General features: G+C 46.7%; 1 protein-coding gene across 3 annotated transcripts; it reads left to right on the top strand.

Moving 5' to 3' along the window:
• Positions 1–34,906: 34,906 nt before the first annotated feature.
• On the top strand, positions 34,907–111,536 carry LOC119180237 (sodium/calcium exchanger Calx). 3 transcript variants are annotated; one of them, XM_075868865.1, is made up of 13 exons: positions 34,907–35,188; positions 82,185–82,589; positions 84,123–84,249; positions 88,783–88,911; positions 89,778–89,990; positions 90,534–90,701; positions 91,287–91,349; positions 92,872–93,044; positions 95,310–95,551; positions 101,012–101,350; positions 101,868–102,046; positions 105,517–105,846; positions 106,031–106,136. In XM_075868865.1, exons 2-13 carry the CDS (start codon positions 82,252–82,254, stop codon positions 106,079–106,081), a joined length of 2,352 nt encoding a protein of 783 aa, XP_075724980.1. In that variant the 5' UTR covers positions 34,907–35,188; positions 82,185–82,251; the 3' UTR covers positions 106,082–106,136. The 3 variants fall into 3 exon arrangements, with proteins under 3 accessions (XP_075724980.1, XP_037287277.2, XP_075724979.1); XM_037431380.2 differs by lacking the exon at positions 106,031–106,136 and adding an exon at positions 107,135–111,536 and having other exon boundaries at positions 34,908–35,188; XM_075868864.1 differs by lacking the exons at positions 34,907–35,188; positions 106,031–106,136 and adding exons at positions 58,097–58,329; positions 107,135–111,536.
• The last annotated feature ends 20,769 nt before the right edge of the window (positions 111,537–132,305 follow it).

Raw genomic sequence — 132,305 nt, 5'->3', positions numbered from 1 at the left:
AAAGTAGGGCTTCAGACGGTTTACGTGAACGATATCACGTCCACGCCGACGACGGTCGCTCGGTGGCGTGAGGGGTTCAATGGCGTAGTTCACGGGTGAAGTACGCTCGACCACGCAGTAGGGACAATGATAATTAGAGAGTAGCTTGGGTGATACACCAGGGGCGCAGGGCGGTACATGAAGCCATACAAGTGCTCCAGGAACGAACGTTGGTGCAGAACAATGGTCGTCGTCACGGGTCTCCTTCTGGCGCTGTTGGTCGGATGTAGTAAGTCGCTTGGCTAGCTTGCGGCACTCTTCTGCGTAACGAGCGGCTTCCGAGACAGGCTTGCATTCGGAGGGATCTGGCGAGTATGGCAGTAAAGTGTCGATGGTGTGCGATGGTTGGCGACCGTACAGGAGAACAAATGGGGAAAACCTGGTAGTGCCTTGCGTAGCGGTGTTATACGCGTATGTCACAAATAAGAGAACGAGGTCCCAGTTTGTTCGATCAGAAGCGACATGCGTAGCGAGCATGTCCCCCAGAGTATGATTAAACCGCTCAGTCAAGCCGTTCGTCTGTAGGTGGTAAGCTGTACTCTTCCGGTGTACAATATGGCACTGTTGAAGAAGTGCTTGGATGACATCGGAGAGGAAAACACGCCCTCGGTCACTGAGGAGTTCTCGAGGAGGACCATGACGAAGCACAAAAAGGTTGAGTATGAAAGTTGCGACGTCTTGTGCTGCAGCTGTGGGGAGAGCAGCAGTTTCAGCGTACCGTGTTAGATGATCCACTGCCACGATAGCCCATCGGTTGCCTGCCGTTGTTAATGGTAGTGGTTCGTAGAGGTCAATTCCTACATAGTCGAATGGGCGGTCTGGGCATGGAAGAGGCTGCAATAAACCTGTTGCAGGATGTGGTGGGCTTTTACGCCGCTGACATTCGTGGCAGCCGCGAATGAACTGGCGGACGAAGGTAAACATTCCGCGCCAGTAATACCTTTTTCGTAGGCGCTCGTAGGTCTTGAAAACACCGGCGTGAGCACATTGCGAGTCGGAATGAAACGACGCGCGGATGACAGAGCGTAGTGCTCGGGGAATGACTAGAGGCCGACACCACTGGCGTCGTTGTGGACCTCAGTTGCTGCCGTAGGATCGTAGTCTCGCAGTATTGGTGGCGAAGTGAGGAGACGACGAAGGGTACAGAAGGCTTGGTCACGCTCAAAAGACCATGACGAAATATCAGTGGTGCTGCCTATAAGTTCGGTCAAAGGCGCAATGATAGAGGCGAAGTTGCGCACGAACCGGCGAAAGTAGGAGCATAACCCCACGAAGCTCCGTAACTGCTTCATAGTCGTTGGTTTGGGGAAGTCGGCGACAGCACGTAACTTTGCCGGGTCTGGAAGTATACCGTCCTTTGATACGACGTGCCCGAGAATCGTAAGTTGCCAAGCAGCGAAGTGACACTTCTTGAGGTTGAGTTGGAGCTGAGCATTCTTCAGGCACGTGAGGACGTGTTTGAGGCGCTCGAGATGTGTTCGAATGTCTGGCGCAAAGACGACAATATCGTCGAGATAGCAGAGACAGATTTGCAATTTCAAACCCTGAAGAACCGAGTCCATCATGCGCTCGAAGGTGGCAAGTGCATTGCTGAGGTCGAAGGGCATGACATTAAACTCATATAGACCGTCCGGTGTCACGAAGGCTGTTTTAGATGCGGAGCATCTAATACTCGAGGCTTGTAGTGCGGTGCCGTCCGCAAGCTTCTTCCTCCTCCTTCCACCATCTGTGCATCCCTTCCTCCTCTACACACCGCGCGCGCTTCACTCCTCCACCATCTGTGCACCCTTCCTCCTCTACACACCGCGTGCGCTTCTCCTCTTCACGAACATTGGCTAGGTGTATAATGTAGCGCGCATGCGCCGTCACGCTTCGAGAACATCGGCAGCTGACGCGCGCGCATGCGCCGTCGCGCTTCGAGAACATCGGCAGCTGACGCGCGCGCATGCGCCGTTGCGCTTCTCCCCCTTCTCGAACATTCGACAGCTGACGCGCGCATGCACCGTCACCCACCATCTGTGCCGCGCGCGCTTCTACCCTTCGAGAACGTTCTACAATTCTCCTGATTCTCCAGTGGACGCGCATGCGCCGTCGCGCTTCGAGAACATTCAACAGCTGACAGTGCATGCGCCGTCGCGCTGTATATATACTCAAGGTCGGCGCTCGCTCGCTCAGTTGCCGCTGGTCGGTTGGTTTGTACGGCGCGTCGACGTCCAAGGTCGTGGTGAAATGAATTCCAACGAATCCACAAACACAATGATCGACGTCCCTTCGACCAGCGCCGCCCTTTCGCATACGTGTGTACGTGTTCACTCATTTAACACCCCCTCCTACAACCACGTTAACCAATTTAGCCATCGACCCAAGTAAGTCGCAATTTAACACCCCATTTCACAACCACGTTAACCAATTTAGCCATCGACCCAAGTAAGTCGCACTTTAACACCCCGTTAACCAATTATATGCTCCGCATCCTCCTCAGTGTTCCCCCGAGGGAAGCTGCGGGCAATCTTTTTGGTCGATCGGTATCTGCAAGCGGGACCTGCCAGTACTCTGAGCGCAAATCTAATGATGAAAAAAACTCGGCACCTTGTAAAGTATCAAAGGCATCGTCAATCCTGGGTAAAGGATACACGTCTTTTCGAGTGATCTTATTCAGGCGCCGTTAATCCACGCAGAAGCGAATGGAACCATCCTTTTTTTTAATGAGCACTACAGGTGAGACCCATGGACTTTGTGAAGGTTGAATGACGCCACGTTGCAGCATATCGTTCACCTGTTCGGCAATAACTTGGCGTTCCGCCGCGAAAACACGATATGGTCGCTGTCGTAGTGGCGCATGGGAGCCGGTATCGATGTAATGTAGAGTGGTAGAAGTGCGGCCAAGTGAAGGTTGAACAACATCGATAGATTCGCGGTACTGGTACAGCAGTTGGAGGAGTTCAGATCGTTCAGATGGTGACAGTCCATCTGCGATCGCCGAATCGAACACTTTCGAAGCCTGTAGATCAGAGTGGTTAAGAGCACTGACGGCGGCGAGGCCACTTTGGGATGATTCTTGCGGCGCGGTAAAAATTTGTCCGTTATCAATGGGCTGTACGCATCTAAGAGACTCGCCTTTAAACAGTTTGATGGTATGCGGAAAGGAATTGGTAAGGCAGAGAGCACTGGCTCCATTAGAAATTGAGAGGGCTGAATAAGGGATCAGAAGTGGTTTCCGACTTAGAAAGAGTCTTGATGGCTCAAAAAATGCTACTTCATCACGCATGCCGTCGGAGACCACAGGGAGCAAAACAGCTGTTGTCGGTGGAATGTCAGTGTCCTCTTTAACAACTAGCTTGTGCGCGGCTTGATTAGTGTGGTCGTAGGGCTGGTCGAACAACGGAAGCAGTTCAAGTTCGGAACGGGCACAATCTATAACGGCACGATTATGCGATAGGAAATCCCAGCCAAATATGATGTCATGAGAGCACGAGGAAAGGACGATAAACTCAACAATGTAGTGGTCCTCCGCAATTGTGAGTCGGGCAGTGCAGGCGGCTATAGGTCGAACAGGTTCTCCATTTGCTGCACGTAAGGACATCATATCAAGCGGCGTGGTCACCTTTCGGAGCTTGCGGCAGAGTTTGGCGTCTATAACAGACACAGCGGCACCGGTATCCACAAGAGCGTATGCATGGGCGCCGTCTACAAAAACTTCGACGATGTTTGACGGCAAGGTGCGAGGACTTGAGCATTTCGATAGCGCAGTTCTTGCCCCTTGAACTGCGACGGCTAGTTTCCCTCATTTTGAGGGGCTGGTCGTGGACGCATGGGTGACAAGGAGCGTCGATTGGGTGAAGGTGAGCGACGAGACGAAGTTGTCGGATAGTCACGGAAAGACGTGTTGACTGACGATCCGAACTTTCATAACCGAAAGGGGGTTGGTCCATGTAGTTGCTTCGTGGTCGGACGTCTGTGTAGGCGGGCACGCGACGACGGCAGTATCGGGAGATATGGCCAGGGCCGCCACACGCAAAACAGATCGGCCGGTTATCGCGCGTTCGCCAGGCATTTGCAGCAAGGGGCGCCGCCCACATGGCATATGGCTGAGTCGAGGCTGTGGTAGCGAGGGGAGGAGCCCATGCGACGGAAGACTGAGTAGGAGCGGTGACATGCGGCAGCCCATTGAACGGCGAGAGCTGGTGTGGCTGCTGCCTCTTTACTGCGTCAGCATAAGTAAGAGGCGCGGCGACAACTTGCTGCTGAAAGGGCACTGGCATAGCCTCGGCAATCTGGTTCCTGAAGTGCATGTCGGAGCATGGGAGCTAACGGTGTCGGTGGTTGCTCTTGCTGCTGCTGCGGGAGCTCTTGGCGCCAACAAAACGGCAGGAGGGAAAGCTGACGTGCGACCTCCTCACGCACAAAGTCTTTCATTTGTGCTAGAAGGCGGGAGTGGTCAGGTACGACGTCCAGTGCAGCGAGTGGTTGGTTAGGCTGAAATGGACGACGAGTGAGAGCTCGTTGCCGTCGCAATTCGTCGTAGTTCTGGCACAGAGTTACCACTTCAGACACCGTGCCAGGAGACTTCGCAAGGAGCATTTAAATACGTCGTCATCAACACCTTTCATAATGTTCTGGATCTCGGCACTTTCGCTCATTGCGGCATCGACGCGCCTGCAGAGATCGAGTATGTCTTCGATATAGGCGGTAAACGTTTCGCCAGGTTCTTGTGCCCGTGAGCGCAGGCGTTGTTCGGCGCGCAACTTCCGCATGGCAGGGTGACCGAAAACCGAGGATATTGCCTGCTTGAAAGTGGCCCAGTTTTCGAACTCTGACTCGTGGTTTGTGTACCACAGTTTCGCCACATTAGCCAAGTAGAAGTTGATGGTGCTCGACTTAGCAGCGTCATCCCACCTGTTTGGTCCACTGACTTTTTCTTAGGACAACAGCCAGTCCTCGACGTCCTGGTCTTCGGCGCCCGAAAAGATCGGGGGGTCTCGCTGGTGAAGCGGGCCGGGGCAAGTAGCGGCCGCGAGAGGTGCTGTCTGTTGGGCAGCGTCAACTTGCATGGTCGATGGCAGGGTGCGGGATCGGAGTTCCAGGGTGTAGGTGATGTAGTTACCCAGCACCTCCACCAATTGTAAAGGGGGTTTATTGAAGGACTGAGCAAGCGGGTGGTAGCCCTAAAGGAACGCAGGCGGACCCAGATGACGGTGCTTGATCGCCGATCTCGTGCCTTTTTCTTGTGTTGATGATAGCTGACCTGATGGTATCAACGCCTTTCTTATTAACAACAACAACAACAACAACAACAACAACAACAACAACAACAACAACAACAACAACAACAACAACAACAACAACAACAATAATAATAATAATAATAATAATAATGACTTATTATGAGACGACGATGACAACGATCTCCAGGTGTTTTTGCCGGGAGACCTTGATTGGCAGGATCACCTACATTGAGCGAGGTGGCGTTCCTCGACATCGCGACGTTCTTCGAGTCCCTGTTCTACTGTCTTCGGCGTCTGGGTGCTTCTTACCGGAGTGTACGGCCATTGCGGGTGGTGCTGACTTGAGTTCAGCTGAATGATGTCTGTCGCGTCTCCCGGTCAGGCGAACTCTGCCTGGTTTGGTCGTGGAGGTATCCTGTGCTGTTTCCCAGATCAGGCCTGCGTATCAGATCTGCCAAAATGCACATCGTTTGCCTCTCTCCCGGTGACCCCCTTCGTTCCTCCTCCCTTGGCCTGTGTGAAAGGTTTAGTTAGTAGGGTGGACTTCAACCTATCTCCGCCTGAAATTCTAGAGATGTTTTCTGTAGCAGGCGCGGTGGCAGTCTTTCGCTGTTCACGTAGCGCTGACAGAAATAAGATCCCGACAGAGTCGGTGATACTTACCTTTCCTGGAACTACTAGACCAACAGAGATCGAAGCGTGGCCACTGCCACGCACTCGCAACCAGCCGCCGAGAAATATAGAATTTGGAAACTAACGCGGCAAAAAAAATGGCGGCTATGACGTCATCATAACTTGTTTTGTTGACCACAGCGTGGTGACGTGAGGGAAGTAGGGGGTCACCTCCGAGGGTGTCTATAGCGCTATGGAGTTGGTCGCTCACGCAAACTTCAAAATTCATTTAAAATACCTTCTAAGCTATATTCGGTGTTGATATCTTGCAGATAATATACGAATGTTCACGAGAATCGACCCCGCAGGATATCTCGGCCGCGAAATTTTGTGTCAGTACCCCTTTAATAACTACCGAACATTTCACTTTGATCGCCCCACACGAGGAGGTGGTTTAGCAGTATTTATCTCTTCAAAAATTGTGCATCGGGTAAAAGTTACAGGTCAAATCATAAATTTAGAAAGCGAGATTTTCATATTAGATATCTCTCTTCCGGGATACCTTCCCTTATAGTTAGTAAACGCTTATTTTCCGTCAGGTGTTCAAAATTGTAGTGTTTTAGACAGCTTAATTTCGTCCTGCACAAAAGACAAATTAATGATAGGAGACTTTAATTCTCATCACACTTCGTGGGGATTCAGAACAGATATAAGTGGAAAGCGTTTGTGCGGTTTTGCTGCTCAAAATATTCTAACATCAATTCACCAGCGAACCCTCACGTTTGTGTGCAATCAGTCTGATTTTGTGATTGATCTTACTTTCAGTAGTCCTAGCCTCTGTATATCTTCGTTGTCTACTTTTAACTCGGGTACAAATAGCGACAATTTTTCTATATTGTTTGAGCTTGTATATCCCGTGACTTCAGTAATCAGGCAGCCCACTTCTCACATCGATTTCAATACATTTGAACAGACACTACGTGTGGCTTTGTCAAAACAAACCAAGGAAAATAATGTTATCCACTTCAGTGATGTTACAAAACAATTTTTAAATGAAGCTAAATTTACAGTTGAGGTCTCTAAACAACGTCCTTTGAATCATTGGTGGAACTCTGTTGACGTCATTACAGGCTAAGAAAAGTGGTGTGGCGAAAACTGCTCTATATTCAGTGTCGTAGAAACTGGAGCGATTATAAATACGCGACTGCAGTTTTTAAGCGAACAGTTACCGCTGCGAAGGATAACTATGATAGCCAACGTTCCGAGTTCCTTTCAATGCCTGGCCCCAGGCAAATTACTTTCCGATTTATTTAAACCAAGAAAGTAATCCCACCACCGAAAAACCTTGAATCGATCGTCTCAACCAAGTGAGTTGCCTACTTTTCTGCAAAATATTGCTCAAGGGCTGGAAAGCTGCTCCACGGCTGCTTACCTTTACCACTCGCCGTGTCCTGTTAAAAGCGATGACTTTGAAGAGGTTACAGCGTCGGAAATAGCACAAGTATAGTGAAAATATTGCCCAATGCTGGTCCAGGTCCTGATGGAATAAGTGCATAGGTAATAAAAATAGTGTACAACTCATCACTTCAAGATTTACTTGCAATAGTTGACCACTCCATTAGACATTCGTGGATTCCGCCAGAGTGGAGAATCGAGAAAATAATTCCTTTATTAAAGAAACATGGAGCTATGGGTTTACTTTGGATAACATTAGACCCATTTCACTCACATCTAATCTGGTAAAACTAATCGATATCATTCTTTACATTAGAGTATGCAACTGCTTGGACGAAAACACAATTTTAAGCCCATGCCAAATTCAATTCAGGTGCGGCTGCTTCATCTGGTGTGCCCATGTTGATTAAGAAAGCAGGATACAACTAGCTCGTTCTAAGAAACAGGTTGCCACCCTATAGTAACTTTAGATGTTGCGAAAGCTTATGACAGTGTGGAACACATTAAACTGATACATTCGCTAACACACGTTGGCTTACCAAATCACTTCATGGCATGGGTTTACTCCTTTCTAAAAAATAGAGAATTCTATTGCTCTCAATCTGGCGTGTGGTATTCAAAGTATAAACAAACTAGAGGTCTCAAGGTTCGGTATTGTTACCGTTATTATTTATTATTTTATTGTGCACAATTCCAGTACAACATGAAGTACAGGTGTATGTATATACGCTGACGAGATCGCGTTTTTTGCTACAGCTGCACTATACATACACTATATCAGCTGCTACAGTTTTATATCAACGCTCTGGACACATGATTAGACGACATTTATCTATCATTAAACATCAGGAAAAGTGCAATCGTAGTTTTTCCGATAAGCGTTTCAGTGCAGATTTCCGTACTTTACAGACAGAACTTTATCCCGCAGGTAAAATCGCTTAAATTCTTAGGAGTGACTTATATACTGAAAACATAAATTGGAGTCCGCATATAGAAACTACGACAGTTAAAGGAGCACGGGCGCATGGGATGCTTCGTAGACTCAGCAATAAAGGTTCTGGTTTACGTCGCGATGTGCTGGTCATGATATTGTTACGAATAAATATAGCACCTGGTACTATATAAACTCTTTATTTAGGGCGAACTTGTGCCCGCAAACTCAAAACTAAAAAAAATGGCAGCATATCCACGGAGTGAATGATGAAGAGTGGGGCGAAGAATTCGTCCGTCCATTCGTTCTTGCTTCCGTCCGTCCATGCGTCCGTCAGTGTGACCGTCCATGCGTCCATCAGCCCGTCCGTGCGTGCGTCTGTTCGTGCGTCTGTCCCTGCGTTCGTCCATGCAGCCGCCCCAGCGTCCGTTCATGCGTCCATCCACGCATCTGTCTATGTGTCCGTTCGTCCATCTATTCAACACTCCAAGTACCACCATCTCGCATCTTTTCATCATGTATTCTCCACATAGAAGCACCGCCATCCAGCGGACATTTCAAGGACTAAACGGGAGGTGGCACATGCACACTTTCTTACGGCTTGCGCTTCGGGTTTACTTCCCACCTTTAACCACCTCGAGTTCATGGTATACACTAGTTCACCGTATTCATGGCACTGCGGCCGAACGCTCGCTAAACCAAGGAGGTTACGCCCAGCGATTATGACGTAGCAAACATTTTCAGTCAGATAGTGCTCAATGTACATGCCAATGGCTGCTAATGGGAAATGAGAGGCGGAGAATTCGGCTTTTACTTTCTTACGGCTTGCGCTTCGTATCTACTTCCCATTTTTAACAGCCTCGAGTTCACTCACGGTATATACAAGTTCATTGTATTCATGGCACTGCGGCTCAACGCTCGCTAAGCCTTTCTAAAGCTAAGGAGGCTACACCCAGCGAGTATAACGTAGTAACCCTTTCTTGTCAGATAGTGCTCAATGTACATGCCAATGGCTGCTAATGGTGATCGCAGCCTGTGCGTTAACTAAAAGCCAAATGCTCCTGTCTCTCATTCCCCATTAGCAGCCATTGACATGTACATTAAGCACTATTTTTTTGTTCAACAACGCACAGAAGTCTCTCACCGGCACCACCTTGGAGGTCAAAATGTTATACTTGTTACATTCTACGGGGGACGAACGGGTGCCGTTATAATGAGCTTCGCCCCTAAAATGGTCAGCCAAAAATGTCTCTTGCTCGCTGACTCCAACTTCGTCGGTCTCTTCCTCTTCACTTCGATTCTCGGTGCCGGTCCCGTAGCGTAGCATCGTGGCGCGTGCAGGACGGCGTTCCATGGCGCGGCTTTCTTGCTACTTGCTTGGCGGCTTTTACGAACGCGAATTGTGGCACGCATCTTCTGCGATGGTCGAGCTGTGGCAATATATTGTATGTATATTCACCCAATATTGGAGTTTGGCTGTGTCTTGCTTTCTGGAGCACCCACCTACAAAATTAAAATACTGGTACACTGTTAATCTGGTTCCGCATAGGTTCCAGCTAGTAAGCGGAGCATTTTTGCAAAAAAGTTTCATTTAGTTAAGTGGAGATGCGTCCCAGATAACGCTTCGAGTATTAGGAACAGTGTTTCACTCATTGGTCACTGGGTTGTGTACGTTGCAGCGTTCCACTTATTCGGTACCTAGGGAATGCATGCATCCTAGGGAATTTATGCCCACCATGATTAGCGTCACCCGTATTTCTGTAGTAAGTAAACAGGTATGATACCTAAATGAGGCAAGTAAGCCTTCAATTTTCTCAAATATTTGCTGCACACCTGAACGGAGGAATCGGGGGTCATTTCTCAGAATGATATGATAACATTGAAAAAAAAAACTGTTTTGCTGAATTGCTGCGCTGGTATGTCATCGTGGATCACGCCGGAATTTAAGCTCTATCAAAAGATGCCTGCCCATGTTTTTAACATGTTGTACTGAATAACAACAACTCAGTTATCAGTCGAGGTATACGACAAAATATATAAGAAATCCAATGTTGAGTTGTCCTACTTAAGTGTCATATCGGATTAGTTATGCCAGATATCGGTTACGGTAAACATAGTACAGGTATACAAGCATGCGTCGAGATAACCAAAAAGTAAGACATTCATATATTTTTTGAATTTTAAATGGTAATTTAGGTTATTTAGGTGAATGTGAAACAACCGTTCTGTCAGACAGGGCCAAATAGCACCAATCAATAACCTGCAAAGTTGTGAAAATGACCGTAGTAAAGCTACAGCAGTTGCATTTGCCTGTTCGTGCGTATAATTTGGTTTAGATGCATACCCACATTATCCTACATCATACAAAACCTCAAAACCTTACAATGAAAGTGTGAAGATACAACTGCTACAGCTGTTGCTATTGCTCTCAGTGGTCTAGATTAAGGCGCGCGTCCACAAGTCATCGTCGTACTCTCTTGGAAGCTCTTGGAAACATTACAAGTTAACCTTCGTGAGGTACTGGTACTGAGAACATCTATTCAAACAATGAAAATAGAATTTGAGAATATATTTCCTAATAATTGCAAAAGTCTTCCCAGTAGATACCTAAATGCCGATTTAAAAGACCACCTGGCAAGATTAGAAATAAAGATTGTAATAGCAACTGATGCTTCAGTTTGCGAAGAGAAGGCAGGAGTCGGAATCGCATCTTCAGTGTTGGATTGGTCTTTTCAATTCGTTTACCCGATTTTACACCGATTGATCAAGCGGAATTACTTGCCATTCTCTTAGCATTACAAAAATTGCCTCCATCAATAACAGATGCTATTACTATTTCAGACTGCCTGTCTGTGTGTAGTTCATTCGCTGCGCCTAATATGTCCAATGCTTTAAAAGTATTTTACGCACTTGCCACAATACATTTACGACTCATTCACTTGGTGACGATACCAGGGCATAAAGGGTTAAGCCCCAATGAATATGCAGACGCACTCGCAGTGGCTTCACATAATTATCCCAGAATATTTATATTCTGGGATAATTAAGAAGTTTGCGGGTATAAATTGGCAGCAGCAAGCAAAGGACCGGGTTAACTGGCGAAACATGGGAGAGGCCTTTGTCCTGCAGTGTACGTATTCAGGCTAATGATGATGCTGATGATGATGCTGCTGCTGATGATGATGATCTATATTGCCTATGCCAGCATTTATCGCCGTGGCACGCTTTGAAAAAAAAATTCTCATATCAGATCATTTTGAAAAATCTCGCTTGGCAACATCTGATTTTTCTCATCTAAAGTACCCCTGGAAAAATCGATGGTGCTCCTCTAGAATGGTAAAGATATCGATTACGAGACTACGATACCAACGAAGCGCACGTGTAGTAAAATTCTCAGCTTACGGATCAACTGCATTGTAACTACGCTTGCCGATTTGCAATGTTATTCGGATCCTCAGGATTGGCGGCTGAAGCATCCTCAGTGGTGACTAATCGATGGACGCATCTGACGGCGGTATGTGCCGAGTAATCTCTTCCTTTTTGGCTGTAATCTAGGATTCCGGTGCTGTTGCTGCGTGTCTCGAATCTCAATGCGGAATCTCTTTCGGGAGGTTGGTGAGGATCGTGTTCGACTGGCACTTCGGCGATGCCTGTGGTCTGTTTGGAAGCGCATTGCCGATGCACCTTCGCGCGGCAGACGCAGAGCGCAAGTTGTAGCGAGCGAACTGAACGTATCCATGCATGGGTGGCTTTTGTCGGATGTACCACGTGTAAGAGGAAGCGGTAAAAGAAGAAAGCGTGGCACATGACTTCTGAAATAAAAAGCAAGAAAGGAAAGGTGAACTCCACTAGTGTACCTTTCGCAAGTTCCCAAAGCTATTTGTCCTCATTATACCACGGCGTCTAACTGCTTCCTTCTTCGCAATTGTAGGTTTCGCATGACAGTCGTGCTTGCTTGGGGTCCCTGCATGTGTGCGGTACTGTGGGGTAACTAACGACCATGCTGGCGGGGCACACAGTATAAGGCTTGCTCAGAAATGCAGGAACCGCAGTATGTGCTGTTGGGGGACCGTCCTATGTACGGCTGACGCAGAAGCCTATAGCTAATGTTTCAGCCGCACACAGTCGTTCCGTGCACGGTTAACGTCCCCCAACCGTAGCTTGCCTCATTGCAGCTACTACTACGGGTTCGGGCGAATAAGGCAACTGGCCAGATCAACAACAAACACTTTATTGCTAAGCGTTAGCAATCGCGCGTCACTGTCGCGGGGAGATACTACAGATAACAAAGGTGTTGACGCTTACACCTCGGTCGTGGACGTCCTCGGCTCGCAGGAGGGGTTGCGGGTTCGTCCTCCTGGGATGGTCGCTGGTGTCAGCGAGCGAGCGCCCGTTTGCCCGCTCGTTTTGTTCCCCGACCCGATTTCCCTTTCCCTGACGAGAATGGCACCTTTCCTCGCTGAGGGAGAGGGGAACCTGTTCCTGGCGCCGGGAAAGGGGGGGGGAATCGCACGCGCCGGCCGTGGGGGAAGGGGTCCCCGCAACCAGGCGCGTGCGCTGCCCTAAAAGGGAAAGGGAGGCTGGGCGCACCTGCTCCCCACATCTCCTCCCCCCTTAAGAAGGCCCCCGAACGACAGAGACTGCAAAGAGGGAATAATTCGTTTTATTCGTCCTCTAGATAGGCCAGAAGGGCCTGGTCTACGTCCATGCCCTCGGACCGTTCGGTGTCTGCCGCGGGCACCGCCGGAGCCCCCACCGCTCTCTCACCCGCCTCCAAGGTCATTGACGCCACCTCCGGTGTCAATGCAGCCGCCACCAATGTCTCTCCCGGCCCCGCCGCCCCCCGCTCTACGGTAGCCGTTATTGATAGCGGCGCAGGCGGACTCTCGCTGGACGCGTGGCCTGAGGCAACTCTCAGCAGCCACTGCGCGAAGTCCGCCTCCTGGGCCGCCCGCGCCAGCATGGCCCGAACCGCGGCGCCGGAGCGCTCCTGGGATGATTCGCGGCTGGATGGTTGGGTAGCCTGGGTGCGGTGCCGGTGTAATTTCCCCAATTCGTGGGAGTTATGGATCACCACGGCGCCGCACTCGCAGAACCGCGTCCCTGCGGGCACTGGAAGGCAAGCCCCGTTAGCCCTCCGGTCCGCGTCCTCTACCGTGCGCCCCTGAAAAGGGCGATACAGGTGCGCTGGGGCGACCCCAACTCGGGCCCTTTCCTGCCGGCGCCAGGGCCTCGAGGAGACGTAAGACACCGGAGGGTCGCCTCCATCCTGGCTGGTCCAGGTTGCCACGTCTCGGTGGTTGCGGCCGTGAGGCGATGCGGTCGGCTCGCCGCGTTGGGACCCTGGTCTCGTTCCCTGTGAACCGGCGGGTCGTGATGGTGACGGCGAAGCCGAGAGTTGGTGACCAGGCGGCAGCGCGCGCGGACCCCCTCGGTGGCGGCGGCTCGAGTGGCTCTGCCTCGGCGTTCGCGGCCGGGCCGCAGTGGGGTAGGGCTGCCATGTGGACGTTGGTGGGGGTGGGGGCTGGCCGTAAGGAGGTGGTCTCCTCTCCTTGCTGTTCCGGCGGTGCTGTTCCCAATGGCGCTCCATCTGTTCGGTGAGAGTGATACAGATAAAGAACGACAGGTTAACAATCGCACATGTGTTGCGCGCTAACCCTTGCACCCCGCGTCGAACATATCAAACGCGGCCTACCGTGCATAGTTGCCTCCGACTGTTACGCAGGAAGTAGCGCGGTTCTGGGCTCCTGACCCGGTGTCGAACCATCTCACCCGCCGCGCGCGGCTTGGAGGGGGACTGACCGTAGTCCTCATGCGCCTCCCGTGCTATGTAGCGTTTCAAGTCACATACATGCACCGGTCCGCCGCTCGGTTTGCCTTTCATGTTCGCGAGTCGATAAACGAGCGAAGAAACTTTCTCTCGCACTCGGTACGGCCCGGACCATTTCGGTGCCAGCGAGGCAGCAAACTGTTTGCTAGCATTACTGAGAACATGATGGCGCCGCATCACCAGATCGCCCACTTCGTAGTGTACGTTCCTACGCGTGCGGTCATACTGCGCCTTCTGCTGTGCCCTAGCAGTGCGGAGATTATGTCGAGCTTTATGTAAAGCTTCCGCTAGCTTCTCGCGCAGCTGCGTTGCGTATTCAGCGCGTGCTGATGTCGCCACTGGCACTCCACTGCGGTCCGCGAGTACGGTCTCCATCGGATTCGGCAGTTCTCTCCCCAAGTTCAGAGAAGAAGGCGCATACCCAGTCGATCGGTTTACGGTCGATCGTAATGCAAAACCGATCTCTGGAAGATAGGTATCCCAGTCCTTATGTCTTTCAGAGAACGCGACAAGCATGTGCTTGATGTTGCGATTGACTCGCTCCGTGGGGTTCGACTGAGCATGGTAGGTGGTTGTTTTCTTGTGCTTAATGCCCAACGCGGCGCACGTGTCAACAAACACCTTCGCAGTGAAATAAGACGCGTTGTCTGTAATCAACTGCTCGGGGAACCCGAACCTGGTAAAAACCTCCATCAACTTCTCTAAAATCACTCGAGCCGTCAGCTTCCTAAGGGGAAAAAGTTCTACCCATTTAGTGAAGTGATCCGTGATCACCAGCAAGAACTTATTTCTGCTAGGAGTTGAGGGGTACGGGCCCATTACGTCACACGCTGCGATTTGCCAGGGAGTCTGACTGTTAATCGGTTGCATGAGGCCGGGCGGACGTCCTCCTCGCGGCTTGACGCTTTGGCACACACGACATGAACGGGCGTAGCGAATCACATCCCGCTTCATACCTGGCCAGGTAGCGAGGCGACACAACTTAGCGTAAGTCTTAGGGCCGCTCGCATGCCCACCAATGCACGAGTCATGAAAGTAGCGAAGAAGCGCTCCTCTCAACGCGCGCGGTATCACGACTTTAAATGACTCACTTGTGTCATCGTCGGATGGAATGTACCTCAGCAGGACGCCGTCAGAATCTAGCAGATATGAATCCAGCGCGCTCACAGCACTACCAGCTGTTGCCGAGCGCTCCGCACCGACAGCAATACCAGCTGCCCCCTTGTGCGCGGTGGCCTCACTACCACCCGGCTCCCGGAGCCCGTCGAACACCTTTCGACAAAATGGATCTTTCTGCTGAGCTTCTAACAGCTCCCTTCTGCTGAAAACAATCCCTGCGCTAACGACAGCCTCTACGTGGTTCACGCTCTTAGCTCGAACTAACGTTTGCTCCGCTGTTTGCGTTAGCGCGAGTGTCTCGCTCTCAGTTCGTTCCGAATTAGTCGCGTGACTTGCCTCGTGTCGAACTGGAGCACGCGATAGTGCGTCGGCCGCGGCATTGTTCTTACCCTTGCGGTAGCGGACGGTGAAGTCATAACGCTGCAGCAACAATGCCCAACGCGCCAATCGGCCACTTGGTTCGTTCAAACGCCTCAACCACGTGAGCGCCATGTGGTCCGTTTCAATCACAAACGCAACTCCGTCTATGTAAAAGTCAAACTTACGGAGAGCAAAAACTATCGCCAGACACTCTTTCTCGGTTACTGAGTAGTTCCTCTCCGCCGGTGTCAACGTACGGCTCGCGAACGCAATCGGTCGGAGGGAACCTCCATGCTCCTGAAGCAAAATTGCTCCTAAGCCCAGGTCGCTTGCATCGGTGTGAATAACAAACTCCCTGTTCAAATCGGGTAGCTGCAGCTGAGCCGTGTTGGCCAGCAACTTCGTGAGGCGACGCAGTGCGGCCTCTTGCTCTTGGCTCCAAGCCCAACGCTCACCATTCCTCAAGAGCTTCGTTAAAGGCGCCTGCACTGCCGCGCAATCTGGAATGAATTGGCGATAAAAATTCACCATCCCCAAAAAGCGCCTCAGCTCACCGACATTGTTCGGCGATGGATAGCTCACTATCGCTTCAAGCTTACCCTTATCCGGCAAAATGCGACCCTCGTCAAGCGTAAATCCCAATAATGTTATTCGGGTCGCCGCTATCTGAGCTTTGTTTGGGTTCAAAGTGATGCCCGCAGACCTCAGCCGTTCTAGAACGTCTCTCAAGTGGCGCACGTGCTCTTCGAACGTTTTCGAGTAAACCACTATGTCGTCTAGATATGCGAGTGCGTGCTGCCACTTTGCATCTCCCAAAACACGGTCCATTAGCCTCTGATACGTAGCGGGAGCGCCCACCAAGCCAAACGACATTCTCCTGAATTGGAAAAGTCCTCTGTGGCACGTGAAAGCTGACTTCTCTTTATCCCGCTCGTCCATCTCAACCTGAAAATATCCGCGGCTAGCATCGAGCGTTGTGAAGTACTTCGCCCCGCCTAGATTGGATACTAACGATGAAATGGAGGGAAGAGGATACGCGTCCTTCTTCGTAATTTCATTCAGCCTGCGGTAGTCTACACAAAGGCGATACGTATCATCTTTCTTTGGAACTAGAACTACCGGGAAACCCCATGGGCTGTTTGACCTCTCAACTACGCCTGTTTCGATGAGTTCGTCCAAGGCGGCGTCTAGTGCTTTCCGCTTAGCTAAGCTGATTGGTCGGGGATTGCATTTCCAAGGGCGTGCATCACCCGTGTCAATTCTATGCTTAACCAGCGTAGTGCGGCCGGGACAGTCAGTAAACATCGCGTCATATTCGTACAACAGCGACGACAGCTGCGCTCGTTCCCCCTCTAGTAGGCTCTGTGCCTGTACCACAAGCGGGTGCACTGCCCTTTCCTGCAGCGCAGCACATTGCTCCGGCGGGGCGTTTACTCGCTTTCTCGGCGCGCTTTCCTCCTCGCGTACTCGCGCCTCTCCCTGCGATTGGCATGCTTTTGTCAATGCGGAGGCCTTCGAGAAAAGCTTCAGCGCGTCTCCGTCGCGCTCTCGGTAACCACCGTTTGCAATGTCAATGACAATACCCGACTTAGCGAGGAAGTCTCGACCCAGGATTAGAGACATTGACAGCCCTGGAAGATGCACGAAACGTTGTCGCCTCACGCGTCTGTCCCAGCGGATCACTAGCCTAGCCGCGCCGCTCGATTGTGCTGTGCCCGTAGCTAGACGGAAGATGGTGTTGCTTTGCCTCAAGCGGATGTTGTTCTCGCGGAGATGGTGCAACACATCGTCACCGAATAAAGAAGCGCTTGCCCCAGTATCCAAAAGTGCTACGAACTTTTTCCGAGCTATCGTTAACTCGATTAGCGGCGCGGGCGAGTCTACGGCATCACCTGCGCGACAGACCGACGGTGCAAGTGATCCGAACGCATCGGTAGGATTACTAATCGCCGCGCGGGGTCCCATGTGGATCACCGGCGGCGCCGTCCGTTTCCCGAACCGCGCGTTTGCTCCTGACCCGGCGTGCGGTCGCATTCGCGAGCGATGTGCCCTGGCGCGCCGCACCGATAGCAAGGACCGCGGACACCACGCCGGTTCGCTCGTAACTCGCCTCGATCAGGTGGTCCTCGCTCTGGATTGCGCCGCTCGTTAGGCCTCGCGTCAACCACGTGCTCCTGCCTTGGAATGTCACGCGCAGGGGCGGCGTGTGCCGTACGGAGCGCGTAAGCGTAGGGGTCTAAAGCGCGGTTTGACAGCTCCCAACCGCGTGACACGTGCTCATCAGCGTACGATGCTGATGCGTTACCCCTAAACGCTTCTGAAGTCACTGCGCCGCCGTTCCATGCACAGCGAGGCTCGATTGACTGCGCGGCGGGCGGAGGGGGGCGATACGAACGCGCTGCGAGGATGTCCCCTTGTATGCGCTTCGCCTCGGTGGCGAGCTCTTCGAGGTCTGCGAACCTGCATCCCCTGAAGTGCGCCGCGAAAGTCGGGTGCGCCTGTCGGGTAACACGCTCGACCTTTTCCGCGTTGGTGGCGTGAGGGTTCGCGAGACGATACAATTCGTCCATCGCCCGTACGTATTCCAGCAAGGATTCGTCCGGATGCTGGGTGCGCAGCTCCAACTCCCTCCGCAAACGCCACTCATAATTAGCCGGTAGGAATTCGCCGCGAAAGCTTTCGCGGAACTCTTCTACCGTACGGGCGCGATGTCCGGTTAGTCGGAACCACCGAGCCGCTTGCTCCGTGAGCGACACCGGGACCACGCGCTCGAGAAGTTCGGCATCAGAAAGACCCGTCGCCTGCTGATAATGGAGCAACCGGTCGAGATACTCGTTGGCGCTCTTGCAGTCGTGGTAACCCGTGTAGGTCGGAACGTCTACCTTGACACGTGGTCGCACATTTTGCACGGGGGCCTGCGCTGTGTTCTGCAGGGCGCTCGCGAGGCTTTGCATAACTGACAGCGCATTCTGTAAGAGTACCTCGCTCGAGGGCAAACTGTTGCCCGAAGACTCGCCTATAGTTGAGGCGCGTGTCGTAACTTGTGGCGGCGCCTCTCTGTTCGCGTCGCGAGATGCCGGAGCGCCATGCGGGCCGCTCTCCGTCGTAGGCCTACTCTCTGCTAACGCGGTCTCTGCACCCTCCTGATCATCCCGCGTGAAACGACCAAGCTCTACGCTGTCGGAAAGTCCTAACAGTACCCCCGCGTTAGCCAAAGGATCGCCACTCTGCGACGCGACATCCGACAACATTGACAAATCTTGGAATTCCGACATGCCTATTATCCTACGTGTGGAAGAGCGCCCTGGCACTTGCTCGCGTCCACAGAACTAGCCGCGTTGCCAAATTCGTTACGTTGGGCGCCAGATGTTGGGGGACCGTCCTATGTACGGCTGACGCAGAAGCCTATAGCTAATGTTTCAGCCGCACACAGTCGTTCCGTGCACGGTTAACGTCCCCCAACCGTAGCTTGCCTCATTGCAGCTACTACTACGGGTTCGGGCGAATAAGGCAACTGGCCAGATCAACAACAAACACTTTATTGCTAAGCGTTAGCAATCGCGCGTCACTGTCGCGGGGAGATACTACAGATAACAAAGGTGTTGACGCTTACACCTCGGTCGTGGACGTCCTCGGCTCGCAGGAGGGGTTGCGGGTTCGTCCTCCTGGGATGGTCGCTGGTGTCAGCGAGCGAGCGCCCGTTTGCCCGCTCGTTTTGTTCCCCGACCCGATTTCCCTTTCCCTGACGAGAATGGCACCTTTCCTCGCTGAGGGAGAGGGGAACCTGTTCCTGGCGCCGGGAAAGGGGGGGGGGGGAATCGCACGCGCCGGCCGTGGGGGAAGGGGTCCCCGCAACCAGGCGCGTGCGCTGCCCTAAAAGGGAAAGGGAGGCTGGGCGCACCTGCTCCCCACAGTGCTTAAACTAATATCGCCACGGGCTTCTGCCGCAGAGCCGTCATGATTTGTAGTCGCTTTGACGAACGAGCCGTGTGCAAGGTCGCCTTAATTGGCAGCACACCACACCACTCCTTTCTTCTTGCCACTCCAGTGTCCATTGCACGTACGCTGTCCAGGAGAAAGGGCACGACCACTCATAGGCGTATCAGCCGGTGGAGCAAGGGGGCCGCAAGCCCCCCCCCCCCCCCTCCCCCAGGAAGACGTAGAGGGCTGAGCCCCCCCCCCCCCCTTTATGACAGTAATCAATGTTGGCTGCATGATGGGGAAACAAACAACTAAGGCGATGTTTGCTTTGACCACAGTAATCACTGAGTTACAATGTTACGAGGGGATCAACATAATACGAGAAAATGTTACATATAATGAAATATTTCAGACAATTCTGCTGCGAAGGTTTTTCTAGTAGACTCTTGGCGGTGCCGACCGCTGTTCAACGCTATCGCGCCATATGCTGTAGCATTACAGAGCAGGCTAGCTCTTAGCAGGGCCCTATAAGATTACATCACTGGCTCATGCTTTTATTCTGTTATGCCTGGCTGGCTGACGCAGCTACAGATGGGAATGAGCGAAGTTTTTATGGACCAATGAAAGCACTTGCTGCTTCACGAAAATAGTTTTCTTCGTAGAAAAGGAATAGCATCACCGCTGCTCTGTCGAAGCTGCTGTGAGCCTATGAGTGTGACGGACTCTGTTCAATGTTTGGGTTTGCCGTACTGAAAGAGAAATAAAAAGTTTACGCTTCAGTCTCCGATCAACTAAATCAGTGATCAGTTTTGCTTATGGTACCTTGCAACCGTGGCAGCAACTTTCAAAGTGGCGACGAATAAAACAGGGGAATCGAGCAGTGGGAAGCTAAGCCGATAATCTTTCTATGAAACTTAATCCCACGAACCAGGGAGATAATTAAAGCCCGTTGTTCTTTTGCACTAAGTAGACCTAAAGAATGGTATAACTATCAGTTAAAGCACACAAATAAACAGAAAGGAAGAGAGGACAAGCGCAATGCGTAAGCCAGCCTTCGGTTTTGCTGCACGATAAAGAGTTTGTTTTTCTAGATTATGTTCCGAGATAATCTTTCTTCTTTTACCATGTGTTCTCGATGTGCCACGGATGTACTTTTTTTGCGTGCACACGCATGCGTCGTGTTTTTCAATTCCGCCATTTCTAATAAACAGTTTAGTTGCGAGAAAGCGCTTGTCCTCTCTTCCTTTGTGTTTATTTGTGCGCTTTAACTGATAGTTATACCAAGCATATCCAACTAGCCCAGCTTTCGATTCTGTTGCAGACCTAAAGAAGCGCACACTTGCAGCGCTGCTTATTTCTCTCTCTTTCTCGACAAGTATCAACTAATTGTATGAATGCAGAGAGTTGCGAGGTGATGCATAAAAAAAAAAGATCGCCGTCATATCCACAATGTGAGTGATGTAAGAGGCGCTCGCTTGGAGATGGTCGCGCAACCCACGAATCCTCCGTGTACATCTCTCACCATTATGTATAGACGTGACAACGTCAATATATTTCCCAGCGCTGTCCGTATGCATGTTTCTGCGCATACGCCATACTTTGTAGTAGAAAGCTGTGTCTTGCTTGCATTTTCTTTCATGCAGCCATAACCATATCACACACACGCGTGCCTATGTTTATTGATGGTGACAGGATATATGCCATATTTATGACAATAATAGTTAAGCATAAATATACATCGTTTCTACTATACTTATCGTTTCCTCTCGCGTATATATATATATATATATATATATATATATATAGGTACACACACACACGTGTGTGCGTGTGTGCGTGTGTGCGTGCGTGTGTGTGTACCTATATATTCCGGGAACGAATTAGGTAAGCTTGCTTCCCCCCCCCCCCCCCTCCCACTCGTCAAGAACCACCCTTCTGGAGACACCACTTGCCTGCAGAAAACGCAAGCCCCGAAAAAAAAAAAAAGAACAGAAAACACGTGTTTCGAAGGGCCTTATCTTTAGAACCTTGAGTGGACATTGTCCCGACGTTTCGGAATGCATACGGTTCCTCTTTAGAGTTCAAAGAGCGCCCCGCCATGGTGGTCTAGTGGCTAAGGTACTCGGCTGCTGACCCGCAGGTCGCGGGATCAAATCCCGGCTGTGGCGGCTGCATTTCCGATGGAGGCGGAAATGTTGTAGGCCCGTGTACTCAGATTTGGGTGCACGTTAAAGAACCCCAGGTGGTCAAAATTTCCGGAGCCCTCCACTACGGCGTCTCTCATAATCATATGGTGGTTTTGGGACGTTAAACCCCACAAATCAATCATTCCATCAATAGAGTTCAAAGAGCGGAGACACGAACCACCCGTCCCCATCCTCGGCTGTGGTCAACGCATTCGGAGTGTGAGAAGTCAGCGAGGCTTTATTGCTTTTTTTTTCAGTAGCTGAGTACGTATAAGCAGTTCTTCGAACATATGGTTTCACTTTGAAGTCACGTGTGCATCATCGTTTCCGGTTTAGAACTGGCCCTATCTCGGCGATAGTTATAGCGCGACAACAGAACGACGACAAAGAGACAAGAAGGACACGAACGGGCGATAGTTTTGCTGGCGCCTCGGGCAACCGAGAGTGATATGTTTCTGCCATGGTGTTTATAGGGATAATACTGTTGCTGCATTTCTAAGATTGCATCGTTGTGTTTTTGAAAAGGAATTGATTTTGAATAAAAAATCTTGGGGTAACCGTTTTTGGCGAGATTGCTAAATATATCGTGTTTTTTTTCTTCTTTTTTTAGTTGTGTGCTGCACTGGATTGCGGGTCTTAGCATTACTGTATTTACAACTGATGTATCGCTGATTTTCGGGTGGTCGCAAGTGAACTTAAGATATCAGTTAGGGTAGGTGCGTTTGCAGTTTTAGTTTCAGGTTGCGAGAACATACAAAAGCGTCAATGAGCCTCTGTTTCAGGGAGAACAGGATACCTGTTCAATAAATTTAGGTGAGAGAATGAACGAGACTTAAGATCTCATGAAACGACAGTTCTTCAGATGAATCTGATCCTTGAGAAGATACGGCTATGATTGGAATGAATTAAAAGCATGTTCCTTGGTGTGTTTCATCGTTATATTTGTCGCGGCGAAGTGCAGGCACTGGCTCAGAGTTCCGAATAGTGAAATGATAATGAGAAACTTTGTGTATTTAACATACCTAATGCATTGTGATGAGGCAAGAAAAAGTAGAGTCGCACAATGATGTATCGGGAAAGGCGGGGTGCCTCAAGTACTTTTTACCTTGTTTTTTTCTTGTTTCAGAGGATCGGTAGTTAACTTGATTTCATCCTGCCAAATTAAATTAAACACAGTTTGCACGTCAACAGTGACGCTAATTGGAAAAAACATTAAATTTAATGAGCATTGTAGCGGCGACACGCATTCACCTTTGTTCTTACTTCGTGTTTTGAAGAGCTCATTTATGATGCAAAAATAATGTTTTTTTCTTCGGTAAATAGTGTACTTATTGTTGACTATTTAAAGAAAAACACTCTACATGAAAGACACAATTCATGTTCATCATAATGTAAAGGATTCTGGAAAAAGTAACGAAACTGCCCCGCCACGGTGGTCTAGTGGCTAAGGTACCCGGCTGCTGATCCGCACGTCGCGGGTTCGAATCCCGGCTGCGGCGGCTGCATTTTTGATGGAGGTGGAAGTGTTGTATGCCCGTGTGCTCAGATTCGGGTGCACGTTAAATATCCCCGGGTGGTCTAAATTTCTGAAGGCCTCCACTACAGCGTCTCTCATAATCATATGGTGGTTTTGGGATGTTAAACCCCACAAATCACTCAATCCATCACATCCATCGAAACGTGACCGCCGCAGACGGGACGGAACTTGCAACTTTTGGATCAGCAGCCGAGCACCACAATCGCCTCAAAGCCGAGGTGATTCAATCAATCAATCAATCAATCAAAAAATAACGAAACTGCCACCGGCATCGAAACTGGAAATGGGCACCACGTGTTTCACTTCTATAGCTAATAAGGCCCCTGAATGAATTTATCCGTTATTTCTATAAAATTAGCTTCACGGCTATTTATTTGAAGAACGTTGCACATTCAAAGCAACATGAGCGTAATGTTATCGCTTTGAAGATTCATCACATCACAACTTTAGGGCCATATCAAGCCTTGTGAGGTCGATAATTTAGTGGTATCTAGGCACTTGAGATCCTAATCTCTAATTGTGTTAGGAGGGTCTACGTGAACCAGGTATTTGCATGTATGCAAGTCAGTGCAGTATATTTGCCCATGGTAACCGGATAATGTTATAAACGGTGAACAACACTGTGAACTCTTGTTCTGAACATACATGTGTGATAGGGAAGGGAGACAACCACCCGTTTGTAGCACGAAGCCACAAGAAAATTCATACGGATTTCTCGGAAACAAGGCCTCTTAGTTGCCGAAAAATTCGTCCTGCTACGTGGTTCGAACCAGGACCCACACCTATCTGGGGCGGTCGCTCTACCGATTAAGCTAACCAGCAAGCTAGCATTTAACAGCGCGAGGGTGTATTCATCGACGTTAAGGATGCGTTAGTAGTTTTCTTATGATATATGCATTCTAGTTGTTTGCAGAGAGCTCGGATAAAGAGTGTGAGTGTTCTGACGAAGAAAATGAACAAGCGCGTAACCGGAAGGTCGCGTTGGTAATCAGTCTACAGTCTGCTACAAATCTTTGCTCATGTGAAGAATAATGGGGAAGTGGACTGTGGCCACCCGCCCTCAGACGATCATACCCTCCGTCATCTGCTGCCTTTCCTCCTCGCCCGCAAAGCCAGGCAGCACGGGACAGTCGTGACACCGACCGAGACGACTCACATCCCGTATTCGCCAAGGATCCTTCGATCCACATTCAACCGGGGCACATGAACACAGTCCACCCAGCGACAGGCTCGTTTCGTTGAGCTGGCTTGTGAACAAGATGACTGGTACGTCACCTGCTACGACACCACTCGTTTTCGAACCTGCCGCATGCCGACCAGAGAATTACGTGGTTCGTGACCACTCACTCACTGGTCGGTTGATGTGTTTGAAGTTTTCTCATGATATAGGCATTCTAGTTGTTTGCAGAGAGCTCGGAAAAAGAGTGTGAGTGCTCTGACGAAAAAAACAAAAACAACAACAGGCACTTAACCCGACTTTCGTGTTGGTAATCAGTCCACAGTCAGCTACAAAGCTTTGCTCAAGTGAAGAATAACGGAGAAGTGGACTGTGGCCACCAGCCCTCAGGCGATCATCCCCTCCGTCATCTGCTGCCTTTCCTCCTCGCCCGCAAAGCCCGGCAGCACGGGACTGTCGTGATACCGACCGAGACGACTCACATCCCGCATTCGCCAAGGATCCTTCGATCCACATTCAACCGGGGCACATGAACACAGTCCACCCAGCGACAGGCTCGTTTCGTTGAGCTGGCTTGTGAACAAGATTACAGGTACGTCACCTGCTATGACACCACTCGGATTCGAACCTGCCGCCTGCCGACCAGAATATAACGTGGTTTGTTACCACTCACTCACTGGTCGGGTGATATGTTTGTAGTTTGCTCGTGATATATGCATTCTAGTGTGCAGAGAGCTCGGAAAAAGAGTGTGAGTGCTCATAAGAAAAAAACAAACAAACGCGTAACCGGAAGGTCGCATTGGTAATCAGTCCACAGTCAGCTACAAAGCTTTGCTCATGTGAAGAATAATGGGGAAGTGGACTGTGGCCACCCGCACTACGACGATTATCGCCTCCGTCATGTGCTGCCTTTCCTCCTCAGCCGCAAGGCCAGGCAGCATGGGCGAGTAATGACCCCAACCGAGACGACTCACATCCCGTGTTCGACCAAGATCTGGCGATCCACGTCCAATCGGGGCCACACAACCACAGTCCACCCAGCGACAGACTTGTTTCGTTGAGCTGGCTTGTGAACAAGATGACAGGTGCGTCACCTGCTACGACACCACTTGGATTCGAACCTGCCGCCTGCCGACCAGAAAATTACTTGGTTCGTGACCACTCACTCACTGCTCGGGTGATGTGTTTAAAGTTTTCTCATGATATATGCATTCTAGTTGTTTGCAGAGAGCTTGGATAAAGAGTGCCAGTGCTCTGATGAAAAAAAAAAAAAAACAAGCGCGTAACCCGACTTTCGTGTTGGTAATCAGTCCACAGTCAGCTACAAAGCTTTGCTCATGTGAAGAATAACGGGGAAGTGGACTGTGGCCACTAGCCCTCAGACGATCATCCCCTCCGTCATCTGCTGCCTTTCCTCCTCGCCCGCAAAGCACGGCAGCACGGGCTAGTCATGATCCTGACCGAGAGACGACTCACATGCCGTATTCGCCAAGGATCCTTCGATCCACATTCAACCGGGGCACATGAACACAGTCCACCTAGCGACAGGCTCGTTTCGTTGAGCTGGCTTGTGAACAAGATGACAGGTACGTCACCTGCTACGACATTACTCGGATTCGAACCTGCCGCCTGCCGACCAGAGAATTACGTGGTTCGTGACCACTCACTCACTGCTCGGGTGATGTGTTTAAAGTTTTCTCATGATATATGCATTCTAGTTGTTTGCAGAGAGCTTGGATAAAGAGTGCCAGTGCTCTGATGAAAAAAACAACAAGTGCGTAACCCGACTTTCGTTTGTGTAATCCGTCTGCCGTCAGCTACAAAGCTTTGCTCAAGTGAAGAATAATGGGGAAGTGGACTGTGGCCACCAGCCCTCAGGCGATCATCCCCTCCGTCATCTGCTGCCTTTTCTCCTCGCCCGCAAGGCCAGGCAGCACGGGCTAGTCGTGACCTCCACTGAGACGACTCACATCCCGTGTTCGACCAAGATCGCGCGATCCACACCCAACCGGGGATTGGTGACGTAGAAGGCATCTTGTTCACACACTAGATCAACGAAACTAGCCTGTCGCTTGGTGGACTGTGGTTGTGTGGCCCTGGTTGGATGTGGATTCAACGATCTTCGTCGAATACGGGATGTCAATCGTTTCGGTCGGGGTCACGACTCTCTCGTGCTGCCTTGTCTCGCGGGCGTTGATAAAGACAGCAGACGACGAAGGGGATGATCGTCGGAGGGCGGGTGGCCACAGTCCACTTCCCCATTATTCTTCACATGAGCAAACCTTTGTATGTGACTCTAGACTTATTACCAACACGATCGTCGGGTCACAAGCTTGTTTTTTTCATCAGAGCCCTCACACTCTTTTTCCGAGTTCTCTGCAAACAGTTAGAATGCATATATCATACGAAAACTACTAACACATCATCCAACCAGTGAGTGAGTGGTCAACAAACACATAATTCTCTGGTTGGCAGGTGGCAGGCTCGAATCCGAGTGGTGTCGTAGCAGGTGACGTGGCAGTCACCTTGTTCACAAGCCAGCTCAACGAAACAAGCCTGTCGCTGGGTGGACTGTGGTCGCGTGGGCCCGGTTGGATGTGGATCGAAGGATCTTCGTCGAATACGGGATGTGAGTCGTCTCTGTCGGGGTTATGACTCACCCGTGCTGCCTGGCTTCGTGGGCGAGGAGGATAGGCAGTAGATGACGGTGGGGATTATTGTCTGAGGACGTGTTGACACAGTCTATTTTGCCATTATTCCTGAATGAATCAAAGTTTTGTTGCTAACTATTGATTTACTTCCAACACAAGCTTCATGTTACACGTTTGTTTTTTTTTTCTTCAGAATACTCACACTTTTCTCAAGCTCTCTGCAAACAACTAGAATTCATATATCATACCAGAACTACTAACACTTCAAACGATGAGTCAGTGAGTGGTCAAGAACCACAGCATTTCCTGGTCAGCAGGCACCGGGCTTGAATCCGAGTAGTGTCGTAGCAGGTGACGGAACAGTCGTCCTGTTCATGAGTAAGCTCGACGAAACAAGCCTGTCGCTGTCTGAACTATGGTCGTGTGAACCCGGTTAGATGTGGATCGAAGGATCTTCGTCGAACACGGGATCTCAGTCGTCTCGGTCGAAGTCATGACTCGCCTGTATTGCCTGATCTCGTGGTGATGAGGAAAGGCAGCCGGTGACAGAGGGGATGATCGTATTCAGAGCGAGCCTTCTTGTGCGTGACGAGTTGCTCACATGATGGCTACCTAGTCGCCATAAAAGCACCTTAAGTCACCTGAGCGGTGGCATGCCATCCATTGAGAACTCTTGAAACGAAGAGCGCAGCTGTGGCGCCTCTAGCGGGAGCAATGAGCACTAGAATATACACCGGTTCAAGGACGAAAGACAACCCCCCAGCAACAGGAGCATGTCGGGTAGTAAGAAAGGTAGCAGATGCTGTCTTTACTACCCCCTTTGCACGTTTACTGCTTTTTGTGAACATTTTCCTGTTTAGAAATAAGTCAGGTAGTAAGCATTGTTGTTACTTCTGAGCATGCAGAGATTAATATATGTGAATACCACCTTAGGTGGCGGAATAGTAAGCGTTGCTGTCTCCACCAGCCGTAGTATATTATGTTGTTGTGGTGACGTGTTATTAAAGAATTGTGCTAACTAACGTTTTTTAATAATGTTTGAATAATACATTTGTGCTACTTCCAGCTGCTGCAGTACGGACGGAAGCACGGAATGACGGACAGGTGGACACACGGATGGACGCAGGGACGGCAGGACGCTTCACCTCACCCATCACCATCAATTTCCTGATATGCTGTGATCTTTTCCCAACAAACTGAGCCACGCGCAGAACTTCTAAAAAAGTTTAATTACAACGGGTACAGATGCTGAAAGGCCGGTTTCACAGTAGCTCTACCCGGTAGTATTTGGAGCTCCACTATTCAAAAAATATGTAGTTTCCGGGGCTCACTTGACCAGTGCAAGCGGGAAGCTGACTTTTGACTTTACGTTGTTCTCATTTCCGAAAGACACCAGTGTAACCAATCTCCTCAGGAAAGTATGCCGTGCCAGCTTTCATTTCTTCAACCTTGAAGGCTCCCTTAAACGCATTCTTCTGCTTGCGATTGGAAGCATGTTGTCGTAGCCAAGCTGTGGCGTGGTCGCTGGAGCTATGCTGCTATTCAAGGTCTTCGGGAGCAAGCCATTTGTGTCCTGCTCACCGGACAATGAAGGACTGATGACCACATGTCCCTGTTGTCAAAATATCACGTAAGTAGGGATCATTTTCATTGTGAAAGAATCCATCAAGGCAAGGTTGTCGCCTAAACGTAAGTTCGTTTCCGTAGGGAAAGTTTGGTGCCGTTTATTTGCGGTTCTTCGCTTCCAGAATACCCCAGCATTTCTACTTGACGAAAATACGTCACTGTCAGGATGTGTTATGATTGTCAAGGCTTCCTGTACTTCTTTCAGTTTTTCGAAATGAAACTCTGGAGACTGCATGCCAAGAAAGACTGCATGCCAAGAATACATAGACTGAAAGCCATAGACTGCATGCCAAGAAAGTGTAGAAGGTTCGAAGTCAACTTCTCTATCTTCTTGAAGGTTATAGTGAACTATAGTTCACTATAATGAAGGTACATGTGGTCTTGTTGACTTCTGTCTGCAGTTCGGATGCGTCTTCGACTGCTTTTGCGTTTTCGTTGTGGGTCCTCTTACGCCACTTGCATTTCATTCTCACGACTTCCTATTCTCCGTAGTTCTCTGTTGTGATTTTATGGCTAGTCGTATAATGACCTCTTGCAATGCATGACATTGAAATGTTAGTGCAAGAGGTTGCTAGGCCATGTAACGTCCATCTTAAGTTGGCCTACATGACTCTGAGTCTATTGACCTAATTGAGCACATTCCCTGTGAGAAGCGACCAATAACAGTCACTGGCAATCAAGACATCAATCGCATTTAGGCTTCCTGCTTTGTCAACATCAGAGAAGTAATATCCTTGCCGTTCAACCTTGCGAATGAAGTGTTGATGTGGTCGTGGAACAGAGTGGGGACATATGTTTGTCGTGACGAAGGCTTCGATCGATAGTGGCGTCTGACTACACTGATAAGTTATAGTGACGAGCACACGTTGGAAAGTCTTCTCAACACGTTGCCCACCGAAATATCCCATCATAAGGCTCTCATAATCTAGTACGTGACAATATAAAATTTGCGCCAAGTGCTCAGTGATGAAACAGCGCTGGTTGCGCCCATTGAATAAAACTCGAACTAGGCACTTGTTCCCTTGTCCGGCTACCCAAGCAGTAGCTGTGTGAAGAAACACGCGCCATTTAAAGCTGCAGTTCCAATAAACTCTAGCTGCATCAGTGCTGTTGATGTTTCTGAACTGTTAATCGAATTTAGCAACCAAGGGTCGCACATTGTTTCGGCATGGCGTCAATTGCACTGTGTGCGCGTTACGCTCTTTCTGCAATTTTTCGTCAAAAGATGTTGAAATGTGCATTAGAAACATCAATGTATTTTACAACCTGGTCCAAATTTGCCTCCACTTTCGTGGTTGACAGCAGAGAGACGATTTCGCAGTCTGTGGCCTCCAAGTCAGGGTGAAGCTTGTTGAGGCGTTCGTTATATTACAAAGCTACTCTTCCGTGACGCTTTCTAGGGTGAGCGTTGCTTCTGCTTGGTTTATCACCATCAGCCTGACTACGTCCACTGCAGGACAAAGGCCTCTTCCTTGTTCCGCCAGTTAACCCGGTCCTGTGCTTGCTGCTGCCAATTTATACCTACAAACTTCTTAATCTCATCTGCCCACCTAACCTTCTGTCTCCCCCTAACCCGCTTCCCTTCTCTGGGAATCCAGTTAGTTACCCTTAATGACCAGCGGTTTTCCTGTCTACGCGCTACATGCCCGGCCCATGTCCATTTCCTCTTCTTTATTTCAACTATGATATCCTTAACCCCCGTTTGTCCCCTAATCCACTCTGCTCTCTTCTTGTCTCTTAAGGTTACACCTACCATTTTTCTTTACATTGCTCGCTGCGTCGTCCTCAATTTAAGCTGAACCCTCTTTGTAAGTCTCCAGGTTTCTGCTCCGTAGCTAAGTACCGGCAAAATACAGCTGTTATATACCTTCCTCTTGAGGGATAGTGGCAATCTACCTGTCATAATTTGAGAGTGCTTGCCGAATGTGCTCCACCCCATTCTTATTCTTCTAGTTACTTCAATCTCGTGGTTAGGCTCTGTGGTTATTACCTGCCCTAAGTAGACATAGTCTTTTACAACTTCAAGTGCATTATTACCTATCTCGAAGCGCTGCTCCTTTCCGAGGTTGTTGTGCATTACTTTGGTTTTCTGCAGATTAATTTTAAGACCCACCTTTCTGCTCTCCTTGTCTAACTCCGTAATCATGAGTTGCAATTCGTCCCCTGAGTTACTCAGCAATGCAATGTCATCGGCGAAGCGCAAGTTACTAAGGTATTCTCCATTAACTCTTATCCCTAACTGTTCCCATTCTAGGCTTCTGAAAACCTCCTGTAAGCACGCGGTAAATAGCATTGGGGAGATTGTGTCCCCATGCCTTATACCCTTCTTGATTGGTATTCTGTTGCTTTCTTTATGAAGCACTATGGTAGCAGTTGATCCCCTGTAGATTTCTTCCAGAATGTTTATATATACTTCATCTACGCCCTGATTCTGCAGTGTCTGCATGACGGCTGATATTTCTACTGAATCAAACGCCTTCTCGTAATCTATGAAGGCTATGTATAGTGGTTGGTTATACTCTGAGCATTTCTCTATTACCTGATTGATAGTATGAATGTGGTCAATTGTTGAGTAGCCTGTTCTAAATCCTGCTTGTTCCTTTGGTTGATTGAATTCTAATGTTTTCTTTACTCTGTTAGCAATTACCTTTGTAAATAGCTGGTATACTACAGAGAGCAAGCTGATCGGCCTGTAATTCTTCAAGTCCTTGTCATCTCCTTTCTTATGTATTAAGATGATGTTAGCGTTCTTCCAAGACTCTGGTACCCTTCCCGTCAGGAGACACCTCGTAAACAGGGTGGCTAGTTTTTCTAACACAATCTGTCCTCCATCTTTCAGCAGGTCTGATGTTACCTGATCCTCACCAGCAGCTTTGCCTCTTTGCATGCTCTCCAAAGCTTTTCTGACTTCTTCTATCATTACTGGTGGGGTGTCATCTGGGTTACTGCTAGCTCTTATAGTAGTAAGGTCGTGGTTGTCTCGGCTACTGTACAAATCTCTTTAAAACTCCTCCGCTATTTTAACTATCCTATCCATATTGGTAGTTATTTTGCCTTCTTTGTCCCTTAGTGCATACATCCGACTTTTGCCTATCCCAAGTTTCCTCTTCACTGCTTTGACGCTTCCTCCGTTTTTCAGAGCATGTTCAATTCTCTCCATGTTATACCTTCTTACATCGCATACCTTACGCCTATTAATCAACTTCGAAAGCTCTGCCAGTTCTATTTTGTCTGTTGTACTTGAGACTTTCATGATTTGACGCTTCTTAATTAGGTTCTTCGTTTCCTGGGAAAGCTTGTCAGTGTCCTGTCTAACTACCCTGCTTCCAACTTCCACTGCACACTCCGTAATGACACTCGTCAGAGCATGTGGGAGGTAGTGGCCAGATACTGCACCAGGGTGGCCAATCCTTCTCTGGTGAGGGAGTGCGTTCCCGGCGGTGGTTACCGGTGAGGCCGCACCCCAGGCCTCTTAATGCAGTTCCATCAACACGCGGATTTTTTTTTAATCCGGTGGGGAACTGCGCGGCACCGGGATTTGAACCACGGACCTCTTGCATGCGAGGCGGATGCTCTAACCACTACGCTTGGTTTATAACGCATGTTAATTGATTGATTGATTGGTATGTGCGGTTTAACGTCCCAAAACCACCATATGATTATGAAAGACGCCGTAGTGGAGGGCTCGGGAAATTTCGACGACCACTTGGGGTTCTTCAACGTGCACCCAAATCTGAGCACACGGGCCTACAACGTTTCCGCCTCCACCGGGAATGCAGCCAACGCAGCCGGGATTCGATCCCGCGACCAGCGGGTCAGTAGCCGAGTACCTTAGCCACTAGACCACCGCGGCGGGGCACATGGTAATTGAGCTCTGTCGGATTTACATTTCAGTTTGAGAGCATACATGTTGCGTTTCCACGTTGAGCAGCTGGCTGTAAGTCGGTATGCTCAATCCGTAAGCGAAAAGGCGATTACCTTGGGGGCATGTTTAGGCACTACTTGAAGAGAATCAAGCCTCTTGAGGCGTGGAAACATGGTTTGTTTACAATAAACCGCAGCCCGACTCCGTGGATGGTTGCTGCAGCGCAAGAAGCCAAGTTCCTTTAGTATGTGGCGCACACCCACGCTAAGGGATTCGCCAAGAACCGGACAGTTTTCATGAACGACTTCCTTGATAAAAGGTTACGATTCATCTATTTACTAGAAAGAAAAAAAATAAAACAGGACGAATATCGCAGTGCAATAATAAACTGTATTGTATTACTAAGAAGCGGTGCATTTGAATTAAAAATGAATTTGGCAAAGTAACAGAAAAATCTAGCGAATATTGAATTTCAATAAACCTCTTTGAATCTTTTACAAACTACTGCTGTGCGTCAACAATATTCCCGTCAGCGCGTGAACTAAAGACCAGAACAGATCATCGTTTTCTTCGCCGATATTTTTCCAACAACGTTATCAGTCATCACGCACGTGTACGCAAGATGTAAGGTACCAAAGATGTGTTTAAAACATGAAATGTATGTCTAAGTTTCTGATTAGCTCGCATGTGCAATGTGTGCCAGCCCAAAGTATGCCCATTTTTAAAGTTGCTGTTATAGTTTGTGTCACTTGAAATCCTTAATATTCTGTTTGTGCATGTATATGAGTGCATCGTTATTTGAGGATGCCAGGTCGAACACAAATGACGTACAATAAAAAGACGTTTCAATTTTTTATTTGTGCTTGTCACGGTAGGAAACTTACGGCTCATTACTGCTTCACTGGAGGCAGAAAGTGCGAATCGTGTCATGGTAGTGAAGTTACTGCCTGTGTAGTCACTACATAAAGTTTCCATGTACACACTAAGTGTTGTGACAAAATCTCACTATACCTCCAAGTTAGTAATTATAACTGCACTTTTTGTAATGTGTGCATGCGCACTGTATACCTGCGGTGGCAGACGTGCGAGTGGTGGCAATCACAGCACGCACATAAGGCGTCCTCATTTGCAGTCGAGTGCGAAGAGATTCAGGACAATGGGAAGATCAATTTTGTTGGCTTTCGAGCGACAGCAGCTATGCTAGGCCTTGAGGTGGGCGCATCGCTTCTGGTCACGATTCACCTGCTCCCGTGGCCTGATGCTGCAGAATCGGAGGCCGTTTTGCACGTGCCATCCATCGGTTTGTGTGGTTTGGGTTCGAGACCGGTCAACCGGGAGGCATCGTATGAGTGGCTTTGGAGTTTCCGACATGTGACGTTTACAGTGTAAGACATGCAAGTCGAAGAGATCGTTCCAATCGATAACGAAGCTGGGTATTGGGTCTTCAGCCTATCATTGCTTAGTTTGCTTGAACATGCATTTTCATTAATGTGCTGCATATTTTGCGTTCTTTATTTTTATAACCCATTCACCTCTGTAACGCCATTATGCGACCTGAGAGTAAAGTAATATAAATTAAGTGAAATGAATAGCGCATCCGGCAGACTTTTGTCGGTCAGTTTAAGCGCAGCAGACGACTCAGCACCGGCGTTGCGCAAGACGATGGCGTTTGGAGAGCGAAGAAGCAAAAAATAAACGCAGCGAAAATAGTAGAGCCGGACTTTTCGGCGAGTAACATTTAGCGCGCGTGTGTCACAAGCGGTGTGCCCACCATTCATGAGTCAGACAACACTCACAGCCACAAGCCACCTACGCCGGCGCAACCTTGTCTCAGCGATACCAGAGACAAGCGAAACGAAGAAAAAAAAAAACAAACATGGCAGCATTTTTTTTATTTCTTGTCGAGCGGCGCGTAGCAGACGACAACAACAAGCCGAAGGCATGCGCCACACGCACGTCGTCGTTCGGCCGAGTTCCGATGGGCAGCCGTGAGTGACGTCACGGGTTATAAGCGCTAAATACGGACGACGAAAGCGACGGAACAGATGAAAACAAGAAACCGAAACAAAGATCCAGTCACTGGACGTCACGGGCTGGGGATTATAAAAGCAGTCAAACAAACGATAAACCGGAACAGAAACGAAAATGGCGGCCCCGCGAGCAGACGACGCGCGAGGAGCAACCAGTTTCTCCCGTTATTTCGCTTTGCTGTTTTTACTCCTTTTTTGCACTTCGTCACTCGCAGGGAGTACGCGCCGATGGCGTACTCCGCTGCGGCCGGCATGGGCCCTCTCCTTTGGCGCCTCATTTTTTTTTTCTCTCTCTCTCATTCTTTCTCTCTTCTGGCTCGTCGCTGGCGTCAAGCTCTGCGGTCTCCTCACACAGTTGGGCGTTGTGCGCGTTGGTGTTCGGGGCGCGCAAGCTGGAACGGCGCATTGCTCGAAGATGCTTTGACGCTTGTCACGCGCGAAACTGAGTGAACTGTCACGTATGGCTCAGTGGTAGCAGACGACATTCGAGGGAGGCGACTATTGGTGGTGTAGCAGACGACGCAAAAAAGCGTGCTAGCAGACAACAACTGCCACGCCGGGAAACCAGACGGATACTTTAACGCCTGAGCCGCTTGTGGGCGGGAGTACGTAACAGAACAAAACGTAAGTGTTTCATCTGTTTCGTTGATTCGGTTATTACGAATTCACTCGAAGAGCGAAGCAATGGATACGTGTTTCGAAAGAACGCTGTAGAGTCACGCCTAACACGTGTTTCAAAATGTTGTCCACGCTCAAAATGGTGCCAATGCTGCAAAGCGTCGCCAATCAACACAGCGAAAAATAATGAATTGAAATTTAGTCAGTCAATGGTATTCTTGAACCCAATTTAACGCTCACGAGGTTACTGTTCAGCCTCTGGGCTCCCTTAACCACGGTCGACGTGTTGTGACTCGTATTGAATGGGACTGTACATCTCAAGAATGACTTTCCATGCAAGCAAAGCGACTAATTCACGTTATTTTGCACTAGTTTAACACATTATGACGACAGCCTTTTCGTAGTCTTCGCGGCAAAGAAAACACCAAGTTTGCTGTTTGCTTCGGTGAAAATACGGACCTACTTAAGGAGACACCAACCGAATCCAGAGTAAGCGCAGGTGTTTAAGATTGTTCGCGCGCATCTTTATTCACGGCTGCAAGCTCACTTTTTTTCTTTTCCGCGAAACAGTCAGCTAGGTGTGTGTACTAACACGAAAGCTGGAGCAGCTTCTTCAAGAAATTACATCTTCTTCGTATTCTTTTTTTTTGTGTGAGCAAAACGCACATTTCCTTCCGGATTTTACGACACGGGCTCTAGCTTCGTGCAAACCTCTAAATGCCGTTTGCACACTTCACTTGTGAAGGAATGCATAAGCGGCCTAGTGCGGGCACGAAACGAAAGTGTATGCTCCACGATTTTTTGATGTTGATTCGAACTCCAGTTGTGCGACAGTAATCGAAGTTAGGATAGCAGCAAAAGCAAGAAAAATGTCGGTGATAGTGGGCTAACTGTCCACAGCTGTATCTGCTGGGAAGGACACATATTTACAAGTCCGAGCGTTCACGTGAAGATGACTGCTATCGTGTTTTCATACGATCCCTTGTCCGGTCTCATGGTTCTCACAACTTTTTCGCATAAAAAAAAGGCATTCTGAATTCAATAACTTCTTCTGTTTGATTCATACCATAGCGAAGTATCTAACCGACATACTCACCGCCAGCGTTTCTAGAATTTCAAGAGGGTTTGTTGACGTTCCATTGGATTCGTGATAAGGAGACGTAGCCTTTAATAAATTTCAGAAAGTGTATTCAGTTTCGCATTGAAATTTTGTGACAGTGTCATGTTACTTCGTATGATATATTTTAAAGTTAGCCATGGTTTATTACGTGAAGATCATTTGGAAAATAGGAAATGTAAACAAAAATATACGTTTGATGGAAGGATTCCGTTTATACATTACCATTTCGTACACTTAATTACATAATTAAGCCATTCAGGGTATCTGTTTTATGTATGAAGTTTCACTTAATCCATCGGGCATCTTCTGGTGGCACATCAGAAACACTGAAGTCGTGTGACCTTGGTTTAAACTTGGATGCCCAATTTTTGGCCGCTGAAGTTCACCCAAGCGCATATGAATATATACAGAAATATGATTACTTATACAATTATGATATACTTAGACGTATATCTTAAGGGGATACCACACATGAGTACAGACAAAATGGTTGATGCAATGGAACGAATAATTGTTGTTCAAAGGTCCGTTTTCGCGTAGTATATAGTTACATGCATATAAGACTTTTTAGTTTGTATTCTTGAGAAACGCTTTAAACTGCAATGTCAAGGACGAAACTGCTCTGCTGGTATCTTCCTGTTTGCAAGGTAGCGTGATGAGTCTCATTGTCGCAGCTATATTTAAAGAAAATGACTATAGAGCTATCATTGTCGACAGGCTACACAGTCAATTCCTTAGAGGTCGCGTTTTAAAGCACACTTTAATATACCACACATACGGCGTCGGCACATTGTTCTAATATAATCTGAATTGGCAGGTGTCTTGGAACAAGCCAGCTCACACTTCTTAACCTGATTTCAATGAAAGTGGCAGTATTAGCTAAGCTATCATTCCTTTATGACTTCACGGAAGCTCAAATACACCTAAGAGATGTTGCACGTACTGTTTTATGAATCAGTTTTGGTGCCGCCATACTGGGCTTTTAACCTTGCATTTTCTATCTCCGAGAACTAAACGAACAGTGCTATACGCTAGACCGATTCCCTCGGAAATAGCTGGTTTGGTTGGTGAATCCTACGTTTTGTGACCTCATGAACTAACGTCGTGACAAAAAAAAAAAAAAAAAAAAAACTTGGAAAACGTATATTTGCTACCAGCGCACTATGGTGAAACGTTGTGTTTCATGAGAAAAAAAATCGTTTGCAGATAGTGAATGCTTATGTTTGCTGTAGGGCTTTCGCTTACGATCTGCTTGTGGGTAGTGCCTCCCACGATCCATCAAGTCTATTTATGTTGATGATCTACAATTGGAAGGTGTGCAATCGTGGGTGTACGATGGAAGATCTACGCGGGTATGAAGTGATCACTCGTTTCGTAAGCAGTTTGCGCAATGTGATTACGTTTGCTTGCTGTCAAAGGGTGGCGTAGAAGGCTCCGCGTATTCGAACGTGGGACAGAAAGGAAATTAAACGTCGCATGTCTGGCAGCCAAGAGAGAGAGAGAGAGAGAAACTATTTTATTTCAATCATATATAGAAATGTCGGGGTGGGGCTCTCAGCCCAGAGCTCCAACAGCCGCTGCTGCGTCCCGTGCCCACCGAATTAGCGCCCGCTGGCCAATCGGGCTTTCTGAACCTAGGCCGGCGTCCCTTGGTTGGTGATGTAGGTGGCGTTGCTAATGCGTTCGCCTCCTGTACTTTCTTGGCGTATTTCAGCCGAAAGGTTTACGCGAGACGGTCCTTGTCACCCTGAGACTACTTTTCTTGAAGTTATTGCCACGATGCTTTGGAGATTGTTTTTGAACTTTGCTGGCGATCGCTAACACGCAACACATCTCGAAGGGCCTCTAAAAAAAACCTCCGAAAATATGAATAACGAGCGTGTGGTCCTCTCCCGGCGTTTCCCCGTCTTAGCGGCGCGATTCGTCACGTCATGCGTTGGTTGACGTGTGACGTCAAGAGGAGATAAGCTCTCCATTGGTCGGCACACGAGAGATATCTGTCGTCTACCCAGTTTTGCCACGCAGTCGCACGCCTGTTCTGCGTTGCCTTTGCGTGACTATTGTGAGCGATAAACTGATTTCAATCTGTTTCATGTGTTTACGATCCTGCAAGGGAAGATGGCAGCGTGTCGTAGAAAAGCGCCAAATTGTGACTGGCTCAATGTTTAGTGCTAACATTCTACGTTCTACGCTAACATTCTAACATTCTACGCAATAAGGGACGAATTGGACATAACGCTTGTAAGAAGGGCCAAGAAGGCAAAGAAAAAAAAACTAATGTTTCGCCTTGGAACTCTGTTTGCTTTAGCAGCCCTTCAATGAAGACGACGGCCACCGGCTTAAACAAATGTGTAGTCGCGTGCGATACGAGATGGAACTCAGAAGTTTCCTTTCGAAGGTCACAGCGGATAACAAAAACACTTGTCAAGCGCAAACGTATTGATAACACTAAAATATCACGCTGAAAGGTATCTCTGGCAGTTCAACACGTCACATTCACATCAGCGAATTACAGATAGTCATTGAACGAAAATGACTGATATTCAAGATTATACTGCTCATGACAGCGTGATAATACATGGAGACCGCGAGTGAGAAGTCTTGTACATTTGCTTTATCGTTGTGCAAATAGTCTTTTTTTGTTTATGTTTTCGCCTTCTATGTTATTTATTTATTTGTTTATTTATTTATTCAAGGAGGAACTACACACATGTCTTGTAAAAGTGTGCGCAAACTGTACGGTTTCATGACCAAAGGGAAGCTACAACTCTAAAGCCTATGTCATCACACCGCTCGTCTTGTGTGAGCAGCGACATTTTGCGCTTAGATATTTTATCGAAGTTTCTTTAGATAGTGCTTTCTCGATTCATTCGTTCGTCGGAACTAATTACTTCGTTGCGGCATTTGTGTCATAAAGAGGAAAGAAGTATATCAACTCTATCGTTCTGCGTACGTACGCTTTGAGCACTCTGTCTGGTACGTTCTTACTGCTGTGTAAATGAGTGCGTGTTTGTATAGTCAAGCTATCTCAAACGTTTCGCAGAATTTAGAAAGAGACGGTTTCCTAAGCTTGGAGCCTATTTTACAGAGATTTATTGCGCGTTGTAGGAACTTATTCGATGTTGTACAAGAAACGCAGTTCTTGTTTAGCTTAAAATAGACAGCTGGGCTACATGCATAATCCTTCCGAGCAAAGCTTGTATAGCGTTCATTCGATAACGGGTCGGCTATTTTCCCTAAGTGGAAGCAAATATTTATGTTAGTGAAATTACAAGAACGACAATATACACATAATATACAAAGCAATCAAAGTTTCGTAGTTCGGAGGTGTTTTTTGACGTCGTGTGCACCATTTTACCAAATAAATATTGAAACGGGCAGCAAAGCTGATGGATGAAATTTCCGTTCATAATATATAATCGAAAGATATGGCCTAAATGCTAACAAAAGTTAACTTTTGAACACTTTTATCAAGAACGTGGTTCTAGAGAAGTTGATAGGGGGGACTATCGTATAGACGTTGTTCAAAAAAGAAGAAAATGAACTGCAAGGCGTTACTGTAATATGATCGAAAAAAAAAAAACAAGTACTGCAACCCGCCGCGGTGGCCTACTGGTTGTGGTGCTCCAATACTGACTTGAAGGTCGCCGGTTCGAACCCACTCATGGCGGCCGAATTTCGATGGAGGCGAAACTCTAACGTTCACCTGAACCGAAGTTGATGGGCCTTTAAACAATCCCCGGGTGGTCAGAATTACCAGAGCCCTCCACTACACGGCGTGCATTCTAAACATACCATGGCTTTGGGACCGTAAATCCCCCAACATCTAATATTATATAATGACAAAGGGACGGCAAAAGCAGTGGAGGACGGCTGAGAGATAGGTGGATTAGTTAACGGAGAAGTTTGCGGGGATCAAATGGAAACAGCTCGCGCCGGATAGTGTAGACTGGAGATCAGTTGGTGAGATGCCAGTGTGAATAAGTGTCGTTCATTATGCCTTCTATTGTCCTATAGCTCCTTTCCACTGCACACAATTGGTATATATGGAGACATTGCGAAGAGCCTTCGTTCTGAAGTGCACTAAAACAGGCCGATAATGATGATGATGAAGCATAATGAAGAGAAAAAAAAAATCGGCCCCGTATCTGCACGTTACACTGCAAATGTCATCGAACGACGATAGGGTGAACAAAACGTTTATTTGATGTTCTGCGCAAGAGAATTGGTGAATGGTATACTGGAAGCGCTGAGTTAGAGTGATTCGAGCGTGCAGCAGAGGCGAACGAGCGCATCAAGTCACGTCACACGTGAGACATGAGTGCCATCTGGCAGTTATTTTTGGAAAAAGAAGCGCGCGTGACCTGCGCGCCCGTCTCGGAGGTGATAAGGTGTAGAACGCAAGGCGACGAGCAGGTGCCACCACCGTGTCGGTCGGCTTACCAAAGCGTTGGAAACACTTGCCTTTTCGTGCAAGCGTTGCCTGGTCAGCGCAACGTTATAAACGCTACGGTCCCTATAATTACTTATCTATGCCTTTTCTAGTAAGAGACACACAAAATATTGGCGTGTTGTTATGACGCCTCAGATGTGCGCAATAATTGTTTTAATTGACAATCGCACAATTATGAACGCTGAATCTTGAGCAATATTGGTGGGCGCTGCGGATGGGATCGGCCGTTTGGAGTATCCTTTGGCCACTTTGGTGCCGTTTAGGGTACTGTTAAAGGCGGACAAACAGACAAATGTACAGACAGACAGACCAAAATTTTTGCATCGAAAGTGTCCAAGAAAGACTATCGTCTTTAAAATAGATAAGCGATAACGTACTTGCCGTAACTTCATCATTAGGAAGGGAAAAGCAATGCCCGATCTATGCTTGCACGCGTGGCGCCAGTTCTGGGCGATCCGCCTATTAATAGCCTCGGGATAAACGGAAGCCATTACGTTACAACACAGACGAGTACGCATGCGCGGCGATCTCACCGTCCGTTCAAGCGCATCTCCTTTTATCCGTTATCCGTCGCGTGAGCTTATATTCCCCGTGGAAGGCCCGCTCGTGTCATTACTTCCGCGCCCAGCAAAGGAGTCACGCTTGCTCGTATATACGATCCGCTATGTGGCGTCGATGACTATACTGGTGTTTGCTTCGCGCGTGCAATGGGCTTAACTGAAGCGTTGGCGAAACTTGAAACTATGCTGCGTACGTGTCACATTAGACGGGGGGGGGGGGGGGGGTGACGTCACTGTCATGCCTATGCGCAACATCCTACTTGTTACACCCCGATGGAACGTGTAGGTTTCGGACAACTAATTGCCAATACTTCTTGTCTTAGATAGATAGATAGATAGATAGATAGATAAATAGATAAATAGATAAATAGATAGATCAACAGACAGACAGACAGACAGATAGATAGATAGACAGATAGATAGATAGACAGATAGATAGATAGACAGATAGATTGACAGATAGACAGATAGATAGATAGATAGATAGATAGATAGATAGATAGATAGACAGATAGATAGATAGACAGATAGATCTACAGACAGACAGACAGACAGACAGACAGACAGACAGACAGACAGACAGACAGACAGACAGATAGATAGATAGATAGATAGATAGATAGATAGATAGATAGATAGATAGATAGATAGATAGATAGATAGATAGATAGATAGATAGATAGATAGACAGACAGACAGACAGACAGACAGACAGATAGATAGATAGATAGATAGATAGATAGATAGATAGATAGATAGATAGATAGATAGATAGATAGATAGATAGATAGATAGATAGATAGATAATTTATGGACCTAAACGTCCTCAAAACGTGATCTCGTGGGTGACAGCTTGTGTTTAAAGAAACACGTATTTTGCTTTCAAGCCGAGCTCACACAACTCGAGAAGTTATTCGATTGACTCATCGATATATGGAGTTTAACGTCCCCTAACCACCATATGATTACGAGAGCCACCGTAGTGGAAGGCTACGGAAATTTCGACCACCAGGAGTTCTTTACTGTGCACCAAGTCTGAGCACACGGGTGTACAGTGTTTTTGCCTTCATCGAAAATGCAGCCGCCGCAGCCGGGATTTGATCCCGCGACCTGCGTGTCAGCAGCCGAGTACCTTAGCCAGTAGACCAACGCGGCGGGGGCAACTCGAGAAGTTGTTGAAACAGCCTATATCGCTAACGCGGCTGTTTCGTGCATAAGCTGTGCTTGGGTAGCGGTATGTAGCCGTGCAGTAAAATAGCTTGATGTAACGCGTTGATGCGCGTGCTCATACAGCAGTTGCCTCATACTTCTTCCAGTTTTTCTCTAATGTGTGTGTATATCTTTCTACGCTTTTGATCATAAAAACTTCACTTGCCGGTAGTGTCGTACTGTCCCCTTCGTAAACCTGCTTGTTTTTTTCGTGCTTTTTATCAAACATGACACAAAAGATGATTTTTCGTTCTTATTAATAATTTAGGTTTAAATAAAATACCACACTGACGTTAATGACAAAAATTATTGTTTTGTAGGCGTTTCTTGGCTTAACTGTCTCTTGAATTCATTCAGATGTGTCTATAAAATAAACTAAATAAATAAGACTCCTTGGAAAAAAAGATCAAAGTAATTCCCATACGATATACAAAATGTCTGAACTTTTTGCCATTTTTCAGTTAATTTACTTTATTTCGGCATTTCCCACAAAATGACCACGAAGGGGGCAATAGGAGAGGGTGTCTGCTGACTCAGCCCACTCTTCGTGCGCCACCTCGGGCAGTTTCAGTAAGGAAACTCATACAAATATTTGACAATATCTATGCAAATAACAAACAAACAAGGAATGCTACCATTGTCAATGGAACGTCCACATGATGTCTGGATTCATCTTAGCCTCACCGTTATCCCTTTGAGTGTCTTTGCGAGGGTCGACTTGTGATGCATGCATGTGCTTACGGCACCGAAGCAGAAGAAAAACAAAAGAAGCAGTTTATAATGTTTCGAAATTCGGGCCGTTCCCGTATAGAGTACACGCTCGTTTGACTTCGCTCTTTCGTCGCTGCCTCGAAATATCGCCGCCAGTGAAGGCCGACGTGAACTCGCCGTCTTTTATGTTTGTGTCGCTTCTGTTTCTTCCGGTCTACATGCGCGAAACAGGTGCAAAGTCCGTAACCGCCAGCCAAGCGTGGCCCGCGCGTCACGGTAAAAGAGCACTTGGCGCTTTTTGCGGGCACCAGTGCCGTGTTTGCCCGCTTACGATGCCAGACCAGTGTGTGGGTTTTTTTTTTTTCACCCGATAGCAATGATATGGACATTTTCGGCTGAATTTTGCCACTGGCATCGCCGTCATTCACCGTCTGTGTATATCTATATATATATATATATATATATATATATATATATATATATATATATATATATATATATATATATATATATATATATATATATATATATATATATAAGAAAACGCAAGAAAGAAAAATAAACCAATAAAATGGGTCACTATCTGCATGTTACACTGCAAAAGTCGTCGAAAGACGATAGTCTTGCTTGTGGAGGGAGTGAACAAGACATTTGTTTGATGTTCTGCGCAAGAAAATCGGTGAGTGCTATTCTGGAGACGCTGCGTTAGAGTGCCTCGAGCGTGCAGTGGAGGCGAACGAGTGCATCAAGTCACGCCTCACGTGAGACATGAGCACCATCTGGCAGTTTATTTTAGAAAACAAAGCGCGTGGCTCAGAGACGGGTGTGCACGCCCATCTCAGAGGTGATAAAGTGTAGGACGCAAGGCGACGGGTAGGTGCCACCACCGTCTCGTCATAGCAATGCGTTCGAAACACTTCCCTCTCCGTGCAAGCGTTGCACGGTCAGCGCAGCGTGATAAGCGCAACGTTCGTTAATAAACTTATGTATGCCTTTTCTAGTGGAAGACGCACATGCAGAATATATACGTGTTGTTCTGGTGCCCCAGACATTTACATTAGTTGCTTTTTAATTGACAATTGCACAAGCATGAACGCTCAACTTTGCGCTGCGGATGGGGTCGGCCGTTTCAAATACCGATGCCGTTAAGAGTGGACAAACAGAAAAATGTACAGACAGACAGACAGATGAACATTTGTGCGTCGAAGGTCTTTAAAAAGAGTCCGGTGAGTTGAATCGAACGTCGGACCTATGAACAGTGACTGCGAGGCGTTAGCCACTGAGTCATGAAGAAGCGCCTCCTTGAACGTTCAAACGGCAAGCTATTAATATCTGCCACTCACCGCTGCTGATGGACCTCTCGGGGGGCAACTATCGTGTTTTCAGCATAACCAGCGAGATGGCGCAATGAGCGCGCGTCGCCGCATCGTCGCGACGCGGCGGCGCGCGCTCTCATCTCCCGCGTGTACTTTGCCCCGCCACGGAGAGGGGGCAGGGTGGACGCTCACGCGTGCACTTGCTTATCTCGCGGGGGGGGGGGGGGGGATCGCGCGCCTTGAGATTTCACCGGAACGATTCTGTTGTAGTTACAGGACACACAAAGGGCACTGCAATCGTTGCACTGTCTCTCGTTTGCAAATAGGGGCGCGCTTTTCAGACACAGCGAAGTAACAACTGAGACGCTTATTCGCGTTCATCTCTACCTGTGAGTACGTTCCGTGCGTCATTGATGCGTGAAAATCGCGGGGCAGGTTTTGATCTGCTTGCAATTTTGAGCGTGACTTTCCAATTTGTTGCTATAGTGTTAATTGCTTCGCCCTTGAGGCAAAGCTATGAATTTTTATTTTTAACGCGACAGGTACAGATCTTTCACAATTCAATGAAATTCTCGAGATTCCGCGAGACCTGACGATATATTGCGAGACCCTGTCAGTGGCAGCATAAATGATGCAAAACAGAAGTAATAAAATACGAATTGTTGGGGGTTTAACGTCCCGATACCACAATACGACTACGAGAGATGCCGTAGTGAAGGGCTCCGAAAATTTCGACCACCTGGGATTCTCCAACGTGCACCTGAATCTAAATACACAGGCGTCAAGCGTTCTCGCCCCCATTTAATATGCGGCCGCCGCGGCTGGGATTCGATCCCGCTACCTGCGGGTCCCCAGTAGAGCAGCGTAACCACGTAACTAGCTTGGCGGGTAAAAAAATGATTAAAACTCTGTTGAAGTTAACGTGTGCGGTCGGCGCCAAGACAGTAACTCGCCCAAAATATAACATGACGTCATCCTGTGACGTCAACACATCGTCACAGATCGCGAAAGTCTGCGATGATCATCACGACGTGAAGTCATACGATTACTTCATCAAGATACATCATGATCGAGTCACAGGTGGGCCAATCTCGGATGCGATGCAAAGCCACGTAAGTTGCAGAAAGCTTTCGAATGAGGGTATACGTGTCAAGGTCAGTACAACACAATATTAAGGTCCGTACAATTTGCGAAAAAAAAAAAAGAGTCGTGTCTCTTCACTTTGGATCTTCTTATGCGAATGCATGATAACCATGTTGAAACTCTAAGGCATTGCAGCCGCAAAGTGTTTCACTAAGTCACGTGTCGTGAAGTGCCGAATTTACTTGCATACTGCAAACACCGTTAACTGCCTCATGTTGACTGGCGTCTTCCAAGTGACGGCTACCGTTGACAAACGTGTTGGCTACAGTTATGGTTAATGTTGACTAAACCAACTAAGTGGTTGCTAATATTGACTCTGCGGTGTTTCGACAAGGACAAGGTCTTCATTCAATCTCGGTCACCTCAATGGTCAGATGATTTAGTTTACTCAGGTGAAGCAGTGAAAACCTAAACACAGAGCAGTAACAGAGAACTAACACGAGTCCTGTGTCTATTTTTGCGTGTTTTAGTTGCCGTGTTTGCTTGATCCGTACCGATTGGCCCGTATCATATTTTATTAAGTTATTCAGTAGCCTACCAAAGTTCTTTATTCCATAAAACCAGTAACGTTTGCGTTTGTGCATCTTTCTTACGTCCAGTGTGTAGTGCCTCATAGCATAAATATCAACTTGGCCGAGAGCAAGATGTGCCGTGGCTCGTAGAAAAAGCATGCTAAGTGGCCCGGCGCGCGAGCGTGCCAAATAGCAGGCGTCGTGCGTGGTTCGAGCTTTGTGAGCGGGTAAATGCGGTATCCGCCGTTCGGGAATTAATTATGTCGCTCACGTCTCCTTCCGACTGTCGGGGTATAGAGCGCGGCTGTGCGTGATATGGTTACCTTATTTTTGTTATTTTACTTGTCACCCTATCCTTGGCCTTTCCTCTCCAGCTACTTTAGATCTCACTTTGCGCGCCGACACACACACACACACACACACACACACACACACACACACACACACACACACACACACACACACACACACACACACACACACACACACACACACACACACACACACACACACACACACACACACACACACACACACACACACACACACACACACACACACACACACACACACACACACACACACACACACACACACACACACACACACACACACACACACACACACACGGAAGCAGCAGCAGCAGCAGCAGCAGCAGCAGCAGCAGCAGCAGCTGTGCAAAGTTCGTGACGTCGTTTATAGGAGTCTCGACTGTTAGGTATGGCCGTGTGATGTACAAGTCTCTAATCTTATTTCAGGGCTGTATATCTTCTCCCGGTGACAAGACCAAACTTTGATTTTGTTGTTTTTCTCTACAATCTCCATATTTTTTTTTTTTTTTGCGTGTGACCATTACCTAGGCGCAGTCTCTTACTTCATACTTGCCGGCATGTCGTGACCTCGTTATCGCCATAGCAGCTTTTTCCGTGAAGTATATTCACTTATGCGTTTGCGAGACGGGCTCGAGTGCGTATGTGTGTCTTTGCCGGTGCGGAAATGGCAGTCAAAGACAGAGAGAGAGAGAGAGGAGAGAAGGCTCTTCACCGAAAAGTTTTTTTGTTTTTTTTAATACGCACGAGACACGCAGTCTTTTGCATGGGAGGCAAAACTTGTCCGACTCGTACTAAGTGCCTGTGCATTTTGATGAGATGGATCTGTGATGAGGACGGATGCCGGAAAGATGGCGAACGGTGCTCGTTATAGAATAACGTCATAATAATGGTAATTATATGATCCCTCAAGTCCAAAAAACTACCGCCCGATTTCACTCACATCAGTTTGTTGTAAACTCCTCGAACATATAATTTACTCCCACATAATGAGACATCTTAATACTAATAAAGTGTTATTCGAAAATCAACATGGGTTCAGGTACAAGCGGTCTTGCCAGACACAGTTATGTGAATTATCTACGGATTTACATGACTCTTTGCACAAATCGGTTTACACAGATGCTGTATTTATCGACTTTTCTAAAGCCTTCGACCGTGTTCCCCACATACGGCTCATCCAAAAAATAAACTGCCTAAAGTTAGACATAAAAACTACCCGCTGGATTCAGGAATTTCTATCTGGTTGCTCTCAAAAAGTAAATATAAATAATAATCTCTCCAGTTCCTGTGTCGTTAGGTCAGGAGTACCTCAGGGATCAGTTTTAGGGCCTTTATTATTCCTGATATATATTAATGACATTGCGAACAATATAACTTCAACAATTCGACTGTTTGCCGATGACTGTATAATTTATAGACAGATCACATGCACTGATGACGTAGCTATTTTGCAAAGCGATCTAAATACCCTGGCTAAATGGTGCCACACGTGGAAAATGGAAATTAATACAGATAAAACAAAGGTCATGTCATTTTCTTCGAATCCAAATACTCCATTAAATCGATACATGTTATGCAGTTTGGATATTAAACGAACCTTTTCTTTCAAGTATCTTGGCGTGATATTTACTCCTGATTTAAACTGGGCCATGCATATTGAACACGTAACAAACAAGGCACTAAAAAAACTTGGCTTTCTTAAGCGCCGTTTATATCTCGCAAACCATGAAACTAGACTTCGCGCTTACACTTCCCTCATCCGTGCAACCCTCGATTATGCTTCAATAATTTGGAACCCTCACACAGCTATACTGTCCGACTGTATTGAATCTATTCAAAACAAGGCTGCCCGCTTCATTTTGCACTCGTACTCGCCATACCAAAGTGTCTCAGCATTAAAACAGATTCTTAATCTTCCAGAACTTAGCACTCGTCGTAAATTCTTCCGCTTGACCTTTTTTCACTCTCTGTATCATGGTATTACACCTTTTTCATGCGCTCATATTTTTCCGGCCCATTATGTGTCCAATCGCACTGACCATGCTCGTAAAGTGTCGTCCATATTTGCAAGGACCAAAAAGTACCAAAACTCCCCTTTTGTGTTATCTGTAACCGAGTGGAACGAGCTTCACAGCGAGATTGTGATGATAAATGATCCGTCTGCATTCCAATCAGTGCTGCGTACATTTCTTGATGTGTAATATGTCTACTGCTACTATATCTTACCCTCTTGTTATATCTTGTGTACCAGCGAAACGATGATGAACTAGTGCCATGTGGATTCCTGGAATTGAAATGTACTGGAGATGTGAAATGAGCCATGTGTTACATCCTTGTCGTAAAGTGTACTTTTTACCTAGTTATGTCTGATCGCTGTGTGCGGTCCTTTTATATGAATTGACGTATACCTTGTTTTTAACAGTATCCCCCCCCCCCCCTATGTAATGCCTCTCGAGGCCTTTAGGGTATTCAAATAAATAAATAAATAAATAAATAAATAAATAAATAAATAAATAAATATATTAATAATATCCGGCCTTTTACGTCCCGAAACCACGATCATTGTTACGAGAGGTGGCGCAGTGGAGGGTTCCTGAAATTTCGACCACCTGGCGTTCGTCCCGCAGTACGCGCGTCTCTAAAGCGGTTCGCCTCCTCAGAAACGCGACCGCCGCAACGGGAATCGAACCCACGACTTCCGAGTCGGCAGCCGAGCGCCATAACCACTGCTCCAGCTCGGCGAATCATAGATACATACCAATGGGATGGAAAGGTGGGCTAGTTGGTAATTCACTTGAGCGCTCGTGCTGTGTGCCACCTCTTTGCTTTGTGTCTGTGTTTAACCCCGCTCTCCAAGTTCGCTGAACAATCATAGATACATATATAGTTTTTGAGGCCCATGGGCTCACGGCAGCATGCCTGGGTTTCGACGATGATGGCGACGAAGTAATCTCCTGGCGGGTAATTCAAAGGGCTGCTTACTTTCCAACTCCCCCTCCTCCCCTTACGGTGAACCGTACATACGCCTATGAATGCAGTGATTCTTGGAATCGGCAAAATTATTACAGAGCTTTCATGCTCCCTGCTCTGGTGTGGCCTGTACTTCCAACGTTTTCTGACGTCGTCGTGGTCTCTAAGCGATAAATTAGTAAAAGATCATGAGAATTCGAGGGTGCCACGGGGTTACACCCGCACCTTATTGGAACCGGCCTCGGGGCAAAAAAAAAAAAAAAAAATGAGGCCAACTCTGTCTATAAGGCCACGGCTGCCATTTTGCGCCAGCGGAATGGTGGAAAGCAGAATCAAGGTCAGGGATACACAAAAAAAAAACAACAGAAAAAGCCGAGCCAGTCTGAAATGCGTTGTTGCGTGTTGCCCGACTCCATCACCAAAACAAGAAACAAAATAATAAAAGGCGTGATAAACAGCAACCAAAACTGAAAATATGAGTTTACGTAGACGAAAAAAAAAAGGATGTCCTTAGGCAAGACTCCTTCAGTGCGCAAGGAATAGAGAAAAAAAAAAAAAGGAAACAAATAAAAAGGCCAAGTGCACTGGCGGGAGGGAAGTGATACATACAACAGCCGCAGCGAATGCATGCAATGCCGACGTCAGCGTTCCGTATCGTCAAATCTCTTTTTTTTCTTTTTGCCGCGCTCGCGGTTCCGTTGCGAACGAAGAGAGCCCGCCGGCTATAAAGCCGCCTAAAAGCGAGCCGAAGCGAGCCGAAGCAAAAGCCACTCCGCGTGGGGGCGCTCGCTCGCTCCGCGACTTCATCGCGGCTCGTCCGGCACCGGATCACGCATTATTCGCGCATACCACCACCGTCGCGACTAGAATGGGGACGCGTTCGTCTCCCTTGCGTGAGGGCATTTTGTTTACCCCTGCGGTCAGCGAACCGTTACGTGTGCGCAAAGGAGGCCACACGTAACGGACAAGATGGCGCCAGTCGACTGCTGTGTACGTACTACGTGATGGGTGCATGGAGTGGCGTAGCCGTACAACGCAAGAAAACGTTGGGGGGAGTTGGTTTTCATTCATGATGCGAAAAGGTGCGACTAAACGGACGCGCAGAATAGGACAGAGGATGACGCGCTGTTAGCAACTGACATGCTTTACGGCGGACCTGTCGGGCTCTTTGTTGTGCCGTGTCGTGTCGCCATAACCGGCACGTGCTCAGGTCTTCGTTGTCTGCGCCTACTTTTCTGGCATGTTATGTAAGTGGGACAATGCTAATTACTACATTGCTTGGTAATCAGGGCTTTGCCTATTAAGTCGTCGCCCATTAAGTGCCAACCACTGGCACGCGTATGCATGCGCCTACGCGTCAAATGCGTCTAGTCACGCCTGTGGAGGAAAAGGGCGCGCAACTACTGGCACGCGTCGACCGCGTTGACGCCCACGCGTCCAAGGCCGATGCACAATGTTGCTTGATCTTTTGGCTTAGAACTGTCCAAGTTCAGCACAGAATGGCACGTTCTCAACTGGAGCGGGAATGTATGTTTTAGAGGATATGAGAACACGTTAACAAGTTGATAGTGCTTCAAACACCACAGTTTAGACTATTTTAGAAGTAATTGACATTTCAGTGCCCAAAGTAACTACAGCGGTGTGCACCAGAAATCAACATCGGTGCGTGCGCCGCTCCCGCGAATGAACATTCGCGTCTAGCATACTGTACGTCTATCATAGGCGTGTGCAGGGTTCTCCTTAAGGAGGGGGGGGGGGGGGGCAAAAGTTTGTCCCAGTGCCCCTCCCCAGGGCTGACTTAGCACCCCCTCCCTAATATGTTAATATATAGAGTTGACATTGAGCTCTCCCCCCCCCCCCCCTCCTCTCTGTGGTGAATGAGGCGTGGCTGCCCTCCTGATCAGGTTTACAAACAACCGGGTTTCTATACCTGCACTACCAAAGTTACTAGCAACATCTTGTGTATGCTGGTACCTTCAGTTTATTTACCAACATATTTTATATCAGTCAACTTAATAATCACGCCTGCAACTTCATGATCTGACAGAATTAAGTCAGTCATAAGACTACAATTGAGCCCAGAGTAGCAGGCTTTCAGCTGATGTGCGTGTTCGAAATATCTTCTAATGCAACAAAGCACACCTGGTTCTTATTGATACAACTGATATTGGCCATAAGATAGGAACCAAATACTGCGTAGAATGCCTTCGGGCATTTTCCATAGTCGAAATGTGCTCTAATGCAACTAACTATGCCTGACACTTCATGATGTGACAGATATCGGTCATAATATTGCAACTGACCCCTGTATGGAAGACTTCTTGGCGTTGTCTTTAGTCAAAGTATTCTCTAAAACGACAAATGACACCCAACTGTTCATGAAGTCACAGATATCGGTTATAATACTAGAACTGAAACCTTAATGCAAGACTTCTGGACGTTGTCTTTAGTCAAAGTATTCTCTAACACAACAAACGACACCCAACTATTCATGAAGTCACAGATATCGTCATAATATTGGAACTGAACCCTGTATGGAAGACTGCTGGACGTTGTCTTTAGTCAAAGTATTTTCTAAAACGACAAATGACACCGAACTGTTTATTAAGTCGCAGATATCGGTCATAATATTAGAACTGAAACCTTAATGCAAGACCTCTGGACGTTGTCTTTAGTCAATGTATTTTCTAAAACGACAAACGACATCCAACTGTTTATGAAGTCACAGATATCGGTCATAATATTAGAACTGACGCCCTAATGCTAGACTTCTGACTGTTGTCTTTAGTCAAAGTATTCTCTAAAACGACAAACGACACCAACCTGTTTATGAAGTCACAGATATAGGTCATAATATTGGAACTGAACCCTGTATGGAAGACTTCTGGACGTTGTCTTTAGTCAAAGTATTCTCTAAAATGACAAATGACACCGAACTGTTTATTAAGTCGCAGATATCGGTCATAATATTAGAACTGAAACCTTGATGCAAGACCTCTGGACGTTGTCTTTAGTCAATGTATTCTTAAAACGACAAACGACATCCAACTGTTTATGAAGTCACAGATATCGCTCATAATATTAGAACTGAAGCCCTAATGCAAGACTTCTGAATGTTGTCTTTAGTCAAAGTATTCTCTAAAACGACAAACGACACCCACCTGTTTATGAAGTCACAGATATAGGTCATAATATTGGAACTGAACCCTGTATGAAAGACTTCTGGACGTTGTCTTTAGTCAAAGTATTCTCTAAAGCGACAAGCCGCACCCAACTGTTCATGAAGTCACAGATATCGGTCATAATATTGGAACTGAACCCTGTATAGAAGGCTTTCGAATGTTGTCTGCAACCAAAATGTTCTCCAATGCAACAACCCACACCTACTCTTCATGATGTGACGGATTTAGGTCATGAGACTGTAATTGTACACTGTGCAGAGGGCTTTCGAATGATAAGCGTATCGGAAATATCCTCTAATGCAATAAACCGCACCTCGCTTTTAATGATACAACAGATACTGGTCATAGGAATGGAACTAAGCATTACATATAATGCCTTTGGGCATTTTTTGTGGTAAAAATATGCTTTAACGCAATTAACTGTACCTGAAACCTCATGATAAGACAAATATTGGTCATTGGACTGCAACTGAACCCTGTATGGAATACTTCTGGATGTTGTCTATAGTTAAAGTATTCTGTTAAACGACAAACTGCACTCAACTCTTCATGAAGTCACAGATATCGGTCATAATACTGGAACTGAACCCTGTATGGAAGGCAGTCAAAATGTTCTCCAATGCAATAAAACACACCTGACACTTCATGATGCAACAGATATTAGTGATCAGATTGGAACCAAGCACAGCGTGGAACACTTTCAGATGGTATATTTATTTATTTTCAAATACGGCAGCCCAATGTGAGGCTACTGCAGAAGTGGTGTACATATATACAAAATGAAAGCATTTAAACAGTGATATCACAGCAAGTGTGTCAACGTAAACAAATATCAGTACCCCCTGAGTGCACCCCAATAAGAAATGAGAGAAACAGAACATTAATATGATACAAGTGCCTCCAAAAAGTCAGACACACTGGTATCACGAACAAAGTCAAGTAGATCATTCCAGTGTTCGACAACTTTATTTGAACGTGTTGGAGAGCACTACAAATGACTTCTAGGCTGGACTGTCATTGCAGATCAGTGCTCTGTTGGAGGTTTCTGCACTTTGCAGCTAGTTTCAATATCTTTTAACATCTACAAAGTGCATCTGACACTTCTTGATGAGACAGAAATTGGTTTTGAGACGGCAGCCAAGCCCTGTGGCTTTCACATGTCATAAATAGTCAAAATACCCTAGAATGCAATAAAGCATGCCCAAAATTTTTGATCGGACAGATACCGGTCATAGGATTGCACCAGAGCACCATACAGAAGTTTTGGCAAGGTTCTTAACATAGCCTAACTGAATGTGCTTAAGTGCATGCATATATAGTCTAAGTTAATGTGTATACTAAAAACCTGAAAAGAAACGAAGCAGTCCTTGGAAACACATACAAAGATTCAATGTTTGAAACCATCTAATAATATCTTCAGCTCATTACAGTCTAGAGGAACAGATAAATACATGCACAGTTCTGAAAGATCTCATAAGTCACATGAGGTACTTTTTGCATTTCTTCTATACAAAGTGCAGTACAGTACTAGTGCACCTTCATTCTTTCTGTGCATACATGTGGTGACCTTCTCTTCCTACTATTGTGTCATCGTGCAGCTAATTTCAAATCAGGCGCTTCTCACAAGGTTTTCGGTTATCTGTCTAGCTGTAAACAAAACGCGTGTTATATTATAGTGAACTGTAAAACGATGGAGAAGCACCATCGTATGCCTACAGCTATGAGTATCAGAATGAACTATAAATTAAGAATGTGTATGTTAGAATGCCTCCAAACAATGTATGTGCAACTGAGCGTGGCCGAGAAGCAGAACAAGCGAGAAGTGAAATAGCAGGCAATACCAGCAGCACTTAATCATGCAACTTTCTTTTTCGATCACCACAGCAACGCACGCTCTAGTTTCTATCTTGGATATGAATGGACATGAGACTGCTGACAGCTGAATGTGTCAGCGTCGCTGGTACCCGTCACGAAATCACATCACACTGATACCAACCAGAGCACGCTTGTTAATAGCTTGGCAACACGCGAAAACGATTTGCACCGAAGCCAACGAATGTTTCAGCGTCATACAATTAGCGAATACACTTATATAAGTACGTACGATTTCACATCACCAAAATGTGCTGGCTAGTGCGAGGTTCACTTTCAGCGATGATGAATACCGATGTTGAAAACAAACACAGTGTAGATAAAAACTCCTCCGTATGCACTACGCAATGTTTTGGGCGTCGTATACGGTGTCTATGTTGCGACGGAAACTACCGTAGATCTTTTTCAGCCGATGTTCCTCGCATGTGTTGGTTCATATGAACTAGACGGTAGAGGCCTACGCTGGATCCAGATGACACCGCTCTGAATTGCCTCCGCGGTAGGCGAGGGCTCGCGCTCAAAGCTTCGAACCTCCGAAGTCTGTTCACACTTATTTTTAGCACAGAAAATCACAAATCAAAGCACAAGAACACTGACATGCTCCAGTAGTCTGTGCGATGTTTTCGCTCGGCCGACGATCGCACTCGGGACCGGTGCCGGCATTTGGTGGATTTGTCGGCGTCGCTCGAACTCGGCACGAAACCGCGTCACGCTGGTAGCACTCGCAGTCGTTCGTCGTTTCGTTGTCGTTCTAGATTACGAAGCGGTCATTCAGGAACGTTTGGAGTAGTTTTCATGCTTGCTTTCAGCACTCGGCTGTGCCTTCGAAGCGGCGGCCATTAGGCACAGCATTCGGAGTCATCGCGGCCTCTGGTTGGTTGGCGCGCGGCCTCTGGTTGGTTGGCACCACTGTACGCGTGGTGACGTAGCGTACGCGAGGCGAAATATCAAGCCCGGCTTGATCCCTCGCGCCTGCTCGCGTATGCCCCTCCGAAGCCGACGCCGAGAGGCGCATTTGACGCGTAGACGCGAGCATACGCGTGCCAGTGGTTGGCACTTTAGGGTAGTGATAATATTATCTTAGGCTCTGTTAAGAGAGCAGTGTGGGTCAGGGAGCAAACGGAGCTTAAGGATATCGTAGTTACCAGTGATATTTCTACTTGCGGACTGGTAATCTTGCATCTCTCATAGATTTGTATAACACACATTCTGCAAAATGGAACGAATGGAAATGCGCTTCCGTCGTGATTTCCTTCTGCATTGGTATGCCTTTCTACCTTTCTGTTTATCTCTTTCTCTCCCTTTTGTTTTACTCTCTTGTGAGCACAGATTATTTCAATATAAGACTGTGTGCTACTGCTGCCTACTGTAAAAGGTGTGAGACCGCAGTCGAGCGTTCCTTGTTTTTAGTCCCACACTTTCCATCAAGCTTGCATAGATGGCGAATAAAGTAATATTATATATTTATTATCATTAAATTGAAGTTGAAATCAAGAATAAGCAATGGACAAGGGCCGAGGACGTAGCGCGTCGGTGGGATAACCGCTGGTCATTAAGTATTTCTGACTGTATTCCAAGAGAATGCAAACGCGTGAGTGAGGAGACAGAAAATTAGGGGGGGGGGCGATGAGATTAAGAAATTTGCAGATATAACGTGGCAGCAGGAAGCACATGAGCAGGTTGGTAGGCACGAGGATGATAATGACAAATTAGTACATTTTAACTAATACAAATCCTTGCTAACTATGGCCCTGTCTTTTGGTTACGCCAGCTTCGCTGCTCACTCAGGCTTCTTCCCACCTAGAGCACAAAAATGCCAAAATCTTATTTAGAGAAACATGTTTATAACGCATTGAACCCTGATAAACCAAACGAGTCAACATTAGATTCAAACAAAGCAAACGCTCACCGCTATAATTCGGCGTGTCGTCCGGGAAAAGCATATTTTAGCTTTCTGCAGAATAAACAGAAGACGACTTACGCAATTGTAGAAGGACTGAAAGCTGGGCCAGTTGGGGACAGTATATTTTTTTCTAACAGAGCGCACGGCTATGCGGACACAAGAGAAGGGACAAACCGCAGCACTGAGTCGCAACTGAATAGTCACTGAAAGAAAAAAAAAAACAACGAAAGAACGCTTCAACCTTCACACCTATGTGACTACACTATAGCAAGAAAACGGCAGGTCAGCTGACATATTGAAACACTAAAACCTTGAAACACCGCACGTGTACTCTACAACAGCGGAAAATTTAAGATATCGTGCTATCTAAGAACCTAACTTTGCTATTATGTAAGGCTAAAAAACAGACGCTAATGCATGATTCACCCCTATTTTTGATATATGCTTATATAATTTTGTTTCAAGAAATAATATTCAGTTGCGAGTCAGCGCTGTGGTTTGTCTCTTCTTCTCGTGTGTCCGCGTAGTCATGCGCTGTGTTAAGACATGTTCACGTTATGCAACTGTGCCCATTACTCCTAATATGAAAGGCCTCGCCTCTTTCTATCGGTGTAGAGCGCCTGTTCCTGTGTATTACGGATCTCTGGCCGGAAATGGCCTTGCAACTGCCTTCCTTGCACTCCTGGCAATGCCAAAGAAAACAATGCCGCTCGTGGCAATGCCACATGACAAACGAAATGATTGCGCCGTTTCTATTGAATGTTATCTTATCTTATATCAACTATTCTGGTTACTCGCGATTAACTGAATTGTAAATATGTGTCCTTCAATAAGGCATCTCAGCTGCTCGTAGCGCGTCGTCCTGTGTTCTTCTGTTCTGTGTGCTGTTTCAGTCGCGCCTTTTTCAAACAACGTAGCGATACAGGATGAGCGACACAGAGGGTGCTGCGGCGAAAAGTAGATTATCACCTAACCAGGCGTGTTCGGCGGTGCCTCCGGAATCGGTTCACCTTTGAGCGGGAAATGGCGTCATGTGATGACACCATCATGTGACGTTGAAATTATGTAACGTCATAAAGACCACATAACGACGTTGAAAATATAGGCGATCAGTGACGTGATGATGTCCTCATAGGGTAACGTCATCATATTACGACGATATTTTGCATCGCTCGTGCTGACGCTGACGGCAATTTTTTTCGTGCTTTTGGGGATCGATTGATTGATTGATATGTGGGGTTTAACGTCCCAAAACCACGATATGATTATGAGAGACGCCGTAGTGGAGGGCTCCGGAAATTTAGACCACCTGGGGTTCTTTAACGTGCAGCCAAATCGGAGCACACGGGCCTACAACATTTCCGCCTCCATCGGAAATGCAGCCGCCGCAGCCGGGATTCGAACCCGCGCCCTGCGGGTCAGCAGCCGAGTACCTTAGCCACTAGACCACCGCGGTGGGGCGTGCTTTTGGGGAAGCATGTAAGACTTGTCCCTTAACGTCAGGCATTCAGTAATAATTTCGAGTTGAAAGGTATATGGGGAGTACTGGAGACTAGGAGAAGAGCATGCGAGGTGGCATCGAACATGCGAGCTTTCGGTTTGTGTCGCACTACTACCGACACGTGTGGAAGCCAGAGCCGGACCTCCTGAAAGACCACTATGTAACCCCGAACTTCAGGGTGCGAGTGTATATGGTCATCCCTTCTCTGCCAGGACACCGACGGCCCGCAATTCGGCTGCCGAACTGGCATCATTAGGGGGCCCGGAGCTGGTGCCGGGATTCTTCAAGTGCGGCTGAGGATGGGTGCCACTGTGTCGTCCCTGCTCCTGACCTTTCTACCAGCGGCGGGTATCGTCGAGCGCGGTGAGGTTCGACGGCACCATGTCGCCGGTGTCCGGTCTTCCGAAAAATTTCTGAACGTGTAGGAATCACCCAGAACTCGTGTCTGTGGAACATACTGTTTCGTGGATTACCTGCGAATCGGCAACGACTGTCTTTCACTTTCGTTTCCGTCTAATTATGCACTGTCGATCTCGCGATAAAGATTGCATTGATTTGCGATTGTCGCTGTTTATACGAGTGATGCGACACCTGGAAGACCATTGAAGCATTCCGGAAAGTAGGGACAGTGCTGTTGTATTTAAAGGTACGTTTATGTGTTTAGCCAATGAGTAGTGTTTTGACTTGCGTTGCTTTGTTACGATAGCCGCGTGCACATGAATAAGCGTTCTTGCAGTACAGTGCCGTCTGGTCGGACGGATATAGAGCTGCCTACGAACGGCTGGTACTGGGTCGAAACGTAAGTGCTCGGGTCAGAGAATCGTATTGGCCTGCTTTGTGTCTGACTCAGTGAAATCTATACCGAGACAGTCTGTGAACATCAGACCAAATTATCCATCCCACCGATAAAGTTACTGTATATGCTACCTTTAGAATAATGAGCCATATAGACGGTTTCAAGGTTGCAAGCGTTGTACCGCAAAAAACTTCCGGTCACCTCATTTACCAGCTCCTAACGTCGATACTGAAAGCACGTTTTCAAATTCTTTGCAAGAGTAAGGAAAGTCTCTCTTTCGTTTTTCACATAAAAGGAACGTGCGGAAAGTAGAAGGGAATCTTCCATAAATTTTATGTAACTCAAAAGAATACTTAATTGACTTTATTTTGCCGAAAAGGAAAGGAAACTGTTAAAAATTAGCGGGCTATTTTCCGAAGCTCTTGTTGTCCACCAATGCTATTAAGGCGCATTGGTGGACAAAACCGGATGTCATAAAAGGTCTGTGTTTGTAAACACTGAAATGTTCTTTAGGTTTCGTGAAACTGAAACACCACCTAGCGGCGCAATTAAGACATCCATAGTTTCAAACTTTGAAAAATGTTACATTTAAATATTGGCATTGAGCTATAATAATTACGCTCTTCATGCAATGAAATCATTTCTCAGCTCGCTTTTTAGTTGTTTATTCTGTCTTGTGTCGGGACGGTCGTGTCTCGTTCTGTCACAGAAAACGTGTACAATATCCCCCCTAGCTTAATGCCGGTGTTGTGAGAAGCCCTCCTTGCTGCACCAGTGTTTATTCCCATTGCTTTCGACTAAAGCAGCGATATTTTAGTGCGAGTCATTTCTTGAGGAGAACTCTATAGTCTATAGCCCAGGCCTCGCTGTGCCCTCGCGTGTTCTTGCCAAGCCTCGCGATACTTCGCAATTTCTCGCCAGAGTTTCGCTTTATTGAAAGAATGCTGCTCATTGAGTGAGCCATATACGAGCGACTACTGATGAAGAAGGTTTATACATGCGTGAAGAACGTTCTGGTTTAGCGTTTATATCGCGCATTGCACTGTGGATGGGGCTCGCGCACGTGTTTGAGCTTCTTCGTAATCACGGTATAGTGTGTCTAGCTTTTATAGTCGTATACATGCGTACTTCGGCGCAAAAGCGGGCGGAAACAACCGGCTGTGTACACACGTGGCATCATGCACGTGGCACAGACCCGGCGACTTCTGTTCTCGCTCGCTACATTTCGTGCCGATTTCGCTACATTTCGTGCCGGTTGTGCCCCCGCGATCTACGACGACAGCGCAGCCTCCAGCCGACTGGCTCGCCCTACGACATCTCCTGACGCCGACAAGAGCTCTCACCGAGTGGTGCCCCACCCTCGGACTGCTGTGACCATGTCCATCTTTCCCATCTCCTCTTTACTTCAGGATGTCGCTGTCCCTGCGCCACGCTCTCTCCTCCCCCCTCTCTCTATCTCTATACCTTTTGATTCTGTCCTTTTAATCCCTCCTTACCCCCATCCCTCGTGAGCTGCTGTTGAGGTGTCCTCCCGCTGAGAGACAGGTACGGGGCTCACTTTTCTGTTCTTTTCCTTTAAGAATCACATAAGACGACTCCTGCTCATGCGGTGTCCCGCACAGAAAAGACGCGGAACCACATATCGCTTGTGTGTGTCGTGCCTTTGGCACGAGTGGCGTCTTGTGTGTTTAAGCTGCTATACTTACCTCATGATTATGCAACGATTCGCCCCCAATAAAGTTTCATTGGCCAAGCGGTCGAGAAGAGCGGCACAGCGGGTGAAACAAGCGACAGGGCGCAGACTCGAAGACTCCTGGAACCAGGACAAACTCCGCCGTCGCGGCACATTCCTTCGTGCCGCGTCTCGTACATAACCCTCCCTCGCGTGCCTCTTCGTTTTCGTCGACGTTGGTCAGCGATGCGCGTTCTCCAACCCGTACAGCGTAACCTTGTATATTTCCATCTTTCTCGCCGTCCCACGGCTATGCGCAGTGGCCTACAAACGGACCGGTCCGTATTCTACACCCGGTGCGCACACAAACGAAAGAAGAAAGCGCCGACGACCACGAAGTCGAGAACAAGGGGAAACGCTTTTGTTGGGAGGGTTATATAGCTCGCTTTCACGGCCATGGCGCCCGTTCACGCGTCGTGTAAGTAGAACGCGTTTCTCGTTCTGACTCACCCGTCTTATCCGGATCGCTCGAGGCGTCGCGCTCATATAAGGTGCGTGCGGCATCGACGATATTAGTAAACACGCCCATGTAATTACTCGTTGCGCAGCGGCCGTATCTTTTTTGTTTCTTCTTTTTGTACACGCATAGGGGTGCCTATACGATGGCGTTTGTATGCGTGAATCATTCAAGGTAGGCAAAACCGTTTTGTGGTGTGTCGCGTTTGCGAAAGCCTGTCCAGTGGTGTCATGTATATGGACGTAGTCACGTATATTGCGCGCAAAGACACAAATGTCCCGTTTTGCTTTTCGTGATGGAGTGTAAGATTTAATGACTGTGCACGTCGTGATTGTCATGGGCGCCAAGCTATGAACTTTTTCGACGGAGAGGGAGACGAGCTGCTTTCTGGATTGTGGCATCAGGGCATGAAGGTTCATGCACGTTGACGTCGCTGCATTGACAGTGCACTTTTTTGTTGGGGTGGGCGGGGGGAGGTAGGGATGAAACGCCCCCCCTCTCCAAAATTCGAATTTAAGGGTGTCTTTCACTGAGCCCACATAAGAAAAATAGGCTCTTTTGAAGGCCTTCAACAAGAACCCCCCCCTCCCCCCGGAGAAAAGTTCCCGACTACGAGTCTGGTACGAGCACGTAAGCATCATTGTTGGCTGTTGAAGTAATTGAGGGTACCGAGAGGCAGCCCAACTTTAAAAGCAGCCAAAACACAGTTCTTCCTCCAGTAAACCACCACTGAACTAAACTGTCGGTCAATATTAGCGAGTGTACCTTCTGAGGACATAATAGTCAGGGCTACAGTCAGAAATAGAAAATGCTACACGTTTCGGCTGTAGATAATGAGCACACAGAAAGCGTGCCGCCACGTATACAAACTAAGGCCTCTCAATACGATCAGTGTCCTCAAGAACGCTAGAACGTGCCCCGTACCACGGGATGCGCCGGCATGTAGGTGAGCATATTGGCCGACTGATTTTATCTCGCCTCAAAAGATGACCATCTTTTGACTGATCAGTTCTTAGCAGCATGCGTATTACAGCTCATCTTCCCAGCTAATTGTTTTTCCACAGCCTTTATTATCTGGGGTTGTACGCGTCGAAACTGTGATATGATTATGAGCCACGCTGTAGCTGAGAGGTCCGAAAATTTCGACCACATGATGTTTTTTTTCTCAAACACACCAAAGAGAAAACCGATTTTAGTCGTACTAGTAAACGAATCAAATAACCATATCACCAGGATTAACCTGAGGAGATTCTATGTTAAAAAAACGTATAAAAAGAGATTGTTTGCGGTAGCGACGCCACCTTGATTCAAAGACAACGCACCAATCGCCACGTCGTCATAAGAGAGAATAAAATGAGGGAAAGGCAGGGATGTTAACCAGAAAACGGAGCATCACGTGATCGACAAAGAATAAAGTACATTGTCGTCTGAGCGGGCCAAAGGCTTAACATACCAAGTGTCAGATAATTTAGTTGAGCCACTATGGCCAAGAAACTAAAAGTTCACTTTGAATATTCGTGACGTCAGGTGCGAAAATTTTGGCGTAAAAATAAAAAAATGAGACTTTGATCTTCTCCTCCATTATTGATTAACTGATTGATTGATACGTGGGATTTCAAAACCGCCATACGATTATGAGAAACGCCGTAGTGGAGGGCTCCGGAAATTTCGACCTCCTGGGGTTCTCTAACGTGCACTCAAATCTGAGCACAAGGGCCTACAACATTTTTTTTGCCTCCTCTCCTCTATGAATAAACTGTGAAAGTGAAATTAACTAGGTTAGAGTTTTCAGAACGAAAGCTGTCAAAATAAACCTTCTGTTTCGTCTTAGAGTCCCATTAACGTGCACCACCATTGCGCAGAGCACGGTCCTGTCACGTTTCGCCTTCTTAAGCACACCCGCCGGGGCCGGAATCGAACCAGCGACCTCCGTGTCGATAGCCGAGCACCTTAACTACCGTACCATCGAGGAGGACTACGCACAGCCTTTGCTAACAGACGCATCCATCAACTCGTCCATTCCTCCCGGCCCTCATCCTCCGCGTAAAGGCTGCTCCGATGCGGGAAGACAATCGCACCAAACCCACAGGCCAAAGTACGAGACAAGTACAAACGATCCAACAGCCGGTATATAAAGCAATGGCGTGGGTACAGTGGACGGGTGGTGGGTTTCCTCCGTATAACGGAAATCAACCAACGCAAGAGCACTTTCGCCATCCGTTAAGAGTCTACGAGTGCGCCACACAACAACGGTGGGATACGTGGGCCAGGGATACATGGAGACCTGCAGGGATACGTGGGGGTTTCTTTCGAAACTACCCCCCCCCCCTTCTCTCTCCACACACACACACACACACACACACACACACACACACACACACACACGCACACACACACACCATACAAGTGCTCGCACTGTATAAAGCACAAGGATATCAATTGTTCTTCGGTGCTCCTTGGACAACACTGGGTCCTGGGTGTACGCGTGGACGCGAACAAAGACGAGCTGAGCCATACGAAGTCGTTGGCTGGCTTCAGACCCCCCCCCCCCCCCCTTGCTTTGGTGCGCGTAATTTTTGTGACACAGCGAACATAGAGTTACCTAGAAAGCGTTGGTAGAAGTGACTCGACTGACCCGGCATAATGGGATCGCCCCTTTCGCTTTTTTGCGATACCCACGTGGAATATACAGACACACCTGTGCTTGGTCGACGTGGGATTGCTGTGGGCCAGCGAAAACGAAAGCGGGTCGATCTCGGTCTGGGTGACCTCTGATATGCTCGAGTCTTGACTTCAGCAGTCTATTAGGGACTGTTTACATGTAGATGTATCTCGGGGTTTTCCTGTGGTCGCAGAGAGTAATACTGCGGGATACATTCAAAATCAGCGTATCGTATACCCCTGGCACGCCGCAATATTTTTTTTTCTTCGGGTGACCGGAACTCTTGATCACGGCCTTGTTCACGGCCTGTTCACGGCCTTGATCACGGCCTCTTTAAAGAAAGCATATCTTTTTTTCCGGATGTCACCATTATATCTCAGGAAGCACCAGTACCGGACGTTGAGGAGAGAGGGTGGTTCGCCCTCCTCCTCCATCGATGGACCTGCAGTTTACATAGATGGCCTAATACCCGTGCCACACGGGCATAGAAAATGACGTTCGGTAGCGAAGACATTCCGTTACCGAATGACATTTCCTTCGGCGGCACTGCTACACGTCCAAAGCGAATGAGATTTGACTTGATGATGTCGATCGCAGCACCTTCCTCGTGAGCATTGGGTGAGTAGCAATAAAAAATAAACAAGCGTTTACCAGCTTCATACACACCAGATAATAAATAAATGTATGAATAAGCATATTACGTTGCCATCAGACTTTGTTCTTTACTTTGTTTCTCGACGTTGCAACCGGCCGTGTACCTTAGGCCTAAGCTATAAGCAGATCCGCAGCGTAAAAACTAAATGACGCCTGTCGCATTTGATTTACAGCGTGTACCAGCTGAAGATAAGTTTTAAGCACTTGATTGATATGTGGGGTTTAACGTCTCAACACCACCATATGATTATGACAGACGCCGTAGCGGAGGGCTCCGGAAATTTCGACCACCTGGGGTTCTTTAACGTGCACCTAAATCTCTGAGCACACGGGCCTACAACATTTCCGCCTCCATCGGAAATGCAGCCGCCGCAGCCGGGATTCAATCCCACGACCTGCGGGTATATAAGCATCCGAGTACCTTATCCACTAGACCATTTTTAAGCACTTGTTTAAGTAATTAGTGTAAATAAAATAAGAGAAAAGTTTCCTTCCATTCGGATCAGATGTCGTTTTATACAATTACTTTATCAGCTGGGCCGTCGAGAGTACGCATTTCTTAGTCGAATGAATTCTGGCGATGGCATGGGGTGACGAATGGCATTCGGACGAATGCAATTTTCTTGATCCGTGTGGCACAGGTATCCGCGCGAATTACATTCAATCTGAAGGAATTAGGAGGTGAATGCCATTTTCTCTGTCCGTGTTGCAGAGGGAAAAGTTAGTTTTGTTTTAGCACAACGCTTATAATTACCAGTTCCGGTTTTACGTCCTAAAACCACCATATCATTATCAGAAACGCCGTTGTGACGCGCTCCGGAAATTTCGACCACCTGGTATTCCTTAACGCGCACCTGAATCTAAATACACAAGACAACAGAAAGCGTTTTTTCATCGAGGAAAAAAAAAGATAGGTTTTTTTTTCAGTCATACAGTTGAAGTGCTATCACTTCGCACGAGAACAACTGTAACCTGCCCAATGTCACGCACCTGCACCTTTGTAGCAGCATGTATCCTACATTTCATCGTTGTTCCATTAAAATTTCAAGCAGCACCTCAGCTGTCTCTTTCTATGTCTCCGTTTCGTGTATCTGCGCTACACCATGATTATCTACTGCAATGTGGTCAGCACAACCAGAGTCCTTCGATGGACTGCGGTGCAACACACCAATGGCGATCACGAGCGGCAACAAAACCACATGGTGCGTTCGTGGTGTAAACCCCGTCGTTATCAACATCGCCGAAGCTCTCGTTCCGGAGCACACTTTATTAGAGAGTTTTAGTACTGCGTACGCTGCGTACGTGGCGGCGTTGCGTACGTAAGGACGCCAGGTTCTGCGTAGTGCGCATGCGCAGACCGCAACGCGCACGTATCGCATTACGTACGCAGCCGCTACGTACGAGGTGATCGCGCCGCTCTCGCACAAGTTCGCGACAGCGCGAGACTTCGTTTTGCAAAATGGCGGCATCGAAGGCAAGCACCGACCGGCTCTGTGGCTTAAAATATGGCCATAATCTGGCTATAACACTTGGATTGGTTCACATTGGCTGTCAACAAACAACACGTGCTTCTATTTTGATCTACCAGATGGCGCAACACGCTTCTTGCTCGTTACGTACGCGGATATTACGGCGTACTATAAGCCGATTAGTGGCAAACGACGCCACGTAACGCAAGGCGCTTGCGTGATGCGTACGTAGCACCATTCCGCAGTACTAAAACTCTCTATTATTGGTTATTTCATCAGCTGCAACACGCGCGCCGTCGCGAGTGAGGTTACAGCTACTCTCCTACTAATTGTTTCCTCCTCTCAATTCTGCAGCGCATACGTTTGTCGAACCACATGTGGTTGTCGTGCTCCGATACAACGCTGCGGTATGCGTGCGTTGCGCAAACGTCCATCCGGATTAGTTCGTTAAGGAAACGAGATCTATAGAGCTGTTTCTTTGTTTTCGCGTTATTGCTGTGCCTGCACCTGACAACGTGTGTAGCTCTCTTGCACATTGTTGTAGGCCCATGTGCTCAGATTTGGGTGAACGTTAATGAACCCCAGGTGGTTGAAATTTCCGGAGCCCTCCACTACGGCGTCTCTCATAATCATATAGTGGTTTTGGGACGTTAAACCCCACATATCAATCAATCGGCTCTCTTGCACATTGCATGTGTTGCAATACTTACTGTAGATGGTTAAGTATAGTAGAGGTGTGCGAATAGCCAATTTCGTAGCCGAATATAATACACATACGAAATGAATAGCGTTTGATTGGCTTTCGAATTACCGAGTTTTAGTGGTCTAGTGGTTATAAGGTATTCGGCGGCTGACCCGCAGGTCACGGGATCAAATCCCGGCTGCGGTGGCATGCATTTTTGATGAAGGCGAAAATGCTGTAGGCCCGTTGGCTCAGATTTGGGTGCATGTTAAAAAACTCAGGAGGTCGAAATTTCGGGAGCCCTCCACTACGACGTTTCTCATTATCATATGGTGCTTTGGGGGCGTTAAACCCCACATATCTATCGATTAGTTTTCAAATAGCAAGACAAGCATTTTCAAAGCCCTAAATATCAATGTAAGCATTTGCTAAAGCGTCAAAGAATTACACAACATCTTATTCTAAACAAATATTCAGAAGCTTTAACTAAGAAATATTTTGATTACTATTAACCGATAAAAATACCCTACTGATGTAAACTGACACAAGCTCGTTTACAGCTGTCAGTGCAGAGCCTTAGAAATATTTCGTAACAGCGTGTTGAAATGAAGCAGTGACTACAGTATTCAAGATGACACTTCGTCAACAGCTTTTGCATAAAAAGTGGCATGTATACATTAAACAATACTGATGCGTCAACGTCGTCATGAATGCCATGTGATGTGATGATGCTGCAGCTTAGCCGGCACCGTTCCGGGGCACGAACGGATGGACGCGAATATGAGAAATTAATGGCTTTCACCTTAAAACAAGAAACCTTACCCACCCCCCTCTGTATGGTCGTTTCGTTCTCTTAACGTATTTTCATCAGTGCTCATAATTCCAAATCTATTCGGTGTTTTTATTATGAATAATTCAATTCGTTAATTGAAATTTTAGAATATCCAGTTACCTACTAAGCAGACAGCTAAGCTGAGAGCGTTCACTTTAAGTGTAATACCTATTCTCGTATATCCGGCAAAATAAACAGCTCGGCGAGGACAGCACCGAACTTAGATACGATACAGGTTATTTTGCTGTCCAAACAAGATGGCGGTCGTACAGAAGTGTAGAAACTCCCCGAGTTCGTCGCCAACTTAGAGAAAGACATCGCCAAGGTTTTTTTAGATGCCTATTGTAGCCAAGTCAAATTGTTTACAGGTTCGAATGCCGAAGAAGATAAAAGCACATCGATTTTGCTTGATAATTTTAGGTTTTTCTTGTTGACGAAAGGTGGCGTCCCGTCGCGGAAACGTCATGCGGACACGTTCTGTTTCTAAGCTGTCTACGTAGATCATAAAGTTTCATATGGAACACAATGACGTAGACTGTCTGCTATGGTGCCTTGAATTGGAGCACAGCCTCGTCCTTACACCACTGCGTCGAATGTCATCTGCGACAAGTCGTTTCAGGGATGTAATCTGCTTCATTAAGCCTTCACGCACGTCTATAGTACGCTTACACATGTCTGTTGTAGACGACTGCACGGGATAAGCGTCATCCGCAACATAATGTACCAGCATTGCCATTTCCATCTCGTCTACTACATTGTATGGTTCCTGGGCGCAGACGCTTATGAGCGTTCACGTATGGCCGCGCTAAACGGTTGCAATCATCTATCCGGATTGAATTGTTGTGAAACAGAGATCCAGTGGCGGTTTCTTTATTTTCGCGTCAGCTATGCGGCCTGTGGCACACAGTGCACTCTTCGCAGCGCATCACGTTCCGAGAACCGTAATCGTGTTTCGTTTTTACGCGCACACGTATCGGTGTGCATCTGACGTCAGCTTCGAGCGTCGTCTGCGACAAGTTGTCGCAGGGATGTCTGGTAGATCTCTCTTGCCACGTCACCTGTTTCCTCCCCGTTTAAATACGTTCACTCGCTGCAAACGGCTGTGCGAGTTGAGCGTCGTCTGCTACACTGTGCGTTACACTGCGCAGATGTTGAGGATGCGTCTAGAGTATAGGTTTTGGTTAAACGCGTCTACACAATTTGAACGTCGTCTCCGAGGCGCCGTCTCAGCCGTGTTACTTCTATCTCATTTGTTACATTTGATGCATTGCTTTACGAAGACGTAGTGGATACACAGGTTACGCAATGCACGTTTAGCATACGTTTTGGGCAAATAGATGCACGAGTTGAATTTCGTGTTCAAGATATTGTGCCTTATGTTCCTACTGAGTAAAATCTTCTAATTGAGAAAACAAAACCTTCAATTTGAAGCTTTACCTGCTTTTGATATCAGTTTTATTATTCCTTATCTAGGTTTTATAACTAGATTAGCATTCAACTTTTGGCTCGGGATTGATTCCGCAGTGCTCCTCGAAAAACACAGTTTGTCTATATGTGCTAGCGCATAGAAGAATCGGTTTTTTGAATACACCTGTTGGTTTACGGAGAATCATACTGGCGGGAAAATCGTTGGAAGGCGCTGCTTCAGTGCTTTGCACCGCACCCCCCTACCTCAGAAAAAGATTCGCAGACAGTTCGCTAGATAATGAAATTCAATGCAAAGCCAGTACTTCCCATAATTCCCTTGGGGATATATACCCGATTGCAGCTCCAGATTCCTCTCTAGGTATTATTGTATGAAACTCCAGCGGGTGGCTGATCAGAGCGTCGAGTATATATAAATTATTCGTCAAGTTGAACTCATGTGTACGCTTTTATACGAATAGAAAAATTAACAAAAACAAAAACAAAACAAAGACAGCAAAGGTCATCCAGCACTGCCGTGCCACTGATTTGTGCCTTCAGCAACCAGGACGAAGAACGGGTTTTACCGGTGATAGGTCACTCGAATGATCGGGTGCACGTATCCTTCGTCGTTCGGGGCATGCACTTTTACTCGGTGTCATCCGATTCCCACGCCACGGAACGCACCGAATACGAGATGAACGTTGACCACGAACAGACCAAACTACCGTTGCTTTAGCCTTGAACGCTGTATGTCTAGTTAGTCTGATCAAGCGTCTACAAATGTGCCAGAGGTCGCTAGCATTTGCGACCTTGTGTCATTCGGGGACTGCAAGAACTCCTCCACTGTTTGCACTCGTTTTTGCTGGCATCGGTGCTCATGTTAACTTAGTCGAGGCGCTCCTGCGGGCACCAGTTCCTGGTGCAAAGTCTTGAAAGATTCATACGTAAATAGAGTCAAGGGCGTGCACCGATCCTGTAACAAATTTTTCAGCATGCTAACAAGAAACGTAGCCAATTGGTGGTCGACGATCCGAAGAACACGTGAGTCAAATATTATGGCACAGCATGGTTGCATTCTCAAAGTCGGCTTAGAATAATTTTAACTTCTCTTGACAAATGATGCTATACACGGAAAAATCATTGCGTCATAGGCCCAAATAACACGCCATTGGCTGATTTGAACATGGTGTGCTCGGCTGTTACTGGGGCCGCCACAGGAGGCCGCGACAAGTCCGCGCGATCGCACAGGAATGGCGCGTGTTTGAAGAAAAAAAAAAAAAAGAGAGGGAAAGAGAGAGAGAGAGTGCACAAGGTCACGAGACGCGCGTGATGTACGTCCTTCCTCCGTGTCATCTTTTGCTGTTTTGGCTTCCGACCCTTTCGTCGGGGCGAACGAACAAAGAAAGCAATGGTAGCCTGCGACAAATCTTTGTGACTCCGCTCGAACTAGGCGGATTCAAAAAGAAAAAAAAAAACGTTTCGCGGTGGTCAAATTGTCAGGCAATAAGCTCTGTTACTGGATTCATTCCTTACGTACTTCAAAAAGTGTCACAGGACCCTTATAATAGAGCATAGTTTCGTACCCCCCCCCCCCCCCGCCCATTTGAAGCATCACATGCCAACGGATATGTCTTAATGGAGTCAAGAACTACTTTTCCAAGTAATGATCGACTGAAGTCAGCGTTGCAGTTTATTACCTAAGTGAGTCGATCCCCGCAAATATATTTTTTGAATCCGCCAAGTACGAGCCGAGTTGCCCGTATTTTAATCTTCTTTTGCCCCCAAGAACGCGCTGTAAGCTACACAGGGAGAGCTGACGAAGGGGAAGGACGCTATGCCACGCGAGATCCACGGCCATAATAAAATGCAATCTCCTTCTCACGGCATTATTCCGGCCCGCGCTAGGGTCGATACTGTGTAACTCAAGCACAATAGCCCCACCGCGGTGGTATAGTGGCTAAGGTACTCGGCTGCTGATCCGGAGGTCGCGGGTTTGAATCCCGGCTGCGGCGGCTGCATTTCCGATGGAGGCGGAAATGTTGTAGGCCCGTGTGCTCAGATTTGGGTGCACGTGAAAGAACCCGGGTGGTCGAAATTTCCGGAGCGCTCCACTACGGCGTCTGTTGTAATCATATGGTGGTTTTGGGACGTTAAACCCCACATATCTATCAATTAGGCCCACTATACAGCGTGACATTCTGGGGCAAGAAGTACATCTGATCCAAGCGCCGCTTTTGGTACATGCCAACTACCAGCCGGGAGCAGCATTCTTCTGTGTGACAGCGGCCCAGAAAGCTGTGCACTAGCCCCCTTGCAGTGCTTGAAAGCAACAGCATTGAGCGAGAGCACGTGAAACTGACGTCTGTGTGTGTGTCTTGTGAAATTCGACTTTCGTTCACTCCCCTTTTTTATTGCTTTCACTTCCTCATTTCCTTCCCCATGTGCCGGGTATCCAACTCGACGCATTCTAGTTAACCTCCAATACTTTCCCCACACTTATTCCCCCTCTATATTGCGAATAGAAGGCACCGCAGAAATTTGCAATTTTGCGCTCAGCTTGTGAGCCATTCCTTGCCGTTCACGACTGAAAGATTTGGCCGAGCTGTTCGCAGCATCGTCTGCTTTCCACTGTACGTTTTTTTTTCGCCAAGCACGAGGGGTGGTTTGTGACCCCTTTCGACAAAGGATGGACAACGATGCATAGTTGTCCCCTCTCCAACGCGACACTTTCCTCGTTCAACCATTCCCGATCTCTTGCCGCAAGGTTCGAGTTTCTCGAGGCAGAAGAACTCCACTCGAACTGTGTGCCGAGTGATCACGCGGTCACGTGCACTTCTACGCAGAGCCCGTACGCGTCTACCTCTTCTTGCCTTTCCGAGTGCCATTGTGCACCGAAGAGTTCCATTGTTCTCGCGGAAGACACCGGGAACCATTCTGACGTCTTCGACTGCGGGACACGAAAACAAAACGAAACAAAGAAATGAAACGCAGCGTAACACAAAGAGGAGATAGGTAGGTAAGGAGAAGCGATCGTGGAGGTGGAATATAATGACAGTGTCGAGGGCGAGTCGCGAGAGCTGCGGAAGGACGTTCACTTTCGAGGATCAACCGTCCAGAACGTACCGACGAAAGTGCGTGAAAGCCGAGACGAGCGTACGAAGCCAACGGAAGTCATTGTCTCCCTTTCAAGCTAATTATACACGAGAGCAAAAGAAGGCAACCGGCGTAGGCACAAACGTGGAAGGCTGCAGCGAGAGCAGCAGGAAAACAATGTCCACTTCATCCCAGATATGGCGCGAGTGACTATATAAAGCGGTATACGAAGGATATATCTAAGCGCTATGACTTCATCGTCTGATGACGACTGAGCCGTCGATGCCTCAGCGTGGGACTTAGCGTCTGTGGCACGTGTCCATGCAATCGTTCGACTATGTGGGCGTTGTGGTGAGGAGGTGTGTTATGAGTCCCTAGACATTTCCCTAGGGGGAAGAAACGCTATTGGTATTTTTTTTTATTTATTTGCAAATACCCCAGGCACTACTCGGGCCCAAGCAGAAGTGGAAATATTAATAAAAACAATACCAACAATAAATCCTAGAACTATCGACAACTTAAGTAGTAAAGCACAATCAACAAACAAAAGAAAATAAACAAATAAATATGCTTCGGAATAACAAACACACAACGTTATAAATGATAAAATATGCACGTACAATATTTCCACACATAAGATGAACACAGATGACACCCGTTATGCCCGCAACGCCTGCAGCACCTGCAAACGTCATTCTTAAACTCCATGCTATCGCAATCTGCTGTTTAAGGCGAAGCTCAAGCGTTTTTCATACTCTTATGCGAATAAAAGTTTATCCAATCCAATCGTGATCGCCTAGTGATTCATCCTACGTGACAGAGGGGTACACGGACGGACACCAGCAGTTGTCTCGTTGAGTCGACGCAGAGATACTCCGAACTCCATACTCTGAACTCCGTTCACGGCATACACTCGCACAATCTCCGAACCGACTCTTTACAATACCACGGATACCAGTATAGCGCATACAATTTCGAAACATTTGCATAAACGATGTAAACCGAGTGTAAGGTGTCTTCAAAACGTTTGTCTTGCGCTACGTGAGCCAGCAGTGTTAATAAAATACCGTAAAGAAAATGAGCGGAGTGCCCAGAGTAACTTTAGTGGCTATACATATGACTTAGTATTGCAACGCGTGCGAGTGATTGCGATCGCCTCTACAGTTATCTTCAACGCAAGTAGCTCTTCCATAGTAGAGTACCAAGTACTCTAAATCGTTACCGCCTTCTTCTAATCCCCCCCATGCCGTCATTTTAAAGCTGCAGTTCGTTCATAGGATACACACAGGCCCACGGTACGGCTTTTTGATCTCCCATAGTACAGCGCCATATACTTTTTTCTAAATCGCTATCAACTTTTTCTAAACGCACATGTGACATATTTCCATCCGTGCTCTAATGAGCCGGTCAACAGGCTCCGACTTTTTCTCACATCCTCCAAACAAGCTCGCGCGTCTTTCCTATATCGCCTGACCAACCTCCTACCACGCGCGGTGACGTCATTTCGGCGAGGTGACGCAGCACGTCAATTGGTCTACACCAGGTCTCAACGAACAATAATGAAGTCAACGTCACAATGCATGAATAATTTTGTCACAACGCATAAAATGACGCTTTCATTTTATGCGTTGATTATAGACCATGTCACTGAAGTATGAATTGCCATTTTCGCAAACATATCTAGCAAGCAAATCTCATGTTGAGTTGTTGATGTCAACCATTTATGATATAATATTTTTTTTGAAGCATAGAGATATAATTTGAGTGATATGTGTGGTTTAACGTCCCAAAACCACAATATAATTATGTGAGCTATAGACGCCTGACCAACCTCCTACCACGCACGGTGACGTCAACTCGGCGAGGTGACGCAGCACGTCAGTTGGTCTACACCAAGTCTCGACGAACAATAATGAAGTCAACGTCACAATGCATAAACAATATCGTTGCAAGGCATAAAATGACGCCTTCGCGTCATTTTATGCGTTGATTATTGACCATTTAACTGAAGTATGGATTGCCATTTTCGCAAACATATCTAGCAAGCAAATCTCATGTTGAGTTGTTGACGTCAACCGCTTATGATATAACATTTTTTTTCGAAGCATACACATATGATTTGATTGAGATGTGTCGTTTAACGTCCCAAAGCCCCTGTATGATTATGAGAGACGCCCTAGTGGAGGGCTCCGGAAATTTCGACCACCTGGGGTTCTTCAACGTGCACCCAAATCTGAGCACACGGGCCTACATCATTTCCGCCTCCGTCGGAAATGCAGCCGCCGCAGCCGGGATTCGATATCGCGACCTGCGGGTCAACAGCCGAGTACCTTAGCCACTAGACCCCCGCGGCGGAGCGCCACATAGACATCTGCTTGTAGCTATCTCATTCTGCAGCAAACAGTGCTATGCGTCGCGTTACGTTATTTAGGCAGTTGCGATAACAGAGCATTTAGCGCTCTACGGTCGGCTACAACAACGACGACGACAACAACAACAATGACGACAATTCATGTCATCCATCGGTGTGTTCATGTCTTTCAAGCATGTTCATAAATGCACCATTTCATAAATATTTTTATTTGAGAGTAAACCACATGCTCAAAAGACCGCGGATTATGTGATACTGACTGGGATAGTCGCTAGTGCTCTTGGTCTCTCTGCGTTGTTTCCTGCTGTCACGAATTAGTGTCATGAAGGGTTTCGCTCGCATAGCGAAACTGCGTGGTCACTCGGTTCATAAGTCATTCATTGTCGGTGACAAAGAGGCCGTTACGAAACGCGTTGCGTTGCGAGTTGTCCAGCCGGCTGTGTCAACAACCCCGTGCGACTAGACAAACAAGAGGGATTCGTTCACCTGGGTTGCTCCGCTGTTGTTGCTTCACCTGAGTTGCTTTCACGTTTTCTTTATTTTTTTTTTTTACTGGAACTACTTGGCGCGAGTAGCAAAGACCGTAGTACGAAAGAGGCGAAGCCATGCCAAGGACGTGAACGACCCGGCTTCAACAGCCGCTTTCCTCTCTCCTACCTCCTCCCCAAACCACGCTGAACTTATTTTTCTTGATGACACGCTTGTGCAAACTCAGTTTCTGTGTATACCAACTTGCCAAGTTTCGTGCAGTAAAGGAAATGCTTTTCTTCGTTTCTAGCTTTAAATAGGAGCGATTTATTTTTTCGACGGGCTTCCTTCCTTTGATTCATTATTCACTGCACAGCACTAGACAAAGGCGAAGGAGAGACCACAACAACATGACTCTCGACTGTAAACTCTCGACTGTGAAAAATCTAACCCTACCCTAAGGAGTGTTTGACAGCTTTTGGAAAAAAATCAACAACGGTATCCTTATTTTAAAGAGAACGAAACGTCGCAGGCGCGTCGTCAGTGATCACCACACCGCTATTGGGCCCTCCGCTATAGCGGCATATAGTCCTCTCATGGTCAAGAAGTCCCTGCCGCAGAGGTCTATTCACAAATACCGTCTCTGCAGCTTAATCCAGAGCGTCTGGTTAGTCAGCAATAGTCAGTGGCGTGGCAAGGTGGCGCCACACCGGGCCAGTGCCCCTCCCCGATTTTTTTTTCGCCATGGCATACAGGGCGAAAAAAAATTCACCATTTTAATGGGTGCCTCTTCCAAAAGCACGAACATGTCCCCCCCCCCCCCCCCCTATTCTGCCTATGCCCCTAGCATTAGTTACTCCTTGGCGGTAGGTAGCAAGGCCCAGTTTGGGACAAAAGAGACCTTTGATCAGCGTGTTCCGAAGGAAGCAATGCATGGAACTCGGGTGGTCACGTGATGCGCATCCAGATAAACGGCCTTTAAGGGTCCGCAGTGTTCGTATAGGAGGCGGCTTTGAAATTGGGCGGCATGGCGATTGACAGGACGCGCAGTATCTATTTTGCAAGGCACGAGGACCCTTCGGATTCCTTGGTAGTGGGCGTACAGCTGGGGAGGCGTAGCTGGGGGACCGACGTGTTCTTCAGGGGTTGCGAAACGACAGTGGGAGATAAGTATTTTGCATGCTTTGAGCGTGTCTTTATTTATTGAGGCAAAAAAAGTGCATTTGCATGCTTTTAGCGTGTCTTAATTTATTTAGGTACTGTAGCTAAATACATCGTACTGATCTTCGGTCAGTCACTTGGTTTCCTCTTTTGTTTTTCGGTGACCACGTGAGCCTACACGAAAGTATGTCTTAAGAACAACAATAGAAAGATGGACACGCCCGTGATAGGAATAAGAGATGTTTAGAGCATTGGTGGCAGAAAAGTTCAAATAAATAACAAAAATAAATAGTTTGCAGTGGGAAATCGGCCGTAAGGGAGTAGAGATCGAACAGGACTTTTAAAAGAAGAAAAAAAAATTTTTCGAGCCTCGTGGCACCGATGTGACTACTCAGTTATAGAGGGGAAGTTCATATCCATCCATCTCGTGTCTTTTCGACTGCGGAGATAAATTTTTGAAAACGAATTCAGTATAATTTGCGTCGCAGGTGACTCCTTTGGCTGTTGGTACAGAACACAGTGCGAAAACAGTTCAGGGGTGGGGGGTGGGGGTGGGGGTGGAGAAGCTGAAGCCTTATAACCTCCCCAACCCTCTGCCTACGCCCCTGGTCCACTGTACCAAATTGGTGAGACGATGGAGCACGAGCTCGACATTTCGCACGTGGCACGCAGCCACTGAGCAATAAAGGATATGTAATTAAAGGCCTCATTGCAGGTCCACGACGCGATACGACATTTATAGCCCCCCCCCCCGCGGAGGGTGTAAGAACCACTTGGCCCTTTGCGCAGAACGCCTCCATTAAGACGTAAACGAGGTTATACGCCATGGGCGAGTTCTCGCTTGTGTCGCTGCGGTGGCGTACAGTGCGCGAAGTGTATATGCGTGGTGCGCCTCCGTTGACTCATTGACTTCATTTCTGGAGCGGGGTCATGTATGTGCCAGCTCCCACATGCAACGCGAGTGAATCGGAGTCCAGTCGACACCGGAGGCGTTTCGAGATTGGCGATTCTTTCGCTAGGGGGCGATTCATGTCGATGGGATATCATGGCGCGAAACTGCGTGCTATATCGGTTCATTCATAGTCACGTGGGCTGCCTTCTTTTCTCCGTCAGGTACGAAGCCAGGGGGAGAAGGAAAAGGCTAGAGTCCCCCTTCCCCTCCTGGAAGTTGAGTTCGGATGAAGGGGAGTGTTTTATCTATAATAATTAAGGAAAATAGAGGTTTTTCAATGTCTTCAAAAAAATGCCCCCCCTCCCTATATTCCTAGCTACGGGCCTGGTCCGGGCAGCGGTCCCGAAGGCAGTATATACGCCCTGGACGTAGTTTTATCGCCGTACTATGTACCTGGCTTTGGTGTCAATCTTTGAGAGGCTATAAGTAGCACCGTAGCATGGTGTATAGTAAGCGAAAGTGCCACATAGGCGGGCGCATGAGGGGCAGGGCAAGATGGTGGTGGTGGGAAGGCCAGCCGTGTATGCTGAAACGAAAGTTTCGCGCACTCTTCAGACAGACGCTTCAACCCCATAGGGCCCCACGTGATGTTAAAATATGGGGCCCACCATATGCGTGCGCAGCATTATTCACCAGGACAATTATGCGCACGCATATGTGGCCGCCCCCTCCATTGGTCGAAAAGAATAAGCAGCTCTGAAATGAATGTAGAGGTGACAAGTGAGGCAACCACACCTGTTTTGAACGTACGACGACCTGCCTTCAGTACCAGGCTTTCTGACGGTGTTGGTCGGAAGTACACAGTTCTTGAAACGTGACATCAGGATCCCTCGGACGCCATTAGTGGCAATGACATGTGTGGCCGTAGTCTTGCGCATTCAACATCGACGTGGCGGCTCCTATCGAGTAAAGGTACGGGAAAGACTTGGTGCCTCCGCTCCCCTCATGATTAGGAGGGGTGCTACTACCCTCCTGCTCTGTCTACCCTGCACGCACTCCGACGGGGGTGACCTTATGAACACGAGGTCCACCCGGCCGAATACTTTCTGCAGCTGGGAGAAGTGTGAAGTACGAGAGAGCACGAAAGCACGGAAAAAAACCAAGGCAAGTAGGACTCCTAGATGAAGCAATACGTCGGGGCTTACGTATGACAAATCACACATATGAAATACATGTATGAAATCATACATATAACAGTGGGACAGCTTATTTCGCAACTGTGTTAGTGACGGCGAGCCGCCCCAGATTACAAAGAACATCCGACCTCCTGCCTTATCACTCCGTTTTACTCCGTGACGCCGCGGAAGGAACATCGTATGTATCCAGGTTGTTTCATAGCCAAAAAAGGCATCTTTTTTTTTTACGTTTCCAGATTACAGAAAGATAGCACAATCCCTCAGAGTCAATGCCCAACCGAAGTTCCTGGTTGATTATACAGCACTGAACGAGCTCTGTGATACCCGTCTATCGAGTCCACCGGCTACAGTTCGTCGATTGCTGTATGTGCTGTAAAGTAAGAAACAAGACCACCAGCCAACCGGCCAAGCTGAAACAGACTACGGCGGCGTTTGTCGCCCAGTTAATCCCGACGTTTTACCCAAGTCTTCTTCAGTGATTGGTTACATATCTCCAGACGTTTTGACAGGTTTGCTGCCCGTGTGTTTCTTGCTTCCTTTTTAGAAAAGAATGCAATTTAAAGGCTCGTTTTGCTTTGTTGGGCAAATATTATCGAGATCTAGTAGACGATAATGGCCACGAAAACATAGGAAATGTTATTAGTAGTAATTATGATATGAATGCAAAGAGAGTAAAATGGGGAGAAAGATTATTTGCTGCTGGCAGACACCGAACATGCAACCTTCTAATTGCTTTCGAACCTCCTTCATTTTCGCAGGCGTGCGTACGAAGGGGGCCGGGGTAGGGGCGGCCGTCCCCCTTTGTCACCCATGAGGGGGGGGGGGGGGTCGCAAAATCTGCCCAATTTGCGGACATAATAGAGGAGAGGGTGCTTTGACAAATCTTCACCCCTCCCCACCCCCTCCCATTCCCCCTGAACGAGAACTCTGTGCACGCCTATGTTCATTCTTAAGGGACTATGACTGAGAGTTGCCCAATTTCTGTGTCACAGATGTTTCGACCCACGCACGGCTTTTACAGGCGGTGAATGGTGGCGCTTGCCTAATTTTTGTGGCGACGTAGGAGCTTTTGCGTACATTAGGACGGACGCAATTCGCTTTAGTCAAGCCATACACGATACAGCTTTAATGTAAAATTATTGATGAATCTTAGGCGATAACTAATAGGTATAGCGCGTTATGTTAACGTTAATTTGACGAAAGCCTGACATATTTAGCAGTTTATTTTTGAAGAAAACATTTTTCCCATATCAAAAATGTAACCCTATCTCACAGAGTGTTTGGACGCCTTCGATAAAGACCCGTTATCTGTCCTCGCAACCCCTTCCGTACCATTTCGCTGGTGTCGCCGCGCGTCGAACGTCAACGTCCTCGTAGCGTCGAGGATTGCGCCACGAGTGGGAAACCGATGCACACACAAGTCATCTCATTCAAGTGGGTGCCCTCGCAAGTATATATCTAAGTATGTCCATTCGCAGTAATGCAGAGGTCTTGTTGCCCATCTACAGCTTACTCCCGCGCCTCCTATACGCTTTACGCGTTGCAGTGGTAAGCATCATTGTTCCTGCATAGAAGGGTAAATAAGCTGACTGATTGACTTCGCGTCAATCACCATTAATGTGAGTGAACTATGTGACTCTGGGCGCGTCGATCTAACTAATCTGCACATCTGAGCCACGTAACACCTCTCGTACACAGGTAATCAGTAACATTTGCTTCGGTTTACTAATCTCTGCGGGTGGTTATACCCATAAAATAACTACAATGTTCGACCCGAGAACTGTGGCGTGCCTACCACTCATTCGTGCTTAAAGAGTCGTGCGAAGCAGCATCCGTTCAGACCATTGGCACTTTTTCGTCGCTAATCTGAGTAATACGTATGTTGCGATCTAGAAGTTTGTCGGCCCTTTTTAAACGTTTGAACTAGGTCTAACGACGAAATGTTCGCTAAAATTTGGAAGGAAGTTCAAGTTCTCGACCAAAAATCGGCTATACGTGAATACGCGTCAGTATAGTAAAATAACTTCATCATCATCATCATCGTCGTCGTCGTCATCATCATCATCAAACTCAATTACGCGGCAGTCGTTTGACGTGACCGAAATGAGTGATTGCGATTGGATATAACGCTTAAGGAGATTATTCCTTGGTGGTATAGCAAGGAGTGTCGGCGTAGCTTGTGTTTATTGATATGGCATCAGCAGAATGTGGCCCTCGAGTCATTACTTGACTTTTTCATATAACCGTTAAACTGTGCACCACTCTGTCTTGTACAATGGCATCATCCGCATCCTCTTCTTTATATGAGGAACTTGTTCAAACTTGTTCGTGTTTATCTCTACATATGTATAGAGTAACAGTGGTAACGAAAAAAAAAAAGAAGAAGAAACCTTTTTGTCCATTGGCAACAAGCTAATGCAATATTTATATTTGTGTCTTCTTGTATTCATCTGTATATTTATTTGTCTTGTGGTTCGCTATTTCTTTCTGCGGTGAAAACACGCTTGAATAGTTCAATACTAGCCTCCAGCGGGGAAAATTCGGTGGTGTCCATTTTTATATCAAGGATACAACGTCGCACAAGTCATAGCGCGCCAGCCACTTGTGATTTATAAATGCGGGAGCGTAGCAGTAAACTAGGGAGAGGCCTACAAATTAGAATAATGATTGCTCTTGCGTTGCAGAGAGACGCGTCGAATTACGCCACGGCTGTTTTTTTAGAGCGCGTATAGGAAGCGAGGCCAGGCCGTTGGTTGCGTGAATTATGCGGCATGAGTACTGCGGCAGTGGCATGCGTAAGCGGATAATGTCATTGAAAGTGGAACGGGTTCACTACGGAAACTGGGGGAAGTTCAAGTAGGGGAAGTCCGTATACGGGTGGATTCTTCGTATAGACGATTTTATGGGTTTCCGACTTGAGCAACGTTTACGAACACTATACACATAAAACAAAGTCGGTCGCTTTTACTTTTACAATGTAACCTCCGTTTATGTCTCCGGTTTCAGTTTATTGGCAATTTGCTCTTCAATGTGGCCCTTTCGACATGTCTTGCACAGCTATAAAAATAACATGCGCTGCTCTACGTCCTGAAACCACGATGTGATAGAGGGCTCCGGAAACCTTGACCATCTGATATTCGTTAACGCGCAACAACATCGCACAGTACCATGGCCAAAGCCATTTTGCATTCACCAAAATGCAACCGCCATGGCGGGGTTTCGAACCCGCACTTTCTGAACAGTGGGGGTCCCCTAACTACACTTCCACCTTTGCTTTTCACAGCTGCGTCCTAACATTGTAGGGTCTTCCAAAAAAATAGTCAGAAATTTTGTCAGCATGCGTGCGTGGACAGCATCCTTCACTTCATCGATCAGCAGATTTTTTTTGTCTTGTTTTAGAGCACAGGACGTTCTGCAGCCTTAATGTGAGGTAGTAGGCACTGCATGCTAGCTATGATCTCTATGTTATGTGATCGATCTCCTTCAAGCCTCAAAACTTCGCTGCAGCATTTGCAACGCTCGCCATGTCAATAGGAGCGCTGTGGTGACGGCAGCGGACGCCATGATGAAAATCCAGATGGACTAAAACGCGTTCTTGGGCTAGTTGGTGCGTGGTATAATATACAAATATTGGAGGCATGAAGGAATGGGGACAAGAAATGACAGGACTATATATGATTAAAACTATCGCGTCTTGCAGTTCACATATAAGAACTGAACGACAATTTCAAATCATACGCAGGCACCCTAATATTCGATTTAACGAAGTGATTACCACGCTAGAATTATTTCGGTAAATCGAGAAGTTCGTAAAATCGAAAAAAAAAAGAATTTTCTTTGTGTCTCTAAATCTATTTATCACGAAGCCCAGCTGGAACAACCAATAGATAAGATTGCTCGCTGGCACCGGCCTTCATCTAAAACACGCCGAGTCACAAACAAACGGATGACAATTCGCGAGCTATGTGCGAGAGTAGAGATACATTACAACCCTCAAGACATTCAATTAAGCTCGCTGCTTTGTAGCTACGCCTGCTATCTCTTTCTTTACTCTCTCATTTTTGGAAAATCATCTTTAGTATGGGTTTTCTGCCCAGCTTCTTTCGTGGTTTCGGGCAGCTGAAGACATTGAGCCCTATACATCGGCGCCTGTCAGGTAATCGAAATTTCTTCGTTAGATCGGACACCTCGTGAAATCGCGTTTCTTTATATCAAGTTTTAACTGTATAGATGGTGCTATGCTGCAGACGCAACCGTTTTGAAATCGCCCTGAGTTTGAGATGTCAGTCCCGACACTTGAGGAACCTTCCGTATAGTAATTTCTCACGCCTCCCACCCTCACGCAGGACACGACCACACTCGGCCTAAAGAGTGGACACCTGTTCCTGCTGACAAGGACGTAGCTGCCGCGACATGGACTCCGGCTCCAACTACACGTGCAGCGACGGACTGCTGCTGCCCTTCCTGGACGAGTCCAGCTGGTCGCGGGGCGGCCGCTCGTTCGTCTACCTGCTCGGCCTGATCTACTGCTTCCTGGGCGTCGCCATCATCGCGGACGTCTTCATGTGCGCCATCGAGCGCATCACTTCCAAGACGCGACGCCTGACCCTGTCGGCCCAGGTGCCCGGTGGCCAGCCGGACATCATAGAGGTCAAGGTGTGGAACGAGACCGTGGCCAACCTGACCCTCATGGCGCTCGGGTCGAGCGCGCCCGAGATACTGCTGGCCATCATCGAAATAGTGGGCAGCGGGTACGCCTTTCTTTGGAAATTCTTTAGGCATGCGGGACACTTGCGTGGCACTTCCTGCTGTGAGTGCGTGGTGTTATGTGCCATTTTTCTCCCTCATTCCTTTTCATATTGCAATCTCTCCCATCGTTTTCCCGTGTGTACAGAATAGTGAACAGGATGACCTGAATTGGCTGATCTCTTTGACTTTCCAGCTCTGCTATTGCTTCATGTGTGCATATGTTGATTGATTTGCTACGAGCTCGTAAAAAATGAAAGAAAGAACGAGGTCACGTGCTATGGCATGCCAGTTGGCAAAAAAAAAAAATAGTTCTACGCGCGCTGTCATTGCTACAAGCGACGATAGCCAATAGTCCCAGTTATATATGCAAAAAATGCTGCAGGGGTGGTAGTTTTCACAAAACTTCCACCCATGCCCCCATTCGCTCTCCCTTCATATAGGAACACAACAGGACAGACGTTTGAACTAGTTGGTTAGGTACATTCGATGAAGCTACGGCGCTGAAAGCGCAGGGACTAACGAACATGGCAGCGCATCTTAGGCCGACTGGCAGACCAGGACCATCTTTTTTTTTTCCTTCTGAGTCGGTGCACTGATCCCCCCCCCCCCTTCCTTAACTAAAATTCCTGAACTAAAATCTGGAACTAAAATTCACAACACAAACACAAAACAAGCCACACATAGGAAAGAAACGACGTGCACGAGCGCTGACCATCAACTGCTTTCTTCATTTCTCAATGCATGTTTATGTCCAAGGTAGTTTTACCACGCATGCGTACACAAAAGACGTTTCAGACTTCTTTTCTGTGTTCCCGTCTTTTTTTTTTTGCGTGCACCAGCCTAATTATCTCGAAATATGAACCAATCCTCACTGCTGCAAGTTTCACAGAAGTTTAAGACAAGTGAAACAGTGATGTAAAGGGATGCCCAGCCATCTTGAACGGGTGCTGCGTTCATACTTGTAAACATTGTGGATCAAAAAAGAAATATTACGCATATCTGAGGCGCAACATCAATAAGTAAGTATTAGATGATGTGTTTTTTACTAGGAAGTACATAAACACGTAAATATAAAGACCCTAGTATTTATAATTACCTGTGGTGATCTTTTTTTCTCTTTCCTAATTCTAGTACTTCTTGCGCTGCTCTGAAAATGCGACGCTTTGCACGAAAAAAAAACCTCTGCCAATGATATGGTGCTACCACCTGGCAGGCCGAAAATGGTACGAGAACAGCATGACGAGTGGCTGCAGATGAGACCAAGACTCATGCAGCGCCCCCAGACTAAAGAATATCGTCTATCGACGACATTTGCAGTGATGTGCGCAGATACGCGGCCAATTTTTTTTTTCATTAGCACCGATGATCTTGCTTCACTGCGTATTAAGCTATGAGTTCGATTTTTACTAAACTAAAAAGTTAAAGTACGCCATGAGTTCATTTCGTACACAGAACAGGCCACCAAAATGTGAGAAACAGGTGTGTCTAAGCCACTTTGGTGTGCAGAACCTTTACCATCTCCATTATTTACGTAGGTTCGTGGCGGGTGACCTGGGACCCGGAACTATCGTCGGCTCGGCGGCATTCAACTTGCTCGTCATCACCGCCGTCTGCGTGATATCGATTCCCGCCAACGAAGTTCGAACCATACGTATGATTAAGGTAGGAACGACGCCTAAATCTTGAACGCATGCAGTATCTATTCGTTTTACCGTCAGCCCCAAGTGTCATTACCAAAAACAAGAAAAAAATCAGTGATTATAGTTAATTCATACAATTGAAACTCGTGTATTGAAATGTTAGGTAATACTTTTACGTACTATGTTAGTTAAAAAATCGCGAAACAAATTTGTACATTGTTATTTATTCATCAAAAAACCTAATCATAGAATGCTCGCTAATGCATCAGGGAGCATGTTACCTCAATATATGAAGCCAACCTCTCCGTGGTTAAATTAATATCGAGAGATACGGCCAGTAATATTATTCTTAATGGTGGTAGGAGCAACGAGGGCACTCTTGTTTCTGTTTTTTTTAAGCGCTTCCAGTCGAGTATTCACTTCCGGCTTTCCCAATATTCCGAAATTTTCTTGATTGATGTTCCAGTCAAGATTTGCCTCAGATGAATATGATATCGAAGACTGAATTTACTTGAAATAATAGCTAATTACCTATCAGTATAGTCAAGACAAATAATTATACATGTTTACTGAAAGAGCTGACGCCTTTCTTGCAAGCAGGTGCAATCATCGTGGCACCCGGCAGGGCAGATCTAAACCAAGCACTTCCATTTTGGTAGTGCATTTTGGTAGTCCATTTCGGTAGTCCATTTTGGTAGTGCAAAATAACGCAATGTTAACACGAGGAATACACGACGGCACAAAAACGCCGAGCTGCGTGACCCTATACCACCCAAACCAAAGATTAGGGTCACCGATTTTTTTTTTTTAGATGTGCCGTATACTCTGACACCCTGCCAGCTTTCAGTAGCCGAGCAGGCTGCCACTGTCTGTGTGGTTGACTCAAAAGGCCGCCATCACTGGGTTCTACAAAGCCCGCAATGGCGTCTCTAGCATTTCGCGAACTGCAACAGGAGGTGCCCGATTGTCACGCTGCAGTGACAGGAAGGGTCTTCTGACCAATGGCGCCTTCTAACGTACACTTAAATCGAAGGCTGTCATGTTTACCGAATGCACTCTGTCCAGAGACAATTTGGGTGGCCGCGGAAACAGGTCACAAGCGCCATGTCTTGATACGATTCATACGGCAACACGGTGTGATAAGGCCGCTCTAAAATAGGGCGCCAGTTGGCTTATACATGCCTTGCTTTGCTTAATTTTATTTCTGCCGAACACTAGAACGTGGCCTGCTGGACTCAGTGGGCTAATCTAGGTATTGCAGAACGGTTTCACTCCATTGAGTTTTCTAATGGCGGCAATTTTGAACCAATCAGAGAAGATGAAGAAGTCTTTTGCACTGACAAGATGGTGGAATTGAAAATATACAGAGTAGAGACACAAGTGTCCCACACCCAGTATATAGGTTTTAGCACAGAAGTGCGCGATAAGTGAACTCTACCGGGCCCCAGAACCCAAAGTGGCGGCATGTCTCACGTTTTGCTTGACATTGGCGTAAAAAAATACAACTATCACTGCCTGTTTGTTTGACAGAAAAAAAAAGTCTATTAAAGCCATTGGTAAAATTGCTTATAAGAAGAGCATGGAATAACACAGGAACGAACAGTCAATTCTAAACATAAATACGTTAAAGACCCTACAGTTGGCCCTTGAGACATGTCACTTGCTTGATAATGTCCTTGCAGTTTCATTCACCTTACAGAACCATACCTCATAGAGTTCGATATGTTATTGAAACAGCAGTATCAGTAATGAGCAGGATTCACAAACACTCCACTACCAGATTACGACACCCTTGAACTGTGACAAGTTCGGAGAAATAGTAACGATGTACCTCGAAAAATAATAGAGGAAAAAAAGGTAGCTACTTCTTTCACAGTTTACTAAAACTTATGGCAATCAATAGGAACGCGTCTCTATCGTGCAAAGCCTCGTGTATATTAAATTTTTATTTGCGCATAATAATGCGGGTGTAGAACAGCGACACGAAGCCTGCAAGTTTATGTTTTCTGGCAATATGTACTTCTATTTGGTGTAAGCATTCAATACTGTATATACTTGTGCTTTTGTTTTTTACCTGCGTTTTGTTAATGGTGTTTCGAATCTAAGTCGCTTTCATCGATATCTCCAGTGCTTGTGTGCCAATTGTCGTTTCACGCAGGAGCAGCAAGTGAGAGGTTAATGCATTTTGTCCTCTCTTTCCTAAGTGTAACTTCGCATACATGAGTGAAATTGTGCTAATGTCAATTCAGTTCAAAGGCTACGTGTTGAGCCGACACTGGGAGCTTGACAGAGCATTCATTTTTTCGAAGCTGGTCGCGTCACGTTAACGCTATTTCTTAAGTAATGCTTCCTCCATGCTTGAGTATTCGTTCTGCGCGAATATTGAAGTAGTCGCGCAAACGACGCAACAATGGTTTCCCTCGTGCCGCCAATCGGGAGGTTGTATGGCTTGCACGTCTGGAGGCCGCAACTCAATCGAGGGTCGCGTTTGAGTGATATACTCGCGGATTGCGTGACTCCCGCTTTCGCGACGAATGGCTGCTTTTGGGAATGAAAGCTGGCGGAGACCCAACAACGGCTGCGAGGGAATGTTAGATGCGTCACTTAGCCAAGTCCGCCAAGAACCGAGAACGTGTTTTCATAAACAGGCCATTCAGACATACGTTAGGACTAACAGGCAAGAAAGCCAGGGAAAGTTTAAGGAATGACATTTGGGGTAATTTTGATGTAAATGTGATCAAAGCGGAGGATCGCCACTGCTGTTGCTCAGTTTGTTTAAAGCATCGGACGCGTTATTCGAAGATCGCAGGTTTGGTTCCTGTCAGTGACAAGTCGTCTTTTTGCCCAATTTAATTTATTCACATTTACGTCACAATTACTTCTAATAACACGTAATGTAATTCGCTTGTATTTATTGTAAGCTCCAATGAATATTGTGCTTGACAAACGAAAAACGAGCCCCTAAATTTCCCCATTTGCTTCATTCAAACTTAGAGCATCTTATGAACACACCAGGTGGAAATCTGAAAGAAGGGGAGTAGTCCGATGAGATCGTTTTCCGAGTATACAGAGCTAATGAAGTCGACAGACAGTTAAGACAAGGACAGCTTAGGAGACATTATTCGTGGCTTCTTAACTACAGTGTAATTATCATAACTTAATTTAAAAGAAGTTCAAGCGGGGGATGAATGTACTCGTAATTTGAAATTGTGATCTTGGATTCCACCTAAGGAAAGTTATTTTTTCGTCCACTCTTATTCTTTTCGATTTAGGTGAGATATAATACACTAAAGTTAAGAAACCTGTAGTAATATTTTGAAGGCCGACATATAGGACAGGGATGCGTGTGGCTGGGTAAAAATTATTTGAATAAAAGCAGCTCTAAATGCATTTTCTGTCGATAGTTTTTAATATTAAAATAAAGGTTGGCCCTACATTTCGGGACCTATTCAGTCCCTTCGTCAGAGCGTGATTTTTAGGGCTCCTCCAAGACCTTATGAAAAGTTTATAAGTTAGTCATAATTTTTCTGATATGATCAGTCATTTATGTTGGTCATACTTTCATGTTATGTTATGCCATGTTTGAAGTAAATTCCATTAGCGATATGGTTTGGAGAGCAGGAAGTCGTCGGTAGATAGGTAGATAGATCGATAGATAGATAGATAGATAGATAGATAGATAGATAGATAGATAGATAGATAGATAAAAGCCCCCGAAGTTCGCTTAGAAGTTCTTCGCATTTACATATGTGCAACCGTTGCATTATGTGAGCACCAGCCTCGAGGGTAGAAATTTACCAAAGAATATCAATAAGTGAGCTACCATGATAACATGATATTTTATCGGAGTCAGTTGTCGTCGTATGTTGCCACATTTCATTGTTGGCGGGCTGTGAACGCATGACTACCCTCCTGCTTGTGTTACGCATGTGTGCGCTCACGTTCCAGCCCATATCCTCAAAAGTAAAAGAAACCACAATTTTATAGTTGCTTTTTTTTCGCCAGCACAAAATGTGAAAGCAGGTCCGTCGCACATCCGTGACGTCACGCACTGCACAACTTTATATATATATATATATATATATATATATATATATATATATATATATATATATATATATATATATATATATATATATATATATATATATATATATATACACATATATATACATATATATATACATATATATATACATATATATATATATATATATATATATATATATATATATATATATATATATATATATATATATATATATGAAAGAGTAGGTGTCCTTGGATCCAGTGGAAAAATACCAAAATCGAGGACGGGCAAAACGAAAAATTTTTATTATTCCTACGTTTCAGCCGGGTACCGGCCTTCATCAGGGTTTTTCCCTGATGAAGGCTGGTCCCCGGCTGAAACGTAGGAAAAATAAAAAGTTTTCGTTATGCCCGTTTACCACTCTTTATCATATATATATATATATATATATATATATATATATATATATATATATATATATATATATATATATATATAACACGTAATATCGAACGCGCCTTGCAGGTGTTCGGCATCACAGCATTCTTCAGCGTGTTCGCATACCTGTGGCTCCTGATTGTGCTGATGGGTTCGAGTCCCGAAATCATCGAGCTTTGGGAAGCCATCTTGACGCTTCTTTTCTTCCCGCTTCTGGTGAGCCCTGCGCGTTTATAAACCATCTTATTTATTTTTTTTCAAAATACCGTTGGCCGTAACCTGGTTCGTACTTACAATGAATTTGCACATCACACTGAAACAAAGCAATTTTAACGCAGAATAACGAAAACAAATCTGCAGAAATATACACAGCTTAAAAAACGCAAAACTGTAGAAAACATATTGAGACGGTGGTACAGCGTGCAGTATGAAATAACAACACTAGCAAGCCTCATTGTTATGCTAGCCTTTTTAGCACACTTTTCAAAGCTTTCCATGCCTTTCAAATTCAGTTCGCACACTGGCAAATGGTTCCAGTATTTTATCGTTCATGAAGGAAACGAATACGCGTATACATGAAGATTTTCGCAACGAAAACACAAATTGATTGCCAACAATCTGAGCGGATAGACTAGATGCAAAGAAGGAAGAAGTATACACGTTAGTCTAGCAGTCTCTTTTGTGTGTCCTGTTCTAGTGCACAGTTCTTTACAAGACCAGCCAACTCACTCAAATTGCAACTCTAGTTACGTAGAGTGCTCGGCGATTCATCATCTTCATCATCATCATCATCATCATCATCATCATCAAGAATTACTCTGTTGCCGAGATGGGCAAAAGCTTGCCTTAGAAACAATGTCGTGTGGCGATGTCAGCATGTGACGTCATGTTTTGTGACACAATGACGACGTAATAACAAAGTCACAAATTTCGACTGTTTGTGATGTCAAATAACGGCGTCAAAAAGCCGTAACCCCTTATCGCGCGACTTCTTGCGCAGTTCGCGTAGACTACGACTGCAGTCACCTTTCGCATATGTGGCTTTGAGGCACAAGGCTTGACGAGTGTCTGTGGTGGCGCAGGTTTTTCTAGCGTACGCGGCGGACACGGGCATCTTCTGGCCAGGGGCTCGCAAGCGAAGCGCCCAGAAGCAGCTCGAGCTGCAGACCACGGCCGACATCGCCAAGCACGCGAACAACGCTGTCGCACCCACCACACCTGGTGGAGGACCCGCGCGCCGGGAGTTCTTCCCCAACGGCGAGCTCAACAGGGAGAACCTTCTGGACTTCATTCGGGTCAGTCGGGAATCGTCAGTTCGTTAGGGAATCTGTTGCGCTTCAAAACGCCACAAACGATTCAGTCCGGCAATAGATTATCTCTCTTTTGGTCAGTTCCTCAGTCAATCAATGATGCATTAGGTCAAGTTGGAAATGACCCAGAGAACGAAACTATTATTCAGGCGACTGAAACACTCCGTCTGTCGACGAGGCAATCATTATAAATCAAACGACCTAAATCAATGAGTGAAGCAAGTCCTTCAATCTATCAAATATCGAATTTTAACGTGATCGTACGACTAATAATTTTCTCAGTCGGTCAGTAGATCAATCCCTCAGTCTATTAGACGTTTCATACTGAAATGTATCGTTCAAGAAATTGGAAATGTATAAATTTATTGCTTGATGAGCTGAAGATTCATCAGGCACTTAGTGGTTGAAGCAATGGTAAAAAAATTCAGCGAGCTCCATGCAAGGTTTCACCCTAGTCGTGGTAACGACAAGTCTACCGCATGATATATACTTTCCTTGCCCGCCTCTCATCCCGTGTTTCTTACGCAGGAGATTCGCAAGCACCCCGGGCTGACGGACGAGGACGCTGCGTGTCTGGCGGCAGCCAAGCTGGCCGAGCAGCAGCACCACACGCGCATGTGGTACCGGGTCGGCGCCATCCGGGACCTGACCGGAGGCCGCCGCACCACGCCCAGCATCAACAACAAGCTGCAGCACGTGAGTGCCTTGAGGACAATGCGCACCTTCCCGTGACGAACTATTCAGTTCGATGCAGTCGCACAGTCATTGCACCAGAGCACTCGGCTCTAGGTGTTTCACTGTTCATTTTTCTACGGCATTGCAAAATGAGCTTCATGACCTCGAAGTCTGTGTTCGCTCGCTTCTACAGATCTACGAGGCCCTCTGCTTTGTGCGTGCAATGACTATGGCGTAACTGGACAATGACTGGGGCCATGATGTCGCGCATCGTGGACAGTCATGGCGCCTGTACAAATGACACCATTTTTCTCCCCGTTGCTCTTTGTATAAAACTATAAAACTTGATATACGGCCTCAGAAATCAACTCGACTTGTGGTTACCGATGTCGCAGGCCTTATGTTTTATATGTGCCTTATCTGTGCATTTTTTACAATGTTTATTCGTTTCTTATGCGTGGAAGAAAATGCGTAAAGCGTTTTCAATAATCAAGCGACAGAACGTACTATATATTTTTTTTTCGTGTGGCCTCCTTTTAATTGCGTGCGGGTTCGCCACGAGGAGATTGGTGCCGTAATACAACGCAGCCTTCGCTTTTTCCGCAGAAACTGGACCAGGAGGTGCGTGAAATGTTCGCACTAGCCGCGCAAGATGAGGCAGACGCAAAGGTGAGAAGCACTACTCGGCCAATGAATTAATGTTTTTTGTATGGTACCTTTAAAGGTACGTCAGCCTTGTTAGTGGCAAACTTTGCTGCTCAACACTGGAACATGTGATTGTGGCACTATATTCAGGTTGCACTGAATTAAAGCAATGTGGTACGTTTTTTTTTCATCTAAAAAAAAAAACTATTACTTGAAGGCATTCGGACAGAGTAGGTTATTGTGTTCTCTTCCAGAGTACACATAAATTCTCCGATATGATGATAATATATGGGGCGAGCAGTAATGCAGCACGTAACACAAGGTACGAGAGATACGTTGTAAGAAAGTCACAGCTTTGCTGCAAAGGCGGAGCAATGAACGCAATAGCAGCAAATAGTAAGGTCACACGCAAAACGACAAGAAGATAGAAACGTGCCCTACGCTTCTCACGAATAAATGACGCACGAAACGTACTCACAGGTAGAAAAGAACGCAAATAAGTGTCTCAGTCGTTGCTTCGCTGTGTCTGAAAAGCGCGCCCTTTTCACAAACGGAGACTGGCAGGGACCTTTGTGTGCCCGGTAACCACAACGGAATCGTTCCGATGAAAGCCCAAGGCCAGCTAAGACGTACGATTGTCTCCACCACGAGATAAGCGCACGCGTAAGCGTTTACTCTGCCCACTCTCCGCGGGGCAAAGTACGCGTGGGAGATGAGAGCATGCGTCACCGCGTCGTGACGATGTGGCGACGCGTGCTCATAGCGCCATCTTGCTGGTAATGCTGAAAGCACGATAGTTTCCTCCCAGATACCCGTCACCAGCGGTAAGTGATACACATAAATAGCTCGGCATTTAAACGTAGCAGGAGGTGCTCCTTCATACCTGAGTGACTAACGCCTCGCCCTCACAAATTCAGAAGTTCCACGCTCGATTACGCGCACCGGAGTCTTTTACTGGATTATTTTTTTCTTGCATTTGCATATATATATATATATATATATATATATATATATATATATATATATATATATATATATATAGTGAATGACGCCGACGCCGGCGGCAAAATCTAGCGGATAGTGCCCATATAATTGCGATCGCAATAAAGCGAAATGGAATTAAGACACTGGGGCAAGACCAACTTATGCAAAGCAGAGACCAATTACATGAGCAGGAGGAAGCAAATAACTATGTAAGAAATTGAAACATTAACGCGGTCATTCTTCAGGCTCATTGCTACAACGATATTCTACAGTGCATATTATGAGGAAGCGATTACTACGTGGGTAAGAAGTGTGGTAAGCTATATATGCATACAAATAACAGCCGCAAGAAATGAAGAAGCTGCAGGTATACAAATAGTACGGCACATTACTTCGGAGCAAAAAAAAAAACAGTTGAAAACTACTTCGTGTTTCTGAGTAACAAATGCATCATTACGTGCTCATCTATTGAGAGATAACAGACCTTTTGCGGTCTATTATTTCTTCGTGCTACTTTGTCTCGGTATAAAGGTCTGACCTTGGCCTACCGCATTTGTTCCAGGCTGCCGACGAAGTGGAGCAGGGCAAACTGCTGAAGCCCGTGCCCGAGCCTGAGAACAAGAACGTGGCCACCATCGAGTTCAACGCGAGCTCGTGCGCAGTGCTCGAAAAGGCCGGCAAGGTGGACGTGCTCATACGACGAAAGGGAAAGCTAGACTCTCCTGCCACGTGCAGGTAAGCACTCAAACATGCATATCTACGATAACTATGGCAAATAATGCCACCGATCAAAGCTATTTGATTATTCCAGCGACTATAAGCGGCGCAGGGGAAGGTCGAAATGGGGGACGAGACGGTGATGTCGCGAGCTTTTACGTGAGCGTCGTAGAGCGCGAAGACGCGTTCATTGGTTCATGACTACTGAGAGACCGAACTGCGTCGCAGCTTTATCACCGCGTGACAGCTTCGGAGCACGGCTACAGGGCGCCGCCTGCGTCGCTGAAATGACCGAATAGGAACCGAGGTTAGGTCCTCTGTAACCGTGCGTGTGGCGGCGATCGAAAAAACAAGGAACCTGTGTTCAGGCCGACGGCGGGAGCAGAACTCAGCCTTATTTTCTTCTGACGGAGGAGCACACCGCACGAGCAATAAAGCACAGGAGCGTGCACATGTACCTGAGCGCGCCATAATTATAGGCGGCCGATTATGCTGATGATGATGATGATGATGGTGATGATGATGATGATGATAGCCGCTAGAAAAGCAAACGAACGCAACCGCTATACCTCCCAATGCAGACGCGCTGCCTTTGATATGTCCCGCGGGTCAGACGCAAACTCCAAGTAATCAGTGTCTCACTCACCGACATTTCAAAGCAAAGCTTTTTAAAAATGAAGCTCGAGTTTTGGGGACTAGCTTTATCGGTGTCCGTCACTCTACCAAAACCAAAACTGAGTACCTGCACAACAAAAGCACCTGCGCAAAAAAAACGATACAACGTGTACATGAACCAAGTGTGTGACAGCCCATCACATGACCACCTGTACTATCCGTCCGTGCGTACATTAATCGCGTCTGTCCGTCTATCTACATTTCTGCCTCAATAACGGAATTCATCTGATCTAATGCGACCATACCGGACTTAGTCTACGCGATTTTTTGTCGGCCGAGATAATCGCGGCTTCTTAAGTTCACTTTGATTTTCCACTTTTCTGTGCTGAACTTCCATCTAGATGACGCTGTTTTTCCGGTTACAGCCCAGCTAAGACAGACTTGAAAGACAAGCTCGGCGAGAAATGATCAGCCACGCTGTGGTTATCAAAGCCCAGTTACTGCTGGCGTGCGCAAGTTCTGTGTTCTTCCTTAGCCCCGCCAACCTCGTTCGTGAAGTCCAAAAGATAACGAGCTTCGGGATTAATAAAAGGAAGATGAACATGAATAAATGGAGAAGGCCTGGCCTTCTACTAAGAATGAAGGAGGGAAGTAAACAGTTAATAAAATGCCAAATCAGTTATCCCCGGCCGCCATTATCACAAAAACACACGTGGCCTTGGGCCTGCATGTTAAACATTGACGGTACAGGTCCAATTGAGTACAGGGGGGAAAGAGAGAGAAAAAAAGAAAATATATGGGGCACACATGGCTCCCACTTTTATAATTAGAGAGAAGGGGGGAGGGCCACTACCGATTCCAATTTCTAACCCAAGAGTCTAGTTCAGAGAACATATGCTCAAGTATCTGTTGCGCTGTAGTAAGTATATGCCGCCAGTACCACTCGTGCCACATGTATCACTACTGCACGACTGCACTGACCTGCGGTTTGGTATGTGCGGTCACGGGGAAATCGATGCCGACAAACCCGCGAGTTGGGTTGGTAAAGTGTGTAGGTTTTTGTAGGCTTTTAAGAAACAGGGGACGCAGCTCAAACCGTAGAGTCACATACATGTGAAGGCTTTTCCACAACCATGGGACTGACAGCTTACTCGGTAATGTGGCAAAAACAACCTCGGTAACGTGCCAAAAACGGAATAGAATGTCAATATAGGTTACTCACACAAAGAACATAACACACACATTGTTCCACGAATAAATACGCCGTTGCCTACGTTCGATACACCACGGAAGCACGCAAATGCGAGTTGCGAAGTCGTCCCCGCGGACCACCCACAAGAGGCGACTTTTCCCCAGTAATGCCCAAACCCAAACAGCAAGAACGTTGCTCTTCACGACCCCGCCTTATCTAGCTCCTGCAGTGGCGCCACTGGGGCCGTCGCTGGAGTTCCTGTATATGCTTTGCTTACCTGTGCTATGCTCCCGGACCACATGGCATCCAGTAACTGTAGCCACCGCGTTGCGAATCGCACCAACTCTGTTCGGTGGCGTATAAGCTAACCACAGTGCGTGGGTGGCATGGTGCGAAAGCGACTTTACCGGAAATGCGGTCACTCCCGCAAACGATGTCGGGAATCAGCGGCCAACTCTTTGCACTGTCTCTCGCAGGGTGGAGACCATCGACGGCACGGCGTTGGCGGGCGAGGATTACATGGAGTTGCGACAGATGGTGATGTTCCAGCCGGGCGAGACTCAGCGCCGCGTCACGGTGCAGATCGTGGACGACAACCAGTGGGAGCCCGACGAGACGTTCTTCCTGCGCTTGTCGTTGCCCGCCAGTGCCGGCGACGGAGCCGAGGTCGCCTTGGGTCGGAAGTCCGTCATGGAGATCACCATCATCGACGACGACCGTGAGTTCGCGTGAAATCACAAAAAAAGAACAAAAGAGAATTGGGCCAAACTTTGCTGGTCCCGTAGGCGTGTGCAAGCGCCTCCGATATGTGGGCATGGTCGAGCAGCAGCTATGCAGTCGACTAAGAACCCGTTTTTTCTTCTACTCCAGTTGCTGACGATGCTGGCTTCCGCCCCCTGCAAAGAAGCTCTAACGGACGGCTTTCACCTACCTTCGAAGGGCGCTTCCAACTGGAACGACACGGCGAGGTTCTCTTCGTGGTGCCTCGCGTCACGGGTGCTTGTTGTTCAGGGCGGACCGCCAACGCTTCTGCAGTCTTCTTCTTCGGCTTGGAATCATGCTTGGCAGTGCCCCGTGTTTGATAGCACAACAAGCCTGCCTGTTGTCACTCCGATAATCTCCGAATGCTCATCAGCATCGTCATCACCCAGCCACAAGTTTATAAGCAGCCGTCATCCCCCGCGCGACTTCAGTGGGCATGGTCGAGCAGCAGCTATGCAGTCGACTAAGAACCCGTTTTTTCTTCTACTCCAGTTGCTGACGATGCTGGCTTCCGCCCCCTGCAAAGAAGCTCTAACGGACGGCTTTCACCTACCTTCGAAGGGCGCTTCCAACTGGAACGACACGGCGAGGTTCTCTTCGTGGTGCCTCGCGTCACGGGTGCTTGTTGTTCAGGGCGGACCGCCAACGCTTCTGCAGTCTTCTTCTTCGGCTTGGAATCATGCTTGGCAGTGCCCCGTGTTTGATAGCACAACAAGCCTGCCTGTTGTCACTCCGATAATCTCCGAATGCTCATCAGCATCGTCATCACCCAGCCACAAGTTTATAAGCAGCCGTCATCCCCCGCGCGACTTCAGTGGGCATGGTCGAGCAGCAGCTATGCAGTCGACTAAGAACCCGTTTTTTCTTCTACTCCAGGTTGGTAAATTTCACTCATGCCACTCTAAAAAGTCAAACAACCTGTGTCTGCTGCTTGTACCATGCCCAAGTGTACTTTTTTTATGTATTTGCGAATGTGTTCATGTTGTGAAACTATTGCTTTTGAGTGGTGACGTCGAATCCAATCCAGGTCCCAATAATTCTTCTAGTCTTCCTGATGAGCTGGCTGAAGTCGTGAAGGCAATTAATGCGCACGTTGACGCACGCCATAAAGAATTAAAAACAGTTCTTGATGAATTGAAGTCCAGTCAGGCGATTTTGGAGCAAACTGTGTCAGATATTAACTCAAGATTGGTTGCTGTAGAAGCTCGTGTAAATTCCTTCGACAAAATGCCTCCAAGTAACCTGCAGCAAACTATAAGTGATACTGTTCGTGGGGCGAACGCTGAATTACGTTCACGCCTAGATGATTTCGAGGATAGGTCACGGCGAGAAAACCTTCTATTCTTCGGAATACCTGATGCTGCAGCCGAAACATGGTCGCAGTCCGAAGATAAGGTTCGCGAGATTATGTCCACTCTAGGTCTCCAACTGCCGACCGATGCCATTTCACGTGCGCATAGGCTTGGTTCATACGCAAATAAGAAGTGCCGTCCTGTAATTGTAAAGCTTTCTAATTTTAAGGTTAAGGAAAGCATTATGGCAAATAAGGCCAAATTAAAAGGTATCGGTGTCAGCTTAAGTGAAGATTTTTGCAAAGAAACTAGGAACACGCGTAAAAAATTGTACGAGTACGGAAAGTCGACTGGTCAACAGTTTGCAGTGCGTTACAACAAGTTATTCATTAACAAAAAATGCTTCGTTTACTGCAGTCAAACCGACAGCGTTTGTGAACTTACCCGTGAATTTACTTCTTCACTTTCCCCTTCAAGTACCAATATTCCTAGCAGTGTTCTTCCCTCTTCCTAGCAATCCCAACCTACTAAACGTGCCACAACACCTGAACCAGTTTCAGTCTTGTTTACAAATATTAGAAGTGTGCTAAGTAAACGTGACGAGTTATCTTCTATAATTGATGACTGTTCTGCGGACATAGTAGTGTTAACAGAAACTTGGTTGTCAAGTAAAATTCGCAACACTGAGGTTTTACACTGCAAAAACACCTACAATTTTTACAGATCAGATCGAATAACAAGAACAGGGGGCGGTGTTCTTATCGCGATATCAGATAGATTTTCCTCTCATATTGTTCCCATAAGTTCGCCACTAGAAATCGTATGCGCGTGCGTTCGATTTGCGTATCAGGACGTGATTTTGTGCGTTTGCTACCGACCGCCTCGCTGCCCCTCAGACTTTTGCGAAAACTTCCATGACTGTTTGCACGCAGTTTCTGTCAGGTACCCAAATTCTCATATATTTGTCATGGGCGATTTTAATTTCCCAGAAGTTACTTGGGGCAGTGGGGATGGAACGGCTAGCTGTCTTTCAGCGGAAGGTAATTGCTTTTTAAACATATGCAATGATTTTAATTTAACCCAAGTAATCCATGAACCCACGCGCATCACAGCATTTTCTTCAAATATACTTGATTTGGTTTTCACAACTAATCCTTCGGTCATTTCATCGATTCACTACCTACCCGGGCTTAGTGATCATCGCATTGTACACTTCACCTGCGCAATGCAACCACAGCGTCCTATGCACGCAACTAAAGTTATAAAAGATTATGCGAAAGCTGATTATGCATCTATATGTACTGAGTTGGAAGTTTTCACTGAAAAATACATTGCATGTGCCGCTGATAACACTGTAGAGGAGAACTGGGTATCGTTCAAAAATAAGTTTAATTCACTTATAGATTGTTATGTTCCTTTACGAACTGTTCGAACGGCGTTCCGCTCTCCGTGGTTCACATCAGCACTTCTTCGCTTACGTAATAAAAAAAAACGACTTTACCGCAGCGCTTCATCATCTGACACCACGGAGAGATGGGCGGCTTATCACAACGCAACATTAGAATACAAAAAAGCTTATGCAGTTGCTAAACATAGTTTCTTCAGCGATACCCTTCCCTCTCTTCTACAGTCTAACCCTCGTAAGTTTTGGTGTCTAGTAAATGGTCCAAAAAATAAGAACATTGATCTTTGTGACGAACTTGGTTTGGCGATTGCAAGTGACAGGTGCTGTGAGGCTTTGCAAGACGTATTTAAAAAATCATTTTCCGTTGACAACTCCAATCATTTACCAATTCAAGCCGATCCTGGATATCCCCGAATGGAACCAATCATCATTGATCAATTGGGGCTATTTCACCTCATATTAAAAATGAAAGCCTCGGCACCTGGCATAGATGGAATCGCTCCCCAATTTCTCAAACAAACTGCCACTTATTGTTCAGTCATTTTTTCACAGCTCTTTTCACAGTCATTACAAAATGCCTCATTGCCCAGTGACTGGAAGGCGGGGAAGGTGGTTCCTGTGCCTAAACCAGGTGACTCATCTAATCCTTCTAACTACAGGCCCATCACTTTGACTAGTATTCCATGTAAGCTTCTCGAACACATAATCTATTCTAACTTAATTATATTTCTCGAAGAAAATAACTTCTTTCACAACAGTCAGCATGGTTTTAGGAAACACTACTCATGTGAAACCCAACTACTTCTCTTCACCAACGACTTATTTTCAGCTTCTGACACTGGCTCCATTATCGATTGCATTTTCCTTGATTTTCAAAAAGCTTTTGACACCGTTTCTCACCGTTTACTCCTACTAAAACTAAGCATGCTAAATATTGACTCAAACACATTACGATGGATCGAATGCTTCTTATCTAACAGAACCCAACATGTAACAGCTAACGATCATGACTCACGCAATTGTTCAGTAATCTCTGGTGTGCCGCAAGGTTCTGTCCTTGGACCCTTACTCTTTCTAATTTATATTAATGACCTTCCATCCAGCATTACATCAACAATCAGGCTATTTGCCGACGATTGTGTCATCTACCGCATAATAACTAACTCTCATGATTCATCACTACTTCAATCTGATCTTGACAACATTACATCTTGGTGCTCACTCTGGTCAATGAAACTAAATATTGGCAAGTGCAAAATAATGAGGATCTCTCGAGGAAGTACTGACTGCACTAGCCCTGTTTATTCAATTTCTAATTTTCTGTTGTCGTCTGTCAATACTTACAAATATCTTGGTGTTCACATAGATAACAATTTAACATGGAATAATCATGTCAGTTATGTGATTAACAATGCTAACCGCACTCTCGGCTTCTTGCGCCGTAACTTTTCATTAGCACCTGTTTCATTAAAACTTCTTCTTTATAAAACACTAGTCAGATCTAAACTCGAATACGCCTCATCAATCTGGGATCCTCATTCTTGTTCACTTGTTAATGCACTGGAAGCCATCCAAAATCGCTCAGCTCGCTTCATTGTCGCTAATTACTCCCGTACCGCTAGCATCTCATCAATTAAAAATTCTCTAGACCTTCCCACCCTTTCTAACAGGAGGAAACAGGCCCGACTCTGTCTCTTTCACAAAATTTTTTTTATGAATCCTGAAATAAAGGGCACATTGTTCTCGTCACCTTCTTACGTTTCATCTCGCATCGACCATAACTTCAAAGTCCATGTGCCACTCTGCCATACCAACATATACTTCCACTCCTACGTGCCGAAGACTTCATCCGAATGGAACCACCTTCCTGCCTCCATCGCCAGCAACCCTGATCATGCATCATTCAAGACTGCCATCTCTAACTTGTAACCACTCCTCTCTGTAACGCCGCAAATGGCATTGAGAGTATTTAAATAAATAAATAAATAAATAAATGTGTGTATTGATCAGATTTGAAGTGAGTAATACTTACTGCTAAAAGAACATTGTAGTGAGATCCCTTCACACTCCTCAGTGATACATTAATTAAAGATGTGTCTAAAAAAGGAACGATATTTCAATTACTTGTCTGAAATGGGCCTGGTCGAAAGGCTCTAATATTGATAGAAAAATCCACATAACAAAATTGAACCTTATTTCACACCCTTACGGAAAATCCTTTTATCAGGTTCAATTGCACAATTTATATTTTATATTTATATTGTTTTCATGCCATTCTTTTCTTCGCTATCTTCTGAATTCCTTATTTCTATTTCTCCATCCGTTGTAGGATGCTAGCAGTATATAGACGCCGGAAAAAAATCCCTGTTTTTCTAATATAGAGTCTTTCTCTCGAGCTCGGCCCACCGTGGTGGTGTCGTGGTTATGTAACTCGACAGCTAACCTGAAGGTCATGGGATCACATCCCGGCAGCATTCTCGATGTAGGTGAAAATGCTTGAGGTCCGTCTGCTTAGATTTAGTCGCACGTTAAAGAACCCCGAGGTGATCGAAATTTTCTGGAGTACTTCACTACGGCGTCTCTCATAATCAGGTGGCGGTTTCGGGACGTTAAACCTCAGATATTATTGTGGTACTTCGAGCTCTGGCTTCATTCCCATTGTTTCGTCCAGGTAAACCTTGTTACTCGTCTCAGCTGCGGTGTACTTTCTGTGGCGCAGAGCCCGGCATCTTCGAGTTTCGGCGCCGGGGCTTGCTGGTGCGCGAGAGCGTGGGCACCGCCCAGGTGGCCGTGGTGCGCACCAAGGGCGCCGACGGCACGGCGTACGTCCACTGGCGGACCCGTAGCCAGACGGCCAAGGAGGGCGAGGACTTCCACGGCGGCGAGGGCAAGCTGGTGTTCGAGCACGGCGAGACCCTCAAGAACATCGACATTCCCATCGTGGACGACTTCGAGGCCGAGAAGGACGAGCACTTCGAGGTCGAGCTGTTCGACGCCTCTCCCGGTTCGGGACTGGGGCACCTCACCAAGACCACTATCACCATCACTAGCGACGAAGGTATACCGTGGCTGTGCGGCGCTCATTTAGCGTTTTCATGGACGTATCATATTTCGCTATCGATGTTTGGTTTACCTGCGGGCTGTGCCAGGATTTTTTAAATCGGATGAGGGGGGGGGGCACTCACGACAAGTGAATTCTTTCAGAGAGTTTGGGGAGGGGGCGGGCTCAAGAAAGGAAGCTACTAATGTGTTTTGTTTTTCTGCGTTTGCTCTCCGAGGGGTTTGAGTGGGGAATGGGGACGAGGGTGGGCAGAGAAAAATTTAGGTAAGGCAGAATATATTGGATCGATCGTTTATGCAAATTCATGGTATGAGAAACAGCAATGGCCAAATGGCAAACCTTTTAGTAGTTATCAAGCACATCACTAAATCTATCACCACTTCCTTTTCCTTGCCCGGGAAAATCGCAACATTTTGTTAAGGAAAAAAATTCTGATTGTCATACTAGAGCATATTGCAATACGCAAATAAGTGCAACTGTGCCATTCGTAACTGGCTATTTCCCCAATTTACAGAGTTCAACACCATCGTCAATCGGCTGATGCTGATGACCAACACAAACGTGGACAAACTGAGACTGCACTCGGCCAACTGGAAGGGTCAGATCAAGGACGCCATGAACGTCAACGGCGGCGACATCGAGAACGCCGAAACTGTCGATTACGTCATGCACTTCATCACATTCGGATGGAAGGTGAGGAAGAGAACGAAATGCATGACTGGGACAATGTTTTCGCTCACCAATATTCGAGTGTTTTTTTTTCTTCTCTTAAAATATCTTGAGTGCTGTTGTATTTGTTGCATCTATTGTTTCGATTGAAACTATGTAGTCAAATTATTATGTGTACCTCCCCTACGTAATGCCTTACGGCGATGTAGGTGAAATGTAAATAAATACATAAATAAATAAAACTAGTAAAAGTGATGACAGGCCCACCCCGTGCGTCGGGCTGAGCTTTGAGCCTTACGTATACAATATATATCTCATCAAGGAAATAAAAAAGAGGGATCTTGCGTAGCGTTCACAATAGGCACCCTAGGCCACAACGCAACCTCCTCCGAAGCCGCTACGTTCTCGTGCTCATGGCGGAATTCCTGCCACGCTGCGGCTGTTCTTTTTTAAAGGTGATAGTTTTTCTTGGGGCACTTCAACGCAAAAATTTTGGTCTGTCTGTCTTAGTGTCTGTACATTGGTTTGTTTGTCCGCCGTAACGCTCCCCATAACGGCACCAAGCGATCCGCAGTGCCCACCAATACTGCTAAACTTTCAGCGTTCATACTTGTGCGATTGTCAAATAAAAAGCAATTACTGCGCATATCTGAGGCACCATAAAAACACGTCAATATAAAAAAGATAGTCTTTCTTGGGGACCTTCGACGCAAAAATTTCGGTCTGTGTGTCTGTGCGTTTGTCTGTTTGTCCACCCTTAACGGTACCCTTAAAGGCTTTGGAGTGACAGGCCGATACCCTAAACTGCCGACCCCATCTGCAGCGCCCATCAATATTTCTCAAGGTTCATCGTTCATACTTGTCTGATTGTCAATCAAAAAGCAATATTTGCGCGTATCTGAGGCACCATAACAACACGTCAATATTTTGTATGTATATCTTTTACTAGACAAGGCATACATAAGCAATTCTAAGGAATGTAGCGTTTATCACGCTACGCTGACCATGCAATGCTTGCACGAAAGGCAAGTGTTTCCAACGCTTTGCTAAGACGGCACCGTGGTGGCACCTACCCGTCGCCTTGCGTTCTACACCTTATCACCTCCGAGACGGGCACGCACGCTGCGCGCATGCTTCGTTTTCCAAGATGGCGCTCATGTCTCACGTGTGACGTGACTTGATGCGCTCGTTCGCCTCCGCTGCACGCTCGAGGCACTCTAACGCAGCGCCTCCAGAATACCATTCACCGATTTTCTTGCGTAGAACAATAAATAAACGTTTTGTTCACTATGTCCAGATGCAAGAGTATCGTCTTTTGACGACATTTGCGGTGTAACATGCAGATACGGGGCCATTTTTTTGTATGTGTGTCTTTATACTAGAGAAGGCACACATAAGTAATTCTAAGGACCGTAGCGTTAAACACGCTGCGCTGACAGTGCAACGCGATGCTCGAAGAGGCGAGTGTTTCCAACGCTTTGCAAAGACAACACGGTTGTGGCACCTGCCCGTTGCTTTGCGTTCTACACGCTATCGCCTCCGAGACAAGCCCGCATCTTTCTCCAGGGCGCGCACGCCTTTTTTCGTTTTCGAAGATAACTGCAAGATCAATAGAGGCCTTAATCAAGGCGAACAACGCTGAAAAATATCGGAAAATAAGCTAACAAGATTTGAAATAGTATTATAAACAGAAAAAGCTATGAATTAGTGGCGATAATTTGCCTTAAGCTGGGGAAAATACATTTTGGGAACATCCGGCTCATATTGGCACCAAACAAGAGGAGGTGCTGCCACTTCGGCAAATGTGCGATCACTGGAGAACATCTGCGTTGCCCACGCTCTGCATTTCATCAAGTTTGACGGAAGTGAAACCACATTAAGAGCGGGATTGGGAAGAACATTGAGGAGAACTACATTAGCATTACCACAGTCCCTTAATACCATTCTGGTCACAAAACTTCTCCGTCACTCTATGGGAGAGCTTGATATGGTGCCAAGAGCGGCCGCTACGCGGCGCAAGCCGTCCTAGGGGGGCCATCGCCCCGCTGCGCCCGGCGGGGCGCACTGGCCGCGGCGGCATCCCCAAGGCGTTGTGTGGTGGCAGCTCGCGGTTTCTGCATCAGTGAAATGCGAACTTCATGTGCCAGTGCACCGTGCTCAAGGTGGACGGCATGAAAATTCGAATGAACAATGCCTAAGACGTGCTGTGTGACGGGTTGCAGCTCCGGATACCGAAGCAACAAAGAAAAGGCGTCGCTCTTCTGTTTCCCAAGTAGCGCCGAACTCCGAGAGAAATGGAAGCGAGCTATACCGCGGTTGGAAGCTGGCGGTTTCAGCTTCGAAAGTAAGAACGTTCGGGTGTGATGATAAAAACAAATGTGTGATGAGGTACCTCGGTAGTGGCAGAGGCGGCCAAGCGGCTAGCACTGGCATCAAAAGGAACTTCCAGATTAGGCTGCTGTACTTCCGTTCCCGGAGAAATCATGGGTTGTCAGCCGGTAAATAATAATGCCCTAAACAGTATACACAAGGAAACGTCAAGCGGCGGGTGTCCCGTGTAAACTGCGTGGAAAGAAGTGATCAATCAAATGTTGGGCACGTTTAGAGCGGTCGCGAAAGCCCTCGGCATCGAAAGTCCCCGTGTCAAAAAAGCGATCGGCGCTCACAAACGTGTGTCCAAAACAACTGCGCATTTGGGTATAAACTCAATTGAAAGGTCTGGAATAAAACTTCTGGCTCAACCATTCAGTTCATTTGAATACTTGGGTAGTAGCGCGCGAGAGGCGAGCCGGATATTAACCAATGTGATTGCTCCTGTACTACCCAGTCGTGTTTCATTTCGTTCACCTTCCTCCCCCTATTAGCAGCCCTACCAGAATATAAAGCTCACCTACCGCATAAACATAATCGCCCTTTGGCCGGGCGCAAATACAAACATGTTGTCGAGCAGATCAAGCAGTAGCTGTTCGCATCAAGAGCATGGAGCATAAGCATCGTCTTTCAACACTTGCGAGCTATAGCTCGCAAGTACCGCTTCGAGGCATCGTAAGTATGCATATAATTGGGCTATGAGACAATTATTGACACAATGCGTTATCGCGCAGTGTGAGAACACTTTTAATGCGCTGCTGTTTATAAGGTGGGCCCGCACTTCCAAGTAAACTACGCGTGCGTTCCAAAGTAAACAGCTCTCATTCGTCGTCGACACTCGATCCCGTTTCAACTTATTTATCTGGTGGCATTGATGCGTTCAGAGACGTTTAAAAAAAGGTAACAGGAAGAACAGCACGCGCATAATCGCGTCGAAACGTCGGCCGCAGTGCGCATACAAGCCCAGCAGTGGCGGCGGCTTGTGGCCCCCATACGACGGGTGGCGCCTCTAGCGACAGATTTTGTCCCTATATCAACCTTCGGGCGGAGTTTCGTGACCAGAAAAGCATTGAAGGACTCTGGCATTACTTAACCACAGACTTTTTTTTTGTCTTCGCACACAGGTCATCTTCTCTCTGGTTCCTCCCACGGGCTTCATGGGTGGCTGGCTGACCTTCTTTGTGTCACTGGCTGCCATCGGTTTTTTGACGGCCATCATCGGTGACCTGGCCGGCATCTTCGGCTGCCTCGTGGGTCTGGAAGACACTGTGACGGCCATCACTTTCGTCGCCCTGGGCACTTCACTGCCCGACCTGTTCGCCTCCAAGGGCGCCGCCCGAGCGGAGAAGTACGCCGACAATGCCGTCGGAAACGTGACTGGAAGTAACTCCGTCAATGTGTTCCTCGGTCTGGGACTGCCATGGGTCCTCGCGGCTGCCTACTGGCAGATAAAGGTGAGCGGATGGTACAAAAAATAAAAATGACATTTATTCATATGCAGGCTTTGTATGTTTATGGTGAGTGGTGCCCTTTGTGAATTCATAAGGACAGCCGTTTGCAGGGCACGAACTTCCCAATAAATGCGAATCGCGATCTCTTTAATGTATGACCCTCGTAGATAAAGGCGTAATGATGCAGGTCACCAGAAGCTACCACATTCGGCGACGATTCAGCTTGACAGTGGAGTGAAAGCTCAGGATGCGGACCTTCCGCTTATTCGTGTTGCTCTGTAAGTAGTACGGCAGCTAGCGGCTGATTTCAATTTTGCTCGCTCGCATCGCTGATACATTTAGAAAATTATACGAGCGAAAAATATGAATGAAAAAAAACCGTTTCGATAGTTCAAAGCTCATCTTGGTGTCGTGCAACGAGCATATTCATCTTGGAGAAACAAACAGCTCATTCGCGGCCGCACGCTGACCAACTACGTCTTGGACGCCATCTTTACTTTGGAAAATAGGCACGCTAAAAGTTGGAGCTGTGTAAATAATTGAAATATACAAAAAATATTCTTGCAAAGTGGAAAACAATAACTGTATTTTACCTACGACTTGCTGCAACTGTCTGAATGTTATAATAAATAAAGCAGCATTTCTTTCCGCAAGGCAAACGAGATACATCAACTACTTTGTGGCGTGGTAACAGGCGTGTGCTTCGGCTCTGTGGCTTTCACAGTGCTGTCAAGAAATGTCGCTCAGTAAAGGGGTCGCAACAGTTATTTAGAATTCATGGCCTCAAGCTGAGGCCATGAACAGATTAGTTTGCTCTACGTACCGCTACGTTACAGTGCATAATGCTGATGACGACTTGCGCCACATTGGCCGCTGTAGTTTCTCAAAAGCGATGAAAAACACTTGATATAATCAAACGCTTGGTCCCAGCCCAAAATTTAAAACTCGTGACGCCACTCTAAAGTTTCCGCAAGACACAACACTTTGCGATCTTGTTTTTATGTTCCTTGGTTATTGTAAGATTTTTTCATTGATATTCTTACACGGTTAAGTGGCACTGCTGAGTGGCTAGATGCTAACACCCTTTGCCACATTCCCTTTCAATGGTTGAAGTTTACCATGAGAGCAGAAAGCAGGCATAACAAATCTATGATTATAACGGAATATTCTTTGCCTGCTTTTAAACTTCGCTACACTGAAGCTTTAGTGTTTTTTTCTGTCAGAAGTTGCAGCATTTTACGCCTCTATGTTCTGATGACGTCATTTTATAACGATGCGCGTGACAATGCAGGGAGGTATCTTCAAGGTTCCCTCCGGATCCCTGGGCTTCAGCGTGGGCATCTACTGCGCCGTATCGCTGACCTGTATAGCGCTGCTCATGCTGCGACGGAAGCTGGCCTTCTTTGGCAAGGCCGAGCTTGGTGGTCCCAGGCCTGCGGCCATCGCCAGCGCCGTCTTCATGGTCTTTCTCTGGGTCCTGTACATCGTGCTATCGTCTTTGAAAACGTACAAGCACATCTGAAGGCGCATGGCCACATGTGCCGTCCCCGGTAGTGCCTAACTACGCACGAGATTTGAGTGAGGATCTTTAGGGATGGGAGTATCGCAGTACCGGGGCTATTTATGCAACGCTTTTCGCTGAGAGCTCTGCTTTGTGCGATGAACCGCGGTTTCTTGTGGGAGCGTAGGGGATTAATCACGTGACGTGACGTCATGGTGTCAGCATGATTTAGCCTTGGATGTGCAAACCTGCGTTGCATGACGGCGAGGAGGAAAGTGAAAGACTGGTGTGGCTTGGATGGGCATGGAGCAAGTCCTGGCGTGACTTTGGAAGTGGTGGGCTAGAGCCTTTTTTGAACCTCACTAGTGACACTCTTGCGTGGCATCATACATTCGTGCCTACTACGATCGATGAAAGCTAGCAATGTCTAGTGTCCAGTGTCAAGTCGCCCTTCAGGAGCCTGGCTATCGCAGAGACTTGCTCACGTTTCGTACGATGACAACTGGGAAATGTTTGCCGAAAAATTCAATGGCGGTGTATAGTCCTTCACATTGAGATCGAGTTTCGCACAGCAGTTTTTTTCAATGAGGCACTGAAAAGTGTCTTTATTGGGTGACGAGCTGTCGGGAGTTCGTCTTTCGCGGCCGTCTAGTTTGTGCATTATCAGCACGGACAGCTTTTGCACGCGCATGGTGCTTTGGCTTGAGAGCTGTTGTGGAGAGTTCATCTGCTCCGTCCGCTTTAAGTGTCGTCTGGTATTCTCGCTTTTGTTGCGCGAACGCCTTCGACTTTCCCATTTTGCCTCATGATTATACATACACACGCTCTCATTACTTTTACTGAAGTTCGCTCTGCTACTATATAAAAACGTGGAAACATCTGGCTAGCACAAAAACTGCTGCATATTAAATTTTCTGATAAGCTTGCGCACCAAGACAGTGACGAGGCACTACCTGTCAAGGGGCACTAATGCCAAATTGAGTAACGGCTATTTCTTAAAAAAGATGAAATACCTGCTCCGCATTTATCAGGTGAGCAATCTAAGGGATAGTGAAATATATCAGCGTACTCTATACACAGCGCTGACTCTTGGAACAGAAGATGCAACAGGTTCTACTTGTCCTTGTTAGCCGTGCGAATTGCGCAACTGTCCCTGACACCAGCCAAACGATGCTATGAAGGCAGGACCCACTGAAGAAAAGAGGCCTGTAGAAATTATGAAGAATGAATAAAAAAAATCAGCATCAAAGTTAGTGGCAGCTTCTTTTTGTTATAAGCTGCAACCTGGACGCTAGAGCGTTGTGACTTCAAGTTTGTGCAGGCCATACAGTGATACAGTGCTAAACGTTGTCGGTATTTGAAAATGATGACAGTTTCGGTAAGTTCTGATCGCAGTCTATGTGAACATCTGATAGACCAGCGTTAACAGGCAGTATTCTCAAACCTGCTCCAGATATCAAAAGATATCAAATTTTAACGAGAAGGAAAGTTTGCGCAGTAGTGCTAAGCACTTGAGAACTTTTCATTTATTCGGAACAATGGGTAAAAGACTTTTTAAATTGTCAGCGTGCACCTTAAAGGTAAACCTGGGTTCGACTGCCTTAACTGAACACACATCATCTATGAGCAGCACTTTATGATTCTTGTTGATGTGCCTGGTGTATAAGCTCCCCTCTGTTCCTTAAGCTGAACAATGTCGTGATGGCATTCCACAAAGCCCATCATGAGGTATGGCTGTGGGCAATGTATTGTTGGCGAGTTTTGTGGAGGAGGTCACATGTGCGTGTTTGTATCGTGTTTAGTTTCGGTTGTTCGTTTGCTGAGTGAATGTACTATTTTCGTTGTGTCTGTTTGTGTCGATTGTCAATCAAAAATATGGAAAATTGCTTTGAGCAATTGACTGACGATGAAGCGCTTATACGAGTGATGTGCGGAGACATAGCATGTTTTCCCCGAAGTTTCTTTTGAAAGAACCTATACATCACTAGTGAAAAGCTCTCGAGGTTAGATTTGTTTTCTGTCTTAATTTCTCACAAACTTTCCAGGAAGGCTTTTGTGGAAGTTCCTGATGTAAGCACTATCAAAATCCAGCTTTGTATCTTTCCTGCACTACCTTTTGTCATTCTGATATGTGGAAGGGGGCGGAACTTTTCAAGCCCATACGGGACAAGTCTCGCCAGAACAAATGCCCTCCAGATGGAAGACAGTGTGAAGACTCTACGAGACAGCGTTTCGCGACTTTTGCCCCAGGGATTGAGCGCATGTGTCGTGGCAGCGCGAGGAAGGCGGATTGTAGTGGCAAGCGGGTGCTGGTGCGGTGGTGGTAGTGGTTAGAAGAGGAGAAATGCACCTAATTTCTGCAGTTCTGTCGGGAGCACGGGGCAGTGCTGGTGTGGGATGGCATGTGTACTATCAAATCCTCCTAGATTTCCCTTGCCTGCCGGATCATCGGCGGTCACTGGATAAGCAGCCATCGTTGGAACTGTGGTGGTGGCGCCACTTAAGTAGGGTTGTCTCCGAAAAAGTGTTTACGTTTCTGGAGCTTATATGCAACAAAAATGCCGTAAAGAAGTTTTAAAAAGGCCTAAACGTAACTATAATTAATCCCACGTAAGTGACGCCGCCATAGATGACGGGCATTTCGCGCTCAGCCGGCAGGCAAGAAAAATGCAGGAGGCTATGGTACTACATATCTACAAATCGTATGTTACAAAAAATGTGGGCTTTTTAGTGCGTAATATGCCTGGAAAAATGTGTGACTTCTTGTTATTTTGTGACGGAATTTGATAATTGTATCTTGACGTGGTTTGCGATGTCTGTAACAGACTATTAGTAATAGTCAATGTGTGAGACTTGTTGGCATTGTACTGACTGTGCTACCGGGGTACTTCTCTAGTGCATGGTCACTGTGGTTGCGTTTATTTCTGCTAAAAACTTTGCAAAGATGAATCCTCAATGAAATGCTGTTCTGACGCCTCTGCTCGCCAGTGTGTGCAGAAGATAACTGAAAATGTGATGAAGACACAGATTAGGTATGCGATTTGCCACATTCTGCATTCTTTCGAACGTTTGTGAAAGAGGTGTACTGTTGGGAACGACATGAATGCTAAGCAAACTACCTTTTGCTATTGCTAATCATGACGTGTATAAGCGTTTCTCGCTGTATGCACTTGTATGCGCTCACTTGTATGCACACACTTGTATGCACTCACGACATACAAGTGTGACCCTGAGTTCACAAAACAAGCTTGTTATGTAACCCTTTATTGTATGTTATAGTAGAGGCCACAATATAAAGGACGAAGGAGTTGCCGGCAACTCCGTTAGCATTAGTAGCTGCCCACGCTGCATTGAGCCATTTGAACAAATTGTTGCAGCTAATTCACTTTGCGCAGCTTTCTTATAATACTTTTTGTGGCAGTTATTGTCAGTTCTCGCATGCAAGCGAAAACACGAAGCAGTCACTTAAAGACGTTCATTTATTTATATTCCCGTGGCATGTTTTTTTTTAATTCTTGAGACCACAAAGTTACCTAACTCGCTGCGATTTCCACAAAAAGCTGTGCGCACCCCCTGACTAACTTTAAAGGGGACACATACTGATATTATGTTGGGAACATTTCTCTTTAACTATTATGTATTGTGGACATTCCTTGTTAACTGTAGCACCCAGTGTACATTTAACGAGTTCAAGAATTCAAAGAAATTAAGAAATATAGTGAGTCTATCGACTCTCACTGTGACGGTCATGAATGCCTTCGTTTTCCAGGTGTGTTAGTAGTTGCGAGAAGTACAGGAAACATTCAGTTACTCTTGTAGAAGGAGTCATCATAAATCTCTTTCCCGAGAGGTTAACGTAGACGAAAAGAACGACTTTCCCACATTTCCTACGCTGCCAATTTTGCATTGATCCGCGTCATCGATAAATGAACTGCGCACAAATGCCTGAGCAGATTATTTTCACCGCAATCTCTGACAATAATCTTTATATTTAAATGCTGTAATTATATCTATCAAGACATTGATGTCTTGTTTGTTTATAATTCTTACACCGCTACTTTTCTTCAATGGTGCAGGGTACGTACTTGTACACTTCATTGTTAAATGCGACTTCATCTTGTATATATCTGTTCTACCATTTTTTCGTTACTTTTCATACACATGCTCATAAACATTTGTTCCTTCACTTGTACCATTGTATTTGTCTTTTTTAAATTTGACTGCACACTTTTGCATTGACCAGTACAGCAGGCGGCAGCGTATAGTACTATAAGGGGTTTTACATCCCAAAACCATGACTTGATTAGGCGACATCATAGCAGAAGGCCCGGGATCGCTTGATGTTCTTATATCGTGCACTGATTGCTCACAAAACACGGACCCCTAGTATTTCACATTCATCTGAATGCCGGCATCGAACGTGCAACCTTCGGCAAGTGGAAACGCAAAACATAGACAACGTGCAAGAGGTTGAAGCAATTAGGCTTATAGAAACTACTTGTCCCCCCCCCCCCCACCTCCACACCGAGAAAAAGAGAGATCGACAGGATCCTTAAAATGGGAATGACACAAAATTTTGAAGGCGAGATAATGAGTTTGAGTGAGTTATTTCGTCGAAGTTACTTGAATCTTTTCTTGTTCCTTATCACAGAGTGAGATGTACGGCTGGCGACCGAGCTAACAATGTCAACCTGAATACCACCTTCGCATGCTGGTTTTAAGGAAAGCTTCAGGAGCATTTGCTTGTTTTTCGCGGAGGTTGCTCACATGGTGATGATGGTGCAGGATGGCAACTCGGAATAAATTAAGACTAACATTCATTCGGCGAACATACCGCTAAGAAAATGCACACCACATGCTTCAACTACCGCGTTCATACAACCAGCACTGGCTACTGCTGTCGTCTACTGTTCGCTAATGAATGCTAGTCTGGAATTTAGTGTTGACCAAATGACGGCTAACATCGGGTGAAGATAATGCAGCCTATTTGCTGTTTCCTGGGGTGGGCTGTATACAAAGCGTGCCCCAGCTAGCGCTCGCAAAAGTCGTTTACCGGAAAGCACGTGGCATGTCTCTCTTAATGGAAGTCCCATGGGCGTCCTGCAACCACGTTTCTTGTTCATACGCAACAGGCCTCACCATAGCAGTGACAGTAGGCTCGCATTTCAGCATGCCGCAGCAACTATGCTAAGCCGGGGTGTAGGAGCGGAAAATTCCCGCAGCAGAAAGACGCGTAGGATGGCTGGAACACAGAGAGAACTGTGCAAAAACAAATATGTGAGAGATAGAATGTGCGTTTGTAGAATGCCCCGCTACTACTGCGGTAGCATATAGTCGCTAGAACGCCAGGAGCATATCGTAGTGGGCCAAGAAGTCAGAGGTTAGATTCCAAAAGTTTTTACCTTCTAATTTGGTAGCATCCGTTTAATCAACGTCATATCCGTGATGGAAATACGTCACTAAATACTTGGTGGACCCCGACATGAAACACTTTCGTTGTAAAAACACACTACAAACCCTATCTAGCCCTACATGTAGTTCGAATCCAGCGCTGATGTCGTTCTTGAGTATAGCGATTGGTCTAACCCAAATCCTGCGCTGAATCCAGCTCCCCAAGGGTGAAACATCAGGACGTACGTTGTACGAGCGTCCAGTTATTCCTATTACACTATGGTTAGTGCCTGTCTGTGAATGTTCTCTCGCGAAAGTTCCTAAACAAGCACCGGTGGGGGGATACGTCGCTTGATCGACAAGATGGTGGCGCCCTCTCTTGCACTGCGCGAGTGTTAGCCACATGTTCCTGAAAATATTTTTTTTATATCAAGTTACATATTACGATTCCTTTCTGGTTATTTCCGTGAATTGTATTATTGTAGATCTTGTTTGCTTATTTATTAGTGTTTTGCATTCATCCATTGTTCGTTGATTAACCTGCTCTTGAGAGACCACCTTACTGTGAGTTTGATCACGCCACATCACATGTGTTCATGTGTGACAAGCTGGACCTACAAAGTGCTACACACTTACAAAAGGACTTTGGTCAGGCCCTGTATATTTTGTTGGCCTCTGCCTGCATGGGTAGTCCCATGTTGGCACGTAGTAAAAGTCGGCTCACTTCGTAAGAAACACTTTCGCACTCTCATCACATAGGAATATTTACACGTTATCTGAAGATACTTTTTTTTGAGGTTATTACAAAACCGTTAAAGAAGAGTGGTGCGTGCATACGTGTATTCACGTGCATTGACCCAACCCCGTACGTCGGCTTGACTTTGAACACGATTTATTTCAAAGGGGCCGTGAAACCCTTTTTTCAAGTAACCATAGAACGGATTCAGTAAAAGAGCTTATTGCCTCACGAATTCAACGCCGCAAAAATTTTAAGAATCCGTCCAGCACGAGCGGACTTACAATGACTTGTCACAAGCTGCAATCGTGTTCTCCCTTCTCTCGCCCCGACGAAAGCGCTGGAAGCAAAGCAGGAAGGGATGGCATGGGCAAAGAAAATACGTCACGCGCGCCGCGTGACCTTCAGCGCTTTTTTTTTCAACTGCTTGGCTTTTTCAAGGGGATCGTGCGCACACTTGTGGTCAAGCCGCTGCCTGCCGTGGCGATCTTTGTAACGACCAAGCACGCCATGCTCAAATCAGCCAATGGCTGATATATAGCCTTCTACGAGTTAATTTTTGAATTTTCTTCGTCATTCGTCGAGAGAAGATGAAGCAATTTTCAGCTGATTTCGATAATTTATTGCGAATTCCAGGCCACATGTTGCGCTATATTATTTCGCTCGCGTGGTCTCGGAAGCCTCTACTTCCGCTCGGCGATGTTTTCTGATCATGCTAAAAAAGTGTTGCAGGACCCCTTTAAGTGATGTTTGTCAGAAAGCTTTCAGTGTAGCGACAATGTTCAAACATCTCTGTGGCACATGAAGTGGTCTATAGTAGGTATTCGTTTGGTGAAAACGTGCGTATTTTTTCGCAAACCTGAAAAGGGCTGTTGAATGCTTAGCGATCAATGTCAACGATTAACTTCCTGTGCCTATCATTTCTTTGCGGAGTAAGCCCGATCTGCAAGTACTGTACGAATAGTGAAATGAATGATGTTTAAACCTCTTTGGGTAAAATCAAACAATAGCGACGTATTCGCGTGTCATGCATGGCTGCTTTCGGGAATGGCTATAAATATACGCGGTGCGAAACGATACTACGCAATTTATGTATTGCTTGTCGTTGCATTATGGGGACATTCAATGTGCGCACAATGAGGATTTTATATAGTTTGTGCGAGATGTGAGTTTTGTTTTGTGTCTAGGTGTTCATTAAAGAAATAAATAAATTGCACGAGTTCTGCAGCCGAAGGAATGAAGAAACCTCAATGGCCTCTTGTGGCTCGCGCAGCTAGAACATGAATGCGAAATTGCTTTTAGCCTGTTCAGTGGGCAACACGAATGTCTGAGTAACACACACACACACACACGCACACACACACACACACACACACGCACACACGCACACACACACACACACACACACACACACACACACACACACACACACACACACACACACACACACACACACACACACACACACACACACACACACACACACACACACACACACACACACTCGTATGCCATAGACCGATAAATTAAAATCTGTGGAACATCACAACGACGGCGAAGGTTCGTTAAGAGTGTCGATCCATTAGACGAACATGGATAGATCAAAGGCACGTTTCCATTGGTCGGCGAACTTGCTCATCAAATAAAATATGTAGTGCATCGCAACAAGTCGAAGGTTTGTCATCACTGTCCATTTACATACATCAAGCCATTTATTTACGCCATATACCATTGGCGGTCCTCAAAGCTCCTCAACTTCGCGACGTTTTCGTCGTCAGTAGCGGGATAACAAACCGGCCTCGCGTTGGGTAAGGTCCCTTAATAGACAAAAAAGTAGCGACACTCTCCTCCATATTCTGCTGAAAGTGTCGAGCCCTTTTCACCCTTTATTCTAACCGTATTCATATCTTCTCCTCAACGGCCACCATGTGGGCGCCGGCTCTACAAATTGGGTCGCGGCACTTTTCAATGAAGAATGTCACACTGGTAGCACGCGCGATGTTCGTGCCCTTTCTCTAGCGGCAGCTCGAGAGGTGGGAGAGGAGGGCGCGTGGCACTGTGGCTCGGTTAAAAGAAAGACGGTAGTTAGAAAAAAAAAGGAAGTCAGAGTTTCACCGCTAGGGTGAAGCAATGAATGCGACAGCAGCAACTTGGAATGTGACGCTGAGAACGGCTAGCACGTCGAAACTTTCAGCGCGCTGCTCACGCACAAATGACGCACGAAAAGAACACACACAGGACGACAGCTAACTCACAACGTTTACAGCTCGACGCTTCACGCGCTGTAAAAGCAAAAAAAAGACGCACGAAACGTAATCGCAGGTACGAGTATGAGTGCAGACTTACGAGTGTCCCAAATGCTAACTTCGCTGAGTTTGAAAAGCGCGCTCTTTGCGCAAACGGGCCTAGCCAGTGAGCGAAGTGACCTAGGCAACTAACGAAATCCTTCCAGTGAAAAGCCAAAGCACATGACTTCCCCCCCCCCCCCTCGAGAGATAAGCGCACTCGCTCAAGAACCTAACACCCCCTTCCCCCACCCCCACTCGTATCCGCGGGGGCAAAATATACGCGTGGGAGATAAGCGCGAGCTGTCGCATCCCGACGAGCTGAGTGCCGATCACGGGCGGCTTTTTTTTTCTTTCGTGAGTTTTTATATATATTGATACGTATACACATACGGTGCATGATGGCCGCGGCGGCGGCGGTGACGGCAAAAACCAGCCCAGACTGTCCGTATAATTGCTATCGCAATAAAATCAGCACACAAGCAATCCGTACAAATAGTTAACCAGCAAAAGCTGGAGTACTCGGCCTTGGTGTCCAGGAGAGTGTTCAACCTAACGCTGTACAATTACTGGTTACATACACACGTTTGGCTTGTGTTTACCACAGTGCTTAATTCACGCGCTGCACACTGTGCCTCGCATGATCATGGTCATGGAAGGGTGTGAGGATCGTTGAAATGCGTTTCGCAAGCCACAGTGGTTGTTCTCGAACCACAGCTGAAGCCAAAGTGCCACTGGAGAAACTCCCGTCCAAAAGAGGGCGTTCGCCGGGGTGAACGCGCTTCCACAATGATCAAATTGTACAGCTTTGGCTGTAAAAAAATAGTCAGGATCTTTATTTATTTATTTATACATGTACCTACATCGCCCTTACGGGCATTATTGTAGGGGGGAGAACAAGCAAAAGAATACAGTACAGTCGATATACCGAAAAAGATGGTTGCGGATAAAAGGCTGTATCGTTTGAAAGAACATAGTCATAACAAAGTGAAACAACACTGTCATAAATAAGGCATCAAATTGCAAATACAAAGCAAAACGTTGAAAGAGAAGAGTGCTATTGGTAACATAGGGCAATAAAAACAAAAAAAATAATTAGTACGGAACGTATCAGAAATACAGTAATGATTAGTTCAACAAAAAATTGTGCAAATTTTTAACAAAAGATAAGGGAGGCGCAGAGACAATTTCCTCTGGCAAGCCGTTCAACTCATGCGTGGTTCTTGGAAAAAAAGCGTATTTGAATGCGTTGATCCTGGAAGTGTATTCACGCAGTTTTAAAGAATGGTCAGTACGGGGTGACACATAGGTAGGTGGCTTTATATACTGATCTTTGTCGATGCCTGTTTTGTTCATGAATATGCTGTAAAATAGGGACAGTCATAGGTATTTTCGCCGGTCAGCTAACAGAGGCCATTGCAATCCTGAACGAATGTCAGCTGATCTTATGGTAAAGTTATAATTGCTTGCCACAAAGCGTGCTGCGCGTGCCTGTACACGCTCCAGGGCTTCTATATTTGATTTTGTTGAGGGGTCCCAGGCACTGCAGGCATATTCTAATATGGGACGCACATTGGATATGTATAGTGTTTCTTTCAACTTAGTTGGTGCCTGTCTGAAATTGCGCCTCAAAAAATTTAGCACTCGACTAGCCTTTAATATTAAGTAATTAATATGAGCGTTCCAAGATAGGTTGGCAGAAAAAATGACCCCTAGATATTTATATTCTGTTTCAACCGGCAAGGTAGCCCCGGCCATGACGTAATTTGAAATCCGAGGCTGTTTTTTGTTCGTAAACCTCACCAATTTACACTTCGACAGATTTAGTGTCATTCTCCATGAATCACACCAAGAAACTATGGAGTTCAAGTCATTCTGCAATTGAACGGTGTCCGCTTCAGAGGTAATGTTACTGTAAATGCAGCAATCGTCAGCATACAATCGAACACGGCTAGAGAGTTTGTCGGAGATATCATTTATAAAAATAAGAAAAAGCAGGGGCCCCAAAACTGACCCTTGTGGCACTCCTGACAATACACCGACGCTTGATGAGCACACACCGTCAAGAATCACGCACTGCTGTCTTTCTGAAAGATACGCCTCAATCCACATGAGAAGGGCATTAGGTATGCCTAGACAATGAAGCTTTTGCAACAACAACACATGTGACACGGAATCGAATCCCTTCTGGAAATCCAGAAATATACAGTCAACCTGAAGGCCTGAGTTAATAGAAGCTGCAATGTCGTGCGTGAACTCGACCAGTTGTGTATCGCACGAGAAGCCCGCCCTGAAACCGTGTTGCAATGGGGAAAAGAAGTTATTACTTTGAAGATGATTCATTAAGTTTGTGTAAATGATATGTTCGAGTGTCTTGCAGCATACGCTTGTCAGAGAAATGGGCCTGTAGTTACACTTTTTTGTTTTATCTCCGCTTTTATATACTGGGGTTACGTTGGCATTTTTCCAATCAGCCGGTAAAACGCATTGTTCAAGCGACGTTTTGTACATGAGAGTTAAAAAAGGGGCGATAGACACTGCGCAGTTTTTCAAGACGAAGTTGGATATACAGTCAGGACCAGGAGCAGAGTGAACATTTATTTTTTCCAACAAGAGCACGACACCGCGTTCGGCAATTTCTATGTCGTTCATTTGCGGGAGCGAGCCATCATTCTGGCATAGACTACATGTGTTAACTGGATGCGAGAACACAGACTGAAAGTATGTATTGAAACCCTGAGCTTTGGCTTCCGTGTTAGATTCGTAATTTATCCCGTCCATGATGTCAGGAATAGTGGGTCTAGAATTACTTTTATTTTTCACGTATTTCCACACTTCCTTGGGGTTGGTTTTAAGTTTCTCGCCTAGATCACAAAGGTACATTTCTTGTGCTCTGCGCATAGCTTTTGTCACCACTTTGCCTATCTCTTTCATTTTTGAAAGCAACGCAGGATCGGGCACTTGGCAATACTTTCGAAACAATCGATTCTTTCTATTTATCTTTGATCGGAGTTCCCTACTGAGCCATGGTTTATCATTGCGTCGCCTGGCCGAAATGATACACGAAGGAATGAAAGTTTGGGTCAAGGACATTATCTTTGTTTTGAAGAAATTCCACTGCGCATTCATGTCTAACGATGAACTATGCGATTGGAACTCAGGAAAAAATGCATCCAGTTCACGCGACAGTGATGGGTAGTCACCTTTTTCATATGAGAACACTTTGCGGGGTGCCTGAGCGCGGCGGTTTTTAGCACTACAAGACATTTTAGTGACAACAACTTCATGGTCGCTGATACCAGGGACTGTGACAACAGAGGATACAAGAGCCGGTTCACTGCACAAAAATAAATCAAGAATGTTTGCACTGTCACCACCAATTCTTGTTGGCGTTTCGACAAATTGAAATAATGAGTGGGCATTAATCATCTCCCTAAAGGTAGTATACAGGAAAGACGTTGTGTTTAACACGGGTTTAAAGGACTTCCATTCTACATCCGGGAAGTTGAAATCGCCTCCGAGAATTACGTGCGTTGTTTGCAAACTTAATAAAACGTTGCTCAACTGAAAGAGAGGATGGGCAGTTTTTATACCGGGCGGCCTATAAAATGAGCCAATGGCAACAGAAGAACCGCTTTGTAGCAAAATTTTACACCAGACAGTTTCGCATGAGTCGGCTTCGATGCTTATAGAATTGCTAGCTATGCTATCTTGAATGAGAACGAATACACCACCACCATGGCAATTACGGTCTTTCCTATATACGGTATAGCCAGACGGAAACATTTCGCTGTCGCTAATTGTGTTGTCGAGCCATGATTCCGTACCAATGACTACGTGCGGATTTGTTGATTCTATCAAGGAACTGAACTCTATAGTTTTATTTTTGAGGCTTCTGCAATTTACTACAATACATACGAGATCGTGTTTGCCGGATGGCTTCTTTTTACGGTAAGCTGCATTCGTTAGTGGCTATCGAGTATCCCTGGTCACGGTGTCGGTTTCAGCATTATATACGAAGGTTTGGTTGCCTATTTTCATTTTATTAAAATGCAACTTGTATTCTGCTTTACGGTCTTTGGCGAACTGAATCAGTTTCTTTCTTGCCTGTCGAACTTTACTGGAATAGTCCTCACTCAACGCGAACTCAGTTCCTTTCAGCTTTGAGGCAACAGCAAGCACACGTTCTTTGTCTTTAAATGACAAAAACCTCAGAATTATGGGCCTTGCCTTTACCGCTGTGTAGCGTCCTAGCCTGTGAGCTCTTTCAATGGCAGCAGTGCTGATTGCCACGTTCAGTTTTTCGGAGCAAAAGGCAATCACTCGAGCCTCTGACTGAGCCCACGTTTCATTTACAGTATCTGGAAGGCCATAAACTATCAAATTGTTTCTTCTAGATCTGCCATCTAGGTCCTCATACGAGTCCCGTAATTTGGCGCAGGTATCAGCAAGATCTTCATTTTGAGCGAGTAGTTGCGTTACGTCATCCCGTAAAGGGGACACGTTATCTTCCACGAGCTTGACCTTTTCTGCCAGTTGCGATAGCTTTTGTTCGAGTGCTTGTTGGTCGGCTCGAATGGAACGAATTTCCGAAAGAATTTCAGTCTGTTGCTGTTGCATTGATGGTAGTGTCATGATGACATCAAACATTTCTTTTTCTTGTTGGGATGTCAGAGGGCCCGGGTTTTGTTCTACATCCCCAGACAGAAGCAGCAACATTCGAGCAACACGCATGCATGACAAAAATTTTGCACCCAGCAGGAAAACATTTTGAACAATCGTAGTCGACAGTGAGTTGGGATCTGGCACCAATTTTTTAAACGGCTTTCCGTTAACAAGGCGATAAGAATAACCAACCTGAAGAAAGACGAGCCGTGAGTGACTGACAGCCATGCCGGTGCCAGATCCCAAAGTGGGTGGTTGCAGTAGTCGCTTAAGTTGCCCTGCGCCGTCTTGTAGTGTCCCGGGTTGCCAGACGAAGTAACGGTAGCCGGACGGTGCCGACAGCGCTAGCACATCCAGCGGTGAGGAGCAATCCGACAGCAGTTGAAAAGCCGGGCAGATATCCGGGTTTGTGCCGTCATCGAAGATAGGACACGTTGTTGCTCCAGAACCAAGGAAAATTGCCAGCATCTGCGCAACCTGAAGAAAGACGAGCCGTGAGTGACTGACAGCCATGCCGGTGCCAGATCCCAAAGTGGGTGGTTGCAGTAGTCGCTTAAGTAGCCCTGCGCCGTCTTGTAGTGTCCCGGGTTGCCAGACGAAGTAACGGTAGCCGGACGGTGCCGACAGCGCTAGCACATCCAGCGGTGAGGAGCAATCCGACAGCAGTTGAAAAGCCGGGCAGATATCCGGGTTTGTGCCGTCATCGAAGATAGGACACGTTGTTGCTCCAGAACCAAGGAAAATTGCCAGCATCTGCGCAACCTGAAGAAAGACGAGCCGTGAGTGACTGACAGCCATGCCGGTGCCAGATCCCGGTGCCAGATCTTGAGCATTAAGTGCCTCTCGCATTTCTTTGAGGGCGCGCCTCCACGGGGCATGGTCTCTCGCACTGCACGTCCGCTTATCACACCGGACTCGTGACTCAAGATAGCAGGAAGGTCACTTCGCTCGCTGCCGCGGCCGCCTTTATGAAAAGGCGCACGCTGCTCGCATACGATGAAGTAAGAATTGTGAAAATTGTTCGCGCTCGTGCGTCTTTCTTTCGTGCGTCTCTGTTTAAGCTACATGTTTTAAGTGTCGAGCCGAAACAGTTGTTTGTCCACGCTTGTGCTGTGTATGCTTATTTGGGGCGCTCTTTCTGCATGAGGTGCGCACTGTCACTTTCGGGCTGCTTGCCGTTCTTTGCATCAAATTGCAATTTGTAGCTGTAACATTCATTCCGTCGAACAAAGCAAAATAAACGCTTAACTACTCGCTGAAGACACTTTTGACTTTTGTGGTTACCAATTCCAAAAACGAGGGATCAACCATGTGTTTTTTATATAGGTCAGTGACCTGTTTTTTCAACATTCTTGTTACCTGAAGAGAATGTGACTGTCCGTCGTACTCTTGACTATGTACTCACACTGTTCACACTCCAAACAATAAAAAAAATGCCCACACCAGCTTAACATTAAACAACTTTGTCTTTATCCCGATGAAATGGTACGCTCGAAAAGGCTGGGCATGTTGGCAAAAGCTCATTCATCACCCACTATCGTACAAAAAACGTAGTAGGTGGTGTTATTATCGTGTTCGTGGTATTAACAAATAGCTGACAGCAGTAATGTTGTCAGGGGGTATACGTACCTGGCGACTGCTCCCCGATATGAAGCAACAGGTCTTCGCCAACAACAGGCCGTCGCATCTTCGTAATAAGCAGCACCGGCAAAACACGAACACAGAGCGGAAGCACACTTCAAAGTGAGAGGAAAATCGACTCGAACCCGGCTCTTCGCGAAGCGCCGAGCAGATTGCCCAAAGAAGAAAAAGTGGTGCAGCCACACACCGGGCGTACTGTACACCGCATTCGCGTATCTTAATTTTGCAACCCTAACGCCCTGTTCACAGTAGATGGGCTACGAACGGATCGTTGGTACGAGAATCGTAACCGTAAACACAACCAAAGTAATGGGCTTGTTCAGACGTTGTTCTGTTCGACGTAAATTACGAAAGAGTGCTTTCCTGCATACGGTGTTGTGTACGAGGTTCCATGCGTGAACTGCGAATGTGTGTACATCGGTGTATCCGGTAACTTCGAGCGACGGCTGAAACAGCACAGCAATGATGTAAAAGGACGAGGCGGTGTCATCAGACGCCCTCGCCCAACATGCGCAAGCTTCAAATCAAGAGATAGACTGGGGCGAGGCACGTATCGTTGCTACCGAGAAGGATACGAGTTCTAGATTGTATCTGATATCACTGACGCTATTGCTCAGTTAAGATGTTAAGTTTTTTATGCTTTGTATATGCCTTGTGTATGCCTTTTTGTTCTTGCCTTGTATATGCTTTGCATATGCTTAGTTTATATGCCAACTTTTGTATTGTTTCTTTTCCCGTTCCATACTTACAATGTTGTTTCCCTCTGGTTATTATAATGTGTACTTCCCATGCCCCTCCTGCTTGGGCCCTTACCTGGGCCTGCAGTATGTCATAAATAAATAAATAAATAAACTAACAGTACAAACAAGAAAGCCCCGCCGTGGTGGTCTAATGGCTAACCCGCAGGTCGCAGGATCAAATCCCGGCTGCGGCGGCTGCATTTCCGATGGAGGCGGAAATGTTGTAGGCCCGTGTGCTCAGATTTGGGTGCACGTTAAAGATCTCCAGGTGGTCTAAATTTCCGGAGCCCTCCACTACGGCGTCTCTCATGATCGTATGGTGGTTTCGGGACGTTTAACCCCGCATATCAATCAATCAATACAGACAAGAAAAAAAACGCTCAGCCACACGAATGGCAATCTGACCCCCCCCCCCCCCCCGCATAAGCAAAATGTTTAGGCCATGTGCTGTAAGTATTTAAACGCTAAGCTTCCACCTTTTGCTGTAATTGTGAACAAGGCTGCCGTTCTGCATGGGTGCCGAAACGTCATTATATGTTTTATTCTGTTGTGGTCGGCGTTTTTGCATTTTTATTTATTGATTCTTTCCGACCAGACGGACGTCCATCGAAGCCTCTATTTCATTTAGCGTAAAGTGCGAAACGTTAGGGACGTATAGGTTGCTGGGCTTACCGCTTTTACAACAGGGGATGCGACTGTTACGGCCAGACCAATGAGCAAAGTAGTATGCGGTTTTAACGCGATAGCGTCGAAGAGCTCAATTCGAAGAAATTGCGGCGTCGACATTGGCGTCATTGGTTTTGAGCGAAAAATTGTCATCTTATGTCTGACGGAAAAACCGAGAACGATGCAAATAAAATAACACAATTTCGCCGAGCCCTTCAAATAGTTCGTTCGGGTTATCCGGATTATTATCGTCACAGATTGACAATAATTGTGTCGTCATCAAGACGTTATTGTGACGTCATCACGACTTGACGAGACGTCCTGTGATAACGTGATGCCACGTTATTATCACTTGGCTGAAGTTGGGCCGCTCACGGAGGCATTGCACGAAACCCGGCGAGGTGCAGAAATCACTCAGAAAGGGCCGCGGGAAGTTCTCCTAAAATCATGGTTCGTACCTAATGATGAATATTGGCCCAGTACTAAATAAAATTTGCAGTATGTTCTTTGGTACATTGCTTGTATAATCTAAAAACAACTAATACAATCAATGAGGGCTTCCTGTAGAGTGACTGAAGTAAAGAATAACCGATTATTATTTTTCCAGACCCATATTTTGACGACGTGGTTCTATGAATCTTGCCCTAAATGAGGCCAACCGGCGACAGTATGTTACAACTAAATTTGTTTCCCTTCGCATCACATAAGAGGCACAAAGGGGAAAGCATTAGACTTGCTCTACGCAGGTAAAAAATTGAGGTTCAGCATATCGGCCGCGAAGGAGAGAAGAAAGAGATTGCGTTAGTCGGCGAGTCCTCTCAGGTATACAGTTTACTTTAAATACGCTAGAGGAAACGTTGTCGCCAGGGCCTATCGAGAGCATGTTTATTGAATTCCCCCATGTGCATTTGCTGTAATCAAGAGGAAATGATTAGTCATTTCTATTATCTTGTCGCCGTTTCCACATATTCCGGAAACGCATACCAGCACCACCTCTTCAAAAACTGGGCCTGCAATCGTCAGAACCTGTTCGTCTTTCTTTAAGGACCTCTACACGAAAGTAAAGACACAGGGATGTTTTATTCGCCGTTCAGGAATACATCACTGCGACTAAACGATCTTTTTACTAAATTGTGGGCTCACTACATATTTTCAAACTTGCAATTGGCGCTTCAGATCACCAATAACTAACTAGAGTTTCTGGGAATGAAGCAATGCAGAAAGTATCGGGGGAAATGCATCTTACAATCAGCCAATCGGCTCCATTGGGTACGAGCCATGTGCAGAGGAAAACAACAAACAAACAAACAAAGTTTAACGCATGGCGCTTCAGCCTGCATAGGAGTGATGGGAACTACACGAATTTATCTAAACTTTGTTCTTTCGGTTCCGTTTGGTTTTGCGAGGCCCGGAGCCTTTTCGTAGGAAGATGAAAATCGGCAAATGTTCAGCAGTTCTTCATCACCACCTTCACTTTTTACGCTAACCCAACGGACCCTTTTCACGATTCGGATGGGCGCTTCTCGGCACTGCCCATTTGAACAAGTCATGGCACCGCCGGCCGGGATTCAAGAGTAGACGATACGAGCGTTCATATCGGCATATGTGATTCAACATGTTCCACGCCATTGCGTAAGCAAACAGCGCTCTAACAGGCTATTTGCACCAAGTGACAAGCCACCATTAGTTGTTCATTCTGCCTAGCGGGAAAGCTAACCTAAAAATTATGAAAAGGGTCTACTCAAATCGGTTCAAAATTATCTATTCCATTATTCGGGACAAACGCGAGAGCACAAGAATAAACGAAACCATTAGTGCGTTCGAAGCCACAAGCGCGAAGATTAGGCCAATCTGTGTACTACAAATCATTGCCATGGTGGGTGAACGATCGCAGCCGAAAGTCCTCTAGAGCTAATTTTGGGAAACGTTAAGCTCTTGGATAATGGCACAGAGTACCATCGGAAGTTTTAGCATGGACTGAAAAATCTATTCACTTACGGTGGCTCCACTAGGATCATATTGATGATGATGAAGACGACTACGAAGATGATGATGGCCTGTTCTGTCGCATAAATTCATTGTGAGCTGCTCTCATTCCTTTTTTTTTAAGAGATGCAAGGAGACTGCATTGCTGGATCTCCACAAATTATACAGCTTCATTCTTCATGCGATTTGGTGTTTTCTTAAAAGTATGGAAAGAAAAGGAAGATAGAAGCGTACCATGATGATGAAAAACCTTATTCAGGAAAAAAAAAAAAGGATAGACGCAGCAGGCTGTTCAGGTTGGGCGCTCTGTCCAGGGCACGTGGTCCAAGGCTTCACCGGTACGAGTGGCTTGGGGGGCCTGGTCAACCAAAGTTAGCTGGCTCTAAGACGGTAAGTTGGGCCAGTTGGTTAGGATGCATCGTGAACTTACTTACAGCAACACCAAAAAAAATACAGGACAGGGAAGGAGCAAAAGAGAAAGAAAAGACGGTGCCGTCTTTTCTTTCTCTTTTGCTCCTTCCCTGTCCTGTATTTTTTCTGGTGTTGCGCTGTAAGTAAGTTCACGATTATCTGGCTCTGCTTGGCCTCGTCCGCAAGCCATGCCTCCCACTGCTTGTGTAACATATGTGGATGGTTTGTAACGTGTGCGCTGTCGAAGTGTGTGGGGCTCTTGGTGCATTCCATTGTTATGTGGCTGAGCGTCGGTGTGTCTGAACACCATGGACATCTTTCTCTAAATCGGGCGGGATATATTCTACTTAGGTGGTACGAATTTGGAGAGCTATTGGTTTGTACGAATCTCCAATCCCTGCTTCGTTGGCTACTCAAGTCTATGTGGAAGGCCACACTCTTTTCGTTGCTCCCTTTGTGGAAGAAGGATCTCGCATGGACTACAAAGGGTTTCAAGGTCTGTGCCTGCCGTCGCTCGGTTGTTGAAGCCTCGAGCTGTACGATTTACCATGACGTTCCCTTCCAGACTTTCGCGATCAAGACATCATATTGCGTGACGATCTCCTGCTAATGGTTTATTTAAAACATTACACACTAGTTAAGGAAGCGTGTCTCAAAGAAACATTTGGCATGCCGCATTTGAATCTGAGAGGACCACCACAGATTCCCCCCTCTGCTTTCAGCGTTAAATATGGCTATGGCTATGGCAGCGGCCTTCACCACTGGCGTAAAACGTGTTTTTACCAAGGTCGTTGTGGCGTGCACATTTGGTGCAACGATCACTACCACATGTGTCCTACTCGCTTCACTGACGTCTGCAAAGAGGTTTTCGGGGCTATGTTTAAATGCTTCGCGTAACGAGTCTGCTGTTGCCTTCTTCCTTCCTGCGGGATACGTTGGACGTATATTTCCGGCGATAGGCACCCCAGTTGAAAGGATCGCGTTATTCTGCATCTATTAGCACTGTTTCCTGGTCAGAAAATAGCCTGGCGCAATGTGTATCCCATCTTTTCCAGAATTCTTCACCCTTGATAGCATGAATTTCAGCCTTTCCTTTTGAGATAGGAGCACCACACTTGTGTACTCTTCAAAGGTATTTTATGTGCCCGATTTTCCTACCTTTTTATTCGTTTTCCGGAATCCCAAACGATGCTTTGAAGACTTTCCTTACGATTGAGTTGATATGTTTTGTCTCCTGGCTTGTAATTGTCTGGTACGGCAGCGCGTACGTAACTCTGCTGATAACAAATGCATGAACGAGGGCAATGATTTCTTTCTTCTCTAGCCCCGCTTTGCTATTTGCTGTCCGCCTGATCATCCGGGCCACATTCTCCGTGGTTCTCCACGGCCTTTGCAGCCTGCGTGTCGTTCCCGAGTTTCCTTCTATCCACCTTCCTACTCCCCGATTGGTCTCCCATCCAGGAGTACTTTTATCGGTACGAAGTCCCTTTTCTTTGCGTATTCTGCTCTAATTTTCATCCAAATCATTATTTTTCTATTGTAACTGTAGTTTGTCTCATAAATTTCTTCGCGATTAGGATACCGGTGCAACTACGGAATGGCCTAGTCGCTTCTGACCAACACATGATAGTGCGTAATGAATAGGTCGGATTGAATGATTGGAGTTTTTTTTTTCGAATAAGAACAACACGAGGTTCAAGTCACCATTCTCTATTTTCACGAACCTTTAGGGGGCAGGTTTCAGGTGTGGAAGAATGAGGTCGAAGTAAGCTTAACGAAGCGAAATTGTGGTAATCTTCACAATAAAAACTAGGGCCAAAACAAATCTTTATTTTTGTTGTTCTTGCCAGCGTGGAAATTGAACTTTGAACTTAGCAGACGAACAAAAAGGAAACGGTTCACCTCCTTATCCCAGTGTTCAGTCCCATTAAAGTACCACTGAATCACAATTATACGAATCCTGTATTTTCAGTTTTATCACTTTGAGAAGAAATAGCATCGAAGGTGACGCCGGGGTCGTCTGCAGTACTTCAGATCCTGAAAGAGAATCGATTGACCAGTCAGGAACGAAAGAGCTGACACAAAACATTTCTGCAAGTGAGTGCACGCGTGAATGCGCATTGGGCTTCTTTTGAACATGCGTCGTCATAATACAGAAAGTGGTACAAATGTGATCCAATCGTTAAAAAAAGGGAAATATGCACACATAGTTCACGCCTGGAAAGCTTCGGAGGTTAACGAAAAAAAAGTCCCTTCTATTCCGAGATTCGAACAACCATTCCAGCACCCCCGACATCAAGAGTCGCAGGTGGACTTGTTACAATTCGTGAGAAATACGTCGCAGCGCAAACTCGACACAAGAGAACAAGATCTAAGCGCTGCGTATGAATCTCTTTGTGTGTGTGTGTGTGTGTGTGTGTGTCCTTGTGCCGCGACGCTGGCATTCGAATGGAGACGAAATTCTACAGGTCCATCTAGTGTGCCATGTCATCGCACGGTGAAGAACACCATATGGTCCAAATTTCCTGAGCCCTCCACTACGGCGTCTCTCATAAGCTTATCCTGGTTTTGGAACGGAAAGCCTCTGATACTATTATGAACACATGGCTTGCTCTTACGTCCTCGAAACGGCATTGTGACAGTACAAATATGAGATATCGAGCATTTTATGATGTCGCGCCTATTGCTTTGCCGTAAATGGCATGCAGGCTATTTCGATTGACGCACATAGGCGAAATATGCTCCAGCGGCCTCGTTATCCCATCGTCGCACAGTTAACAGTGGCGTGGTTATCTGCCCAGACGTCAGCTACGCGGCTATGTCGTTTTGTACGCTAAGAACCTGTGCCCACGACACCACACGCAGGCTATCAATACCGTCGCGGCAAGACTTTCGTGAAACGCACCAGGACGGGCCAATACACGAAGTGCAACGGTCCGGCCCGGACATCATTTGATCCGGTTGCAAACGGCCTTGCTGGCGTCGCTTGTGTAGTTAAGTGCCACGAAGTCTCGAATTTTCGTCAGCAACTCGGCGCGGCCGAACTTGTCGCCGAAGCCCATGTCGCCACACTGATACCCAAGCGAGTCAAAGTCGATGTCGTATATAGCGACGCCGTAGTTCAGCTTGAGGTAGTGCCGTTTCGCGTCGCAGAACTGCGTGGGGATCGCTTTCTTCGTGTAGCCGTCATACGTTGTTCGCCAAACAGGAAAAAAAAAATCGTGAGTAGAATGAAAGCTTGGGCTATAGTTGGAATACTTGCACGAAATATTTGCACGATTGATTGATTTGTGGGGTTTAACGTCCCAAAACCACCATATGATTATGAGAGACGCCGTAGTGGAGGGCTCCGGAAATTTCGACCACCTGGGGTTCTTTAACGTGCGCCCAAATCTGAGCACACGGGCCTACAACATTTCCGCCTCCATCGGAAATGGAGCCGCCGCAGCCGGGAATCGATCCCGCGACTTGCGGGTCAGTAGCCGAGTACCTCAGCCACTAGACCACCGCGGCGGGGCATTTGCACGATTCATGCAGCGCGAAAACACGAAGACTTCAAACAGAGGGCATGGTACACTGCACACAGCATTTCACATTTTTGTGCTTTAGCTATGCATTAATTCTGCAGAAATCTATCTAGCATGATCTCTTCTGTTCATACGATATATATTGAAACGTAATAGAAACTAATGAAACGTCACAAATACTGTATAACCCGGCCGTGGTGGTCTAGTGGTAAGGTACTCGGCTGCTGACCCGCTGGTCGCAGGATTGAATCCCGGCTGCATTTCCGATGGAGGCGGAAATGCTGTAGGCCCGTGTGCTCAGATTCGGGTGCACGTTAAAGAACCCCAGGCGGTCGAAATTTCCGGAGCCCTCCACTACGGCGTCTCTCATAATCATATGGTGGTTTTGGGACGTTAAACCCAACATATCAATCAAATCAAATACTGTATATCATGCGGCGCCATAATGGCGTGATAACGTGACGTTATCGCTAGTTTGAAAAAGGTCGCGTGAATTTCAGAAGAGGGCCTTGCGATTCTCGCAAACTCTCGTGAGGTCTCGCGTAAGGAAGTACAAACGAAGCTACTGAGGGCAACCGCCTTGACTGCTGCGACTGAACGTGAGAAATCTAGGGTATGATTGAGGCCCGCTGTAGTCGGGGAGACTAAACTAGTTTCGACTACGTCGCATCACTTAACGTTCAATATTGATGAGATCTATTGGACATCCATGCCCAGGATAGTATAGGGGATGTTATGTGGGGTAAATGTGATGTAAATGGGAAGAAAGAAAAGTGGATGAAAAGATAACTTGCCGTAGGCAGTGAGTGAACCCGCGTCCTTCCAATAACGCGTCCAATACTCTACCAACTGAGCTACTCCGGCGGCTACGGCATTTTCGCCTCCGCAAATGCTGTAGGCCCGTGTGCTCAGGTTTGGGTGCACGTTAAAGAACCCCAGGTGGTGGAGAAATTTCCGGAGCCCTCCACTACAGCGTATCTCATAATTATACGGTGGTTTTCGGACGTTAAACCCCGCATATCAAGAAATTTGCAATTCCTTTAGCTTATTCGTTGTGAGTTCGCGTTTTAGATGCGGAGCATCTAATACTCGAGGCTTGTAGTGCGGCGCCGTCCGCAAGCTTCCTCCTCCTCTTTCCACCATCTGTGCATCCCTTCCTCCTCTACACACCGCGCGCGCTTCACTCCTCCACCATCTGTGCACCCTTCCTCCTCTACACACCGCGTGCGCTTCTCCTCTTCACGAACATTCGCTAGCTGTATAATGTAGCGCGCATGCGCCGTCACGCTTCGAGAACATCGGCAGCTGACGCGCGCGCATGCGCCGTCGCGCTTCGAGAACATCGGCAGCTGACGCGCGCGCATGCGCCGTCGCGCTTCGAGAACATCGGCAGCTGACGCGCGCGCATGCGCCGTTGCGCTTCTCCCCCTTCTCGAACATTCGACAGCTGACGCGCGCATGCACCGTCACCCACCATCTGTGCCGCGCGCGCTTCTCCCCTTCGAGAACATTCTACAATTCTCCGGATTCTCCAGTGGACGCGCATGCGCCGTCGCGCTTCGAGAACATTCAACAGCTGACAGTGCATGCGCCGTCGCGCTGTATATATACTCAAGGTCGGCGCTCGCTCGCTCAGTTGCCGCTCGTCGGTTGGTTTGTACGGCGCGTCGACGTCCAAGGTCGCGGTGAAATGAATGCCAACGAATCCACAAACACAATGATCGACGTCCCTTCGACCAGCGCCGCCCTTTCGCATACGTGTGTACGTGTTCACTCATTTAACACCCCCTCCTACAACCACGTTAACCAATTTAGCCATCGACCCAAGTAAGTCGCAATTTAACACCCCATTTCACAACCACGTTAACCAATTTAGCCATCGACCCAAGTAAGTCGCACTTTAACACCCCGTTAACCAATTATATGCTCCGCATCCTCCTCAGTGTTCCCCCGAGGGAAGCTGCGGGCAATTTTTTTTGAACGCGTGCGAAAGTGCCGCCTTTTTTACGTGCACCTCGAACGCTACGCGGCGCCCGCGTCTACACGAAACGCTCATGGTGCGCCCTCGTCATTTTCCACAGCGTTACGAGTGACGCGCCAAAACAGATTACTTCGCGTAATGCCACACGTGCCGAAGCTTCGCCTCCGCAGCTTTCCCTTCAGTGCCAAGAAAAGTTATCGCCGGGTGTACCACGTTGCAGCCAGCTCTCGAAAAGCACGTCCGTCGCGGATGGTTCTCGAGCGAAAAATAAGCCCGCGATCTTTTTGCGTCAAGGCGAGAGCCGCCCATGGCCTCACCCCACTACGTGCAGGTGACAACATGGCTAATCGTGTGTGGCCTACAACGCAACACCACTTGCAAGCCAAACAAGAGGGACAAAGAAATTGCACGCTCTATACCAAGGAATCGCCGGCCCGACCAAACCTCCATGGGCCCAACCCTCACAATCTATATCAGACAAGCAGACACTGCAGTGGCACAGCAGTTCTGTCACTTCCGCTTCACAAAGCCAAGGTCGCACACACAATGTTGCCATTAATTTTGGCAAGTGTGGTGAAGGTTTGGAGGCAGGCTAATGGTTCATTTTGAAAAAAAAAATTCTGTGGAACTCTCTATATAACCTGCAATTTGGAATGATGGCGCGAACGTGCAAATGTACATACCAAGTCAATTTTTTTGAAATCCATTCACCTTGAATAATCGTCGGAGTTGGCATTTAATTCTGGTGCGTCATTCGAGTGTTATACGCCTGGGACATGTGCCACAAAAAAGGGGACACGAAGACCAGCGCCGTTCTCAAAACTAACTTTATTAGCACAGGAAGACACATTATGGAAGCCTTCAACTTTCGCAGGAAAAGGCCTAGTTCGCCAAGTGTGCCTGCTATAACCCTGCACGACCAAGAATTTTCC

This window comes from Rhipicephalus microplus, chromosome 7 (assembly GCF_043290135.1).
Source record: "Rhipicephalus microplus isolate Deutch F79 chromosome 7, USDA_Rmic, whole genome shotgun sequence".
In the NCBI taxonomy this organism is placed as follows: Eukaryota; Metazoa; Arthropoda; class Arachnida; order Ixodida; family Ixodidae; genus Rhipicephalus; species Rhipicephalus microplus.
This window is presented reverse-complemented; position numbering and strand designations above follow the sequence as displayed.

Coding starts and splice junctions, on each gene's coding strand:
- LOC119180237 (XM_037431380.2), top strand. CDS start 82,252: ATGGACTCCGGCTCCAACTACACGTGCAGCGACGGACTGCTGCTGCCC. Junction 84,250..88,782: donor GAACCATACGTATGATTAAG/GTAGGAACGACG, acceptor CGCGCCTTGCAG/GTGTTCGGCATCACAGCATT. Junction 93,045..95,309: donor GACTCTCCTGCCACGTGCAG/GTAAGCACTCAA, acceptor TGTCTCTCGCAG/GGTGGAGACCATCGACGGCA.